This window comes from Somniosus microcephalus, chromosome 9, assembly GCF_052327205.1.
Source record: "Somniosus microcephalus isolate GS21.2 chromosome 9, FLI_Smic_1.0, whole genome shotgun sequence".
NCBI classification, from domain to species: domain Eukaryota; kingdom Metazoa; phylum Chordata; class Chondrichthyes; order Squaliformes; family Somniosidae; genus Somniosus; species Somniosus microcephalus.
Genome location: NC_140995.1, coordinates 104,441,690 through 104,585,868, shown reverse-complemented (window position 1 = coordinate 104,585,868; position 144,179 = coordinate 104,441,690). Strand labels below are relative to the sequence as shown.

Genomic DNA, 144,179 nt, shown 5'->3' with positions numbered 1-144,179 from the left:
GGCCATGCCTTCTGTTGCCTAGGCCCTAAGCTCTGGAATTCCCTGCCTAAACTTCTCTGCCTCGCTACCTCTTTTTCCTCCTTTAAGACGCTGCTTAAAACCTACCTCTTTGACCAAGCTTTTGGTCACCTGCCCTAATTTATCCTTATGTGGCTCGGTGTCAAATTTGTTTGTCTTATAATACTCCTGTGGGATGTTTTACTACGTTAAAGGCGCTATATAAATACAAGTTGTTGTTGTTGAATTCCCTATTTGATTTCTTGGTGACTATCTTATATTGATGGCCTCTAGTTTTGCTCTTCCCCACCAGTATCTAATTTATCAAAACCTTTCATGGTTTTAAAGACCTCTATTATTTCAAGGGAAAAGAGACCCAGCCTGTTCATCCTTTTCAGATTGGGAGGTGGCTGGGGGATAGCAAGCAAAGACTGGGAGTAAATCAATACTTTTTGGATTGGTAGGATATGGGTAATACTGTGCCCTATAAGATCTATGTTGGAATCTCATTTATATAAATGATTTGGATGTAGGCATATGAGGAGTCATATTGAAGTTTGCTGATGATAGCTAATTATGAGGCAAGGCAAACTGCACAGAGGAATGCAGGAGATTGCAGGGAAACATAGACAGGTTAATGAAGTGGCCAAATAAGTGGCAGATGCAGTTTCCTGCAAAAAAAGTCAACATAAATATGCTGTAAATGGTAAGATTCGTAATAGGGTGATAGAACAGAGAAATCTGGGATTGCATAGGCAGGTCTTTGAAGGTGGGAGCACGGGTAGGAAAGGCTATAAAAAAGTAACTCGGATTCTGGGTTTTATACAAAGGGACATTGAATTTAAGTTTAAGGAAGTGATGTTGAATTTGTATAAAAGATTAGTTAGGCCGTAGTTGGAACATTGTATGCAGCTCTGGGCACCCCATACGGGAAGAATTTAAAGCCATAGAAAGGGTACAGTGAAGATTCACTGGGATGATAAGGAATGAGAGTGATGAAGGCTGTAAAAATGTGGCTCTTTTCAGTGGAACAGAGAAAATTAATGGAACATTTAATATTTTTTTTCAGAATTATGAGAGGGTTTGAGAGGATGAACAGCCTGGCGATCGAAAAAGGTAGACACAGGCAGACCCGGCTACCAAGAGAGGACAGGATATGCTCTCACTGCAGTCAGGGAATGGTGGAGACAGAGATGCACTTCCTCACAGCTTGTAGAAAATATCAGGGCATAAGGGAGAATTTCTACCCAAAATTTACAAAAATATGCCCGGAATTCAGAAATTTGAATGATGACCAAAAACTCCCATACCTACTAGGGGAAGAGAGAAATTGCGTAACACTAGCGGCACACTATGTTACAGCTTGCCATAAACAGAGGGACAACCACTAAAGATAAGATAAGAGTATATATAAATTATATGAATGTATATTTATACACTCAGGGATATATCTGTTTATACACTGTATGGATAGATCTGTATTTTTGTGAACAAACATGAATGTTTTCTGATGCTTTGGCAACATAAGATGTAACTTGTCATGCCAATAAAGCGATTTGAATTGATAGATAGTTTCCACTGATTGACAAATCAGCAACAAGGAGGCTGAAGATATAGAAGAAAGTAGGAGGAAGTTAGATGTTTTTTCACACAGCATTTTATTAGAGAATGGAATGCTTTAACACAAGCCATGATTGAGGCAGAAACTATACATTATTTAAAATAAAGTTGGATAAATTTGAAACAGAAGAATATAAAATGATATGGGGAAAAGCAGGGAAATGGGATTAGAATACATAGCTCCAGTTGAACAGTGAGCACCAGCACAGGCTGAATGGCCTCCTTCAGTGCTTTATTTTCCATAATTCTATATTGGGATCTCTACTTTGGAATCAAAACAATGTTTAGCAACCTATTGGTGACATTTCAATTAAAGCATTTTTAACCTAATAAGCAGGGTCTTTCCAGTGCACAATAGTGGCTGTGTCTTGCCACAATAACAGGACTGTATCAGACAACGTATTTGTGTTCTGTTCTGACACAATGAATATTGATAGTTTGAGTTCAATTTTAAATTTTTTAATTCATTTATTCTAAGGTGAGTTATATTCAATTTAAACAGAAATACAATATTAATTTTAATGTTGTTTTTCTAGAAGCAAATATGCCATTTTAGCAATCTGGCAATAGATTATGGTCTTGGCAATAGGAAGCTGTCAGACAAATCTGTTTATGTCCTCTAACATGTGTGTTGCAATCTGATTTTATACTACTTGGCCCCTTTCAAAAGCAGATAATTATTTTTCGCTCAGAAGTTATTTAACTGAGTCACTTGGCACCAAGTCACCTAGTCATGAGTATTACAACAACCGCAGATGTACATCCCCCCAGGAAATCCACACTAATATACATACATACCAAACAAATGGCCTTTGAGCAAGAGCTTTACCAACAATTAAACCCCTTTGGTGATATTAACCCGTTGGCCTTTCAGCTCAGGAGGTTATGTAATCACAACATCAATTCTCAGTAATTGGAAATTGGTTGTGCTATGCTTGGAGGGTGGAAGAATTGGAGTTTGATTATCGGCTTCATGTCTAAATGTGTAACCAAACCACCACTCCCACTCCCAAAATCAAAACAGATAACATGAAAATTGAGAGAGAAAATCTTTTACTATTTAGAAAAAATGCTAAGCTCACTATTAATTGTTTTATTACTTGAGCTACACAGTGAAAGAGGATTACCAGCACATGCCAGCATGGCGTGGAGAAACACGGGTTCATTACCTACATGGCGTGGAGAAACATGGGTTCATTACCTACATGGAGTGGAGAAACACGGGTTCATTACCTACATGGAGTGGAGAAACACGGGTTCATTACCTACCTGGCGTGGAGAAACACGGGTTCATTACCTATATGGCGTGGAGAAACATGGGTTCATTACCAGCATGGCGTGGAGAAACACGGGTTCATTACCAGCATGGCGTGGAGAAACACGGGTTCATTACCTATATGGCGTGGAGAAACATGGGTTCATTACCTACATGGAGTGGAGAAACACGGGTTCATTACCTACATGGCGTGGAGAAACACGGGTTCATTACCTACATGGCGTGGAGAAACATGGGTTCATTACCAGCATGGCGTGGAGAAACATGGGTTCATTACCAGCATGGCGTGGAGAAACACGGGTTCATTACCTACATGGAGTGGAGAAACACGGGTTCATTACCTACATGGCGTGGAGAAACACGGGTTCATTACCTATATGGCGTGGAGAAACATGGGTTCATTACCAGCATGGCGTGGAGAAACACGGGTTCATTACCTACATGGCGTGGAGAAACACGGGTTCATTACCTATATGGAGTGGAGAAACATGGGTTCATTACCAGCATGGCGTGGAGAAACATGGGTTCATTACCAGCATGGCGTGGAGAAACATGGGTTCATTACCTACATGGCGTGGAGAAACACGGGTTCATTACCTACATGGCGTGGAGAAACACGGGTTCATTACCTACATGGCGTGGAGAAACACGGGTTCATTACCTACATGGCGTGGAGAAACACGGGTTCATTACCTACATGGCGTGGAGAAACACGGGTTCATTACCAGCATGGCGTGGAGAAACACGGGTTCATTACCTACATGGCGTGGAGAAACATGGGTTCATTACCAGCATGGCGTGGAGAAACACGGGTTCATTACCTACATGGCGTGGAGAAACACGGGTTCATTACCTACATGGCGTGGAGAAACACGGGTTCATTACCTACATGGCGTGGAGAAACACGGGTTCATTACCTACATGGCGTGGAGAAACATGGGTTCATTACCTACATGGAGTGGAGAAACACGGGTTCATTACCTACATGGCGTGGAGAAACATGGGTTCATTACCTACATGGAGTGGAGAAACATGGGTTCATTACCTACATGGAGTGGAGAAACACGGGTTCATTACCTACATGGCGTGGAGAAACATGGGTTCATTACCGACATGGCGTGGAGAAACACGGGTTCATTACCAGCATGGCGTGGAGAAACATGGGTTCATTACCTACATGGAGTGGAGAAACACGGGTTCATTACCTACATGGCGTGGAGAAACACGGGTTCATTACCTACATGGCATGGAGAAACATGGGTTCATTACCTACATGGCGTGGAGAAACATGGGTTCATTACCTACATGGAGTGGAGAAACACGGGTTCATTACCTACATGGCGTGGAGAAACATGGGTTCATTACCTACATGGAGTGGAGAAACATGGGTTCATTACCTACATGGTGTGGAGAAACACGGGTTCATTACCTACATGGCGTGGAGAAACATGGGTTCATTACCTACATGGCGTGGAGAAACATGGGTTCATTACCTACATGGCGTGGAGAAACACGGGTTCATTACCTACATGGCGTGGAGAAACATGGGTTCATTACCTACATGGAGTGGAGAAACATGGGTTCATTACCTACATGGCGTGGAGAAACATGGGTTCATTACCTACATGGAGTGGAGAAACATGGGTTCATTACCTGCATAGCGTGGAGAAACACGGGTTCATTACCTACATGGCGTGGAGAAACATGGGTTCATTACCTACATGGCGTGGAGAAACACGGGTTCATTACCTACATGGAGTGGAGAAACATGGGTTCATTACCTACATGGAGTGGAGAAACATGGGTTCATTACCTACATGGCGTGGAGAAACATGGGTTCATTACCTACATGGCGTGGAGAAACATGGGTTCATTACCTACATGGCGTGGAGAAACACGGGTTCATTACCTCCATGGCATGGAGAAACACGGGTTCATTACCTACATGGAGTGGAGAAACATGGGTTCATTACCTACATGGCGTGGAGAAACACGGGTTCATTACCTACATGGCGTGGAGAAACATGGGTTCATTACCTACATGGCGTGGAGAAACATGGGTTCATTACCTACATGGAGTGGAGAAACACGGGTTCATTACCTACATGGCGTGGAGAAACATGGGTTCATTACCTACATGGCGTGGAGAAACACGGGTTCATTACCTACATGGCGTGGAGAAACATGGGTTCATTACCTACATGGAGTGGAGAAACACGGGTTCATTACCTACATGGCGTGGAGAAACACGGGTTCATTACCTACATGGCGTGGAGAAACATGGGTTCATTACCTACATGGAGTGGAGAAACACGGGTTCATTACCTACATGGAGTGGAGAAACACGGGTTCATTACCTACATGGCGTGGAGAAACATGAGTTCATTACCTACATGGCGTGGAGAAACATGGGTTCATTACCTACATGGAGTGGAGAAACACGGGTTCATTACCTACATGGCGTGGAGAAACATGGGTTCATTACCTACATGGCGTGGAGAAACACGGGTTCATTACCTACATGGCGTGGAGAAACACGGGTTCATTACCTACATGGCGTGGAGCAACATGGGTTCATTACCTACATGGAGTGGAGAAACACGGGTTCATTACCTACATGGCGTGGAGAAACATGGGTTCATTACCTACATGGAGTGGAGAAACATGGGTTCATTACCTACATGGCGTGGAGAAACATGGGTTCATTACCTACATGGCGTGGAGAAACACGGGTTCATTACCTACATGGCGTGGAGAAACATGGGTTCATTACCTACAATTGTCCACACAACTGATTTCTCAATCTCACCCGTAGGTGTACAGGGAAGTGCCAAGAGGAGGAAGTTTAATTCCCAGAGAGGAGAAACTGTAGGAAGTAATCCAGAGACCTGATCACATCCAGTGCAGTACTAAGAGAGTGCTGCACTGTCGGAGGTGTCGCCTTTCGGATGAGGTGTTAAACCAAGGCCCTGTCTGCCCTCTCAGGTGGATGTGAAATCCCATGGCACTATTTCGAAATAGAGCAGGGGAGATCCCCCCCCCCCCAACCCCCCCCCCACCCCAGCAACCTGGCCAATATTTATCCTTCAACCAACATCACTGAAACAGATTATCTGGTCATTATCACAGTGCTGTTTGTGGGAGCTTGCTGTGCGCAAATTGGCTGCCATGTTTTCTATATTACAATAGCGACTACACTTCATTGGCTGCAAAGAACTTTGGGACATCCGGAGGTTGTGAAAGGCGCAATATAAATGCAAGGACGTCTTTCTTTAAAACAAGTGGAAATCTGCGTAACAATTGGAGCCTTTATCACCCCATTAAAGCCAAGAGAAGGCAGTGAGAATGCACAGATTTACACCATAATCCTCTTTAGTCTCTTTTGCTGCGTGAAAATTAAAGTTTGGAGCCTTCAAACCATTATTTATGCATATTAAGCGCAACATGTTTAAGCAAATGCAAAGAACTTATATTTATTTAGCACCTTATCACAACCATGTCCCAAAATGATACATCACAGAAACAGGCCATTTTCTGCCTGTCAAGTGTACACTGGTGTTTCCAATTGTACACTGGTGTTTCCCTCCACATGAGCCATATGGTATAATCCTGCTCTCTTGCTCAGTCTCCATGTCTTTTAAGATTCCTATTTTTTCAAGCAACTATTTAATTGCCTTTTAAAATAATTTATGGACTCTGTTTCAACAATGGTTTCTGGCAGAGAATTCCACATTCGAACCAACCTCAAGAAATGTTTTTGAATCTCCCCTTTAATTCTTAGGGGTAATTCCTTTCCATGACGTTCTTCCAATCACCCAATGGAACTTCGGTGGAAACTTTGCAAAAACAGCATTAACAAACTTTGACAAAATTTCTCCAGGGTTTCCACCAAAGTTACAGAGGGAGATCAGGAGATTTGAAATCCGTGCTGACTGGCTCCGATTGTTTCTTCAAGTGCTTAGTAACTTCATCCCATATTATGGACACTAAGGGGTTGATTTTGACTTTTGGGTGAATGACTAATAAAGGGTCAGTGGCCTAGATTATTTTCTAGGGGCCATGGAGGAGAACTCCTGCTCTTCCAGGGCCCACAAAAATAATTTGACACTTATCTTTGGTTCCATCGCCTGTGGAACTGATTGGAGCCTACACAGTGCATGCTCCAACCAAAAATGTTAAACCAAATATTTATGTCATAGGACCCTGATTTCCATCTTAAAAGGGGCCCAGACAGTCGCTTTGGACACCTGGCGGTAGGCCCGTTTCAAACTGGAACTGGTTGCATCGCTGGAGTTAACTGGGCGGTAAGGCTACCGATCCCATTTTGAGGCCTTTATCACCCCATTAAAGCCAAGAGAAGGCAGTGAAAATCGACCCCAATTGGTTTACGAACAACTGAAGTAAGACTAACTGTCTTGTAATTTCAAGGCTTATCCCTGTTTTCTTTTTTTGAAGGAGTCATATTTGCCCTCCAGTCCTCTGGTATCATTTTACATTCCACAAGGGGATATGGGACCTTTATGAACAGGGAAAGCAACAGCATGTCTCTTCAGATTGAAGAATCCTCATTGAGCCGTACAGGGTCTAAACTGAGAAGTGTAAGTTAGAATATTTAATTCAATGTAAAATCATGTACAGAAAGTGAAATAAAGAGAGGGGAAAAAAGAGGGATTAAGAGATAGATAAAAGAGACAAGGAAAATGTAAAAAAAAAAATTGTTTTAATTTTTAAACTTTTTAAACCTCCAACAATAATTAAAATCTGAAGAAATGAGATTCCGTGCTTGTAAAAGTAAATTTTCAGTGCCAGAGCGGTTGTTTGGTAATAATTAAGATTTACTACACCATTAAAAATTCACTTACACTTGAATGGACAAGCCTAACTTTTCCTGGTGTGTTTAGTGGGTATCTAGTGGGGAAGTACAGCAACTTCACACCCTTCATGCGTTTGAATGCCGAATCACTCGGCGAGATTCCAGAGTAGCGAAGCTTGTGGAGGAGCAGGGCAAATTGGACAGCAACTTCCTGATTTCCGCGTTTAACTGCTCATGAGTGGATGCTGGAAGTTGCTGTCCGATTTACTCCTTAACAGCGGTGAGCGCTGATAGCCTCACCGTTATTTCTACTGCAAAATCCGGGCCAATGCCCTTCATATCCTCAGGGTGTCCCAAAGCACTTCATAGCCAATGAAGTACTTTGTAAATATAGTCACGGTTGTAATGTAGGCGAACTCGTCAGCCAATTTGTGCACAGCAAGGTCCCACAAGCAGCAATAGATAGATGACTAGATAATCTGTTTTGATAGTGTTGGTTGAAGGATACATGTTGGCTACTCTTTTTCGAATAGTGCCATGGGATCATTTACATCCACCTGAGATGGCAGACAAGGTCTTGTAATTTACAACCTATCCATTTAATGTAGTTCATTTTTTAATGTCTTTGTTTCAGTGTATCTTCAAAGGATTTTAAATGCTTTATGAGTCTGAATTTCTCCCAGTCAGCAGTTAAACTGAAGTGATTAGGAGGCTGGAGTTATCAGAGGCTTCGTAATGGCAGTTTGCCATCTATGAAGTGAGTGAGTGACCATGTTTAAAGATCAATTTTATGATGATGGCTAGTGCACCTTGTTGTTGTCTTTAATAACAACAGAAAATGCTGGAAAAACTCAGCAAGTCAGGCAACATCCGTGGAGAGAAATTTGAGTTGACGTTTCGGGTTTGACCCTTCTTCAAAACTGGAGAGAAAAGGAACTAGATCGAAGGCAGGGCTGCGATCGGACAAAAGAATAAAAGAACCAAAAGAAGTAAAAGAGATTAGAAGCTAGACGAGATGGTAATAGGCTGTGATTAGGTGTAAAGTGTACTGGCAGGGCAAAAGATAGCTGCCAGGTGTGAGAGAGAAACAAAAGGAAAGGGGGGGGGGGAAAAGGAAAGGAGTGGAAAAATATAAGTGAAAATGAAATAGGGGCCGAGGTTATGATCTGAAATTGTTGAACTCGATATTGAGACCGGAAGGCTGCAGACTGCCTAATCGGAAGATGAGGTGCTGTTCCTCGAGTTTACGTTGAGCTTCCGTGGAACAGTACAAGAGGCCAAGGACGGTGAGGTCCGAGTGGGAATGGAGCGGTGAATTGAAATGACAGGCGACCAGAAGCTCGGGGTCACCCTTACGGACTGAACGGAGGTGTTCCGCAAAGCGGTCACCCAATCTGCGTTTGGTCTCCCCAATGTAGAGGAGACCGCATCGTGAGCAGCGAATACAGTATACTAGATTGCGAGAAGTACAAGTAAATCGCTGTTTCACCTGGAAGGGGTGTTTGGGGCCCTGGACAGTGTTGTTGTCTTTGTTGTTTTGACATTTCAAGGAGAATAATAGTTAGAAATTACTGTAAATATATTATTTAGACTGAATACTGTTCTTCAATCTGCTTAATGTTAAATTAATTTGTCTGCTAGTTTGTTGCTTGAGCCGTGGTCTGAAGGAGGTGTATATTCTTCCATCTTCTGAAGTCAAGGAGATCATATGGTAACACATATTGGCCTGGAATTTGTGGTCGGGATGACAGTGAACTGGCAGCGTTCGCCATCATTCCGCCTCTGAAACTGACCCAAATTCGGGATTTGGCGCATGCGCAGGTGCATTTGGAAATCCCAAAGTTGCAATCAGTCATTGAGAGCTATGAAACAGGCCGACAATCTGTGTAATCAGCCAAATCATTGAAACTGATGAAAACTTTGGCTCTTCCGCAGTAAGTACGCTGTTAAATTCCCCACTAAAAGTTAGACCCAAAGGGTTTCGGTGTAACTGGGGTTTTAACAGCGTTATTGCTGCCAAACAAATGTTAAGGGCCTGGAAAACTAACTTTAATTTTGTGCAGTGTGAAATTTGTCCATGAAAAAAAAAATTACAATTTTTAAGAAACTTTAAAAAAAACTTTTTTTTTTAAAGTTTGTCCATCTTTATTTCAGGTTTGCCTTTTCCCCATGTGAGAGTTCCAATCTTTCTTTTGCTCACTCTAACTATTTTAAAAAGTTAGACTGTTAAGAGCTTACTCACTTCCTTGTTCATTGTCTGTGAGAATTCTGCAATTTGATTGGCTGCTTCGACAGCCTGTTGACATCAGAGCAGCTCGCACAAGGGAATCCCCACTACAGTCCCTTGATTTGAATTGAAGAGCGGAAAACCAGAAGTTCTCGACACAGGGATGACGAGATCCTTGTGCGAAGCGTACTTCGGGGACAGCAGCGCGCACCTTCGCTTCGCTGCTGATCGCAAATTCCGGGCCAATATATTCTTGCAAGAAGCGTATAATGGCATTGGCTGTTTGTTCAACCACTGGCTCTCACTGCATTTCCCTAGATATTGGTAAGTTAAAGACAGATGCTAGTTTGTAGGAGACACAAGGTCTGTTTACAGAAGGGCCTGGAAGTACTGAACCCAACGAGAATATCTAGCATAAAAACATAACAGTTCTGTCACTACACCTCACTTCTGTCCCAGAATTGGTCCCAGTGTCCCAGGATTCAGAACCCTTCCCTCTTGCATCTATCTATCCACACATGTACCTTTTCACTTTAGCTGTTTCTACACAGGCAAGCATGTGGCACTGGCAGTAATCCTGATATTGGTACATTGGTGGCTCGCCTTCTTAATCTATGTCTTAACTTCTGGAACTCTTTTCACAGGATCTAAATCCTATTCTTTCCTATTTTGTTGGCTTTATAATGAACTACGACTTCCCTCTGATCCCCCTCCAAGAGCTTCTGCATCTGTCCATTATGTCCCATAACCTGGGAGGCAACACACCCTATTCAGGACTCATGTTTAAGGTTGCAGGAGCAACCACCTACTCCTCTCACAATCTAATCACTATGCACTTACTTTCCACTCTTGGGTAACCACTTTTTCGGTGATGCGTTGGCATTGCTTATTGCTGGCCCTAGCCCTAATTGTCACTCTTGGAACAAATATTCAGCCTAGAAAACCTATTTAACAAGGAAATGCTCTGCAATGACCCCTGCACTTCCTCTTCCTTTGATCGATGGTCATCTGCCTCCAATCCTTAATCACCCTGGTTGCTCTGTGCGGTGACCACATCTTGGAATGTGTACCAGAAATCCCTCTGCTTCTTGTACTGCTGGACTGGCGCTCCTCAAGCTCAGTAAATTGGCAAAGCAGAAAACGCGATGAATCACCAGTTAATGTTTTTGGTGGTGTGGGTTAGGGAAGAATATTAGCCAGAATACTACGAGAACTATATGATGTTCTTCCAATAGAGAAGTAGGATCTTCTACATCTACCTGAATAGGCAGAAATGGCTTCGGTTTAAAGACGCAGCTGAAAGACCGCACATGGAACAGTGTACCATTCTTTCAGCAGTGCACCGCAGTATCAGCTTTGAGGATGTGCTCAAGTCCTGGAACAGACTTTGAGCCACAACCTGCTGATGCAGAGGCAAGAGTGCTACTGCGTCAAGTCGACAGAGCCTTAATGATAGAGGAGTGAATTTTTAATACATGAGCTGAGACGCTCGACCCTTCTTAGCACTACTTTTCCTTTACCCAGCAATCCATTTATTTGCTGTTCAATATTTTGTCAGTCCCCCTTAATTATCTGCATCTTCAGAAAACCACTCTGCTCTACACCGATCCACTACAGTTTGATTGTCATGGTTCAGCACCACTGTTAGTGCTTGTTAATTGAATACTTGAGAGAAAACAAAAACTTATCCCTACAAGAGAGATACAACATACTCATCAGAGAGAAGCACAGAGAAATAGACTGAGACACATTCAGTGACTGGCTTATCTTTAAAAAATAAACAATAATTAATCAAGTATAGTACTAAAAGGAAATTGTGATGTCATCCAGCTTTAAATCTCAGGCTGAGCACATTCAGCATTCATCTCCTTTCATTGCGATATAATCTTTTGTCATTTTAACATATTAGAACTTAATTTAACAGCTATAGCATTACTATTTCCTTCACCATATGCTTTTTAATATGCCACCAGAGGGCATGCTTCAGAGTGCTGATCAGTTTCATCACTGCAAATCTGGAACGTTCCACTTTAAAAAGTGTGTATTTGTTGGATCTGTTGAGGGAATGTTTTGGATTTTGTATCTGTTTTAAAAAATATTTTTCAAGATTTGTAGAGATTAAAGTATGGTAAAATTTAGCATGCAAATAATGGGCCATAATTTGTTATAGCAGGACATCGGATGGCATCTGCCATCAGTTAGACTTGCTCTTGTATGTTTAGGTTTTTAAATGTTTTGCGTGGCAAGTTGCTGAAAGTGCGAGCTGATAACGTCGCAGTGAGTGAAACAGGGCATCTGGGACCTGAGTGAACAGGGCAAGCAACTGTGTATCTCCTTAACCAATCAGATTGAAGGATTGCGAAGTGCAAGGACTGAGAAGGAAGTGTAAATTAGACTGGGTGAAATCAGGTACAGAAAGAAATTTTTTTTTAAATGGAAAGAAACATTGGATTAAGAGAGAGAGGGAAAAAAAGAGACAGAAAGGAAAAGTAAATTAAAACATTTTCTTTACATTAAAAAATTTTCCAATGACAATGAAAACTTGAAGGAATGAGACTCCACACTTGTAATAGTTAATTTTCAGTGCCAGAGAGGATGATTGTAATTAATACTTATCACATCATTAAAAGGGTACTTAGAAAGAAATAGACAAGACTTAACTTTCTGTGGTGAGTTTAGTTCGTATCTACCATGCAAATACAGAAACTTCACGCCATTCAATGCATTTGAATGGTGAGCTAGATGGTGAGATGCGTTTTTGTGAAGCTAACGGTGGAGCAGTGCATCTCAGACAGCAACTTTTGGATTACCACATTTAACTGCGCATCTGCCCATCGCCCAAAGTTGCTGTGCTATTTGCGCATGAATAACGGTGAGCGCCATTAGCCTCACTATTATTTTGACAGCACATTCTGCCCCAATATGTTAGTCCTCTCCATCCCCTCCCAAATTAAAACTTTTGGTACAACTTTACAGAAGGGAACAAAGTGCTTTCATTTACAGTTTCCACAGACGGAACTAAATGCATTATGCCACAGATTTCTGGTTCACACTGCAAGTAAGCTTAGGTGGAGAAATTACTCAATGTCAGAAAATTTTAAATACTCATGCTTCAATCTGAATGAGTGATGTTGCACAAAAGTATTAAGGCAGCCTTGAGGAAGAGTTCATAGAGTGCATTAGGGATGGGTTCCTTGAGCAGTATGTAACTGAACCAACCAGGGGGCAGGCAATCTTAGATCTGGTCCTGTGTAATGAGACAGGATTAATAAAAAATATCCTAGTAAAGGATCCCCTTGGAATGAGTGACCATAACATGGTTGAATTCCAAATTCAGTTGGAGGGTGAGAGTTGGATCTCAAACCAGCGTACTAAGCTTAAATAAAGGAGACTATGAAGGTATGAGAGCAGAGTTGACTAAAGTGGACTGGGAAAATAGATTATGGTGTAAGACGGTACATGAGCAGTGGTGTACATTCAAGGAGATATTTCACAACTTTCAAGAAAAATATATTCCACTGAGGAAAAAGGGGCGTAAAAGAAGACAGCCATCCGTGGCTAAGTAAAGTAATAAAGGATAGTATCCGACTGAAAACAAGGGCATATAAAGTAGCCAAATTTAGTGGGAGGATAGACGATTGGGAAGCATTTAAAAGCCAGCAAAGAATAACTAAAAGATTAATTAAGAAAGGGAAGCTAGGTTATGAAAGTAAACTAGCAAAAAATATAAAAACAGATAGCAAAAGTTTCTACAGTTATATAAAAAGAAAAAGGGTGGCTAAAGTGAATGTTGGTCCCTTAGAGGACGAGACCAGGAAATTAGTGGTGGGGAACATGGAGATGGCAAAAACGCTGAACAAATATTTTGTATCAGTCTTTACAGTAGAGGACACTAAAAATATCCCAACACTGGACAAACAGGGGGCTATGGGGGGGGGGAGGAGCTAAACACGATTAAAATCACTAAGGAGGTGGTACTCGGTAAGATAATGGGACTAAAGGCGGATAAATCCCCTGGACCTGATGGCTTACATCCTAGGGTCTTGAGAGAAGTAGCGGTAGGGATTGTGGATGCATTGGTGGTAATTTTCCAAAACTCCCTGGATTCAGGAAAGGTCCCAGCAGATTGGAAAACTGCTAATGTAACGCCCTCATTTAAAAAGGGAGGCAGACAAAAGGCTGGAAACTATAGACCAGTTAGCCTAACATCTGTGGTTGGTAAAATGTTGGAGTCCATTATTAAGGAAGCAGTAACAGGACATTTGGATAAGCATAATTTAATCGGACAGAGTCAGCATGGTTTTACGAAGGGGAAGTCATGTTTGACAAATTTGCTCGAATTCTTTGAGGACATAACAAACAGGGTGGATAAAGGGGAACCAGTGGATGTGGTGTATTTTGACTTCCAAAAGGCATTTGACAAGGTGCCACACAAAAGATTACTGCACAAGATAAAAAATCACGGGATTGGGGGCAATATACTGGCATGGGTGGAAGATTGGCTATCTAACAGAAAACAGAGAGTTGGGATAAATGGTTCATTCTCAGGTTGGCAATCAGTAACTAGTGGTGTTCCGCAGGGGTCAGTGCTGGGACCCCAACTCTTTACAATCTATATTAACGATTTGGAGGAAGGGACCGAGTGCAACATATCCAAGTTCGCTGACGATACAAAGATGGGAGGGAAAGCAGTGAGTGAGGACATAAAAAACCTGCAAAAGGACATAGACAGGCTAAGTGAGTGGGCAAAAATTTGGCAGATGGAATATAATATTGGAAAGTGTGAGGTTATGCACTTTGGCAGAAAAAATCAAAGAGCAAGTTATTATCTAAATGGAGAGAAACTGCAAAGTGCTACAGTACAAAGGGATCTGGGGGTCCTGGTGCATAAAACACAGAAGGTTAGTATGCAGGTACAGCAGGTGATCAGGAAGGCCAATGGAATCTTGGCTTTTATTGTAAGGGGGATGGAATATAAAAGCAGGGATGTCATGCTGCAGTTATACAGGGTACTGGTGAGGCCACACCTGGAATACTGCATACAGTTTTGGTTTCCATATTTAAGATATACTTGCTTTTGAGGCAGTTCAGAGAAAGTTCACTCGGTTGATTCCGGAGATGAGGGGGTTGACTTATGAGGAAAGGTTGAGTGGGTTGGGCCTCTACTCGTTGGAATTCAGAAGAATGAGAGGCGATCTTATCGAAACATATAAGATTGTGAGGGGGCTTGATTGGGTGGATGCGGTGAGGATGTTTCCACTGATGGGTGAGACTAGAACTAGGGGGCATAGTCTTAGAATAAGGGGCTGCTCTTTCAAAACTGAGATGAGGAGAAACTTCTTCACTCAGAGGGTAGTGAATCGATGGAATTTGCTGCCTCAGAGAGTTGTGGAAGCTGCGACATTAGATAAATTTAAAACGGCAGGGAAGTGGACGTGAGTCTAAGTTCGGATCAGCCATGATCCTATTGAATGGCGGAGCAGGCCCGAGGGGCCGTGTGGCCTACTCCTGCTCCTACTTCTTATGTTCTTATTAATGTTACAGAACCGGTGTGTTGGTGCTCCAATTTACAGTATTAGCACAGAGTAATAGGACATGGGTTCATGACCATGGCTATACCATCAGGGAAGGCAGGGAGATGCTTTCACAGGAAATGGGAATAAATAGTTATAAAGCCACTCACTATTAACTTCCCATGTTCACTAACAAGCAGCTAAATCAAGGGCTGCCAGCGGAGTTCTGGAAGTAGGCCTCCAGTCTACCATGTAAATAAGTACATTAGTGACATACAGTGGCAACTAACCAGTACTGCACAAACCACTCCATTTAAAAAAAATCTCAAAAGAACAAGTAACTATTCTGAAGAATCTTGAAACGAAACTACTGGTAATGCAAGTGCCGTTTCCATTTGCCTGATATGGACTGTATGCTTTCTCCCCCTTTACCCAGAGAATTTAGGCACAGGTTAGCAAGAGGTCTAAGTATGTGAAGGTATACTGCAGGAGTTTAACCAACCGAGATTTCTGATGACTGATAGCAATTTGCTTTATGCTTTTTATTTTTAAAAATGATCTTACTGAGACCTGCATTATACTTAACCAAAGTGTTGTTTCCAAGCACTCACTTCTCTGCACCATGTGTTTTGAAGGACTAAGCATTTTGAGTAGCCTTCCCAATGGTTATACCCCTGATCTGCATAATAGAAGAGGAAGGCAAGAAACTCAGTGTGAGGCAACATAGCAGAGAACAGCCCACTCGCTATTATCCCATTGGCAGTGCTGCATTTGTGCTCGTTTTAGGCTGTTTTTTTTTACCTTCCAGCAATGACAAATGCGCAAGTTCCCATCGGCAAGATCAGCGCAGACCGACGTAATTGAAAAACTGCGATTCAGGTAATTTCAGGCCAATGTTGCAAGTTTCGTCAATTACAGCCTTCTTAAAGAAATAATTCGAACTTAAGCAAAGATGTGTGATTGGTTCAGTTTGTAGTAGTAGAACATTCAAAACCCATGAAGTCCCATTAAGTCCTTTCTTTTTTTTTATTCATGTGGGCGTCGCTGGCAAGGCCAGCATTTATTGCCCCAAACCCTAGTTGCCCTTGAACCGCTGCAGTCCGTGTAGTGAAGGTACTCCCACAGTGCTGTTAGGGAGGGAGTTACAGGATTTTGACCCAGCGACGATGAAGGAACGGCAATAAATTTCCAAGTCAGGATGGCGTGTGACTTGGAGGGGAACTTGGAGGTGATGGTGTTCCCAGGCACCTGCTGCCCTTGTCCTAAGTGGTAGAGATTATGGGTTTGAAAGTTGCTGCTGTGCATCTTGCAGATGGTACACACTGCAGCCACAGTGCGCCGGTGGTGGGTGGGGTGCCAAGCAAGCGGGCTGCTTTGTGCAGAATGGTGTTGAGCTTCCTGACTGTTGGAGCTGCACTCATCCAGGCAAGTGGAGAGTATTCCATCACACTCCTGACTTGTGCCTTGTAGATGGTGGAAAGGCTTTGGGGAGTCAGGAAATGAGACACTCACTGCAGAATACCTAGCCTCTGACCTGCTCTTGTTGCCACAGTATTTATGGGGCTGGTCCAATTAAGTTTCTGGTCAATGGTGACCCCCAGGATGTTGAGATGAGACATTCGGTGATGGTAATGCCATTGAATGTCAAGGGGAGGTGGAAACTTTCTCTTGTTGGAAATGGTCATTGCCTGGTACTTGTGTGGCACGAATGTTACCTGCCACTTATCAGCCCAAGACTGACTATTGTCCAGGTCTTGCTGCATAGCCTGCTTTATTATCTGAGGAGTTGCAAACGGAACTGAACACTGCAATCATCAGCAAACATCCCCACTTCTGACCTTATGATGGAGGGAAGGTCATTGATGAAGCAGCTGAAGATGGTTGGGCCTCGACCACTGCCCTGAGGAACTCCTGCAGTGATGTCCTGGGGATGAGATGATTGGCCTCCAACAACCACAACCATCTTCCTTTGTACTAGGTATGACTCCAGCCAGTGGAGAGTTTTCCCCCGATTTCCATTGACTTCAATTTTACTAAGGCTCCTTGATGCCCCACTCGGTCAAATGCTGCTTTGATGTCAAGGACAGTCACTCTTACCTCACCTCTGGAATTCAGCTCTTTTGTCTATGTTTGGACCAAGGCTGAAATGAGGTTTGGAGCTAAATAGCCCTGGGGAACGCAAACTGAGCATCGGTGAGCAAGTTATTGGTAAGTGCCACTTGAGAGCATGGTCCACGACCCCATCCATCACTTTAGTGATGATTGAAAGTAGACCGATAGGGCGGTAATTGGCCGGTTTGGATTTGTCTAGTTTGTGGCTAAGAGATACCTGGACAATTTCCCACTTTGTTGGGTAGATGCCAGTGTTGTAGCTGTACTGGAACAGCTTGGCTAGAGGGGCAGCTAGTTCTGGAGCACAAATCTTCAGCACTACAGCTGAGATGTTGTCAGGGCCCATAGCCTGTACTGTAAGCAGTGCACTCAGCCATTTCTTGATAACACATGGAGTGAATCAAATTGGCTGAAACTGGCTTCTGTGATGGTGGGGAACCTCCAGAGGAGGCTGAAATTGATCATCCACTCATCCCTTCTGGCTTAAGATAGTTGCAAATACTTCAGCCTCCTCTTTTGTACTTATGAGCTGGGCTCTGCCATCATGGATACAGATGTTCATGGAGTCTCTTCCTCCAGTTAGTTGTTTAAGAGTGCACCACCCTTCACGCGTGGATGTGGCAAGACTACAAAATTTTGATCTGATCCCTTGGTTGTGGGATTGCTTAGCTGTCTATAACATGCATGTAGTTCTGCGTTGTAGTTTCACTGGGTTGGTACCTCATTTTTAGGTACGGCTGGTACTCTTCCCACATCTCCTTGAACTGTGGTATAATACAATTCTGCTGCTACTGCAGGCCTAGGTTTGAGCTGCTAGAGCTGTTCTAAATCTATCCCATTTAATACAGTGCTAGTGCCAGAAACTACGATGGAGGGTGTTGTTAGGAAAGACAAACTCCCGGCTTCAGACTAAAGACTGCGGTGGTCACTCTTACTGAAAGCAGTCGGCACAGTAATGCCCTTCAAGAATCAGCCAGTTTGGTCAGTGGTGGTGCTACCACCAAACCTCTTGCTGCTGGACAGTGAAATCCCCCACCCAGAGTACATTCTGTGCCCTTGCTGCTAGTCAGTGCTTCTTCCAAGTAGTGTTCAACATTGCTGACTTTGTCTACTGATTCATCAGTACTCTATCAACAAAAAAAAAGTTTCCTTTACCATATTTGACCTAATGCCACGAGTGTGCCTGGGGTGTAGTGTCAATGCTGTGAACTCCTAGGGCCACTCCCTCCAGACTGTATACCACCAGATTTATTTATTTAAATTCAAATTCACTAACAGCTATGGTGGAATATTAGTCGCAGCATCAAGATTACTAGTACTTTAAGATAATGATTGTAACATAGAACTGTGCAGCAGGTAATAATGAAAACTCCATTTTCAGCTTTAGTACTTAGAATTTCATAGCACAGAAACCGGCCCTTTGGCCTAACAGGACTATGCTGCGGTTTATCCTCCACCCACCTTACTTCCCCTCACCCTATTAACATATCCTATTCCTTTCTCCCTCCTGTACGTCTCGAGCTTCCCCTTAAATTCATCTATGTTATCTGCTACAACCACTCCATGTGGTAGCACAATCCACAATCTCACCCCTGAAAAACAAGTTTCTTCTAAATTTCTTATTGGATTTATTCATATTAAAGTATTAACAGCACAGACACCAGCCCTTTGAGGCACCAGGTCTATGCCTTGTTAACAGCAAATCATGTTTGACTAACTTGGTTAAGTTTTTTTGATGAGTTAATAGAGGGTGGATGAGAGCAGTGCAGTTGATATTTATCAAACACATATGAAACGGTCATATAAAGCATCACAACACTTATTTGCAAAAGTGAAGCCCATGGGGCAGGAATAGTATGGATACAACATTGAGGTATAGAAAACAGCTGTGGTGAATGGATGTTTTTCAGACTGGAGTGGAAACTACTACTGCTGCTTTTGATATACATTGATGACAGACATGGGACTACAGGGCAACATTTCAAAATCGGCAGCTGACACAAAACTTGGAAGCGTAAACACTGAGGAAAATAGTAATTGACTTCAAGATATAGACAGGTTGGTAGAATAGGTGGACACCTAATAGATTAAATTCAATGCAGAAAAAGAGAGGGAGGTGATATATTTTGGTAGGAAGAATGAGATGACAATAGAAGCTAAATGGTACCATTTTAAAGGGTGTGTAAGAACAGAGACCTGGGGTGTTTGCAAATGTTTGAAGGTGCAGGATAGGTCAAAAACAGTTATAGGATCCTAAGCTATAGAGAGAGAGAGAGAGAGAGGGGGGGAGGGAGGGAGAGAGAACAAGAACAAAAGCCAAGTTATGATGAAACAATTAAGTCACTTTAGGAGAGGATACAGAATAGATTTACTTGAATGATTCCAAGCATAAGGGATTATAGTTATGTGGACTGAAAATGTAAGACTGGAGAAGCTGGGGTTGTTTTCCTCAGAGCAGGAGAAAGCCAAGAGGAGATTTGATAGAGGAGGTTAAAATCATGAAGGGTTTGGATCGAGTAGAGAGAAACTGTCACCAATGGTTAAAGGGTCAATAAACAGAAAGCACAGATTTATGATTGGCAAAAGAACCAGAAGCAATAAGGAAAACATTTAAAAAAATGATCGAGTGGTTAGGATTTGGAATGCAGTAGCGGATAGGGTGGTGGATACAGATTTAGTAGTAACCTTCAAATGGGAATTGGATAAATACTTGGAGAAAAAATTGCAGAGATATGGGGGGGGGGGGGGAGCAAGACTAACTGGATTGCCCTTTGAACGAGTCTGTGCAGACTCGAGACAAATGGCCTTCTTTGCTGTACTCTTATGATTCAGATATGGTAACACTACTGACCAAGGGCTATAGAGAACAAATATTGGGCAAAACAATTGAGCATTAGTAAACAAGGAGCTCAAGATTAATTGGGAATTTTACACTTGTGCAGAGCATATCCTAACTGTACAGTGATTGTAGACTACTGGCTCCATTGCCTGCATCAAAAAAGGGATCTCAATAGTTGGCTATCACCTTCAACATCTGTCAAACACATTCTTGATCAAGGCCTTATATGATTGCTATATATAGAGAGTGGTCACCTAAAATAAACTTGTCATAAGGCAAATTTTCCTTGGTTCAGTGTTTCCTGCATTATTTAGATCTAGATTCTCAGTAAGGCAAGAAATCCAGCCATATCTAGCCAAGTGGTGCAACGTAAAAATTGGAACTAGCTGCCCCCCCCCCCCCCCCCAAGGACTCAGCTTTGGTCAACTTTAGCTATATACCAGCAACAAATGTAGAGATGTGCCTGCAGGAAGCAAGGACCTTTTACTCCTTCTGGTGAAAAGATGCTGAATTCCAGTCCAGTAACATGGGACTCTCCTCCAATTTGGAACTTCTAGCTCGAGGTTTTGGGATAATATTGTTCAAACAACCTGATGCTATTTAGCAATGGATATCTTTTTTGAATATCTTTACTTTAGAATAGGCAAAACAAAGCAAAAGTATTCACCCTTGCCTCCTCCATGTATGGCATGGGACAGTCTTCTAAAACATGGCCCTAGAAAATATCTTTAAATGGTTAGATAACCCACCTCCACGGGTATGGCCCCTCTCCACATTTTCATTGTCGGTTAAGTCCTCAGATATCGCCAGACGCCACCTGGGAGGGAAGCTTTTCAGTTAAATCTGGCACTTGTCCAATTAAATGATTTGACTGCTTAAACCAGACTGTTAGAATTGATAAGAACTATGCTTTTATTCATAGTTCAATCTAGACTTGCACACCCAATACACACAGCTTGTTCTTTGTCTTGAAAAGGTCAATTGTCTGGAGACTTGAGCACCACAGATTCCAAGGAAAGATTTTTTAATAAAAACCTAAGGCAGCTAACTCAGATCACAAAATCTGATATTGTTCAATGTGACCTATTATATTTTTATCTCAAACTTGGGCAACATGAACAAAAACAAATTGTTAGTTGCAGAAAAAGGTGGCAGAATAGCAAACACCGAGGGTTGATCTAATGGAGGACTGGAGCACCACTACCTATCTGCAACAGTTTCATCTATGTGCTGGCATGTAGTTTCCCCCCAGAACCAGTGGTGTGGAGAACACCAAATGAAGATTATGCATTATATAATGGTAGGAGAGGTAGCATAATTTAGAGCACCAAGATGCTATGCCACACAAGCTACCTCACATGTAAACTGCCAGTTCTTTGCTCGAGTAATCCATAATTACTCCCACCGCCTTTCTCCCCTGCTTCAAATATTTATCCAATTTTGCCTTAAAAGCTACAATGGTCGCGGCTTCAACCACTTCATGCTGACAACACAAGTAAAGACATTTCTAACTGCATTCACTTTGAGAATTATGAATTTGATCTAAGTGTTGCTATTAAGTTAGACTTTGTTGTTCCTGCCAACATGCATCAACTGATAATTATCTACATTACATTCCAATTGGCACCTATCTATCCATTCTGCTAACCTGTCTTTCTGAAGACTACCTTCCAAGCAATGGTGTGTACAGGAATGAAGGGAACTCATGCAATGGAGGTAAAGATTCAAAGGATAGCAAAAAATACCATGGCATTTTGATTACAACACATGGGTTAAACTCGTTGACTAATAAGTGAACTGGTTGACTTTAACAAGACTTTTTAGAAAAGCCTACTTGGTTGTGCAATTCATGACCTTGGTGTTTCAACTGTTCTACAAATTCCATCAGCAAAACCACCCCTGCCTTAAAAAGCATAAACCAGTGCATTATAAAAGAAAACACACTTAAAACCATTTATATCTAAATATTTTAAATAAAAAATATGAAATTAGTAATTCTACCAGTTTTAGGTAATATTTTTCAGGTCAACACCAGTATAATCCTACAATAAAGCTAATTAGCTAAATGTATCTTGTGTAATCTAGATCAAGCAGCTTTAAATGGGACTGTTACGGTTTGAAACCCCCCCTTTTGGGTCTACCAATACACGATTAAGAGTCAATTCAAGATGAGAAATCTACACCCACTTGTAGGGGTTGTTTGCCTAATGTGAAGTGCGCACACACTTTGACTGCCCAAATTGAGCACTTGGATGTAGATTGGCAGAAGGTTTAGGCATCAACTGTGCGCAGGAGCAATCATAGTTAAGCTAGCTAAAACCACACAGCTCACTGATCAAGCTTCCCCCTGCTTGTCCAGCTAGTATCATCTTACCCATTATATTTGAGCAAGATTGTCACTATTATTCAGGAGTAGAGAGCTGCATTCAATTTTCTTGAAACAATGTAGTAACTCCCAATGGAATTATATTGTACTATGGAAATACCTTGCCATTATATAGTGCCATCAGGTTGTTTCAACAATTTATTTTAAATGTAGTTACGGCTATGTGGACAACTATTCTGTGGGCAGCCAATTAGTTGAAAAGCTTTAAAAAGTTGGCCAAAATACTTTAGTGCTTTAAACTTCAAATCGCTGCTTACAATTGTAGGAAAAGCGGCTTTAAAAATGCTCAGAGGTCCTAAAAAGGCCATGATTTAAAGCCAAAGTGAAAGGAGTATCAATAATAGTCCAGGCATTCTTACCGGAACTGTCTTGTCACAACTATTTACAGCCAAAGTAAAATGTTCTGCAATAAGCAGATCTGGCTTTTCCCAAGCAATTAAAAAAAAACTTTAATTCTAAAGTAGTTGACATGTGCCTGTCTACAGTATTCTCACCAAATCCTTCCAGACACCACTTAATCTAAACTTTTATTCACCTTTGACTAGCCACTGGGAACCAGCTGCAAACAAACTCTCTCACTTTGTGAATCAAATTAATAAAAGATGGTGTTTTGACACAATAGTCCAGGAGGGTGAGAGACAAACAGTTCAGCAAAGTTTACCACTAACCAAATAGGCAAATAATGCAGCACATGTATGCATGAGTTAAGTACTCGAGAACAGAAGTAAGGTTAATGCTACCACGAAATATTGGAAGGCGGATGGACCAATACAATGGCAGATGGAGATTCATCACACTGATGTCCTAGAGGCAGACCCAAACACCCCAGGAGATACATATCCTAATAGGGGTTGATAGTCAAAAGTGTAAATAACACATTTGAAGCAGTTGATGCAAGGCAGTTCAAACAAGCCAAATTCAGCCACCTATTACAACAGTGACTGCACTCCAAAAGTACTTCATTGGCTGTACAGCGCTGAGACATCCAGTGGTCATGGAAGGCACTATATAAATGCAAGTCCTTCTTCCTCGACAGGGAAATGGGGCGGGGGCGGGGTGAAGACAGTGAACTTCCAGGTGGTTCTTGACAAGGATTTAAGGTGAAAGGATTCAGGATTTGTCTGGTACTATTTAATAACACTTCGATTTATTGGTGTACTGATCCCAGTTTCTTACACAACTCAGAAGTCCTGAAAGTTCAGACCTTGAAATGGTGGCAGTTGCTACGTCAATCAATTTACACATCTCAGGCAAAATGTCTTGTCGAGTTGGGATAGATATACAATTTAAAAGACCTGCTGCTTTACATGTTGTATTTGACCCAATAAGGGATACATATTTTCTGAAGAATTAAATCATCTAATCTATTATTGAGTTTGAAGAGCTTCTCTCCAGCTCCCCAGTGGCTCAGCTGATTTAAGACTGAAAGGAGATTAGCACAAACTACTATGGTCCCAGGTTCAATCGCCAATCTGTTCCTTAGCTGATCTCAGCAAGGGTGCGGCGGAGTTCTGTAATTGGCCTCAGCAGCCATGGATTACAAGGGGGAGGGGGAGAAAAGGGCGTATTAGCCACAGTTCCTGCTCCTGGCCACTGATGGAAGTTTGCACATGTGATATCAGTGGAAGACCAGATCAGGTGATCTGATGGGATAACCTATGCAGTGGGAAAGCCTGTTGCACATGGTCAAAGCTCATAGGTGAATGGTCATTTGAGTGAGGTACTTGGAGAACACCAGTTTTATCCTGCCCAACAAAAAACTGCAACTCAACAGCCCTTGGGGCAAAGGGGAGAGAAGATTGTCAAAAGGTCACATTATCACCCCCGGTCCACAGTATATTCTTAAGAAATGCACGGTTATTGGTGGCTATACCTAGAATATATTTTCTGCTATTAAATTACTGAGACAGTAACCCAATCTAAGAATCTATTTAATCAAGAGCAGTAGCACAGAATACATAGTTCTGTGCTGGTGTGAGTCAGTTTGTTCCACATACTTGAAGCCTGATATTTACAGAAGCTTAATAAACAGTCATTACAAGAAGTTTGTAGAAAGCCTACAGATACAAAAAAATGAAGCCCTATACAGAATCAGAGTTACACAATGTAGTTCTAATGTGTCACAGGAACCACCTGCCTTACTTCCCCTAACTGCAACATGAAATTTATTTTAAACTCAAAACGACAATAGTTTTCCCTCAATTCTGGAAGCCACCAAAATAAAAATAAAAACTAAATTCATCACAGTGGCACAAAGGACTGGACAGTCAAACTACACTAGAAATCATTTTGCATTGAAATTACAAAATCTTTAAATTGACAAAAGCTAGGTATGACTTTGTGGCGGATGTAACAAAGTGATGATTTCTCCAAATTCCATCTTAATTTGATAGTCTTTCAAGAAAAAGTGAGTGATGTTTATTCAATGGAGTGAGGGCTGGACAGTCCTAGAACTTAAGTCTCAGCAAGACAGATGGACACAGCAAACGAAGAGGTTTCATTTCTACAGCCTACATGTGCATTAAAAGTAAAAATACACCAGTGACTAAAATGGCTTATGAAATTTGAGCAAGACACAGCAAATATTTGATGTGAAACTGGTGAGGTTACTTAACAGTGATTCAACCACATTGTTGCTCTATTTCCAAGCAGTTAGACATTCCCTTAAGCAGAGCAAAACTAGCAATTTCAACATCAGGCCAAAATAATATATTCTGCTGAATATATTCCAATTTCAAATGACTTTAATTCATCGCATTTAATATTTCTTTTGATTTACCAGCATAATATGGGTAAATATACAAGCCAACAATACTCTACTTTCCCAAGATTCAACAGTAACATAACAGTAAACATCTAGAAATATTTTATTGACAATTTTAGTAACATTAGAAGTATTAAACTACAGTCTCCAGTGCTGGAATGGACTGCTAATGAGATTTATTCAATTCTGTGTTGGTCATCACAAGGTTTACAAATGATCCCAAAGAACTGTACATAAAGGCTAAGCACCACTATATTAGGCAACAGCCCATTAGCGTAAACAAAGAACTGATTACATTGGTTACTTTGTATATTCCCTTATGTTCAGTGCGGGATAAAAAAAATTAGGGTGAAAGCAATTTACACTACAAGAGGACTGTGCTCAATATATCAGGAGCGTAACCATTTCAGTATAGTCCAAGGTCCAAAATTTGGTTTGTCAATTTCAAATGCATTGACTGATCCAGAAAAGGCAGTAAATGCACTGCCTGAAACATGCTTTTGATCTCCTACTGACATTACGTAACCAGTAATCCCAACATTTGCACATTTAACTTTCTCATCCATTTCAATGGGAAGCAGCCTTTCAAACGTTAGAACTATATTGCTTGCAAAACTCCCAAGAAAGTCTGTTCAGGAACCACCACCCGAAGACTGGAAGTGACATTAAAAAAAAAATACTATCAAGCGACTAGAAAATACATGTTTGGCTATTTGGAAGCTGCAGAGCATATAGCAAAGCCTAACAAAACATAACCTTCAGTGGTTGGGAAAACACTGATTACCAATAGGCCAATCACAAGATACCTGGAGTTGCTAGTAAATGTGAGACACTGATATTGACAGCAGACAAAAGGACGTGTTTCAGGTTGCAGAACTGCTGGCTCATCAGGATACTGTCTACTGTCTACTCAAGAACACCTGAATATATAGTTATCCTGAAGATTTTTCCTCGGTGGCCTAAATTATGGAGATCTGCACAGTAAATGAAATGAGAACATCACCCTAAATAAAAAAAATGCAGCAGTATTACATGCATTAATAAATTTCCAATTTCCTCCTCAATGGAATAGCATAAAAACCAAGAAAGTCTGCATAACCAGGAAATATTGATCAAGAAATACTGGAGTTCACCACAAAAAAATTGTGTTCAGACATTGGCAGCTGTAATGGTTTTGTATCACAGTAAGTAAATACTAAAACAGCCAAGTCCGAGAACTGGTCTTCTGCCTCAGCAGCCGTTCAGCTATGCCTGTTTTCAAGTAAGGCACAAGACAAAAATCAAATCCCACCTACAAAGGAAAGCTGTCTACATGGGTGCCTCGAATTTCACTTTTTGCACAAATGTACAAATTAAAAAGTACATTATACACAAGAGAAAATTTCACTGTTGTACAAAAATTTGTTAATTCTAACTTTTATTCTTATACAATTTGCCGAGTTGAAACCAGTTACTTTGATAATGAATTTAACTATAATACAACCAAATGTAGTGAGTTGAGCACGCACATTTAAAATGAGACAATAAGTCACAGACATGATTCTATACAGGTTTTCAACATTTTGTGTGTGTCAAGCTGGCAAGATGCAAGAACTAAGGGTAATGAGAATTTTGTTTGTTTTAATGGGAAATAACATTTTAGATAGAATGCATAAAGTGGATATCCACAAGGATCGCTCAGCTACAGCATTTCTTCAGTCCTGTTCCACCACCTGCAGTGCTGATATCTACATTTTCCCTGTCAGGTTCTTTTACGGGAGTCTGTGAGGTAAAAGGAAAATGAATATTATGAAGGACTGCAGCAAACTATATGGAAAATTTTAAATTGAAAGGTCTGAACAAATATACATCTCTTACTCGCACACACAAGAACTGGTACACTTCATATGATAATTAGATATTTGCCCCATCTTAATTGATTCATCCAGAGCAATCCTACAATTCACCTATTGTAACATCCAATTGTTTCTTAAATGATTAAAAGGTTTTGGCTCCACTAGCTGATCTTGAAGTCTATTCTACATGCTGTATTATTTCCTGACAATATTAAATTGACTTTTCAGTAGCTTGAATCCTTGTCAGACTCTCCCAATTTAATTTAAAACAATATCCTAGATTTACCATATCCCTTACCACAACTACCTTAGATACCTCATCATCTCTCGGGTGTCTCCTTTCCAGGATGAAAAGCTGAAGCCTCTGCAATCTTTCCTGAGCTCAGCCCTTGAACACTAGGGATTAGCCTCATGGCCCTTCTCTGCACTGCACCTTTTGTTTAAATAGGTCATTCTCATAAGCTGACGACCAGAATCAAACGCAGTACTCTAGTTGGATTCTGGTCACTACTCTTTCCAGTTCCAGCTATGTAATGTTCAACATTCACTGGAGTTTGTGGAATGCTGCTCTGCATTAGCTGGATGCAATAAAGAGGTATAGAGATTCCACTTTGGGCGTGGATGGCAATCTGGACGCAAATTATACTGGTTTTCCAAAGGGAAGTTATGGTTCAAGTTTCCACCAAATCATTTGCATAATCACAAACTTAAAATCTTCCATGAACCAGAACAAATCAGGCAGTGCAATAGAACAATTATCTTTGCATTAAAAAAGTGTCCTTGGTGTATTTGAGTGGTAACCAGGTGCAGTTTTATTAATACAGCCAAAAATGGTGTTATCACAAAAAATAAATACGTCTAGTCAAACCACCCGAGTAACCTGATTTTAAATTACCTGAACACAAACTAGCAGAAACTCTAGGCCAGTGTCTAGATTGACAGTTCTTGAACCAAAAATGCTTTGACTTCCAATGCGTTATTACAGTGGGCAGTGAGAAATAGATCAGTTGCAGATTCCTGTTCATTTTTACCTTGTTACGTGATGCTTTGCAAACTCACTAAAAAAATTCTTGTTTTCCATGGTTTTGGCTTGTTTACCAATCCTACAACTTGGTTTAGCAAGTTTCAAGATCCTTTTAAGTGATTGGCTGACAAATTATTGAGAGATTCTTCAGCTCAGAACCACTCAATTACAGATTGCCTTTTCAAAAGGTTACCTTTCGAAGTATGTCTTCTGCTAATGTGAGGAATGCTTTCTCAATGTTGATATTAGCTTTTGCACTAGTCTCGAAAAACCTAATCCCATGTTCTCTGGCAATCTAGAATGGAACACAATTAGTAAAAAGTCACATACAGGATACCAACAAGTATGCTACAAGTTAGTAAAACACCAGATAGCTTTTGTTGTCAAGCCATCTTAAAATATTTCACCATGCATTTACACTTAATAAACCTAGCAACTATGATCACAGGTATTATCAGACATCAGATATGTTGCAATATGCTTCAACAGTGGTAATGTTCAGTAACCAGCTGACATTTTTAACCATAGGCAGTGTTCAACCATACTGCTCAAAGCAAAAACAATGCTACAGTATTGATTATAGGGCTGTTTTACCCTTGAAGTTTGCCTCCACATGCAGGACACCTCATTATCGGTTAGGGATACTCAGACCATAATCCCACAATGATTGTACTGAGTGTCACTCCTGCAATTTGAGTAAAGCATTATGATGGACAGTGTAGCTTAGGTGTGTGTCACTCCAATTTGAACAGTAATATGCCAAACAAGATGTTGGTGACTGTTACTTTGTTCTCCTATACCCCTATTTTAGTTTCTGCATTTCACTTCCAGGGCAAATGCATACAACTATATTTTGTGCTTATTCTGTTTTGCTACACTTGTTCTAAATTTCTGAATAAATTCTTTTTTTAAGTAAAGATTTTAAACACTTTACATAGTATATGCTTAGTCAGCATGGAAGGTAAAGACAACCAATAGACATGCATCACCCGTTTGCAGCAATTTAAAGCACAAGACTGTGGGCAGCAGGTCCACCAAGTACAAAGATATTTTATATTCCATGCACCTAAGCATGCACAAATACAGGAACTGATTGCTGGCAAACTGACTTGGGAAAGGAAGGGGCAAGAAGGAGAGAGCAGGAAAAGAATATGGAACAGCCGAAATGCCTAAAAAACAGGGGCAGGAAACTAGCATTAAGGGCTGCAACAGAGGGTTACAAAGGCCCCGTTTGATCGATGTGCTGTATAATGAGTACAAGCACAATGGGCCCAATGGAAGTGCCGGTTTCCTGCATGCACTGCGCATGCGTGGGAAACTGGCACTTCCGTTCCTCTAAACGATGAGGTTCAGCGGTCGAACGCGTACGCGGGGGAGGCTGCGCGTGCGCATCAAACTTAGGTTTTTTTTATACACAGGTTTCTCCGGGATCATAAGCCTGCAGAATTTAGAAATGTAAAAAGCAGGCGTACGGCCTTTTTACAAGGTAAGTGGTGAATTAATTAAAATTAAAACATTTTTCCCCACAGGTTTATTATTTTGAAATACTTTAAAGCAAGGTAAGTTTATTTTTAGCCCCCTTAGAATATAAAATTACTTTTTTCAAAGATTTAAATTGTTTAAAATAGTTATGTAATTTATAGTTTATTTAAAAAATGTGATTTAACAAAATTTATTTGAAGGTTTAGTGCTATTTTGGGGCCGTAGTATTTCTAAGTCTTGACAGCACTTCTTGTCAGACTTAGGAATGGAGCATTCCCTGCTCCGATTGGCTGCCCATGGCCCACGTGATCCCAGGGGACACATCGAACTAACTGCGCCCCTGGGATACGCAAGCACTGCGCGCCGGCAGCTGGAGCAGGCCCCGGATCGGAATTCCACGGGGCCCTACAGCTCAACGGCCGGCGCGCAAGGTAATTGCAGATCGGAGGCTTGCACCCGCGGGAAGCCCCCAACCCGAATTTCTGGGCCAATGAGTATGAGCAAAAACACTTGCAATCTGCAAACTGAGGGAGAGACACAACAAAATACAGGAAACTTTGATATCCGGCACTGACGGGACCGAGCTGGTGCAGTTAGGTCAAAACTGCCGTATAAACCAGCGGCAATGTTAAAACAGAGCTTTTCAGCTCAGTGTGAATCAACAAACCCTGTTGCTTAGCAACAGCTTCAAAACAGGCAGCTGCAAGCTTCTCTAGCTGAAGCTGTTGCTTAGCTACAGACCTTGCAGAGCCTGACTGGGGGGGAAAAAAGCAACGAGAAGTAAAAAAACTTATAGAAAACAGCTCCTGAATTTTGCTGGTAGATAGAGCTTTCCGGACTTTTAACCTCCGGTTAAAATGAAAGTTTCCTGTATAAGCGTGCAATACAAAAATGTGGAAAGTAAAGAAATTAAATAGAGCATGTATGTCATATGCTGGGCAGAAGCTCTAACATCTTTACTGAAATCCTAACAATGTTGTTTGAAGCTCTTAAAGCACATGTACAGAATTAATTCCTAGCTATTTAAAACTGAGCAAAAAGACACCTCTAAAAAAGGTAATTACAGGTAGACTATCCTTTATCCGAAAACCTCGGGACCGGCCGTGTTTCGGTTTTCGGAGAATTTCGGATTTCGGAAGGTGGGTCGGCGGGGGGTCGTGTGCACGACTTACCCTTTATCCGAACTTACGAAACCGGAACCCTCTAAAAACCAAAGGTTTTTCTGTTCAGTGCAAGTCGTGCGCACGACTTACGCTGAACGAAAAAACCTTCGGTTTTTAGAGGGTTTCGGTTTTCGGAAGTTCAGATAAAGGGTAGTCTACCTGTACTTCAAAACTGAAGTGATATGTAACATACAATTTGTACTGCATGACTTCAAAGAAATGAGGCAAACTCAATTGAAAACAGAGCTCCAATCAGTAGTACAATATCATTTAGAGGCATTAAATGAAAGTTAAGTATTTGCAACAGAGGGAAACAAAATAGGGTCACCCTGGGATGTCTTGCGCACTACAATGGCACGGACATGGATTTGAGGTAAGGAATCCAGCCACTAATCAACTGGAGGAAAGTGCATAGGGCATTGCACAAAGAAAGAAAAAAAAGTCAAAAGTAAACTTTAGCCATGTCACCATCACTCCAAAAATTAACACACTTTCTAAATTGAAGGAAACATAGCATCAGGTCACAGACAACCATATTTCATGGTTTTGTTCCAAGCATTTGCCTACTAGTTACACAGGATAAACTAAAATGGCAGGAATTCGCTTCAATCAAACACATTCACTCCAGCATGCTAGGTCAAGTCAGTGGTCATGGATTTGAGCCAATAATTCCCCAACAAGCTCATTATTTCAATGCAACCCGAGGAGCAGGAGTTTAGGACAGAAGAGAGTGTTTTAATGTAGGGAAACATGGTAGCCAATTTGCGCACTGCAACGGCGTACAAACAGCAATGAGATAAACTCTTAATTTTGTGTTGAGAGTTGAGGGATAAACTCCCCTGCTTAGAATAGTGACATGGTATTTTCTCACCCACCTGAGGGGGCAGATGGGGCTTTGGTTTAACACCTCACCTGAAAGACGGCACCTCAGATAGTGCAGCATTCTCTCAGTACTGCACTGAAGTATCAGCCTAGATTATGTGCTCAAGTCTCTGGAGGGTGACATGAACACATTGCCTTCTGACTCAGAAGCAAGTGCTAACCCAGGCCAAAGCTGGCACCTTGAAGGAGAGAGTCAACAAGGAAGACAAAAGCAGGTGACATGGGACCATGGCCTATTAATTAGATTATGCAGATCTAGGTCTGGCATTTGTCCTCCTAATCAAAGGAATGTGTGTGGTTAAAGTAGACCTACATGAGAACAGGATAACAATTTTATTTAAAAAATGAGCCAAGGAAAAGTTCAGAAGCAACCCAATTTACCTGCTCTCCTTTTGATTTCGGCACCACTCGCTTGTCTTCCATGTCACACTTGTTGCCTAGCAACATTCTCTCTACATCTTCATTTGCATGCTGAAAAACAAATTTGGCTAATGTCACGGGTTATCAGTAAACTGATGGGCAACCAGCACTTATCTAATTGAAGTCTTGATTCAGCACACATCAATAGCCTAGTTACTCAAAGACATCACCTATTTGTACTACAAAAAAAGTGAATGGTCAAATGGAAGTCATTCATAAACTGTTTCCAATTAGCAAAGCTACCAATCAGCAAGCACCATAAACACCCAAATTATTTTTCCACCTCCCAAGTCCACCAACCACCACAAAAAGATGGTTGAGATGCTACAAGAGCTTTCAGCCACCATTTTCCTCTCTCAATCAGGTCAGCATATACAGCAATGAAAAAAAAATCTATTAAATTCATTATGTAACTGTAGAAATTATTGCAAGTTCATCCTGTACAAACCTAAAGTTGAAATTCTGTTTCTGCCCTAGAGTTGCAAACTTCACCTGGGAGCTCCAGCTACTATCAGTAAATATTGTGTGCAAGAGAATGAATGAATGGTACTACATCATGGAAGCTGTAGTTTGCATACTAAGGAATAATGTGCAATGCACACAAGTTTATGATAACCAGGCAGACAATTTACAAATGGAGGAGCAAGCCCAAGGAAAACAAATTGAATGGTTTAAGCATTTGTAAGAGTTTAAGCTATTAAATAAAAATTCAGAGCTACACATCATGTGGGATGAGTTTTTTGGTCTTGCTGAATGGAACGATTTGCTCCACGGCTGGAAAGAGATGGGGAAGGAAAGGGAGCGCGCACAAGATAAATTCCATTTATATGGCACCTCATCATATCCTGAAGACCTGGCAACCACACTTTACAACTTCATGTCCCTTACATAGGCAAATACTACAGAATGCCACAAACCAGTGAATGGCTAGATCATGTTCTTTTGGTGAGCGAGTTAAAAATGTTGCTGAAACCAACTAAAAAACTCTCTTCCTTGAAGTGTGCCATGAGATCTTTTTGTTCAGATCTTTTGGCTAAGACATCAAGTAGACACTCCAAATCCACTACAAAAATTGAGCAAAAATACTATTTTACAATTACAGAATTTACAGCATAAAAGGGCCATTCAGCTCAACTGGTCCATGTCAGTGTTTATGCTCCACATGAGCCTCCTCCCACCTACTTCATCTAACCCATCAACATATTCTACTTCTTTCTCCCTCATGTGCTTATCTAGCTTCCCCTTAAATGCATCCATGTTCCTTGTGACAGCAACTTCCACATTCTAAATAAAGTTGCTCCAAAATGCTCGGTTGTATTTATTAGTGACTTTTATATTTATGGTCCCTAGTTCTTCTCTTGCCTGTTATTTGAAACATCCTCTCTACATCTATGCCATGAAACCTTTTCATAATCTTAACCTCAAACAGGTTACCGGTCAGTCTTTTGTCTAGAGAATAGAGCCCAAGCCTGTTCAATTGTTCAGTTCTAGTATCATACTAGTAAATATATTTTGCACCTTCTCCAGTGCTTCTATATCCTACTTACATGGAGACCAGAACTGTTCACAGTACTCAAGTGTACTCGAACCAAGGTTCTACACATGTTCAACGTTACTTCTGCTTTTCAATTCTATCACTCTAGAAATGAACCAGTGCTTTGTTTGCATGTGTATCTGTACCGAGATCCCTCTTCCTCTACCCCATTTAGACACTTAAATTTTCCGAAAGGTATGTGGCCTCCTTCTTCCTAACAAAGTATAGTTCCATGCTCATTCTGCAAGTCTTGTATTGTGTTGTGTTGCAGTCCTCCTCTATTAACTACCCCCAATTTGGGATCATCTGCAAATTTTGAAATTGTACTTGATTCCAGAGTCCAAATAATTTATGTAAATGGTGAACAAGAGGTCCCAGCACCTATCCTTGTGGGACACCACTTCCCACCTTTCACCAGTCTGAGTAACTACCTTTAACCTCTACTGCTGTGTTCTGTAGCCAGCTTGCAATCCATTCTGCTACTTGTGCCCTGACTATTTATTTATGGCCTCTAGTTTTGGACTCACCCACAAGTGATATACATCTCTACATCGACCCCATCGAACCCCTTCAACATTTTTAAAACCGGTCATGTCACCTCCATCTTTTCTTTTCTAGAGGTAAAAGCCCCAGCCTGTTCACTTATCCTCAGTTCTGGCATCATCCTTGTAAATTTTTATTGCACCTTCGGCAGCATTTCTATCTTTTTTTTTAAATGTGGAAACCAGAATGGAGCGCTGAATCTTGCAAACAAATACTATGCAGCTTGTGACAGCACAAAGAAAGCGTTTTCTCTTGTGCCTTCAAATTGGGGCAGACTCTCAAACCACCTTGAGAATGCAGAATGGTAATCCAGTTACATGGAACACCATGGCCCAGGGTCTGCCACCAATATAACAGAGCTTAATGGTGCTCACCGTTACCAGTGTGTAAATCATCCAGCAGCTTGTGGCAAGAAAGAGATACCCCATGAATTGAGAATTGCCACAAAATGCTAGACGACTTGCGCTGCTCTGCTGTTAGCCTCACGAAAACAGAATCTCACCTTCAACCTGATTTTCACAATGTTGTGCATTTGCAATTTAATTGCCTATTAAACTCACTGCAGAAAGTTGGAGCTGGTACTTAACAGTAAAAGTACCCATTTAATGACATGAGAATTGTTAATACAATGCCAATCAACCTCTCTGGTCCTGAAAGGGAACAATTTATACTGTGGCGTCTCGTTACTGCAGGTAGTAAATTCTTAGAGACTTTCAAAATTTCAAGTGGTTTCATTTTTTTCTTACTTTTCTTTTGTCTCTATATTTATCTTTCTGTACCAGATTTGACACTAATTAACCCTATTTCCTTCTCTGTGGTTCCTCGGTTTCTTAATCAACCCTTAAAATTCATTGGTTAAGGATACACACTGCTGGCCCAGTCATTCATTGATGTCCCAGATGCCCCACTGCGCCATTATCAGCTCACACTTCCATGGCAAAAAACATTGAGCTGAAGATTGAAGGAAAAAGTCTAACCAATGGGGCACACTGCAAGATGCTGCGCTCCAGCCAATATGTGCTCATAATTGGCAGAAATTTTGAAGTGTGGTGTACAGCAAGTATCATTTGTTTCACTTCTCAAACAGATGGACAAGGGTTGAACACTCACAGAACAGCCTTAACCACAGGAAACAAGCTATTGAAAGATTTAGCTCATGGTTTAAAAAAAAACCAAAACTACTTATGATACAAGGCAGATGCCTTCAGTGATAGGGATTTGAAATTTGGTACATCACAAGATCAAAGGTCAGGTACAGCTACTGACAGAAATGTAATTAAGGTTTGAGAAAGAACAAAATGGCAGGTAAACAATATTACACGAGACAAGGTGTGTAATCTTTGTACCTCAGTTACGTGCTTTGTTTTAGTAAATTTAATGCATTAGTGATAGCCAAATGTCTACTGCAGTTAGGCTGCAACATAACAGGTTCTCAATTCACTTTTGATTTTAAAGATTCAAATTGAAATTGGGGCAACAGGCGTGGGGGTAGTGGGTTTGGTAGAAGCAGGAGGATAGAAGGCAGAGCCATCTGTGGGAAGCAAATAATAAACCCAATTCAATATAGACTTTCAATGCGACTCTCCTCCTAGGTCCAGAGTGTAAAGGCTCACCTTTTAAGTTCATTATAGTGTACAGGGTCACTAGATGGTGGTCCATGATCATTTTGCTTTGTCACATTCATAAATCTGTTTACCAGATTACATGTGATATTAATGATGTATAATTGTAAGGCATGTTGCAAGTCTGTTTAAAGCAATGTTTTAACAATATTAAAAGCACCCAAGTTATTTTAAAGGCAGAGCATGTTACCACAGCAGCTCTTGCATATAAATTCCACTTCGTCATTCCTAGAGTGACAGCTGTGGCTCAGTTGGTAGCACACTTGCCTCTGCGTCAGAAGGTTGCGGGTTCAAGTCCCACTCCACGGACTTGAGCACAATGCTAGGCGGACACGAGTGCTGAGGGAGTGCGGCACTGTCTGAGGTGCTGTCTTTCAGATGAGACGCTAAACAGGGGCCCCGTCTGCTCTCAGGTGGACATAAAAGATCCCTTGGCACTATTTCGATGAAGAGCTGGGGAGTTATCCCTGGTGTCTTGGCCAATATTTATCCCTCAACCAACATAACAAAAACAGATTATCTGGTCATTATCACATTGCTGTTTGTGGGACCTTGCTGTGCACAAATGGGCTGCCACGTTTCCAACATTACAACAGTGACTCCACTTCAAAAGTATTTCAGTGGCTGTAAAGCGCTTGGAGACGTCCGGTGGTCATGAAAGGTGCTATATAAATGCAAGTCTTTCTTTAGTTGTTTTACGGTGATATTTTAAGCACGAGTCCTGTAACCAGGACTTGAAGGGAGTGTCTGTCGAGTTTTCTTTTGAATTTGCCTAATTTCTTTCCTATAAAGCAAACATATGTAACAAGAGCAGTGGAGCTGATCCCTGTTGTGGGTGGTTAAATTGCTCGAATTGGGCAGAATCGTGATTTTACACACCGCATTCAACTCTCAATCTTGTGGCTTTGGAATCAGAGGACCCATGCGGTTTCCACCTTCCTTCACTTTCTGCTCCTCCCCTCCTTTGACCATTTTCCCCAGAGACTAACTGAAAAGTAAGAGGCCGCAGCATCAGTGTCTGGGGCATGGTAGGAAAGTAGAGGTTGAAGTTTGCTGACTAGTGTTTGGAGGAGCCAAGAAATTCTGGCACGCTCAGACTCAGTGCTTCTTTTATAAAAAAAAAAATCAGGTTGCTTTGAATTGGGTCAGTTGCGCTGTGGTGGGCTAGCTAAGTGTAACGTAGTTGATAAAAAGACACTGCCTCTGGAAAGAGTTGGCAGAAGTGGCTGTGGGAATAAGACAGCCAAGCAATACTGCCTGCTCTCTTTCACAGGAGCACAGCCAAGAGGGCATCTCCTTGATTCCAAGATCCTCAATCTTTCTGGATACGCATATTGTACAACCAAACCAGTCAGTGATCGGAAATAACAGAAAATGCTGGAAATACTCAGGTCAGGCAGCATCTGTGGAGAGAGAAACAGAGTTAACGTTTTAGGTCTGGGACCCTTCATCAGAACTGGAAAAAGCTGGAAATGTAACATTAAGCAGGTGCAGAGATTCAGGGGGGGGGGGGGGGTTAGGAGCAGAGGAAGGAATTGAAAGAACATAGTGAAAATGTTGCAAATGGGAATGGCAAAATCACAGCATGAAAAATGGGGGCAGGGATTATTATCTGAAATTGTTGAACTCGAGAGAGTCCGAAAGGCTGTAAAGTGCCTAATTGAAAGATGAGATGCTGTTCGTCGAGCTTCATTGGAACAATGTAATAGGCCGAGGACAGAGATCAGAGTGAAGTGGAGAATTAAAGTGACAGGCGACCGGAAGCTCGGGGTCCCCCTTACGGACTGAACGGAGGTGTTCTGCAAAGCGGTTGCCCAATCTGCGTTTGGTCTCCCCAATGTAGAGGAGACCGCATCGTGAGCAACGAATACAGTATACTAAATTGCAAAAATTACAAGTAAATCGCTGTTTCACCTGGAAGGGGTGTTTGGGGCCCTGGACAGTGGGAAGGGAGGAGATAAAAGGGCATGTGTTGCATCTCCTGCGCTTGCACGGGAGGGTGCCAGGTGAAGGAGAAGGGCTGTTAGGAGTGGTTGAGGTGTGGACCAGAGTGTTGTGGAGGGAGCGGTCCCTTTTGGAATGCTGAAAGGGGAGGCGAGGGGGAAGATGCGTTTGGTGGTGGGATCACGCTGGAGGTGGTGGAAATGGCAGAGGATGATCCATTGAATGTGGAGGCTGGTGGGGTGTGATTGGAAGCCTCATTTTCTGGCTGGTCTGTCATTTCTTTCCTCCCCTCTAATCTGATTTCTCTCAATTTATCTGTTTTTCCTTCTAACTCATTCTTCCATTGCATCCTCTTGAACCAAATGATGATTCACATCAGGACCAGATAAACCATAACTTGCTCTGGGGTACATAGTGCTTTTCTTATTGCATTAGCATATGTGCGAATGGTCTCATCATTCAAACTATTAAAATGTCTAGATGGTGACTTTTAGGTGATGTGCATTCTATAGCTGAAAACTGAGCACACAAATCCGAAGTGCCTTTTCAGTGTGCATCGTTCCCACACAGGAATCAGAATAGTACAGTACAGGAGGAGGCCGGTCAGCCCATTGAGTCTGCGTCGGCTCTTTCGAAAAGCAATCCAGTTAGTCCCACTCCCTCCCCATAGCCCAGCAATTTTTTTCTCCAAGTATTTATACAATTCTTTTGAAAGCTACAATTGGAAGACACTGCCCTGCCTCAGCTCACCTGCTGCCAAAACCCTTATCCATGCCTTTGTTACCTCTAGACTTGATTCTTCCAATGTTCCTCCTGGCTTGCCTCCCATCCCCCACCCTACATAAACTTGAGCTTATCCAAAACTCTTATCCATATCTTAACTCACGCCTTGGAAGTCCCGTTCACCCATCACCCTTGTACTCATACAATGGCTCCCATTTTAAAATTTTCATCCTTGTTTTCCAAATCTCTCCAATAGTCTCGCCCCTCCCTATCTCTATAACCTCCACCAGCCTTTTAAGACTTCGAGATGCTCCAATTCTGGCCTTTGCGCATCCCTGATTTTAAAATCACCACCATTGACAGCGGTGCCTTCAGCTGCCTAGGCCCTAACCTATGGAATATTCCCTCCCTAAACCGCTCCCCCTCTACATCTTTCTCCTCCTTTGAGACGCTCCTTAAAACCTTCCTGACCAAGCTTTTGATCATCTGTCCCAGTATCTCATGTGGCTCGGTGACAAATTTTGTTTGATAACCCTCCTGAAGCGCCTTGGAACGTTTTACTACATTAAAGGTGTGATGCAAATACAAGTTGTTATATTGAATCCATTTTCACCACCCAATCAGGCAGTGCATTCCAAATGCTAACCACTCATGTAAAATTTGTTTCTCATGTTGCCTTTGGTTCTTTCGCCAATCAGCTTAAATCTGTGCCCTCTGGTTATCAACCCTTCAGGCATTGGAATCAGTTGCTCTTTATTTACTCTAAGCCCTTCATGATTTTGAATACCTCCATCAAATCTCCTCAGCTTTCTCTGCTCCAAGGAGAACAACCCCAGCTTCTCTAGTCTATTCACGGAACTGTATTCCCTCACGCCTGGAACCATTCTACTAAGTCTCTTCTGTGTCCTCTCCAAAGCCTTCACATACTTCCTAAGCTGTGGTGCCCAGAATTGGACACAATACTCCAGCTGGGGCCAAACTAGTGTTTTATATTAGTTTAGCGTAACTTCCTGGCTTTTGTAGTTTATGCCTCTACTTAAAAGCCCAGGATCCCATACGCTTTGTTAAATGCTTTGATAACCTGTCCTGCCAGTCAAAGATTTGTGCACAAACACCCACAAGTCTCTGTTCTTGCACCCCATTTAAAACTACCATTTAGCTTCTATTGTCTCGCCTCATTCTTCCTACCAAAATGCATCACCACAAACTTCTCTGCGTTGAATTTCAACTGCCATGCATCAGCCCATTCCACCAGCCTGTCTATGTCCTCTTGAAGTCTATTACAGGAAACTTGTTTAAACGGCACCTAAATATCAAATTCTGTATTAACCAGCAAAATTCTCACTCCAAAAACAACACCTCAATAACCAGCAATGTTGCCGAGTCGGAGTCTCCCACGGTGGCCGAGTTAGTCAGTGGGGGGTAGTTCTCCAAACTTCCACTATTTGGCTTCTTGGCGCTGTCAGAAACAGAACACCTCAATACCCCTGTAACAGGAGTCTGACTCTCCCGCACTGCCGGTAGTCTCTTCTGATCCGCCATTTTACAGGGGTACTGTGTGTCTCCCACACTGCTGGTAGCCATTGCATTGCATTACCCTCAACTGGCAGTACTGTACTTAAGCATCTTCCACCATCCATTTAACAACATTCTGTAGGCAAGTACCCAATTACTGTACACTGCACATTTCTTTTATTTTTCTTTGTTAAAAATAGCCTAGGTAGATAACCCCCCGTCATCCGGAATTTTTGATCAACCGGCAAAAGGCCAGTCCCGTTGGTGCCGGATACCAAAGAGTTTCCTGTACTATCTTTCTGAATGTTTACTACCCTTCCAAGTTTCAGGTCGTCTGCACATTTTGAAATTGTGCCCTGTACCCCCAAATCAAAAGCAGCAGTGATCGTAGCACTGAACCCTGGGGACCACCACTGTATATCACCCTCCAGTCAGAAAGACAGCCAGCCATTCACCAACTCTTCCCTATTTCTTCACCAATTTTGTATCCATGCTGCTACAGCCCCTTTCATCCCATGGGCTTCAATTTTGATCACAAGTCTATTATCCATCCTCAGTTACTTCATCAAAAAACTCAGTTAGTCAAAAATATTTGCCCTCAATAAATCCATGCTGGTTCTCCTTTATTCGTCCAAGCTTGGTCCAAGTGACTGTAAATTCTCTCCCGGATTAGTGTTTGTAAGAGATTCCCCACCATCGACGTTAAACTGACTGCCAGGTTTCTCCTTCGCCCCTTTCTTGAACAAGGTTCTAACATTTGCAATCTTCCAGTGCTCTGGCACCACCCCTGTATCTGCCAGTGCCAACTCTCCCCTTCCCAGCATGCCACTATTGTATTCACGTTTTGCATCACTCCACACAGGTAGTGCTACTTTTTCCACTTTGAAGCAAGCCACCATCGAAAGTCCACATCGTCTATGGCCCTGCATACAATGTCACTGGTCACCATCACCAAATTGCATCTCACTGTCTGGTCAGTGAACCCAATGACGTATCAAGCAGCCGGTGAAGAGTTACTCCTCTACCTGGATCAAACTATGAATTCAGTCATCCCTGGTTTTTAAAAAAAATCAAGCAAGATTTAAAATCAGCGTCAAACCCCAACGCAGAGATGACGCAAACATAAATGAGTGTCTCCTGTGCAACTAATTACATAGCAGCATCAGCCCACCTTTAGCTTTAGAATAGTGCCCGGGGGGGGGGGGGGGGGGGGGGGGGGAGGGAAAGAAAGAAAAAAAGAGAATCAAAGGCAAGGAAGAATGCATGCATAACTAAGCAATTAAGAAAACCTGCAGAAAACAAGACTTGAGTGAAATGGAGATTATACTAGCACTTCGCTTTCGATCCTGGTCATTAAAAAAATTGTTTATTGCAGACACCAACAAGCCAAAACTCCTCAGCTCCTTTGAAACAACTACATGTTTAATTATTCTTCATGTATTCAACATTTTCACAATAGCCCTCATTGATGTTTCCAGCAACAAATGCACAGAATGTGGTTAGCGTTCTTCCCCCTCGCTAGTACCAATTACTCAAGCTTGAAATCTTAAAGCAAGCCTTCATAAATGGTTTCCTATGTTTAAATAGTTCCGACAAATACAACCTTTGCTAAATTGTTCTTTTTAAAAATAAGTCCATGCATAGATACAATGGATCCAGTGTATTTGTAATTTCTGTATAAAAATTTGTACTGGCATTCTTTTTCAACAAAGCAATTTAGCCCCAATGGCATTGTTCAAAGTAAATCAGAAAGATGATGTTTCCTGAGATGAGTATGTTTACATCTTTATGGCCCTTTCCTAATAAAGGGGCTGCCTGCTTAGGTAGGTAGAGCTGTGATTAACTTTGTTGGTCCCTTTGAACTACTTACTTAGCCACAAGACTGGAATACAAGTCATGATCAAATTGAAAAGGGGTCTCATCAAACTGTACTTTCCAGTGCTGGTTGCCAAGAAATAAGGGTGACATTCTAGCTCAAGGTGTGGAAAGAGCCATAAGGTTACTCCATAGCATCTAAAAGGATGAGCTGAGAAGTAGTAATGGAGAGACTTGGACTTTTCAATCTGGAAAGAAGCCATCTGAGAAGTGATCTTAAAGATATTCAAGATCGTCAGATGAACAAAGTAAATCCAAGATAGTACTTCAAATTTAAAAAAAGCAAGAGGGAACACAGGTAAATTTAAGACCGCCGTCAAGAAATTGTTCTTCCAGTGATGAATATATGGAAGGAACTTCCAAGACATTGCATTGGAGGCAATCTTTAGAAACATCTGAATGCTGAAATGTTTGGGGGGGGGGGGGGGGGGGGAACCACTGCAGGCTCTCTGATTGGATAAATGATGGGCCAAGTGGCTTTCTAAATCCATAATTAATTAGTGTATGATTTAAGGGCATAATGCTTAATAAACAGAGCAAAAATTATTTTTTAACAACTCACTGCTTCCTTTGCAGGATGTACTCTAATTAAATATGCCCCAAGGTACATACAAGGCTAACTGCTGTTCAGAGATTAGCCTGTTTCAAAACAAAAATCAAGCAGCAATCCCATCCTCCTGGCATTGAGCAGAAGCAAAAAGTTCATTGCCCTTCCAATGCTCCAGATTGGTAGCAGATTATAAATCCTCCACTCCTCTTAGGGAGGGGAAAGGTCATCACGAAATGACCAGAAAAATCTGTTAGTTGTAATTTGTTGCAGTTTTATGAATATTTCAGGCAATCAAATGACACTTCAAGATGACAAATACACTAGAAGACTTATATAAATATGCCAGATACACACACAACACATACTGCAAAGCCACACAATTCAAAAATCACCCAAGTTTCATTTTATAACTAGGACTACCCTAGAAATTCAGATCCAAGGTAACTTAGCAAATTGAGCTTCAAGGAAGGACTCATCGACAACATAAACTGCATGGTGCATGATTAAGAGTTTCAGCACCAGCTTAATAGGCTTTTTAAGTTAACTTGTCCGATATACTAAGCCCAATAGTACTCTGCGCTGCTTATTTTAAAAAACTCAAATTAATTCTTAATTTGGGCTACCCAGTCTTAACCAGCTTGCACAAAGAAAAACGGCTGGGAAAAGTATGGTTCTAGTTGGCTACAGAGTGAAAGCATAACTTTGACTAGAACAGCATTAGCCAGCAGTGGCACACAAGAGGTCCCACGTGATCAGGAATAAGCATGGTGCAGCATGAGCTCCCACCAGTTGAGGGAATTGCCTGCGCCAAGTACTCAATACAGGGTACAAAACATCAAGACCTCCCCTTTCCTAGGCATGGGGAGGAGGAGGAAGCAAAGTAATCAGAAAGAGGAAGTATTATTTAATACTGCTTGCTACTAAACTCGGTTACAATCACAGAAGGTGGTTAAGAAATGTACAAGCAAGCTACTTTCTGGAATTATAAAGTTGCTTCTTAAATTAACAGCATTTACATCAAGCAAGTGTAGCCACCAGAAACACATGCCTGAAATATGGAACTTTGTTAAGCACGTACCATGATTTGATACGGATTTAGAACAATTATTTCAACTTCCATTTAATATAGCACCTTTAACATAGTAAAACGTCAAGGCACTTCACAGGAGCAGAGACAAAAATTGATTCAACAGCCAGAGATTAAAGCACATTTGGCTCATTATGTCTACCCTAGCACTTAAACAATGGTGTCATAATATTCATAACTATAACTTCTCATCCCTGGTAACAATCTTCACTATATAAAATAAACAGAAAATGCTGGAAACACTCAGGTCAGGCAGCATCTGTGGAGAGAGAAACAGAGTTAACGTTTCTGGTTGATGACCTTTTGTGACCTGTAGCTTCACTCTACCCTTTCTATGGCTCTACTATCCTTCCAACAACAGGATGCTGAGAACTGAATATTACATTTCAAATGCAACCTAACCAATACATGATACAAATTCAACATCATTTCCTTGTTTATATGTTGAGTACGGCTGCTTTTATATTTAAAACTAAGCTTTCTTCATACTTTGAAGCAAATACTACATTTGTCATTGGTGTTTACATTTCCATTTAGAAATTTCATACCCGTTAAGGTTCTATGAGGTCATGCCATAGTGCACCAGTTTTGCAAAAAGAATGAGTTCAGTGAGTTAGCACTAACCTTTAAAAGGAAGTACTGCAGTACAACTGATCTTTGCACTGACCATGCTCCGCCACCAAAAAATAAAAATCAGACCACTTTCCTAAGACATGTTGCCCAAGTAGTCAAATTGTTACAGCCTTCTCTTACCTCATCTATGTTCCTCAGCCATTTGCTGATGTTTTCAAAGCTTTTGGCATTTGTGATGTCATAGACTAACATGATTCCCATTGCTCCCCTGTAGTAGGAGGTGGTGATGGTGTGAAATCGTTCCTGTCCTGCTGTATCCCTTCAAAATAAATAAAACAATTTAAAAATCAGCAAAAGGACTGACATTTTAAAAAACTTGAAATCTTGCACACATTTTTACTTAATACAAAGTCAATGTAACCTACCCTTCAGTGCATTTTCTTTCCCACAGAAACTTAAAAGCATCAACATGACAAGATTTAAAACTAGAGCATTTCAAAAAGTTGAGTAATTTCTTACATTTTGAGTTGGATGGTTGCACACAAATTCTCAGCTAAAATTCCATGGGAATCAGTACCTCAGCCAAATTGAAATTTTAACCATTTTTGCCAGGTAAAGGGGTTTCAATTTGACCCTATTGGCCACCAAAGCAAATTGCTCTAGTATACCCTACAATTACCATACCTTAACACACAGGTACACAAAATGTGGCCAGTAATGCCTATCCAAGTGGAGTATAGTCAGTGGTTAAAATGTGAGCCGTCACAGTATTACAGCTTCTAAAAAAAAACTCGGTGTCCTTATCTGGCTGGTCGTGACACTGCTGCTGCGCTTCCTCCCAAGTCTAAATGCCTGAGAAAGTGTCTATTAATACATGAAATTGAGTGACAACTATGATATTTTGGGCCATCAGAGCTCACCGAGATCTCATCTGATTTACTTACACACGATCCAGCAAGGGCCACTAGGTAATTAGAAGCACTGGCTGAGTTTTTCCACTTTTGCATGGAGACACTGAAATGAATTGTACTGGCATCCTAGCTAAGGTGGTATACAGCGACAACTCAAATAAGGATTGTGTATAAGTGAGATTTATGGATTTAGGAAACTTGCTCCTAGCTACTATATCTGTAAAGGGAAAAGGTGATTCAGGAACAGGCCACATTAACTCAATTATCGAACTGACCTAGAAATAGAAGGATGTCCCTATGGTGCATGGGAACTGGACATCAGCTTGGAGCTACAGGTATCAAGCTTCAACTTCCTTCCAGCAATGAAGGTCACTACTCATATCCTTGGAAGTTCTGATGTCAAATGAAAAACAGCACCACCAATGGTAAAGAGGCCACAAATGAGGAATGTCCATCTATCACCCTCCCACAGAAGTCCACTGTACCTCACCATGGAATCCAACCACCTCATCACCACAGTCCTACCCAGAACACCTTTCCTCTTTATTCCATCAGTCCTAAATTTGCCTTACCAGGTTGCATCCTTCCGGTCTTGCAGTTCTGGTTTAAATGTAATAATGCACCAAATTAATCTAGTCTATTTCACTTAGTACCAAATGCCTCCAACATCTCTCGATCACCTCCTTTCAAAGGTGAAGGAGTCCAAGTTTAAGCATTCCTTCACAACCATTAAGCCTTGTGCCCCTCTCTGCATTACTTCCAGGACACTGAAGATTCATAGAATCATAATGGCACAGGAGGCAGCCATTCGGCCCATCAAGTCCGTGCCGGCTCTCCGTAGAGCAATCCAATCAGTCCCATTCCCCGGCAAGTTTATTTCCCTCAAGTGCCTATCCAGTCTCCCCTTGAAAACTATGGGCCAGAAATTGGTGAACGGGGCTTGCAGCCCCGTTTCTGCACTTACCCCGCGCTGCCGATCAGCTCCAGGGACGCCTGGAATTGGTGTTTCCAGAAGAATCCCGGGCAGCGTATGACGTCACGCCGCCCAGGAGTGCAGCCAGCGCGAAACCAGGAGCGTGCAGTGCAAGTGAGACACGCCCCTTGAGGTCTCAGTTTCACTGGACATGCCCCCAATGTTTCTGTCAAGCTGCTAAGCATTTTTACATGCAAAGCAGCAGTTTAAATAGGTTTTTGGAAGTTTTTTGAAGATTTTGGTAACTTTTATAAACTTTTTAAAATGTTTACATTATTTTGAGTAATCTGAAGTAGTTTTAAACAGAATTAAAGCAATTTAAAGACTTTTAAAAGCCCTAAAAGAATTTTTTTTAATTCCATTTATTTATTTAGCAATGTCGTCATCATACGTGTCTTCACACTGTTCCCTTTGGGGAACTGTATGAAGTGGTGGAAGGATTTATGGCCGTGATTAACGCTCATTCCGTGACCGTGACCATCTTTGAACCAGGCATTAGGGCGGTTAATCCTATGGCGGGAGGGTTTTACGGGCTCCCACAAGCTATACAAGGAGGGGGGGCCACCCACACCCACGGACGCAAATATCCCACTGGATGTCAACCCAGAATTTAGAGCCGGAGCTCCGACTCCACTTGCCGGGACTGTCTGGAGCGGGGTTCGAAACCCTACCCTGATCTGGCCCAGCGGCGGGGATCCGACCGCTATGACAAAGGCCCAATCCGATTAGCAACGTGAAATGGCAGCATAGGGCTCCAGTCACGGGGAGGGAAAAGGCACAGGAAACATATGGGTGTCACCTTTTGTGCGGAGTGGGCCTTTTGCGTAGCAGTAAGCATCCCCGCCGCTGGGCCAGAAGGAGTAGGGTTTTGAACCCCACTCCAGACAGTCCCGGCAAGTGGAGTCGGAGTTCCAACTTTAAATTCTGGGTGGACATCCAGCGGGATACTTGCGTCCGTGGGTGTTGGTGGCCCCCCCCTCAGATGGGTTGTGGGAGCCCGTAAAACCCTCCCGCCATAGGATTAACCACCCTAATGGCTGGTTCAAAGATGGTTACGGTCACGGAATGAGCGTTAATCACGGCCATAAATCCTTCCACCACTTCATACAGTTCCCCAAAGGGAACAGCGTGAGGATACGTACGATGACGACCTCTTGCGCAATGCACCTCCTTGGACCCTCAGTCGCAGATGCGAGGGGGCAAGTCGTGCAATTGTTAAATTTTTCATTTTATTGACATGTAAAATGTTGGCCCAGTAATTCCCTTCCAACTGCGCGAGTACGGTCGGGGTACTTACGCATCTGGCCGGATGAAATGCCGGTTTTCAGCATGCACGGTGCTTTTGGGGAAAACCGGCATTTCCTGTCCTCTGAACGAAGGGGTTCAGAGGCAGAACGCGTGCGACTGCACAGGCAGCGCGTGCGCAGTATAATTCGCCGCTTTCAGTGAGGTCAAGTCCTTACAACTTACACATGAAAAAAGCATGGGTACAGTTGCTCCAGAGGCTGCGGAGGAAGATATTTCTTATCGTGCAGCTTCTGAAAGTATGTATGTCTGTATATATTCCTTTGCGTGTTATGTATATATTCCTTTACTTATGTGTATGAATGTATTATTTAATTATGACTTTCAGAGAAAGTAACTTATTGGAAAATCATAATTAAAAACACACATTCATACACATTAGTAAAGGAATATAAAACATACATATACGTAAAGGAATATGTGGACATACATACATAACTCATTCTCACATTCCATTCACAGCCACAATTGCTCCTTCTACCTACCGTTCTGAAAACCCTTAAAAAAAAAAAAAAAATTTTAACTTTAAAACTTACTTAAAATTTCTTAAAATAACTTCCCTCCCTTTCCCAAACAAAAATATTGCATTTCAGAAGCTCCACGATAAAATGTTTCTTCCTCCGCAGCCAATGAACCACTTTACACTTGCTTTTTTCAAGTGTAACTTCTGAGGACTTACCCTCACGGATTTCATGAATGAAATCTACGAAGTTCACTGCGCAAGCGCTGCCTGTGCAGTCGCACGCGCTCGAGGTCTGGAAATGCCGGCGTTCCCCGCATGCGCTGTTCATGCTGAACGCCGGCATTTCCAACAGCCAGATGCGTGAGTACCCCGAGCGCACTCACGCCTTTGGCCGCGAATTTCTGGCCCATTGAGTGTCTCCGCTTCCACCACTTCTGTCAGCAGCAAATTCCAGGTCATCATCACTCGCTGAATGAAAAAGTTTCTCACATACCCCCGTATCTCTTGCCCAAAACCTTAAATCTGTGCCCTAGTCATTATACCACCAACTTGTGGGAACAGCCTTTCCCCGTCTAGCCTATCCAAACCAGTCATAATCTTGCACACCTGTGTCAAATCACCCCTCAACCGCCTTTGCTCTAATGAAAACAAATCCAGCTTCTCCAACCGGTCCTTGTAGCGAAGATCCCCCATCCCCAGAACCATTCTGGTAAATCTCCTCTGCACCCACTCAAGGGCCTTCACATCCTTCCTAAAGTGTGGTGACCAAAACTGGACGCAATACTCCAGTTGTGGCCTAACCAGCACTTTATAAAGGTCCAGCATAACTTCTCTACTTTTGTACTCAATACCTCTATTTATGAAGCCCATGATCCCATATGTTTTGTTAACCATTATGTCCTGCCACCTTCAGGGACCTATGCACATTAACTACCAGGTCCCTCTGTCCCTGCACACTCAAACTGTGCCACTAAGTGTATATTGCCTCTGCCTGTTCCTTCTGCCAAAATGCATCACCTCACTTCTCTGAATTAAAATTCCATCTGCCACTTGTCTGCCCATTCTGCTAGCCTTTCTATGTCCTGTTGCAGTCGATTGGTATCACACTGCCACACGCCCAAGTTTGGTGTCATCAGCAAATTTAGAAATTCCTCTGTATTCCAATATCCAGGTCATTATATATCTCAAAAAAAGCAGTGGCCCCAGCACTGACCCCTGGGGAACACCAGTGTCTACCATCCTCCAGTCTGAAAAACAGCCATTTAACACTACTCGCTTTTGTCTTTAAGCCAATTCCTTATCCATACTGCCACTGACCCACCTTTTACATGAGCCTCAATTTTGTTAACCAGCCTTCTATGTGGTACTTTGTCAAACGCCTTCCGAAAATCCATGTAGACAACATCTGTTGCATTCCCTTCATCAATCCCCCTTGTTACTTCATCAAAAAATTCAATTAGATTAGTCAAACACAATCTACCTTTTACAAATCAGTGTTGGTGCTCCTTAATTAGCTTAAACCTCTCCAAGTGCCTGTTAATTTTTTCCTTGGTGTTTCTAAAAAAAAAACTTGACCCACCACTGATGTTAAACTGACCAAACTGTAGTTACTAGGATTGTCCTTACGCCCTTTGAACAATGGCGTCACATTTGCTACCTTCCAATCCTCAGGCACCTCCCCCGCATCTAGGGAAGATTGGAAAATTATGGCAAGCTCTTCTGCTATCTCCTCCCCCAATTCCCTTAGCAACCTGGGATGCAAGCCATCTGGAACAGGCCAACCTGTCCACCAGCATACCCAGCCTTTCTAGTACATCCTGCCCATCAATTTTCACCCCTTCCATTGCTTCTACCTTTTCCATTTCTAACGATATTTTGTCAGTAACCACCTCCTTAGTAAACACCGATACAAAGTACTCAGAGTATTCTAGACTTGCCTGCGCCTCTAAGCATATATCACCTTTGTCTCCAATAGGCCCCACCTAACCTCTTAGTACCCGCTTACTGTTTACATGCAGGTAGATGATTTTTGGGTTCCCTTTTGTTAAGTGCCATTCTACCCTCATTCTCTTTGCCAAGCTTATTTTCATCTTCACTTCCCCTCTCAACTTATTGTATTTGGTCTGGCTCGCCCTTGAAGAATTCACCTGACATGCTTCATACACCCTCTTCTTTGTTTCATCATCTTCTCTATCTTCCTCATCATCCAGGGAGCCCTTGCTTTGGTTCCCTTACCCTTCCCTCTTGTTGGAATGTACCTAGCCTGTACTTGCAACATCTCATCCTTAAAGATCACCCATTATTCTTTTACAGTTTTATGGTAAGTCTTTGGTTCCATTTTACCCTGGCTAGATCCTTTCGCATCCCATTGAAGTTAGCCCTATTCTAGTTTAGAAGTTCCACTCTAGATTGTTCCTTGCTCCTCTCCATTGCTAATCTAAAATCATATACGATAATCACTCGTACTCAAGCGTTCTCCCACAGACACTTGGTCGACCTGGCCCACCTTATTCCCCAGCACCAGATCCAGCAATGCCGCCTTCCCAGTTGGGCCAAGAACATACTGATCAAGGAAATTTTCTTGAACACATTTCAGAAATTCCTCCCCATCCTTTCTCTTTACCCTAGCATTATCCCAATCAATATTTGGGTAATTGAAATCCCCCAATATCACCACACTATAGCTCTTGCATATCTGATTTCCCTACAGATTTGCTCCTCTACCTACCTCACTATTTGGAGGTCTGTAGAATACCCCCAATAGCATTATCATACCCTTTTTGCTCCTCAACTCTAACCAAATGGATTCTGTCCTTGTCCCCTCAAGAACATCCTCCCTTTCCAACATTACAATGTCTTCCTTAATCAGCACTGCTACCTCACCTCCCTTCCCTATCTTTTCTGAACACCTTGTCCCTTGAATATTAAGTGCCCAGTCCTCACCGTGTTTAAGCCACGTTTCAGTTATTGCCACATCATATTGCCACACAGCTACTTGTGCTTGTAGCTCATCAACCTTATTCACCACACTTTGTTTACATACATGCATTCTAAACCTTTTTTGAATTTCAGTCTTTTAGTCTGCTATCTAATATGGTACTACCGCCTCAAGTACTATCTTCTCTAGTAATATCCAATACAATCACTCTGATGCACCTTATTCCTCTTTTCTACTCCTAAATGCTGGTGCCCAACCCCCTGCTAAACTAGTTTAAACCCTCCCCAACAGCACATAACAAACCTCCCCGCAAGAACATTGATTTCTTTATGCCTGGACAACAAAAAATGAACAATGACCAGAATACTATTGAGGCCCAACATGCTGGCCTCAAATTCATATTTGGATTTGGTAGTACGGCTCAATGTCCTGTTCGCTTGGTTGATTTGCAGCTTTTAATGTCTTGACAGCAACTTTAAATGTAGTAAGTGTTCCAAGGAGTTTGAGAACAGATGGTAAACAGCAATCGAGTTATGGAATATAACAGAAAGCATGGAAAGAGACAGATTTTAAGGAGGCTTTTAAATGTAGGGAGTTAGCAAGACAGGGGTGGGGCTTAGGGAAACAGTTCCACAGAGTAGGGTAACAAAAGTTGAAGGTTTTGTCACAGAAGGAAAGATAAAGAAAAAAAATTGCACAAGAGGCTGGAGTCAGAATATCAAACAAAATTATGGCATGACATCCAAGGAGTCCTTGACAATTCTTTACAAGAATCTTTTAGGAAAAAAAAACCTTGTGGGAGAGAAATCTGCTGCTTACGAAGAAACGGCTAAGTGCCGCTTGGTAAACATTTACAGCAGAATGTGATAAGGCCACCTTATTAAACATGTTGTGCATTTCTTAAAAAAGGGACAATGTCTTTGCGTGTTCTGCACTTACAGGAGGGAAACATTATGCATCATTTCTTCAATGTACAAATGGGAAGAATTTATATTGAAATAAGAAAAAATGCAAGTGCTGGAAATATAGATCCACCCTCTCCAGTCAGCAGCTAAAAGAACAAAGCCAGGTTATGAAGCCGAGTTAAGGATACGTACCCGTTTTATAGACGCTAACTTGGAGTGATGTATTTACAGCATGAATTTAGATTAGTACTTCAGACATTAAAACAGAAGGTTTGTTACCCGGTTATTATATTTTTGGCCTTCAATATATTCTTCCTGGTCATCTCTACGCAATTTTACTTCCATACAAATTAATAGTAAATCAGCGGCCGTACAAACACGTGGAGAGGAAGGGAGGTGGTCCTCTGGTAGCGTACCTAAATCCTTTGGAAATTAGGTGGCTGCCACTGAGGCATTGATACAGGGGTGTGTGTGCGAGAGAGAGCGCAGAGAACCAAGGACATTTTATAAACTTTTGTACACAGATTTGAGTCTCATTAAGAAAAAACCTCAAGGAAGCTAGTGAAAATCTTAATTTGTTTATGCTCCAGACACAAATGGGAGATTGGCTCAATAGAGGCCAGCATGGAAAACTGCAGTGTCAAACAATGTCATTCTTAGCAGTTGAAAATTGTAATTTTGTGATGCACTATCAGCTGCCCTACAGATAGCATTAAAACACAATGTACACAAATTCTAACAAGAGCTTTAACCTCACTGGTGGCTCTGGGCCAGAAGAGGAAGGAGTAGCAAAATGATCATTTATTTAGCTTCCTCTTAAATGCATGAAGGAGAAAGGAATAGAAGGATATGCTGATAGGGTTAGATAAAGTAGGGTGGAAGGAGGCTTGTGTGGAGGCACTTTACAGCCTTCCGGACTCATTGAGTTCAACAATTTCAGGTCATAACCTCTGCCCCCATTTTTCCAGACTGCAGCTGTTGATGATTCTGCTAATCCCATTTACAGCTCTTCTAGACCCATTTTTTGTTTATTTCTACCATTACCATAATTCATTGTCTTTTAATCTCTCCTTCCTATCAGACTTTCCTTGTTGTGCTCCACTCCCCCCCTTTCGCTGTCTCTGTACTTGCTTAAAACCTGTTACATCTAACATTTTCCAGTTCTGACGAAAGGTCATCGACCTGAAACATTAACTATTTCTCTCTCCACAGATGCTGCCTGACCTGCTGAGTATTTCCAGCATTTTCTGTTTTTATTTTAGATTTCCAGCATCCGCAGTATTTTGCTTTTGTCCTGGCATAGATCAGTTGGGCTGAATGGGTTGTTTCTGTGCTGAAAATTCTATGGAATTCTACATGATTACTAATCAATTTGATTGAACACTGTAGTAATAGATCTTGGTATATATTGGTAATTAGATTTTTATTTGTTCACTGGATATGGGCATCGCTGGCAAGGCCAGCATTTATTGCCTATCCCTAGATGCCATTGAGGTGGTGGTAGTGAGCCACCTTGACCCACTGCAGTCCATATGATGAAGGTGCTCCCATAGCACTGTTAGGGAGGGAGCATGGGAATTCTGACCCAGCGACAATGAAGGAATGGCGATATACTTCCAAGTCAGGATGGTGTGACTTGGAGGGGAACTTGGAGGTGGTGGTGGTGGTGTTCCCATGCGCCTGCTGCCCATGTCCTTCTGGGTGGAAGAGGTCGCAGGTTTGGGAGATGCTGCCGAAGAAGCCTTGGCGAGTTGCTGCAGTGCATCTTGTAGATGGTACACCGGTGGTGGAGAGAGAGAATGTTTAAGGTGGTGGATGGGGTGCCAATTAAGCAGGCTCTTTTGTCTTGGATGGTGTCGAGCTTCAAGTGTTGTTGGAGCTACACTCAGACAAGGAGAGTATTCCATCACACTCCTTACTTGCACCTTGTAGACGATGCAAAGGTTTTGGGGAGTCAGGTGGTGAGACACTCGCCTCAGAACACCCAGCCTCTGACCCACTCTTGTTGCCAGTGTATGTGCGGCTGGTCCAGTTAAGTTTCTGGTCAATGGTGACCCCCAGGATATTGATGGTAGGGGATTCAGCTATGGTAATGCTGTTGAATGTCAAGGGGTGCTGGTTAGATGCTCGCTTTTTGGAGATAGTCATTGCCTCGCGAATGTTACCTGCCAGCTATCATCCCAAGCTGGAATGTCATCCAGGTCTTGCAGCATGCAGGCATGGACTGCTTCATTATCTGAAGAGCTGCGAATGGCACTGAACACTGCAGTCATCAGCGAACATCCTTACTTCTGACCTTATGATGGAGGAAAGGTCATTGATGAAGCAGCTGAAGATGTTTGGGCCTAGGACACTGCCCTGAGGAACTCCTGCAGCGATGTCCTGGGGCTGTGATGATTGACCTCCAATCACCACAACCATCTTCCTTTGTGCTAGGTATGACTCCAGCCAGCGGAGAGTTTACCCTGATTCCCATTGGACATCAGTTTTACTAGGGCTCCTTGATGCTACACTCAGTCAAATGCTGCCTTGATGTCAAGGGCAGTCACTCTCACCTCAGGAATTCGGTTCTTTTGTCCATGTTTGGGCCAAGGCTGTAATGAGGTCTGGAGCAGAGTGGTCCGGGCAGAACCCAAACTGAGCATCAGGGAGCAGGTTATTGGCGAGTAAGTGCTGCTCGATAGCACTGTCGACGCCAACTTCCATGACTTTGCTGATGATTGAGGGTAGACTGATGGGGCGGTGATTGGCTGTTTTGGATTTGTCCTGCTTTTTGCGGACAGGACATACCATGGCAGTTTTCCACATTGTCAGATAGATGCCAGTGTTGTAGCTGTACTCAACAGCTTAGCTAGAGGCACGGCTAGTTCTGGAGCACAAGTCTTCAGCACGACAGCCTGGATGCTGTCGGGGCCCACAGCTTTTGCTGTATTCAGTGTGCTCAGCCGTTTCTTGATAACAGGTGGAGTGAATAGAATTGGCTGAAGACTGGCTTCTGTGGTGGTGGGGACCTCAAGGAGGCCAATATAGATCATCCACTCAGCACTTCTGTATGAAGATGGCTGCAAACGCTTCAACTTTGTCTTTTGCACTCACGTGCTGGGCACCACCATCATTGATGGGGATATTGATGGAGCTTCCTCCAGTTAGTTGTTTAATCGTCCATCACCATTCACGACTGGATGTGGCAGGACTGCAGAGCTTTGATCTGATCCATTGATTGTGGGATCACTTAGCTCTGTCTATAACATGCATGTAGTCTTGTTACACTTCCCCAGGTTTGCACCACATTTTAAGGTACACCTGGTGCTGCTCTTGGCATGCTCTTCTACACACCTTGTTGAACCCGGGTTGGTCCCGTGGCTTGATGGTAATGGTAGTGTGAGGGATATGCCGGGCCATGAGCTTACAGATTGTGGTGGAATACAATTCTGCTGCTGCCGATAGCCCACAGTGCCTTGTGGATGCCCAGTTTGGAGTGACTAGATCTGTTCTGAATCTATCCCATTTAGCAGTGGTAGTGCCACACAACACGATGGAGGATGCCACCTGTGTGAAGATGGGACTTAGTCTCCACAATGACTGTGCTGTGGTCACTGCCGTCATGGACATATGCACCTGCGACAGGTAGATTGGCAAGGAAGAGGTCAAGTAGGTTTTTCCCCTCATGTTGGTTCTTTCACCTGTCGCAGGCCCAGATTGGCAGCTAGGTCCTTCAGGACTCAGCCAGCTCGGGCAGTAGTGGTGCTACCGAGCCACTCTGTGATGGACATTGAAGTCCCCCACCCAGAGTACATCCTGTTCCCTTGCTACTCAGTGCTTCTTCCAAGTGGTTTTCAACATGGAGGAGTACTGATTCATCAGCTGAGGGAGGGCAGTAGGTGGTAATCGGCAGGAGGTTTCCTTGCCCATGCTTGACCTGAAGCCATGAGACTTCATGGGTCCAGAGTCAATGTTGAGGACTCCCAGGGCCACTCCTTCCCAACTGTATACCACTGTGCCTCCACCCGTGGTGGGTCTGTCCTGCCCGAGAGACAGGACATACCCAGGGACGGTGGAGGAAGAGTTTGGGACATTGGCTGAAAGGTATGATTGTGACTATGACTGTCAGGCTGTTGCTGGGACAGCTCTCCCAATTTTGGCATAAGTTCCCAGATGTTGGCGAGGTGGATTTTGCAGGGTCAACTGGGCTGGGTGTGCCAGTCGTATCCGTAGCCAGTGCAGAGTTCAATGCCAGGTGGTCCGTCCGGTTTTATTGCACTTGTTTTTTGTAGCTTTTTTTTTTATATAAAACATGCGAGTGGCTTGCTCGGCCATTTCAGAGGGCAGTTAAGAGTCAACCACATTGCTGTGGGTCTGGAATCACATATGCCAGACCAGGTAAGAATGGCAGATTTCCTTCCCTAAAGGGCATTAGTGAACCAGATGGGTTTTTTACAACAATCAGATCGTTTCATGGTCACCATTACTGATGCTAGTTTTTTATTTCAGATTTATTTAATTAACTGAATTTAAATTCCCCAGCTGCCGTGTTGGAATTTGAACTCACGTCTCCGGATCATTAGTTCAGGCCTCTGGGTTACAAGTCCAGTAACATAACCACTATGCTACCGTTCTACCAAAGATGTTGTTTTTGTACTTCAGAAGTCAAGGTGAAACAGGTCCATAGGGAATCACACCAAAATTAAAGAGCAGCGAAGAGGTAAAATACTGGTTGGGTGATACGGAATTTTTAAAGTCAGTATGTTGCAGGAGGAAATTAGGACAGGGAAGTACTGTAGCGTTTCAGTCTTAATTGTGAATTTAAGGTACAACACAAAGTCTGTACAACTGCAATCTCAGTTAAAAGTGCATGAACTGTGTTTAGAAAAGCAGAGTACATTAGAATACTGGAATAATCAGCCAACTTCACTTACAATTAAGTTAGTTCTCATACACTGGATTTCCAGGGAAACTTGCTACATTAACAAATACAGCAACCACTTAAGAAAAATATGTACACCTTTTACTGGTACAGATGTACCCTTCAATCCACAAAATTCTTCTATCTAGAGAGAGGGAATTAGTAAAAGTTCACTTACCATATCTGCAATTTGATCTTCTTTCCTTGTAGTTCCACTGTTTTGATTTTAAAATCAATTCCTAGAATTGAGAAAGCAACCATTTTAAAATGTGATAAAACTTTAATATTTATTAATCAGCATTTAGACTAAACACACATTTAAACTCTGAATCAAACCTAGCCTAAGATTTTAGGTTTTCCCCAAGAATGGCCAAGTATCAGAAGCAATTCAGTGTAAAGTCATTCAAAATGGCTGGTAGTTAAGACAGGTCATATTTCATAACCCAAGTTCTAGTAAATCTAACCAAAAACTTAGGCAATTCAGTCTCAGGACTTGATTATTGCAATGGAACTCCCTTCCTGCTTAACCACGATTAAAGACAATACGATTATGTAAGCATTCAGTGCCATTAACCAGCCAGTCTATTACTTTGACCATGACAAAACAGTCTGCAGAATTCAAATGCCTAAAGAAAATGCTGTGCTCGCATGAAGAATTTTTTGTCTAAGTAATGTCACAAATTAACTAGTTTAAAACAAAAAACAAAAACTCCCAGCAGTATTTCCCTGAAATCATCCATTTATATCAAGGCATCCTAATGAACTCATAGAATGGTTACAGCACAGAAGGAATCCATTTGGCCAGTCGAGCCTGGGCCAGCTCTCTGCAAGAGCACTTCAGCTAGTCCCACTCCCCAATAGCCCTGCAAATGGTTTTCCCTTCAGGTACTTATCCAATTCCCTTTTGAAAGCCACTATTGAATCTGCCTCCACCACCCTCTCTGGCAGTGCATTCCAGATCCTAACTACTCGCTGCGTAAAAAAGTTTTTCCTCATATCACCTTTGGTGCTTCTGCCAATCACCATAAATCTGTGTCCTCTGGTTCTTGACCCTTCCACCAATGGGAACAGTTTCTCTCCATCTACTCTGTCTAGACCCAGCATGATTTTGAACACCTCTATCAAATCTCCTCTCAGCCTTCCCTGCTCGAAGGAGAACATCCCCAGCTTCTCCAGTCTATCCACGTAACTGAAGTCCCTCATCCCTGGAACCATTCCTGTAAACTTTTTCTGCACCCTTTAAGGCCTTCACATCCTTCCTAAAGTGCAGTGCCCAGAATTGGACACAATGCTCCAGTTAAGGTCAGACTAGTGTTAGAACAGAACATAAGAAATAGGAGGAGTAGGCCATTCAGCCCCTAAAACCTGCTCCGCCATTCAATAAGATCATGGCCGATCTACTACAACTTTCCTGCACTATCCCTATATCCCTCGATTCCCTTAATATCCAAAACTCTATCAGTTTCTGTCTTGAATATACTCAATGACTGAGCATCCTCAGCCCTCTGGGGTAGAGAATTCCAAAGACTCACCACCCTCAGCAAAAAAATCTCATCTCAGTCCTAAATGGCCGACCCCTTATTCTGAGACGGACGCCTGGTTCTAGACTCCCCAGTCAGGGCAAACAGCCTCCCTGCTTCTACAGTCAAGCCCTGTAAGAATTTTGTATAATTTGATGAGATCACCTCTGATTTCTTCTAAAATCTGGAGAATATAGGCCTAGTCTACTCAATCTCTCCTCATAGGACAATCCCCCCCATCCCAGGAAACAGTCTGGTGAACCTTTGTTGCACTCCCTCTATGGCAAGTATATCCTTCCTTAGATAGAGACCAAAACATACACAATACTCCAGGTGTGGTCTCACTAGGGCCCTATATAATTGCAGTAAGCAGTCTTTACTCTTATACTCAAATCCTCTTGTAATAAAGGCCAACATACAATTTGCTTTCCTAATTGCTTGCTGTACCTACATGTTAACCTTCAGTGATTTGTGTACAAGGACACCCAGGTCCCTCTGAACACCAACATTTCCCAATCTCTCCATTTAAAAAATACCCTGCTTTTCTATTTTTCCTACCAAAGTGGATAACTTCACATTTCTGCACATTATATTCCATTTGCTATGTTCTTGCCCACTCACTTAGCCTTGAAGCCTCTTGGCATCCTCAGTTAGCCTTGTAACATCACATCCTTAATAGAGTCTAGCATTTTCCCTACTACTGAGGTCAGGCTAACTGGTCTGTAGTTCCGTTTCCTCTCTCCCTCCTTTCTTAATAGTGGGGTTACATTTGCTGTTTGCGGCTAAGTGAGTGGGCAAGAACATGGCAAATGGAATATAATGGGCCGTCTTTTGTGACCCTACGGGTGCGGAAGCGCCTGTGGCGGCGGCGCAAGTTCCAGGTTTAAGCATGCGAAGCACATGCACTAAAACCCAGAACTTGCGATCTGTCAAGAATCCTCTTGACAGATCCTCCACATCCCCAGGAGATGGGCCACTACGGGTGGAGAGTTGCGCTATTTGCCCAACTTCCGCCTGCTGAATGCCTGTGAAATTCTGACTCGTAAGGCCTGCTTTTACCAGCATGAGTTTTAAAAAAGTAGAAAATGTTATCACTCATTTGTACTTTAAAAACCCTGTTCAATAGGGATTTATTTTTAGCCGTTAAAACAATATTTTTCAAAATTAAGTTTCAGTTTAAGATATTTAATTAAATGCCATTAATTTAATTTTAAGTAATTAAAGAAAATTCAAATGTTTTATTTTTTTTTTTAAAAATTGATTCCCATTCATACTTATGGGAGTTCCGTACATACGGAATGCCCATAAATATGAATGGGGATTCCCTTTTATTGGTTGGGGCGGCCCACGCGACCTCAGGAGCACTTGCGAACGACATGCGTCCCTGCCCGCACGTACCCGGAGACCCCCAGGATCACAAGTCTCCATATCTCCCAGGCCACCAGGTAAATGCGTAGATCTAACAGGTCGGAGGCATCTGCCGCAGGAAGCCTCAAATTGCTAATTTTGGGCCAGTGTTTTATAAAGGTTCATCATAACGTCCTTGCTTTTGTACTCTGCTTCTATTTATGAAGCCCAGGATCCCGCAAGTTTAACTGCTTTTTCAATCTGTCATGCCACCTTCAACATTTGTGCACATACACATTCATGCACCCTATTTAGAATTGTATCCTTTAGTTTATATTGCCTCTCATTCTTCCTAACAGTGTATCACTTCGAACTGGTGTTAAATTTCATCTGCCACATGTTCACCCATTCCACCAGCCTATGTCTGTCCTCTTGAAGTCCATCACGCTCCTCCTCACTGTTCACTATACTCTCAAGTTTTGCGTCATCTGCAAATTTTGAACTTGTGCCCTGTACACCCAAGTCATTAATATACATTCCCTGGTGAACAGCGCTGTGTGCCTTCCTCCAGTGCGAAAAACAACAGGTCACAGTACTGTTTCCTGTCACTTAGCCAATTATGCATCCATGCTGCCACTGTCCCTTTTATTCCATGGGCTTCAACTTTGCTGGCAAGCCTATTATGTGGCACTTTATCAAACGCCTTTTGGAAGTCCATGCACACCACATCAACCGCATTGCCCTCAACAACCCTCCCAGCTACCTCATCAAAAAACTCAATCAAGTTATAAAGGCAAACACAATTTGCCTTAACAAATCTGTGCTGACTTTCCTTAATTAATCCACATTCTAAGTCATACAAAAGCAAAATACTGCAGATGCTGTAAATCTGAAATAAAAAAAGAAAATGCTGGAAATACTCCAGGTCAGGCAGCATCTGCTGAGAGAAAAAGAGTTAACATTTCAGGTTGATGACCTTTCGTCAGTCGTTTGTCCAAGTCATTGCAGCTAGTTTCAAAAAAAGCATAACTATCAGTTTTCGGTTTTGATAAGTCACATATATGTTAGAGTATCCTGATTATACTATACTTTAGGAATGAGAATTAGCAAATTTGATTCCAGATTGTGCAGCTCATCCACAATCGACTGGTCTTGAGCCTGGGTGTTATCCCAATTCCCAGACCCAGCTGTAGAGCGATGTCGAGGAAGGATTTTGTTTTTAAGTGTGAATTTTATATTTAGGCAAGGAATCTTAAGTGGTGCAAAATTAAATAGTTTTAGCCTTGCTGGGTCAGCAAACAAAACTCTTCTTACTCAGCCCCAGAGTGCCTCAACACCAACTACAGAATCTCGACCACCATAACTTTTCCAATTCCAACACCCGCCATCCTTGCAGTTTCAGAAATGAGCAACTGACACCAATTAGAGGCATTTTTTTCATTTGGCACATCAGAATGAGTCAAGGCTGCAAAAATCTAATTTCACATAGAAAGGGACCTATCAGCTGGGGTTAGATTCAAATCCACATCCCAGAGATGAAGCGACAGTGTATACAATCTACTGCACCAGCCCCCCCAAAAAAATTTTGATGTCTAAAGCATTTTCACCTATGCAAATGGAGTACAGTAATGACCTATGTTCCTAGCCACACACTACATTTTGCAGCTGGAAGATTTAGAGCACAGAACACATTCAGGTTTTACGTAAACGTAAGACACTACTTTCTCCAGATTTGGAAGACACTAGGTTCACCCTTCCACTTTCCATTTTTGTAGAATTTGAACTCTATACTGGTGCAGAGTTCCACTAAGTAATGTGTAAATCTTGTGTAGAGTGCAAGCTTGGTGGATTAGCTCCTGCATTTATGTTGTAGGAAAGATTGGCATTAGACAACAAATGTGAAGATCATATTTTTCATGAGTCGACAACACAGTCACTTCCATGAGCAAAGAGTAAAATACTAATCAAAGGATGGGTGGGGACAACTGGAGACCAAAAGGAAATCTTGGGAGGCAGAGGTCATGGCGGAGTACTGAATAGTACTTTGAATCTGTCTTCATAAAAGAGAATGCTGCTTATGTCACAGTAAAGGAGGGGGTAGAGTAATTGGACAGGATAAATAAGGAGGTACTTAAAAGGTTGGCAGTACTTAAGGTAGAAGAGTCACCCAATCCAGATGGGATGCATCCCAAGTTGTTGAGGGAGGTTAATGTGGAAAGAGTGGAATATCTGGCCACAATCATTCAATCCTGGGACAATATTAATTGCCACTTGAAACACATGGGTTAACAAATGACAGCCATTACAGATGGTAGAGGCAAACTGTGCCTGACAAACTTGAGTCTTTTGATGAAATAACAGTATGTGTTGATGAAAGCAGTACAGTTGATGTGTTTCTGTTCTTTCAATAAAGTGTTTGATGAAGTGCCACATAATAGACTAGTTAGCAAAATTGAAGCCCATAGGATTAAAGGGGCAATGGCAGCATGGATACAAAATTGGCTAAGACAGAATGCAGAGAGTAGTGGTGAACAGTTGTTTCCCCCCCCCACAGAGTGGAGGGAATTATATAACAGTGTCCCTCAAGGTTCAGTATTGGGACCACTGCTCTTCTGATATATATGAATGACCCGGACTTGGATATACAGGACATAACTTAAAATCTGTAGAAGACACAAAACTTGGAAATGCTAAAGTGGGCGGACACATGAAATTTAATGCAGAGAAGTGTAAAATGATGCAGTGAGGAGGATTGAGAAAGGGGGTGCAGGAGAGACGCCTGGGGGTTCACATACACAAATCTGTGAAGGTGGCAGGACAAGTTGATAAAGCTGTTAAAAAAGCATGTGTGAGCCGTGGCTTTATAAAGTTAAACAGTACCAAAGCAAGGAAGTTACACTACAGCTTTATAAATCCCTGGTTAGGCCCCAGCTGGAGTAATGCATCCATTTCTGGGCAGCACACTTCAGGACAGATATCAAGATCTTCGAGACTCGAGAGGATACTTACTAAATGTTACCAGGGATGAGGTACTTCAGTTATGTCCAGAGACTTGAGGAGCTGAGATCGTTCTCCTTACAGCAGAAGTTAAGGAGAGATTTAACCAGTGTTCAAAATTGAGGAGTTTTGAGAGGAGTAAATAAGGAGAAACTGTTCCCACTGGGTCAGTAATCAGAGAACAAAGATTTAAGATAATTGGCAAAAGAACGAGATGAGGATTTCTTAAAAAATTATGAACACAGCAAGTTGCTATGATTGTAATGCATGGCCTGAAAGGGTGGTGGAAGCAGATATAAAAATGAAATCCATTCAGGTTTACAATTAATTATACGTGTTTACATATTGTTTTGTCATTGTAATGTTGACAAAGATTACAAAATGATAACAACCTGATACAAGATTTGTTGACTGGAAGTCAGCACTGTTTTAAATACATGCACATGATAGTGGTTTGAGGTCTCAACTGTTTCATATTATGGTCTGAAAATAGTGCATAGACATGCCAAGAGTCAATATTTCATTTGTGGAAATCTCAATGAAAATGGAAAGAAATAGAAATGGAGAAAAAAAAGCATCTCAAAACTAAGTACATGAGAGGAGGAGGAAAGAAATACTGTACAGCCCAGCGAGTTTCATATCAGCATTCATTTTCTATTGACACTGTCGATTAACTGAAGCAGGACCCTGGTGTTGCAATTTAAAACTGCTGTGAAACACGGATACTGCAGTTCATGGACATTAGTTACTGAGCTTAATCTTCTGTATAATATAAATTCAAATTAAAACGTGCAATATTAATTTAAGAAAATTTACGTTTTTAAATACTCCAGACAATGAGCCATTAAATGCCCACATCCCCCATTTAGTGCTATATGACTCAAGAGGTTTCAATTTCAGTTATAAGAGGATAGAAGCCACAGGATTTTGTATCTCACTCACATTACAAAACTTTATTTGAGAACCACGTTGAATACTGTAAACTGGTATTATGATTAATGGAGAGTTAGCTCAAGATACTGAATTAAAAAAAAAATCCATGAAATAGTATTTCACATATGCAGACCAAGTCCAAAGCTATAACTTGTTTTAATGGCATTCTAAATAACAGCACGACATTTATCAATACTGAAAAGTCAGCAAATCTAACAGTTGATGATTCTTACACTAAAATGAAGAGTTTGTCAACCTCCACTTCAGAAAAGGCAGATTTTTTGCTATTTACTGAACTCCTGAAATGGAGATGAACATAACGTTTTACTTAGTACCACGGTCAGCAAAAAATAAAACCATGCCTTATGCAATTTGAATCCCAGCAGCATGACCAAAACACATTTGCAAACACCCTAGTCATTAAGTACCATGTACAGAGTTACAGAACATTTTGTATAGCATTACAATTAATAAGTTCATAACTGCATTAACAGCAAAACAGTTTAATAAAATATTGCATTATAAACGTCACAGCTCTGCTTTAGATTGTTTTAAAAAACTACATTCTGGCTTGAAATGGGTTTCATTCTTTTATTAACTGCAACACCGAGACTTAACATCAGTGTTGAATGACAAACACCGTTGACTAAATTGTGAGTACAAATGTGTAAGTCTTGGTTGTTGGCACAGCCATTTTTGTGTTTAAAAAAAATGGCAGCTTTGCATGTGCAATTTGATGTTCACAGTGGTCATGACAAGTCCACAACTAGATGTATCCAAGATTAAGATTAACAAAATGCTCGTGATCAAAAACTTAAAAATCAAATCTTATGTCTCTATATTCTAGATTGGTCTCTAACAGAACTACAGGAATGCAGAAGCAAATTAACAGAACAGCACACTGAAGTACTGCAGTGTTTCTCTCCCAGACCCTGATGTAAAAGGTAAAAGCACCTAGCCAGAGATTTTGCACTCGAGTACTTCTAGCACAAGACCATTGAAGTTAATGGACATCAATTGGGGTACAGCATTTAACAATATGCACCAAGAGTTTTAAAAACAGAAATTTCTGGTCTCCTCGCCATTCATTAAGCGGGCGAATTCTTCGAGACCTAGGAGTGCAGTAAAATTTCATCTTGTTCTCAAACGTGTACTTCCAGCAAGGGTCGTCGGATAGCTAGGAAAGCAGGAACCTGGGAAAATTCTCCTTTCTTAACCCAGACCCAGTGACCACATTTATTACATTTTACATCTGCACCCAATTCAAGATCAGATAACTTGTCACCAGCTTGGGGGTTGACTCTGGGGTCTTCATGGCCCAGTGAGTAGGTGAGCCATTCACAACTCCTCAGATAATGAAGCAGTCCAGGCCTGCATGCAACAAGACCTGGATGACGTTCAGGCTTGGGCTGATAAGTGGCAGCTAACATTCGCGCCACAGAAGTGCCAGGCAATGACTATCTGCAACAAGTGAGAGTCTAACCACCTCCCCTTGACATTCAATGGCATTACCATCACCAAATCCCCCACCATCAACATTCTGGGGGGGGGGGGGTCACCATTGACCAGAAACTTAACTGGACCAGCCACATATATGCTGTGGCAATAAGAGGTGGTCAGAGGCTAGGTATTCTGCAGCAAGTGTCTCACCTCCCGACTCCCCAAAGCCTTTCCACCATCTACAAGGCACAAGTCAGGAGTGCGATGGAATACTCTCCACTTGCCTGGATGAGTGCAGCTCCAACAACACAAGAAGCTCGACACCATCCAGGACAAAGCAGCCGCTTGATTGGCACCCCTTCCACCACCTTAAACATTCAATCCCTCCACCACCAGTGTACCGTGGCTGCAGTGTGTACCATCTACAAGATGCACTGCAGCAACTCACCAAGGCTTCTTCGGCAGCACTTCCCCAACCCACGACCTCTTTCACCTAGAAGGACAAGGGCAGCAGGCCCATGGGACCACCACCACCTCCAAGTTCCTCTCCAAGTCACACCATCCTGACTTCGAAATATATCGCCGATCCTTCATCGTCGCTGGGTCAAAATCCTGGCACTCCCTCCCTCACAGCACTGTGGGAGTACCTTCACCACACGGACTGCAGCGGTGCAAGAAGGTGGTCTCCAGGGCAACTAGGGATGGGCAATAAATGCTGGCTGCCTTGCCAGCAGCACCCACATCCCAAAAACAAATTAAAAAGATAATCTTGCTGAGGCATTGGAATGGAGTAACAACCGTCTGCAAAAAACAGCTAAATTAGTTTAGACCAGTAACCATAATCACAGTAACTTGTAACCTAACATTTAGATTGAGGCAAATTACCAAGTTATATTACAGATTAATAATTAGAAATAAATTAATTTTACAACTTGAGAAAAAGGTTCTGCCAAGTTTGTAATTTGATAGTGCAGTGAGGTACCAAATCCAACAGCTCTTCCTCACATTCACTTTCAGACAGGGATTCAATCTGTCATCTCAGAACATGTGATCGAGTCAGCCAGTCATATTTTATTCAGGTTTTTACACTAGATATCAGGTTCAGCATCACAATCCACTCATAAGATGACCTCATATCTACAATGTGCATTCCACTTTTCTGGGTAAATGACCCAAGGATCGAGCAGAGAAACCTTACTCTATAACCAGCTACTGGAATGCATCACTTGCCACCATGTGATCATCCCTCAAAGCAGCCAAAGTGCTCCTAACAGACTAAGATTAAAGCTCTGAACCAACAGGTAAGTGACTTTATTCACGCACCACACCACTAAAAAGTAAATCACTCCACCCTTGATATAAAAAGCATTCACTTTCGCTCAAAGGACTTTTAAAAAATACAAACTCATTCCTTGCTCCATAGAAGCAGCTACTATTCAAAAACTAGCTGAGCTATTTTGCTGGCTACTCGACTGTTGGCTGCAATTCTGAAACTCTTGCTGTAAACTAAATGCTTAACTATAAGGCCTACTAAATTTGTAATTGGAGAACCCTGGTCACTAAGCTGTCTCTTCAAGAGGACTGTAGCCAATAACCCTCAAAAAGGATTCAGACACAGCTGCCAATCAGGCTGAAGTCGAATTCTTCTTTCAATGTTGAAATGGCATGGGACCATCTCTGCAGCTACACCAACCAAGAGGCAGTCAACTTACGAATCTCTAATTAGATTAGATCATTCGGCAATATTGTCTGGCAGCCAATCTTGGTCAATAGCAAAGGAGTTTTGAGAATTTACTGAGAAGTTAACAGATAACCCACTGTATTGATCGTAGAAAATCCCTAGCTCTTACAGCCAAACTATTGAGTTTGAGTCCGAGTCTCTAACTAGATGGTCTATAGTCTGAGGTGATGTATTTTTGACGCAAAAACCAGTGTAAATTTGGGTGTTAATCTTTTACATATGGTTTCAAACAATGCAAAAGACAAGTTCAAAATTCAACACTCGACAATAAATACATTGGCCCAGAAGTTCGGGTCGGAGGCTTCCCGCGAGTGCAAGCCTCCGACCTGCACTTACCTTGCGCGCCGGCCGTTGTGCTGTGGGCCCGCGTGGGATTCCGATCCTGGGCCTGGTCCAACTGCCGGCGCACAGTTAGTTCGACGCGTCCCGAGATCACGTGGGCCAAGGAGAGCCAGTTGTAGCAGGGAATCTATTCATAGATTTGACAGGAAGACCGGTCAAATCTATGAATACAGTTTGGCCCCAAAACACTAAAATTTCAAATAAATTAAAAAACCATCACATTTTAAAAATAACTAAATTACGTAAAATAATTTTAAATAATTTAAATTTGAAAAAATTAGTTTCTAACTGGGCTAAAAATAAACTTACCTTTCTTTAAAGTAATTAAAAATAATAAACTTGTGGAAAAAAATGTTTTAATTTTACTTAATTCACCACTTACCTTGTTAAAAGCAGGCCTTGACTGCTTTTTAAAAAAAAGTGTAGCTGCTGGAGACTTACCCTCCCGGAGAAACCTGCAAAGAAAAATGGAAGTTCCAGGCATACGCGCTGCCTCTCCGGCGCACGCGTTCCACCTGTGAACCCCTTCCTTTAAGGGAACGAAAGTTCCAGTTTCCCCGCGCATGCACGAAACCGGCACTTTTATTGGGCCTACGCGCGAGTACCCAGTGCGTACTCACCCGTGGGGACCCGAATTTCTGGCCCAAAAAAGGAGGTTTCTGACAGCACAAGTGTTTTCATCTGATCGTCAAAAATATATATTGGCAAAAGTAGGATACCCATGGCTATTTTAAATAGCGAATTACAGGTCCAGGATGGGCATTGCCCACATGATCGGTGGCATCTGGCTGGCTGCCCACCTCTTTTCCATGGTATTGTCCACACTGGGATAGCCTTCAAAAGACCGCATGCGGTGTACGCTTAAGGCCTTCTGTGACCGGTGAGCATCACAGGGAATAGTGTAATATCTCAATTTAGTTGATATGGTTCAGTGTTTTTTGGAGTCTCTGCTTATTTTAAGCATCTTTTAGTTTGACTGGACCATATGTTTATTATATTAGTGGTGCTGACTCCAGTCAGGTGACTCTGGGGCAAAGCAGTGCCATCGCTATAGCTCCAATTAGAATAGGCCCAAGGCACTTATATTGGAGTTTCACCAACAGCACAATACTCATGTCTTAACAGCACCCAATATAAAAATGGATAAAGAGCCAAAAAATATAAGTACCCACTTAAGCCGAAACAGAGCAAAGTTTTGCCTCCAGCCAGCCTCGATTTGAAACAGCAAGCTAAATGAAAAAAAAATGACCAGCATGCAAAAAATACAAATCCCTGTTTTGAGCATCACCATCCTAGGACTTCCAACTCAAACATAAAAGTGCTTCCATTTTCTTCAGCTGGCCCCTCAAATAGACCTTCTACTGCTCATTAGAATTCTGGTTCTCCAAACTGTGTTTTAATAGCTAACCAGCCAGGAATTGACACCTCTGCTAAGGAAACACTTCGGCCACCTGGAGGATGCTGGTCAGTTAAGGATTAGGTTTGATACATCTGGCATCAGACTCATGAGTAGCGTTACTGTAGCTTACACACATCTGCTTGGAACAGGTAGGTTTTCCTTAACCTCAGCTGCAGTGTAACTGCCCTATGAGCACTTTCTAACATTAGAAATGTAATTAACAGTTGAAAGCCAGAGCTTTGAGCAGGCAGCATAACTGGGTGCTATCATTTGATAGAATGCATGCCAAATTATGGGTTGTGCTGTAATGTGACTTCATACCAATGTACTGTAAACTTGCATGTACTCATTTCACTTAATGCCATCGTCACCAGAGGGGGTTTGATTTTCAGTAAGCTCAGGTCTGAAATTGCATTGCAGGTACATTCTCCAATTGAGGTCCACATCAACGAAGTTAATTCAGTACAAATGAACGCAAATGTACTGCAGATTGGGACTAAAAATAGGAGGCATAGGTGCTCCAGGGATGGGATAGAATTTACCAAGGAAAAAAACGAGACTTAAGTATTAGGCAAGTGCCTCTCAAAGGAATCCAGAACAAAACTATCCTCATTAGAACCAAGCCAATTAAAACAAGTCTACAATAAACATTTGTTCACATAAAAGTATTGAGGAATGTGCAATGCACTGGTCTATAGATACACAATTAACTGGTGTTTAAAAGTGAAAAATGCTTCCTTGAAAGCAAGGGCATTAAGGGATTTAGGGCAGGGCTCAGGAACATGAATAACACATTTATCTCCCATGTCAAGAGGTTTCTTTTTTAATCAAAGCAATGACAGTTATTCTACTGAAATTTCAAATGGAATGGCACCAAGGAAACCGACTGTTTAGTTTCCAGTCATTATTTCTGCAGAAAAGCTAAAAATGAATCAATTATGCCCACAATATAGTACCATACCTACTGGCTGATGTGTCAAAGCATTTATTTGTTGTAAATTCAAGTTCAATGAGCCAATTAGCCATTTCTGCAAAAGTAGCAACACAGCTAAGGTTTGCATAAAGGGAGAATTATGATCGTGCATTTTTATAGCACACCTAGTATGTAGGAAGGTGCCCAAGCACTTTAAACAAAGGGGAAAAATGGATGCGGAGCAACAGAGGAGGTTGAGTGCGTGGCAGGGGTGCTGAGAGCAGTCTTAAACATTTTCAATGAAGGGTGGAACCAAAGAATTTCAATGACAAGGTTAAGAGAATTAAGAGAACTGTTCAGAGGCTAAATGAGTAGCCACCAATGGCAAAATAGAAGGAGCAGAGCTTAATGATTCATGCAAGGTAAGCAGACACTGCAGGAAAGTACTCAATGCAGGATGAAATCTTCCACAGTAAGGTGGGGCAAGGCCCCAAATGGCTTTGAAAGAGAATGAGAATTTTGAACTTAACCTGGTGGGGAATGGGGGACCAGTAAAGCTTCAGGACATAGACAGTGAGTGCACAAGACTGTGTGTGTGGTGTTTTCAATGGGTTGTAACTTGAGAGTGAACTGATGCAAGTAAGTTGACCAAGAGAGAGAAGTCAAGCCTCAGTGTTAAGGAGTCCTGAATGAAGGATTTGTTGACAGGGGAGTGGAGGAGAGAAAACGAGGCAGGTATCAGACACCAATTTTGAAGTGGAAGAAAAAGATTTGGGAAACAAACCGTATGTGGGGGGGACAAAAGCTGAGCGCTCAACCCAGTAGAACACCAAGATTTAGTACTTCCTGATTCAGCCAGGGAAATTGATGGGAGTCAAACCAGAGCATGTGGACACTAGTGAAAGCCAAGGAGATGGCTACCGTTTTTGATATGAAGCTGGAGGAAGTACCCACCCATCAAGCTCTCAAGAGGCAGTGCAGCAACAACCGTGAGATTAATGTAAGTAGAAAGGTAGAGCATCTCAAGAAAGCAACATAGATGCAGCATCAACGTCAACCTTCGCACCAGTATGAATTTCCCACATGATCCATGCTTGTGGCCTCTAAATGCCGTCAACTGATACAAAATGGGATCTTCCTTCCACAGCCTACCTCCTCAGTCCCCCCAACCCCACACAGCCTGCTTCTACATCCTTGCCAAGATCCACAAACAGTACTGCCCTGGTAGACCCATCGTTTCAGCCTGCTCTTGCCCCACTATTCCCTGGCCTTAACCGTCTGCTGTTCACTGTGGATGTCCAATCCCTCTACACCTCGTCTCCCATCAAGACGGCCTGAGGGTGCTCAGCTTCTTCCCAGGAGGCCCAACCAATCCCCAAACATCCGCCTCCACCTGACTGAACTTCTCATTGAACAACTTCCTTTGACACCATTCACTTCATCCAAATATTTGCTATGGGAACCTGTACGACCTCCTACACTGTTCCAATGAAGCTCAACGTAACAGAAGAACAGCACTGCATCTTTTGATGAGGCACTTTACAGCCTTCTGGACTCAACATGGAGTTCAACAATTTCAGATCATAACCTCTGCCCCCATTGCCCCACCCCCAGATGGCAGCTGCTGGTTCGGCTATTCCATTTGCACCTCATCTAGACTCATCTTTTGTTTCTTTATTGTCCCATTATCACCCTTTTACCTTGCACCATCATCCCGTTTGTCATTCAATCTCTCCGACCTTGCACCCCATCAGTCCTTCCCTTTTGTTCTTTCCTCCCCTTTCCCTGCCTCTACTTGCTTAAAATAACAGAAAATGCTGGAAAAACTCAGCAAGTCAGGCAACATCCGTGGAGAGAAATTTGAGTTGACGTTTCGGGTCAAACCCGAAACGTCAACTCAAATTTCTCTCCACGGATGTTGCCTGACTTGCTGAGTTTTTCCAGCATTTTCTGTTGTTATTTCGGATTTCCAACATCTGCAGTATTTTGCTATCTACTTGCTTAAAGCCTGTTCTAGCTCTAACCTTTTCCAGTTCTGATGAAATGTCATCAACCTGAAACATTAACTGTTTCTCTCTGAATATGCTGCCTGACCTACACCTGAACCATGCTGGGACAAGAGTTCCAGCAAATCAAAATAACTAGGGGAGATAGATAGGGCTTTAAACTAAATAGGGGGGGGGGAAAAGAGAAATCTAGAATGCTAAGAGAAAAGACAAGGAAGCAGTGCAGGAAAGTGATTGGGGTAAGGATAACCAGATTGTGTCAGGAAGGGACAGAGCGTACAAACAAAGGATTGCACGAACAAATAGGGTCAGAGTAAGAAAAATGGTAATAAGACAAATAGGGCCATAGTACAAAAAAAAGTTAAGATGTCTAAAAATGTTAAAAGACAAATCTAAAGGCACAGTATCGAAATGCACGAAGCATTTGGATTAAGGTAGACTAATTAACAGCGCAAATAGATACGATATAATTGCGATTATGTAGACATGGCTGCAGGGTGACCAAGGCTGGGAGCTGAATATCCAAGGATATTCGATATTTAGGAAGGACAGGCAAAAAGGAGGTGGTGGTGGGGTGGCAGTGTTAGTAAAGGATGAAATCAGAGCAATAGTGAGAAAGGATACTGGCTCAGAAAATCAAGATGTAGAATCAGTCTGGGTGGAGCTAAGAAGTTCCAAGGGGCAGAAAACATTGGGAGTTGTCCAAAGGCCTCCAAACAATAGTGGTAATGTAGGGGACGGCAAGATGCATGCAACAAGGGTACTACAATAATCATGGCTGACTAATCTACATATAGACTGGCCAAACCAAATTCGCAATAATACTGTGGAGGATGAATTCCTGGAGTGTGTACAAGATGGTTTTTTAGACCAGTACATTGGAGGAGCCAACTAGGGAACAGGTCCTAGATTGGGTATTGTGCAATGAGAAGGGGTTAATTAATAAACTTGTTGCACGGGGTCCTTTAGGGAAGAGTGACCATAACATGATAGAATTCTTCATTAAGATGGAAAGTGAAGAAGCCCAATCCAAAACTAGGGTCCTAAATCTAAACAAAGGAAACTAAGGTATGAGGAGAGAGTTAGCCATGATAGATTGGGGAGCTTCATTAAAAGGCATGATGGTGGATAGGCAATGGCTAACATTTAAAGGAACAAATGCATGAATTGCAACAGTTATACACTCCTTTCTTGTGCAAAAACACAAGGAAAAGCAGCCCAACCATGGCTAAAAGAAATTAAGGATAGTATTAGATCCAAAGAGGAGTCATATAAAGTTGCCAGGAAAAAGTAGCAAGCCTAAGGATTGGGAGCAGTTTAGAATTCAGCAAAAAAGGACCAAGAGATTGATTAAGAGGGGGGGGGGGGGGAAGGGGAGTATGAGTAAACTTGCAAGGAACATAAAAGCAGAGTGTAAAAGGATTTACAAGTATGTAAAAAGAAAAAAAGATTAGAAGACAAATGTAGGTCCTTTACAGTCAGAAACAGGAGAATTTATAATGGGGAACAAGGAAATGGCAGAGCAATTAAACAAATACTTCGGTTCTGTCTTCATGGAAGAGGACACAAATAACTTCCCAGAAATGCTAGGGAACTAAGGGTCTCCTGAGAAGGAGGAATTAAAAGAAATTGGTATTAGTAAAAAAAGTGCTGGAGAAATTAATGGGACTGAAAGCCGATAAATCCCCAGGGCCTGATAATCTGCATCCCAGAGCACCAAGATAGCCATGGAAAAATTGGATGCATTGGTTGTCATCTTCCAAAATTCTACAGGTTATGGAACAGTTCCTGCAGATTGGAGGGTGGCAAATGTAACCCCACTATTTAAAAAAGGGAGAGAAAAAACAGGAAACTACAGACCAGGTCGCCTATCAATAGTAGAGAAAATGCTAGAGTCTATTATAAAGGATGTGATAACAGGACACTTAGCAAATATCAATGGGATTAGACAAAGTCAACATGGATTTATGAAGGCGAAGTAGTGTTTGACAAACCTACTGGAGTTTTTTTTTTTGAGGATGTAACTGGTAGAATAGATAAGGGAGAACCAGTGAATGAGGTGTATTTGGATTTTCAGAAGGCCTTTGATAAAGTCCCACAAAAGAGGTTAGTGTGCAAAATTAAAGCACATGGGATTGGGGGTAATATACTGGCATAGATTGAAAATTGGTTAACAGGCAGGAAACAGTAGGAATAAATGGGTCTCTCAGGGTGGCAGGCGGTAACGAGTGGGGTACTACAGGAATCAGTGCTTGGGCCCCAGCGACTCAATATATAAATGATTTGGATGAGGGAACCAAATGTAATATTTCCAAGTTTGCTGACGACACAAAACTAGGTGGGATTGTGAGTTGTGAGGAGGATGCTAAGAGGCTTCAAGGCGATTTAGACAAGTTGAGTGAGTGGGCAAATACACGGCAGATGCAGTATAACGTGGGTAAATGTGAAGTTATCCACTTCGGTAGGAAAAACAAAGGCAGAGTATTATTTAAAATGGTGATAGATTGGGAAATGTTGATGTACAAAGGACCTAGGTGGCCTTGTACACCAGTCACTGAAAGCAAACGTGCAGGTGCAGCAGGCAGTTAGGAAGGCAAATGGTATGTTGGCTTTCATTGCAAAAGGATTTGAGTACAGAAGCATGAATGTCTTACTACAGTTATACAGGGCCTTAGTGAGGCCACTGTGTGCAGTTTTGGTCTTCTTACACAAGGATATACTTGCCATAGAGGTAGTGCAGCAAAGGCTCACCAGACTGATTCTTGGGACGGCAGGGCTGTCGTATGAGGAGAGATTGGGTCGGCTAGGCCTGTATTCACTAGAGTTTAGAATAATGAGATGGGATCTCATTGAAACGTATAAAATTGAGACAGGGCTAGACAGACTGGATGCAGGGAGGATATTTCTCCTGGCTTTTGGGGGGGGGGGGGGGGGGCGCGCGGGGTCTAGAACAAGGAGTCACAGTCTCAGGATACGGGGTAGGACATTTAGGACTGAGATGAGGAGAAATTTCTTCACTCAGAGGGTGGTGAACCTGTGGAATTCTCTACCACAGAAGGCTGTGGCAGGCAAGTCACTTAATATATTTAAGGACATAGATAGATTTCTAGACACAAAAGGCATCAAGGGGTAAGGGGAGAGTGGGAATATGATATTGAGATAGAGGATCAGCCATGATCATATTGAATGGCGGAGCAGGCTCGAACGGCCTACTTCTGCTCCTATTTTTCTATGTTGCTATGCATCTCCAGCATTGTTTTTATTTCAGATTTACATTATCCACAGTACTTTGCTTTTGCAATATGGGCCTGTGCCCACTTGGAATTGAATTAAAACTGCCTAATGTATTTCACGTAGTACTCTACAAGGCAGCAGTTCAAACCAGTGGCAGTGAGTCAGGAGCAGCCCGACTAGAGCGGGCCTGTATGGGAACACAGCATCGGCAGCAGTTCAAACCAGTGGCAATGAGTCAAGAGCAGCCCGACTAGAGCGGGCCTGTAAGGGAACACAGCATCGGCGGCAGTTCAAACCGGTGGCAGAGAGTCAGGAGCAGCCCGACTAGAGCGGGCCTGTAAGGGAACACAGCATCGGCGGCAGTTCAAACCGGTGGCAGAGAGTCAGGAGCAGCACCAGTTCAACAGCAGGGGAAGAGAGGTAAAAAGTAATCAAAGTGTGACATCACCAGGAAGCAGGTAAGTGATTCGTTGGTGAGTATTTCTTTTTTTTAAACTTTAACTCTGGTTTATAGTTTCTACGGTCTCTCTGGTGTAGCAGGGACTGTTGGTAAACCAGTTAACTGTAGTGTAATTAGTGGGATTGATTAATTAATTCAATTTAAATTAAATCAAAGGGTAAGTCATGGCAGGACAGCCGGGCCCCGTGATCTGGTCCTCCTGCAATATGTGGGAACTCGGACACTTCCCGTGTCCCTGACAACTACATGTGCAGGAAGTGTATCCAGCTGCAGCTACTGACAGACCGCATTGCGGCGCTGGAGCTGTGATTGGACACATACTGGAGCGTTCACGATGCTCAGGACAACGTGAATAGCACATTTAGAGTTGGACACACCACAGGTAGAGGTTGGACAGGAAGAAAGGGAATGGGTGACCAACAGGCAGAGTACTAGGCGCAGGCAGGTAGTGCAGGGGTCCCCGGTGGCCATCCCCCTCTCCAACAGATACACCACTTTGGGTACTGTTGGGGGGGGGGGGGGGGGGGGGATGGCTTATCAGAGGAAGGCAGCAGCCGCCAACTTCCTGGCACCAGGGGTGGCTCTGCTGCACAGAATGGGAGGAAAAAGGGTAGAGCTATAGTAATAGGGGATTCAATTGTAAGGGGAATAGATAGGCGTTTCTGCGGCCGCAAACGAGACTCCAGGATAGTGTGTTGCCTCCCTGGTGCAAGGGTCAAGGATGTCTCCAAGCGACTCCAGAACATCTTGGAAGGGGAGGGTGAACAGCCAGTTGTCATGGTGCATATAGGCACCAACGATATAGGTAAAAAGCAAGATGAGGTCCTAAAAGCGAAGTATAGGGAGTTGGGAGATAAATTAAAAAACAGGACCTCAAAAAGGTAGTAATCTCAGGATTGCTACCAATGCCACGTGCTAGTCAGAGTAGAAATAGAAGGATACTTCAGATGAATACGTGGCTAGAGGAATGGTGCCAGGGGGAGAGATTCAAGTTCCTGGGACATTGGAACCGGTTCTGGGGGAGGTGGGACCAGTTCAAACCGGACGGTTTGCACCTGGGCAGGGCTGGAACCAATGTCCTGGGGGGGTGTTTGCTAGTGCTGTGGGGGAGGGTTTAAACTAAAATGGCAGGGGGTTGGGAACCTGAGCAGGGAGAAAGGTAAGGGAAACAAGGATAAAAGCAAAAGACAGGAAGGAGAAAAACAAAAGTGGCAGTCAGAGAAATCAACGGTTTAAATCAAACATGGCCACAGTAAAGAATAATTCTAATAGGTCAAAGAGCGTTAAAAAAACAAGCCTGAAGGCTTTGTGTCTTAATGCGAGGAGCATTTGTAATAAGGTGGATGAATTGGCTGCACAAATAGAAGTAAACAAATACGATTTGGTTGGGATTACGGAAACGTGGCTCAAGGAAGGCCAGGACTGGGAACTCAACATCCAGGGGTATTCGATATTCAGGAAAGATAGGCAAAAAGGAAAGGGAGGTGGGGTAGCATTACTGGTTAAAGAAGGGATTAACACAATTGTAATGAAGGATATTAGCTCTGATGATGTGGAATCTGTATGGGTAGAATTGAGAAATACTAAGGGGAAAAAAACATTAGTGGGAGTGGTAAATAGACCTCCAAACAGTAAAGCGGAGGTTGGGGATGGCATTAAAAGGGAAATTAAAAAGAAGCGTGCAATAAGGGCACAGCAGTCATCATGGGTGACTTTAATCTACATATAGATTGGGCCAACCAAATGAGTAACAATACTGTGGAGGAGGAATTCCTGGACTGTTTACAGGATGGTTTCCTGCACCAATATGTCGAGGAACCAACCAGAGATCAGGCCATCTTAGACTGGGTATTATGTAACGAGAAAGGATTAATTAGCAATCTTGTTGTACGAGGCCCCTTGGGTCGGAGCAATCATAATATGATCGAATTCTTCATTAAGATGGAGAATGAAGTAGTTGACTCGGAGACTAGGGTCCTCAATTTAAATAAAGGAAACTATGATGGTCTGAGGAGCGAGTTGGGTAGGATTGATTGGGGAATGGCACTCAAAGGGTTGACGGTGGATAGGCAATGGCAAACATTCAAAGACCGAATGGATGAACTACAGAATTTGTTCATCCCAGTTTGGCATAAAAATAAAACAAAAAAGGTGACCCAACCGTGGCTAACAAGGGAAATTAGGGATAGCATAAGGTCCAAGGAGAGGGCATATAAATTGGCCAGAAAAAGCAATAATCTTGAGGATTGGGAGCAGTTTAGGATTCAACAAAGGAATTAATTAAGAAAGGGAAAATAGAATGAGAGTAAGCTTGCAGAGAACATAAAAACTGACTGTAAAAGCTTTTATAGATATGTGAAGAGAAAAAGATTGGTAAAGTCAAGCGTAGGTCCCTTGCAGTCAGAATCGGGGGAATTTATAATGGGGAACAAAGAAATGGCAGACCAACTAAATACATATTTTGGTTCTGTCTTCACAAAGGAGGACAGAAATAACCTCCCAGAGATGCCAGGGAACATAGCGTCTGATGAAAGGGTGGAACTGAAAGAAATCAGTATTTGTAGGGAAATGGTGTTAGGGAAATTGATGGGAATGAAGGCCGATAAATCCCCAGGGCCTGATAATCTACATCCCAGGGTACTTAAGGAAGTGGCCCTAGAAATAGTAGATGCATTGCTGGTCATCTTCCAGAACTCGATAGACACTGGAACGGTACCCATGGATTGGCGGGTAGCTAATGTTACCCCACTATTTAAAAAAGGTGGTAGAGAAAAGGCAGGGAATTATAGACCAGTAAGCTTGACATCGGTAGTGGGGAAAATGCTAGAGTCCATTATAAATAGCAGAGCACTTGGAAAGCAGTGACTGGATCGAACAAAGTCAACATGGATTTACAAAAGGTAAATCATGCTTGACTAATCTACTGCAATTTTTTGAGGATGTAACTGGTAAAATAGATAAGGGAGAACTAGTGGATGTGGTGTACTTGGACTTTCAGAAGGCTTTCGATAAGGTCCCACAAAAGAGATTAGCGTGCAAAATTAAGGCACATGGGATTGGGGGCAAGGTATTGACTTGGATAGAGAACTGGTTGGCGGACAGAAAGCAAAGAGTTGGAATAAACGGGTCGTTTTCCGAGGGGCAGGCAGTGACTAGTGGGGTACCACAAGGATCGGTCCTAGGACCCCAGCTGTTCACAATATATATTAATGATCTGGACAAAGCTTGGGTGGGGGGGGGGGGGGGGAAAGAAGAGGGTATGCGGTGAGGAGGATGTCGTGAAACTCCAGCACGATTTGGACATGTTGGGTGAGTGGGCAGAAACATGGCAAATGCACTATAATGTGGATAAATGTGAGGTTATCCACTTTGGTGGCAAAAACAGGAAGGCAGACTATTTGAATGGTAATAGATTGGGAGAAGGGGAAGTGCAAAGAGACCTGGGTGTTCTTGTACACCAGTCGCTGAAGGTAAGCATGCAGGTGCAGCAGGCGGTTAAGAAGGCAAATGGTATGTTGGCCTTCGTAGCAAGAGGGTTCGAGAACAGGAGCAAGGATGTCTTGCTGCAGTTGTACAGGGCCTTGGTGAGACCACATCTTGAGTATTGTGCGCGGTTTTGGTCGCCTTATCTGAGGAAGGATGTTCTTGCCATGGAGGGAGTGTAGCGAAGGTTCACCAGGCTGATACCTGGGATGGCAGGAAAGGCGTATGAGGAGAGATTGTGTCGATTGGGCTTATACTCGCTGGAGTTTAGAAGATTGAGAGGGGATCTCATCGAAACCTATAAAATTCGGTCAGGCCTGGACAGACTAGATGCAGGAAGGATGTTTCTGATGGCCGGGGAGTCCAGAACCAGGGGTCATAGTCTAAGGATAAGGGGTAAGCCATTTAGGACTGAAATGAGGAGGAATTTCTTAACCCAGAGTGGTGAACCTGTGGAATTCTCTGCCACAGAGGGCGGTGGAGGCCAGTTCATTAAGTATATTCAAGAAAGAGTTGGATATATTTCTTAAGGCTAAAGGGATATGGGGAGAAGGCAGGGACCGGGTACTGAATTTGGATGATCAGCCATGATCTCATTGAATGGCGGAGCAGGCTCGAAGGGCCGAATGGCCTACTCCTGCTCTCATCTTCTATGTATCTATGAGGCATTGTCCCATGGGTCTGGGTTGGATTCTTTCAGCTTCTGGCGATTAAAAAACATACTGACCTCACTGCATCACTTGGTCCCATACTAAAATCCATCTAGATTATCTGACTACCTCAGCTCCTCAGAACACAATCACTTGCTGACTCCAGCAAATAAACACATGTTCAAACAATTCAGTGTTTGTCAGTTCATTCCACATGCTGCACACAATGCTTTATCACAAAAGTATACAAAAGGAGCTTGACATTAGATGTAATGTGATCTTAGGAATTGTAAGTTTTAAATGCTTGCATCTAAACAGAACTGAGTACATTGTAAAACTTCAGGAATTAACATTTTTTAAACTGCATTACTACCTGCCCAGTACTGAAGGGATGTTTGCCCTGTCAGACTGAGCTTGAAACAATTAAGCATTCTGCTCCAAACATTTTCATAAACAAGTGTCAACCTAGCACGTCAACCAAGCACAGAACAGACAAAATGGGAGCACTTAATTTTAATAGCTATTATTTATATTGTTTGAGGTCTTCTGTATGCAGTGTTGAATTGGTAACCACATATCATTGAAACTGCTCATCTAAACATTTTTAATGGGACTTTCCAACAGAGACTTGCCTATCACCTGTAATTGCAAGTCTCCCACCACTTTAGCCACCCAGCTCCAAACTCTCCGGCTTCCTCAGGCTACAGATAGTTCACTGGCACACTCCTCTAGCACCATCCGATCCACTCCAGACTTTTCCCCATGGCCCCATTCTCCCACAAAAGCGGATACCTGACCTTAGCCGAGAATGGATTTGAAGTACCATGGAGGAATTCCCTGAAGGGCTTATTTTTTAAAATATTTTTTCCAGCTTAAGCAAGAGAGCCTTGCCCAAAAGTCATGGGTAGGAATTGTTGAAGGGATTCCCCAAGAACTTCAAAAGTCTAGTTCCTGTTCAGAACGAAAGCCAGACTTGGAAATACAGGAAAGGAATTCCTGTAAGGAAAGGCCACGACTTGGAGGAAACCCATTCTTCAGACTGGAGGCTGTCCCCAAACAGGAGACTGGGAGGGAAATTGAATGATCCTACTCTTCCTCCTATCCCAAGGATCTGTTCTTGTGTGCCTTAATCTTTTGGCATCTCTCTTGCCACATCCCAAACACCTATTCCTTCATGGCCCTGGTTCCCCATAAGCTGCGCTTTGTTCTGCTCTTTTAATGTACATACCCTTTAAATTTCTGCGTATGCACGGTATTTACAATGGAAAAGCTGCTGAGCAGCCTGTGCTGAACCTTGCACATTTTGTTACGTGGCCACGCAGCTTCGAGGGAACATTGGCCCCGACCGCCTCCCCATAAAAATCATAATTAGGCAGAGTCAACATGGTTTTATGAAAGGGAAATAGTGTTTGATAAATATTCATTTTTTGAGGATGCAATTAGCAGGGCAGATAAAGGTGAACCAGTGGATGTAGTATATTTGGATGGATTTTCTGAAGGCATTCAATAAGGCGCCACACAAAAGGTTGTTATACAAGGTGAGGGCTCATGGATTGGGGTAATATTAGCATGGAGTGGAATGGTTAAAAGACAGAAAACAGTCAGAAGAAACAGGTCATTTTCAGGTTGGCAGACAGTTTCTAGTGGGGTGCCACAAGGATCAGTGCTGGGGCCCCAGCTATTTACATCTATATTAAATGACTTAGATGACGGGACCAAGTTGGTTGACGGCACAAAGCTAGGTGGGAGAATAAGTTCTGAGGAGGACAGTCTGCAAAGTGATAGAAACAGGTTCAGTGAATGGGCAAGGAGGTGGCAGATAGAAGTGTGGGGAAATGTGAGGTTATTCACTTTGGTAGGAAGAAAAGTTTTTTTTTATATAAACGGTGAGAAACTATTAAATGTTGGTCTTCAGAGGGATTTGGATGTCAGTGTACACAAAACATAGAAAGTTAACATCCAAGCACAGCAAGCAATTAGGAAGGCAAATTTATGTTAGCCTTTATTGCAAGGGGGTTGTTGTACCAGAGTAAAAGTCTTACTACAATTGTACAGGGCTTTGGCAAGACCACACCTGGAGTAGAGTATTGTGCACAATTTTTGTCTCCGTACCCAAGCAAAGATTTACCTGCCAGAGAGGGGGTGCAACAAAGGTTCACTAAACCGATTCCTGGGATGAGAGGGTTGTCCAGAGGAGAGATTGAATAGATTGTTCTACACTCCAGAGAGTATAGGCCCAATGAGAGGTGATCTCATTGAAACATACAAGATTCCAAGGGGGATTGATAGGGTAGATGCCAAGAGGTTGTTTCCCCTGGCTGGAGAGTCTAGAACTAGGGGGCATAGTCTCAGGATAAGGGGTCAGCCATTTAGGACTGAGGTGAGGAGAATTCTCTTCGGACAAAGGGTTGTGAATCTTTGGAATTCTCTACCCCAGAGGGCTGTGGATGCTCAGTTGTTGAGCATATTCAAGGCCGAGATTGACAGAATTTGGGACTCTTGGGGAACGAAGGGACATGGGGGAAAAAAGGAACATGGAAAGAAAGAAAAAAAAAGGTAGAAAAGTAGAGTTGAGGTTGCAGATCAGCCATGATCTTATTGAATGGTGGAGCAGGCTTTTTATTTGTTTCTGGGATGTGGGCACCGCAAGGCCAGCATTTATTGCCCATCCCTAATTGCCCTTGAGATGATGTTAGTGAGCTGCCATCTTGAACTGCTGCAGTCCATGTGATGAAGGTACTCTTAGTGCTGAGGGAGGGAGTTCCAAGATTTTGACCCAGCAACAATGAAGGAACGGCAATTTATTTCCAAATCAGGATGGTGTGTGACTTGGAGGGGAACTTGGAAGTGATGGTGTTCCCATGCGCCTGCTACTCTTGCCCTTCTAGGTGGTAGAGGTCACAGGTTTGGAAGGTCCAAGAAGCCTTGGCAAGTTGCTGCAGTACATCTTGCAGATGGCACACACTGCAGCCACGGTACGCCGCTGGCGGAGGGAGTGAATTTTTAAGTTGGTGGATGGGGTGCCAATCAAGCGGGCTGCTTTGTCCTGGATGGTGTCGAACTTCAAGTGTTGTTGGAGCTGCATCCATCCAGATAAGTGGAGAGTATTCATCACACTCCGGATTTGCACCTTGTAGATGGTGGAAAGGCTTTGGGGAGTCAGGAGACGAGACACACGCTGCAGAATACCCAGCCTTTGACCTGGTCTTGTAGCTTGTGTGTGTGTGGCTGGTCCAGTTAAGCTTCTGGTCAATGGTTCCCCCCCCAAACGATGTTGGGGGATTCAGCAATGGTTTTGCCATGGAATGTCAAGGGCAGTGGTTAGACTCTCTTGTTGGATATAGTCATTGCCTGGCATTTGAGTTGCGTGAAAGTTACTTGCCACTTATCAGCCCAAGCCCGAATGTTGTCCAGGTGTTGTTGCATGCGCGCATGGACTGCTTCATTATCTGAGGAGTTGCGAATGAACACTGAACAATCAGCGAACATCCCCACTACTGACCATATAATGAAGGCAAGGCCATTGATGAAGTTGCTGAAGATGATTGCACTAGGACACCGCCCCGAGGAACTCCTACAGTGATGTCTTGGGGCTGAGATGATTGGCCTCCAACAACCACCTTCCTTTGTGCTAAATATATGACTCTAGGCAGTGGAGAGTTTGCCCCAATTCCCATTGACTTCAGTTTTATTCAGGCTCCTTGATGCCAGACTCTGTCAAATGCTGCCCTGATGTCAAGGGCAGTCACTCTCACCTCACCTCTGGAATTCAGTTCTTTTGTCCATGTTTGGACCAAGGCTGTAATGAGGTCAGGAGCAGAGAGGTCTTGATGGAACCCAAACTGAGCATCAATGAGCAGCTTATGGGCGAGTAAGTTTGACAGCACGGTCGATGACATATTCCATCACTTTGCTAATGATTGAGAGTAGACTGATGGGGCAGTAACTGGCTCGTTTGCATTTGTCCTGCTGTGTGTGTACAGGACATATCTGGGCAGTTTTCTACATTGTCAGATAGATGCCAGTAGCTGTACTGGAACAGCTTGGCTAGAGGCACAGCTAGTTCTGGAGCACAAGTCTTGATCACTACAGCTGGGATGTTGTCGGGGACCACAGCTTTTGCTGTATCTAGTGTGCTCAGCCATTTCTTGATATCACGTGGAGTGAATCGGATTGGCTGAAATCCAATCAGCTCAAGGGGCTGCAAGGCCTGCTCCTTAGGGTTGCAAAGGGGTGGTAAGTTTCCGGTAAATTTCCAGAAATTTTCCACGGGAAGTTTAGCTTGGGAATTTTGCCCAAAAAAGCACATGCTAGCATAATATTGTTTTTTTTGTATTTCTTTCTCCCCCCCCCCCCCCCCCCCACAGGTCCTCTCAATAATTAAGATTCCATCTCTGTTAGTAATTATTAAGGAATTTCTTAATCAATATATGTTTATCTTACTTGGCTTGTTTTAATAATTACAAGTTGTGTGTGACTGTGAACAAATGTGTCCTGATTGGTTGGATGAGTGGATGAGCGATTAGCTCCCTCTATTTGTAATATTTGCATATCGAATTGTGATTGGCCTGCAGGCATCTGTAAGACTGCTATAGTTTTTTTAAGATCCAGGTTAGGGGTCCTGAGGGAAGTCATTTTGTTTTCTGCTGATGATGTGATGATGCAGTAAGTAAATCAGACTTTATACCAAATAAACCAGTTACTTGTTGAACTCTGTTGTCCTTCAATTTAAAATATACAAAATAATACACTATTGGTGATGTAGCGTCGTGTGTGTACAGGTCATGCTTCCATCACATGGAGCATCAGCAAAAATGTACTCACCCTGTTGCAATCGTGCTGATCGACCGCAGTTCGACAGAGATGAATGCCCTTTATTTCTCTGCATAGAACAATGCCACGTTTACCGTCGGATGTGTGGAAGCATTTTACCCCAGGCATTAAAGATGGAAAGACTGTGTACATGTGCAAACACTGTAGAAAGCCATATGTAAAGAATGCCACAAAGATGCAGCAGCATTTATCCAAATGCAGTAACTTCACTCAAAGCTCACAGCAGTCAGCCCAGAGTTCCTCTGCTTCCATTCAAGATGATGATGGTTCTCATTCAGCATCAGGCACTCCTGGCCCACTTGGAAGGTTCTTTGATACAATGGATAACCATAGCCAGAAGAATGCAGATGAGTGCCTTGCTCAAGCTGTATATGCAACAGGCTCACCCCTCATGCTCACAGCCAATGTGTACTGGAAGAGATTTTTCAATGTTATTCGCCCTGCATACTGTCCTCCCACCAGACATGCTTTGTCTACTTATTTGCTGGAGGCTGAGTAGAACAGAGTCCAAGGAAAGCTCAAAGAAACGATAGCGATGGCAGACTGTGTTGCAGTTATCTCAGATGGGTGGTCAAATGTACGAGGGGAGGGCATCATAAACTACATCGTCTCCACTCCTCTCCCAGTGTTCTTCAAGAGCACAGACATGAAGGACAACAGACACACAGGCACATAAATTGCTGATGAGCTGAAAGCAGTCATCAACGATCTTGGATCACAAAAGGTCTTTGCAGTAGTTACTGACAATGCTGCGAATATGAAGGCTGCTTGGGCTCAAGTGGAGGAGGCCTACCCTCATATTACGTCTATTGGGTGCGCAGCTCATGAGCTTAACCTGCTCCTCAAGGACATCATGGGTTTGAGAACCATGGAAGCACTGTACAAGAGAGCCAAGCAAGTTGTTAAGTATGTCAGGGGAAAACAGGTAGTTGCAGCAACCTACAACTCCAAGCAAATGACAAAGAACAAGAACACCACACTGAAGCTGCCCAACAACACTAGATGGGGTGGTGTTGTCATAATGTACAACAGCCTTCTGGAGGGTAAGGAGTCGCTGCAAGAAATGGCAATATCCCAGTCTGGGGATATGGAAACCACCATCAAGAAAATACTGCTGGATGTGTTGTTTTGGGAAGAGAGTGGTTAGCAGCCTTAAACTACTCTCACTAGTAGCATCTGCAATTGCTCAGATTGAAGGAGATGACGCTGTCTTGTCAGATGTTCAGGCTTTTTACTGATTTAAAAGAACAAATCAGCATTGCCCTACCCACATCCCTGCTGTTCAAAGCAGAGAAGGCAATTGTTCAATTCATACAGACGCGTCAAGAATTTTGTGTCAAGCCGATTCATGCTGCAGCATACATGCTGGACCCAAAGCATGTTGGGAGACCAGTACTTTCTGGAGAACAGATCAACAGCGCTTACAGTGTGATTTCTACCCTCTCACACCATCTCAGTCTGGATGTGGGCAAAGTTCTGGGAAGTCTGGCAAAGTTCTCTACCAAGCAAGGTCTTTGGAATGGGGATGGGATATGGGAATCATGCAAGCATATCAGTGCACATACCTGGTGGAAGGGACTTTGTGCATCTGAGGCCCTGTCACCTATTGCATCGGTGATACTCCAAATCCCACCTTCATCAGCGGCCTCTGAACGAAACTGGTCACTTTTTGGGAATACGCATACAAAGGTGCGCAACAGGCTGACTAACAAGAGAGTGGAGAAACTGGTGGCTATCCGGGCGAACCTACAACTTATTGAGCCAGATACAGAAGTGTCCACCACACAGCTAGACACTGACACAGAGGAGGCAATGGACACGTCAGAGCCAGAGTCAGAGAATCAGGAGGAGTAGAAGACTCAAAGGGACAAAATAAGGACAAATTATAGGCTAAATAAGCTGACGCTCTTTATTTTATTTTAGATGGGTCTTTTTTGTGGGGGTTCAATAAAGTTCAAAATTATAACCTAAATAAAGTTTTGAAAGCCTGTTTTTATTTGTATGGAACAGTATGTCTATTTTGACGACAAAGATAATATAAGGGTCAGAGACAAAAACCATCAGTGTGCAAAAAAAACTCAAAATTCCCACAAATTCCCATGGAAAGTTTCCTCTTTTTAAAAATTCCCAGAATTTGGCAACCCTACTGCTCCTATTTCTTATAATCTTCTACCACATCCTACTCTGGTTACATCCATTTCTAACCGCCATCCTGCATTTGCCACAAGAAAATGTGATCATAGCCTAAACTAATGGGTAAAAGCCAGGACAGCAGTTGGGGCATTGCAACTAACCTGGTTGCCATTCTAGAAAATACACTTGTGTGGACATTGGCGAGGACAGAATCAGGCTCAGTTAAGACAGTTGAGTAATCTGCCAACCTTCACTTTCTGCACTCACATGATGAATGGTCACTTAAGACAATTCAGTACATCAGGAGAAATGGAGTGTGATTTTTATTCAGGTTATAACAATTTGGAATATTAAATGTGAAAGATGAACAGGAGAGGGAAGTGAGTTGAAGTAAATCCAGTTAAAATAAAAAAGTTAGAATCATTGGTACAGTATAGGGTAATCTGGCACTTATTGCAGCAATATTTTCTACGTAACATGCAAGTACTAGTTTATTTGCAAATAATTGTTACCAATCAAGCAACTTCTATTATAAACACATGTGGATACCATATTAAAGTCCAGCATTCAAATGGCACAGCTGCTTCATGAAGGGAATAAGTAAAAGGAAAACATAAATCTAGCCAAAGTTAACAGCAAGGAAATAAAGCAAGAAGCAAAACAAAAATGTTATGAAGCTTAACTTTTACCATGTTTCCTGTAAGGCAGTCTCCGACCAAACAGAATTTTTGTTTCAATACTTTTCTCCGCAAATTCTCACCCAAACATCACCTCCCTAGATCAGAAAAAGTTTCTTGATTAGGATGGACGTATTTAACTAGAAATTGGGTTATCCAAAAACTTCACAAGAAAATGGAAGCAGTGCTAGCAAAGAGCTTGTATTTAATTTCATTGCACCGCAAATTATTTTGAAGTTATTGAAACAAGTAATGAAATAGCCATCTTGATTGTTTTGTTTTAATTACATTTTATTAAAGGCAATTTTTCTGTGCAAGAAAAACACTTGGGATTCCAAACATGTAAGACCTTCAGATCCATCAGATAATGGTTAGAACTTCTCCCATCTTGGATACCAACAACTAGCAATTATATAGCACCTTTAATTTAATGTAGAAAAAAGCATCCCAATGCCATCTTTATTGGGGAGGGGGTAGAAAGGGAATGTGAATTAAGGGAATAAACAGCAAGCCACAGAAGGTTGTTAGGAGTGACAAACTTGATCATGAAGGCAAAAGGTGGAGAGGATAACAGCTTTCATTTATATAGCTCCTTTCACATAGAAAAGTGCCTCAGCATTTTACAGAAATGTAACCTAACAAAAACTGAGCCAAGGAAGTGGGTATTAGGAAGTGATTAAAATCCTGGTCAAAGATGTAAGTTTTAACAAGGATCTTAAAAAAACCAAGTGGAAGTTTAGGGAGAAAATTCCAGAACTTGGGCCCTAGACAGCTGAAGCCACGTGCATCAATGGCAGGGTGAAAGGAGTGAGGGATACACGGGAGGCCAGATTGAGAGACACAGATCTGAGCATTGCAAGGCTGGAGAGGTGGCTGAGATTGAGGGGTGAAGCTGGAGGAATTTGAACACTAGGATACAGGAAGCAGAATTTGGGATGAGTTGAAGTTTATGGAGGGTGGAGACTGGCCAGGAGAGCACTGGAATAATTGAGACTAGAGGTGACAAAAGCATGGATGAGGGGGATCGGCAGATTGGCTGAGACAGGGCAGAAACAGGCAATGATACGGAGCTGAAAGTAGGTAGTCTTTGTGATGGAGATGCTATGGAGTCATAATCTAAGCTCAGGGTCAAGTAGAACGACATGGTCGCAAACAGTCAGCTTCAACTTGAGTGCCCTGGCAGGGGTGTGGAATCGGTGGCAAGGGCAGAAGATTATGGCTTTGTTAATGTTTAATTGAAGGAAATTACAGCAGACTGACAAGAGGCAGTCTATCCATTATCTACAAGGCTCAAGACAGGAGTGTACTAGGATACTCAATTTACCTGGTTGGACACAGCCACCACACAAGAAGCTCGACACCATCCAGGAAGGAACAGTTCACATTACAGAGTGCCCTTGTCATTGTAGTCAATATCTATCACTGGTACACTGTGGCTGTAGTACATACCATTGAAACTAACCATTACAGCAGCTCACCAAGGTTACTTTGACCACCTCCCTCTCCTGGGACCTTGAGCACCAAGAAGGACAAGAATAGAAAATGTTTGGTAACACCATCATCTCCAAGTTCCCTTCCAAGTGTCACACCCTCCTGAATTGAATATATAAATCGCATTTCCTTCATCACCGAGTCAATATCGTGGAATTTTCTACCCAACACCATTGTGGGAGCACCATCACCATAATGAGTGAAACTGGTTCACCACCACCTAGTCAGGGCAACTAAGGATAGACAATAAATGCAGCCTTGCCAGCATCATCTACACCTAAAAGAAACAAAGAAGGAAATACATTTAATGTTCCATTTGGAAGCTTGCTGCACTCGTGTTCGGCGAGTCAGGCGGAGGCAGCGCAGCAGCAGCAGCCACGAAGACCTGCTTCGGCACGTCGCCCGGCAGCTCCTCGTCATGAATTTGTGTTTCGGACTAGGAGGAGGGGAGCCAGGCATGGCGGTTGGAGGCCGGATGTGAGCGAGAGGCAGGCCCCGGGCCGTTGCAAATTTGAACCGGCGACAGTGCGGGAAGCTCGCAGTTCGAGGGGAAGGAGGGAGAGCCGGGCATGGAGACCCGAGGCCAGATGGTGAGCGTGAGAAGTAGGACACCATATTGTGGAGCTGGCAACAGGGAGGAGGATTCCTCGGAGACGGAGCGGCTGATGAACATCGCATGCCCACTGCCATTGGACACAATTGAATTGCCTTTTACTGAACATGGCGCTGTAGAATAGCGACATGTCTGAGCTCCCACAGCCTATTGTGGAAGTGATCGGGGAGTAAAAACATTCCATGGTAATACATACCGCAAGTAAAATTTGATTTGATTTTTATAAAAATTTACATTTCTTTATATGGAAATAAAATTGCATTTACACTAAACTGTCAAACAGTATACGTCACCACCAACATCTGCAATCATTTAGCGCCAGTTTCCATTTTTGATATTAAAAGATGGAGTTACACAGTATATATTTAGTGCAAGTCAACTCGGCAGTGGCAACTAATTGGGATCCCAGTACATTTATTGGAACTTAGTAATCTCATTGTTACAGCGAGTCATTAAAACTCACAAATTCTTCACTTATGCTACAGCCAATAGCGTCATGAGCACTGCTTAGCTGAGAGCATGCACGAAAACACGCGAGTGAGGTTATATTAATATAGCACCTTATCATGTCCCCAAGTGTTTTACTACTGATGGATTACTTTTTCCCCAAGTGCAATCCCTTATGTATGCAAAGTAGCTACACAATTACTTTGTAGGCAGAGCAGCTACACTGCTTGCTCATATGGCTCTGGATTCAAGGAAAACAAAGCTTGACGCACATATATGCTTCTATACATTAATACAGCTCTGCCAAGCAACCTCTGACTGCAGGTGAAATTTCTATTACAAACATACTTCTGTCAGTGGAAATTTAAGGCACTTGTCAGCCACCCAAGCTCCTCTTGAATGCTTCAGTTTAAGCAGACTACATTGGCTGCAGCTAATGCATAGCACTAGGGGCGAGACCACATTATAGGAAACTGATATCTGGCACCGACTGGACCAGCGTGTTGCCGATCTATCAAAACTGCCGGACATACAAAGTTAATGTTGAAACAGAGGTTTTCATCTCCGTATCTGACAAACACTGTTGCTTAGCAACAGCTTCTAAAGAGTCGGCTGCAGCTGCAAGCGTCTCTAGCTGAAGCTGTTGCTATAGCTACAGACCTTGCAGAGTCTGAACCAGGAAGTGTCAGTTAGAATAGTTAATTCAATGTAAAATCTTGTACAGAAAGCGAGAGAGGGAAAGAGAGATTGAGAGAAATAAAACAAAAGTTTTTTTTAATTTTTAAATCAATAATTAAAATCTGAAGGAATGAGACTCCACACTTGTAAAAGTTAATTTTCAGTAGCAGAGAAGTTGTTTGGCAGAAATTAAAACTTATGTCATTAAAAATTCACTTACACTTGAATGGACAAGCCCCAACTTTTTTTGTCGTGTTTAGCAGGTATCTGTCAGGCAAGTAGCCCAACCTCTCAACATTGCATGTATTTTAATGTTGAGTCTGGCCAAGGTACAGTTATAGCAAAGCTTCTGGAGTAGCAGGGCAACTCTGACAGCAACTTCCTGATTTTCAAGTTTAACTGTGCATGTATGGTTGCTGGAAATGCTGTCCGATTTACTTTAAGCAGCGAGTGCTGTTCGTCTCACCGTTATTTGTACCGCCAATACTTCATTCAAATTCTTATCTTATCAATTTGTTTGTTAGGTATCAAAGGTCGGATTATTAGAGCGGTTTTTATCTGCATAATGAAAAGTTAGGGTAAAGCGCAATACCATAAACACATTTACACAGTATTTATATTGCCAATGGCAGAACTGTTTTAACTATACAGTATTACCAATTACAACTGTGAAAATTAAACAGTCTGCAATTATCTATTTAAGAGTAATAATACACTAATTATGCATTCATGGATTATTAATGTTGATTTTTTAATTTCAACTTGTAAAAAAAATGCTCACAAGGGTCATCAACAGTTATAGGATATACGGCACAGAAACAGGCCATGCCAGCGTTTATGCTCCACTTGAGCCTCCTCCAGTCTTTCATCTAAATCTATCAGCGCAACTCTATTCCCTTCTCCCTCATATGCTTGTCCAGCCTCCCCTTAAATGAATCTGCACTATTCGCTTCAACCACTTCTTGTGGTAGCGAGATCCATATTCTCACTACTCTCTGGATAAAGCTGTTCCTTCTGAATTCCCCATTGGATTTCTTGGTGACTATCTCATATTGATGCCTCTAATTAGGCTCTTCCCCACAAGTAGAAACAGTCTCCCTCTATCCACTATCAAAACCTTGCATAATTTTAAAGACCTCCATTAGGTCACCCCTCAGCCTTTTTCAAGCAAAGAGAGACCCAGCCTTTCCATCCCTTCCTGATATGTATACCCTCGCATTTCTGGTATCATCCTTGTAAATCTTCTCTGCACCCTCTCCGGTGCCTCTATATCCTTTCTATTATATGGCGACCAGAACTGTACACAGTACTCCAAATGTGGTCTAACCAAGGTTCAATACAGGTTTAGCCTAACTTCCCTACTTTTCAATTCTATCCCACTAGAAATAAACACTAGTGCTTGGTTTGCTTTTTTTATGGCCTTGCTAACCTGTGGCGCAACTTAGTGATTTGTATTCCGCGATCCCTTTGTTCCTCTACCCCACCTAAACTCGCACACTCCAAGTGATAAATTACATCCTATTCTTCCTGCCAAAATGTAATACAGGAAACTTTGTGCTATCCGGCACCGACAGAACGGAGCTGTTGCCGTTCCCTCAAAACTGCCGGACACACCAGCGTTAATGTTGAAGCATACGGAGCTTTTCATCTCCGTATTTGACAACAAACACTGTTGCTTAGCAACAGCTTCTAAACAGCCGGCCCGTACCTTGGAAGCGTCTCTGTAGCTTAGCAACAGCTTCAGAGACTTTGCAGAACCTGACTGTTGGAAAAAAAAACCACGAGAAGAAAAAAAACTAACCAAACGGCTCCTGATTTTTGCCGGTGGCTCGAGCTTGCTGGACATTTAGCCTCCGGATAACAGTTTCCTGTACCTCACATTTATGTGTTGAACTTCATTTGCCAATTATTTGCCCATTCTGCAAGTTTATTAATGTCCTCCTAAGTATTGACTATCACTCTCCCCTCTTCCGCCCCACCCATTGGATAATCTGCAAATTTAGAAATTGTGTTTTTGATTCCAAAGCCTAAATCGTTAATGTAAATTGTGAACAGTGGTCCCAGCACTGATCCTTGTGGAACACCACTACCCACCTTCTGCCACCGTAAATAGCTACCCTTTACTCCCACTCCCTGCTTTCTGTCTTAAGCCAGCTAGCAATCCATTCTGCTACTTGTCCTCCGACTCCACAATCTCTGACCTTATTCATTAGTCTATGAGGTATCTTATCGAAGGCCTTTTGAAAAATCTAGATAAATTACATCTACAGTATTACCATTGTCTACGGTTACCTCTTCAAAGTTGTTAAAGTAGAATGGAAAGAGAACATGGTCACCCACAACAATAAAAACCTTAAAATGTCCCTCAATCTGCTTAACATGGTGACCTCCATTCCAGCACCAGATAAGTTAGCTCCTTGGATCATCCATGGAGAGCGTGCAGTAGAGATTTACTAGAATGGTACCAGGGATGAGGAACTTCAGTTCTGTAGAGACTAGAGAAGCTGGGATTGTTCTCCTGAGAACAGCAATGGTTATGAGGAGATTTGAGAGGTGTTCAAAAATCATTAAACTGTTTCCACTGACAGAAGGGTCGGTAACCAGGGGACACAGATTTAAGGTGATTGGCAAAAGAACCAGATGAGACACGAGGAAACATTTTTTCTTTAAAACAGTGAGTTATGATCTGGAATGCACGGCCTGAAAAGGGTGATGGAAGCAGATTTAATACTAACTTTCAGAAGAGAATTGGATATATACTTGAAGTGAAAACATTTACAGGAAGAGAGGTGAGTGGGATTAATTGGATAGCTCTACCAAAGAAACACGATGGATCAAATGTCCTCCTTCTGCACGATCTTCTCTTAGGCAGTCCCTCGGAACAGAGGATGACTTGCTTCCACATTAAAAATAAGTTCTCAGGTGACCGATGAGTCCAATGCGGGACCTACAGTCTGTCACAGGTGGGGCAGATGGTGGTTGAAGGGGCAGGTGGGGTGCTTGGGTTGACGCGCGCTCCTCGCGCTTGGCTTCCGCTTGCTCCCGGCAAAGAGACTCTCGGTGTTCGGTGCCTTCCCAGATGCTTCGCCTCCACTTTGTGCAGTCTTGGGCCAGGGATTCCCAAATGTCGGTGGGGATGTTACACTTTTTCCAAGGAGGCTTTGAGGGTGTCCTTGAAGCGTTTCCTCTGCCCACCTGGGGCTCTCGCCGCGCCAGCGCTCCGAGTAGAGTGCTTGTTTTGGGAGTCTCGTATCGGGCATGCGGACAATGTGACCCGTCCATCGGAGCCAATAGAGCGTGGTCAAAGCTTAGATGCTGGCCTGAGCAAGAACACAGACGTTGGTGCGCCTATCCTGTCAATGGATTTGCAGGATCTTGCGGAGGTAGCATTGGTGGTACCTCTCCAGTGCTTTGGAGGTGCCTGCTGCACATGATCCATGTCTCTGAGGCATACAGAAGGGCAGGTATCACTGCTGCTCTGTAGACCATGAGCTTAGTACCAGGTTTGAGGTCCTGGTCTTCAAACACTTTCTCAGGCGACCGAAGGGTGCACTGGCACACTGAAGGTGGTGTTGGACTTCGTTGTCAACGTCTGCCCTTGTTGACTGTAGGCTCCCAAGGTATGGAAAGTGGTCCACGTTGTCCAAGTACAACGTGGATTTCTGCACTATATCATTCTATGATCAATTAAGAAACTTAATGTTGTATAAATGTTAGCCAGGACACTGGGAGAATTCCCTGCTCCTCAGATTAGTGCCAAGAAATCTTTTGCATCCACCTAAAGTGGCCTTGATTTAACATCTCATTTGAAAGACAACACCTCAGAGATTAGCCTAGATTATATGCTCAAATTCTGGAACGGGAGGCTTCAACCACAACCTTCTGAGTGAGTGGAGTATACTACCACTGAGCCAAGATATCTTTCAAACTGATCAGTAACAGTGATTTCTCTCCACTCAACATGTAAAACCTTTCAATATAGACAACGAGTGGATTTACATGTGGACTTATTGGATAAATGCCTGGAAATACAGATCAGATACACAGCATAAAATTTAAAAGTCAGTTGAAATTTTAAATCAAGTGACACTGACTACAGTGAAATGTATTAATTGAAAATATTCTATATCTGTTAGTCAAAAATGTCATTGCTTTTCAATTGTTTTCTATGTTTTCCCAGAAGAAATGTAAACCCATTTTAAGCTTACAATTTAAAAATTAAACTACACCATACAAGTTCTTCTGGGGGGCAACTTAAAATGAGTACCACCTTAAAATTTGACAATCACGGCTGCAATTGTGATCAAAGTTACAGCATGACAAAAAATGTTGCAATAAACAAACAGGGGAAATATTTTTTCACTGCATAGTTAGGCTTTTTTTTTTTAAGTACACCTGTACTGAATTATAAATTAACTCTTGAAATTTGTTAAATCACTGGAAAGTCCTTCATTATGATACCTCTGCAACACTACGAGCCCCAACTCGCCTCCCAACAAAACCCTTATCCAATCTTGTTAGCTTGACTTGAGACTTGACTTCTCAAACACCCTCTTCCACAGCCTCCTAAGCTCCATCCAACACAAATTTCTAACATCTCCCTGGCTCTTGACCAAACTGAAAATCTGCATTCTTGTTCACAAATTCCTCCATGGCCTCACCCTCCTCAAGCCCTATATCCCAAAGTCCTTCTCTGGGTACCAGTCAACCATTTAGGTCCCACCTTTCCAAACACTCTCACTGAACTACTTCTCTACTCACTTATAAAAGCCTCCTCAAAATCTTGGACGGTGTTGTCACCTCTCCAAACTCTCAGACCAATTTTTCCTGTAATGTGCCTCAAGATGCTGTATTGCATTAAATAAAATTTCCTACCCAAAAATTGCTCAATTCTCAACCCTCACAAATTTTCCTAAGAAGCATTTAATCATGCAACAAAATTAGTTACTATTGCAAAACAAAACTAGCTGCACAAAAAGGCAGCACTAGAGTAACACCCTAAAGTACCCTTCAAAACAAAATATTCACATAATAGATCTCATTTAGTCCTTGTGCTGCATTTTTCCATGAACTTCACCTGAAAGGGTGACTTTGGTCTTAATTGCACAACACAGCTGAAGGATATTTCCCTTCAACCAATTTTAAGACTAGAACTTAACTGAAAAGGTCCCAATGACTGTCCCATTTCAAATCAAGTGCACTTAACTTCCATAACCACATACGGATTTACAGCATAATTAATGAAGGAGATATGCATTTCATATAAATCCCCAGCACCCCAACTTTGAACATCTATATTCAAACTGTGCCAACAGAACCATAAAGTGTAGCTGATGCAAATCAAATTAATTACACTTTTTCAAACCCATTCCAGCTTTCAACAAACCTGCCTATATCACAGTAAATGAACTAATGTACTGATTATTTTTTTTCCAATCTTACAAGCATAAACATTAAAAACACATGGTTGGAGTAATTCATCTTACAGGCATGCCCTCAATGGACAATTTATATATAACCAGTGACAACCAATTTCATAAAGGCACTGCCCACTTCAGTTAAATTTGTCCCAAGTAACTCAACTTTTCAGAGTACTTCACTGGCACAACCACCCCCCAACCTGGGCGTGATAAATGCTGAACACTCCTTTGTGTTTGTGCACTACATCCAGTTTGATTATTTTTTTTAATTAAAGGCTGGGGAAAACCCTGCTTTTTATGGTCAGAATGTGCACTGGAATATTATTTTACCAGTGAGCATAACAAAACAAAGACTAATATCAGCAGAAACATACAAAAACTGCTTTAGATCTATGGGCTGCATTCATCCACAAATGCTCACAATTACATAAAAACGGTTCTAAAATCATCTTCCCGTTAGCTGAAGTCTGTCATCAGTCAGGGTCAAAAGGGATCCTCTAGGCCAATGCCAAAAAAGTCCAGAGGCCAACAAGTTCAAGGGCATCTTAAAGATCTGAAGAAAGCACAGTATCACTTTGGCACTGCACCTGTCTGAAATACAGTTGTGCATAGATAGAATGCTTTAATGAACCACTTCACTGGGTTGCAGTGGGCTCCACGCCATATTCTCAGGTATAGCTGCTGAATTTCACTAGCAGCAGAGTTAAAATGGCAATGGTCTTCAATGCCAAGAACCAGCTGCTAGCCTTGGACATTAAAGGTGGCTAATGGGATTCCATTCTTCTGTGCTTACTCCCAAGTACTCTGGAATGCAAATGCTTTTCTATCCACAAGGATTTTCCCCAAGACTAAAACCCATTAAAGAATTTGACTTCAGCGGCTCCGAGGTGTTATTTGAGCCATGGCAGCATGCGGAACCGGTCTGAAGTCCAAAATGTAACAAATGGAATAGGCTCAATTTCACCCCAGTGAGACATCCATGGGGTATGTCGGGGGCTGTATACAACTGCAGAATGTCTGTCCTGGGGCTCACTGCACAGTTTCCATTATTTATGCAAGGTTATCAATCTAAGTCCTCACAAATAAGATCAAAGTTATAGGAGTACATTGCTGAACCCTGGATTTTCAAATCACAATATCAATACAAATGAAGACGACCATCTGGCCCATCTTAGTTCATCCATCCAGAAAGACACTATACATTCCACATTGCAACATCGTAATTCAAAAGTTTCCACCTTGTGTGGGAAAACATCCCAATAACATTCCTAAATTTGTCACTTACTATTATAGAACAAAGAAATATACACGACTAGAAACAATGTTGCAGTCCATTTGGCCAGCCACAGTATCTAGGAAACATCATCCCCAATACACCTCATACCATAGAGTTTTTCTATATGAGGTACTTATCCAACTTAAATTTTATAGTAAAATCAGCCTCACTGCCTTCCTAGCGTCCCAGATGACAGTCACCACCATCACCAAAGTTAACGCTAGTGAACCCGACACCTTCCCCCACACTCAAATTGGTTTTAAGCAATTTTTGGATTTACCTGATACCATTTAATACCTTACATACCTCCATAAAAAAGAAACTGCATCAATAAAGCACCTTTCACAATCTCAAGATGTCCCAAAGCACTTCACAACCAATGAAGTACTTTTGAAGTGTGGTCACTGTTGTAATGTAGGAAACACGACAGCCAATTTGCACACAGCAAGCTCCCACGAGCAGCAATGGGATAATGACTGGATAATTTGTTGAGGGATATTGGCCAGGGCATGAGAGAGAACTCCACTGCTCTTCAAAGTAGTGCCATGGGATCTTGGATCCATCCAAGAGGGCAGATGGGGCTCAACTTATCACTCTCTGTGGCTTCCTTCAGGCAGAAAAGTACAAGTTTTTCCCTGTTGTTCCTCAAAACTCAACCTTGCCATGAGGAAGCAAGCTTTGTGGCTCTTTTCTGGAATGCTTCCAGTGCTTCAATGTCTTTTGTGTCTCTCAAGTGACCAAAACTAGTGAATTATACCACATTAACATGACTTCCACTCAGGGTTTTTAATGTATAATTCAGCATTCTACCTGCTTTGCATCAAGGATGCATGTCCAAGCTTTAAGATCTATGTCTGCTTAAATGGAGACTCAGTTGACCTCTCTCAAAACACCCTATTTGATGTCTGCATCACTGATACTCTGGATCATAGCATAAGTTCAAAGTGTTTACAGTACCCACCCCATAGAAGGTGCTCGACTACCATTACACTCGACTGGACATCAAGTGTGCTCCACTTGCCACGTGAACAATGAGCTAAGCAGTGAGATATGGTGGCAAGAGCCAAGAATTGTACAGTAGCACTACACCTGCTTGAGAAGAGAATTCATAGTACAAACATACATTTGCAAAAACTTTGCAAGACTGTGGCAAATGATGTTGTGGCCTTCCTAACCTCTCCACTTAAAGCCAAGTCCCAACATGGGTAAACCCCATGAACTATAAAAAAAAATGCTCAAACAGCTCTCCTTTAAGGTTCCTAGGTATGAAATAGAACAGCTTTGTTCAGTACACATGCAAGATCCACAACCAAGCTATAGGTGGATTTATGGCAAACGGTGCAAGCAGTTGCAAGTAACAAGGACTCCAACCCCACACCAACTTGTCACTGAGCACCTTCGAGGAATAAGCCTCATGGCCAGCACATCTCTTAACCCAAGCTCTTCTGGAAGAGCCTAGATCAAGCAGCTGGGTCACACTGCTACGCCTGGTACTCGCTATTCGCCTTGTGCTTAAACTCACACTTGACTAAGTTTTTATGGTTGTACTACTTCTAAATGACATACTTCACGGTGGGAGATTGTTGGAACAACTTGCATTTATATAGCACCTTTAATGTCATACAACGTCCCACAACACTACTCAGGAGCTTTATTAGATAAAATTTAACAGCCATACAAGATATTAGGACAGGTGGCCAAAAGCTGAGTCAGAGGTAAGTTTTAAGGAACAACCTAAGAGTCAGAGAAGCGGCGAGGTTGAAGGAGGGAATTCCAGAGGTTAGGGCCTAGAAAGCTGAATGCAGGGCCACCAACGTAGGGGCAAAGGAAGTCAGGGATGCACAAACACCCAGAATTGTAGCGATGCAGAGTTCCCAGAGAGTTGTAGGGCTGGAGGAGATTCGAGATAGGGATGAGGCCACGGAAGGATTTGTACACAAGTATGATTAATTTTTTTTTAATTTTTTTTTTTAAAACAAAGTCAATCCTCTGTGACAGACTCAATAAATTAGACAGGCCTGGAGGAGTAAACCCATCATTGGGGCTGTTGCCCCTGATAACCTTGCAACCCAATGCTTTAACAGACAAGGTGGTCCTAGCCAGATAGGCAACAGGAAACTCAATGTCCTGAGCTGGTAAGCTGAACTGTTTTATGCTGTTAAAAATACAGCACTCATTTCAGGGCATTGAGCGTTGGCTTGTGCCAACCTGCACCCAAGTTCTGTCAGCTTCACTACCTTAGGGCAGCACGGTGGCATAGTGGTTAGCACTGTTGCCGCACAGCGCCAGGGACCCGGGTTCGAATCCGGCCTCGGGTGACTGTCTGTGTGGATTTTGCACATTCTCCCCGTGTTTGCGTGGGTTTTCTCCGGGTGCTCCGGTTTCCTCCCACAGTCCAAAGATGTGCAGGTTAGGTTGATTGGCTATGATAAATTGACCCTTAGTGTTAGGGGGATTAAATACGTGGGGTTACGGGGATAGAGTGGGATATGTGTCGGTGCAGGCTCGATGGGCCGAAATGGCCTCTATCTGCACTGTGGGGTTTCTGTGATTAATTTGAAGATTCTTAGCTTTGCACACAACACCCAGCAAACAAAAAAATGTAACCAATGCCTTCCACAAAATCTTAAACACAGCATCTTAAATCAAAAAGGACTAAAACAAACAGTTAATTAAAAAAAATGTAAAAGTGAAATGACATGAGGAGCTTGTGAATATGGTCTAGAGTAACCCGCTTGTGGACTGACTTCAACAACCAAATTCACAATTGAGCTATGTTAACTGGATTGTATCCCATAGTATTCATTACTTCCTGATTAGACCATGTTAGGTAACTAAAGTTCAAATATAGAAAGGTTGTCAACCTCAAACATTAACTGTTTCTCTCTCCACAGATGCTGCCTGACCTGCTGAGTATTCCCAGCATTTTCTGGTTTTTATTTCAGATTTCCAGCATCTGCAGTATTTTGCTTTAGTATTAGTTACAAATTATTTTAACATGAACTGCAAAGTGCTTGTAGTAACTTGTGAAATTCACAATAAAATGTATATTCAGAGATTAAATCTCCAGATGTACTACTATGGCTAAGTTAATAATTCATTTACTGTCAAAACTTGCCCTGTAGTCAGATAAATGCCCTAAACAAGTTTAAAAAGGAACTTGGATGTTTGATGAACGAAGCCATTCACTCTTTCTAAAACAAAGCATCACTTAAAAAAAAATTGAGCCATACAAGTGGAAAGACAGAAATATCGAGAGAAGCTCTAACAGCATCTACAATTTTCTCCAAAAGATCCCGAGACAGCATTAAGCAATAAGTTTAATACAACACAAATAGGAGCTTGGTTTAAAAATTAAACTTGGGCTCCACAAGTCAATGCCAATCATATAGCAGAAAACACGTTTTGAAAAAGCACAAAAAAAATTAAAAATGCTCCAAATGCCACTTCCACACATGTAAACTTCAACATATTAATTTAATACCGCCAACCATGACAAATCAGATTTTAAGAACAATGAGTCAAATAAAAACTACTTATGTGGATTTCTCGCCAACTTGATTGAAAAGATTTTTACGGATGGTTTCGCATACAACACCCAGCAAAACAAAAAGCATAGATTTACCAATGCCTTCCACAAAATCACAATCAGCTCAAATATAACACTCCCCCTGGCCGAGGCGCATTACAATGGGCAGCCCTGTTATTTGGAAAAAGGCTAGAATAAGGCGAAGGCCCAATTCTGCTCTCGGACCGCCGCCCACCCCACCATTAAATAAAAAATGGGCCGACACAAGCGGCCGCTCTCTCACCTATAGTAGAGATAAAAGTGGTGTTAAAGGCGTCATCCGAGAACCTGAAAAGGACGCATGTTTTCCCCACCCCGGAGTCTCCGATCAGCAGCAGCTTGAACAGTAAATCGTAGGTTTTCTTCGCCATAATCGCTCTCTCTCACTCACTCGCTGTATTATTAACTGGGGCGAGGAGAGTTCTTTTTTTTTAAAAGGGAACAAAATGGCGCCTCGCTCTCTCACTTTAATAACGTTCCGGCCGCAACAAGTTACACGCCATGAATTTCCATTTATCTGCCTATAAAAAAAATACACCGGCCGGTGACCGTCCCTTCTTTAAACTTTTTTTTCCCTCTCTTTTAACTTCGCTAAGACATTAGGGAACCGCAGATGAAATTTCATTCAACATCGGCGCCTCCCTCCTCCTGCTGCTGCCTCTGCTCCTCTCCCCAGAAGCCCGGCCCGGCCCGGCCCACTTAGTGCCGCCGGAAGTCCCGCCCAGCCCACGCAACCCGCGCTCTGGTTGGTCCCCGGCCGCCGCGGAGCGAAGGGCCGACTGCTGACGTCAGCGTATCAATCATCCGGCCAGCTCGCTCGCCCCTCGTCCCTGAGTCGGAATAGATGATGTCATGGGGTGTGACCGCGCATGCGCGCCCCCTGCCGAGAGAGAATAAAATGCTGAAGTGCAGGTGACGGGAGGTTGCTTCTTCCCTTGGAATCTGTGATTTTGATTTATTTTTCTTGTCTCGGCCGCTGATTCAGAACATCACTTGGCCAGTCACAACTTCCCGACTGCATTGAAGTCAGCTGACGGCCAATATTATTTTAATAACCTGACTTTCGTCAGTAAATCCAGTCCAAACGTAGATACATTTTACTTTAAGTATAATTGATGATGTTAGTTAAAATATGTATTTTCAAATCTATATATCATCAAAAGTTTTGCAATTGGCTCCTGGCTGACATTTCCGTCAGGCATGGGGTAGTGGCCCTATTTCTCAAACCTGCTGATCAGTTCGAATTTCACAAAAGAAACCAATCCAAAAATGCTTAAACCAACAAAGAAACAGAAAATGTTAAACATTGTAGATGTGGGAAACATGAAAAAAAACATTAGAAACGCAGGCCAGTCAGGATCTGTTAAGAGAACAGACAAGTTGATGTGGATCCTTCATCAGAACTGGAAAAAAATATACATGACCAGCATAGAAAAACAAATAGAACAAAGGGAAGGTGAAAGAAAACATTGTAGGAGTCTACGTACTCCTAGCAAAAAATACTGAACTCGGAGAGGTTCAACAGAAAAGGTTTAATTGTTGAGACTGCATGTTGAACACAAAAATGGCGTCAGAGACTACACCAAGTCCGACTGCCTTTCATCAGTCCACAGCTTCGACTGCTCCTCCCCCGCTCTGGGCTTAACTATGTTACAGATCGAGTTTCTTAAAGGTGTGATCCTTCTTAAAGGCATGACGCCTGATTTATAGTCTACGGACTGAAAAGCGGATTGTGTCTTTTCTGTGATCGGTATGCCACAAAGCTCCCCCCAGAATCTGCTAGTAGGGAGTGTACGAACCGGCGTGGCGGCTTGATGGCACGGCCGGAACGGCTCTTGGCGGTTGGTGTCGGGAGCGGGGCGGTCGGACGCGTCGGGCTCTTAGGCGGTCTGCCCCGCGGTGGGGGTTGGCCCACTTGAACGGGTTCATCGGGCTCTAGGTGCGCCAGCTTGAGCCGGTCGACCGACACCTTGTCAGTTCTGCCGCCCACTTCGAAGAGGAAGAACTTGTTCCCCGTCTGGAGTACCTTGTAGGGTCCGTCGTATGGGGGCCGTAGAGATCCTCGGTGGGCGTCATGGCGCACGAAAACAAATTTGGCCATGTGCAGGCTAGGTGGTATGCGGGTTGCTGGTTCGCCGTGCTGGCCGGTGGGTACCGGAGCAAACTGTTGTGCTCGGTTGGCGAAAGCGCGGCGTTGCTGGTCAGTCGACCAGGGGGTCGTGGCGGTGGGCAGGAACTCTCCGGGTACGCGCAGCGGCTGGCCGTACACGAGTTCCACCGCCGAGGCTTGCAGGTCTTCCTTGACCGCGGAGCGTAGGCCAAGTAGCACCCATGGGAGGCGGTCGATCCAAGCCTCGTCCTCGAGGCTGGCGCGGAGGGATGCCTTCATGGACCTGTGGAATTGCTCGCACAGTCCGTTGGCTTGGGGGTGGTAAGCCGTGGTGCGGTGAACGGCCACCCCGAGGTTTCGGGCGATGGCGGCCCACAGATCAGAGGTGAACTGTGGGCCTCTATCTGACGTCATGTCGGAGGGGACGCTGAACCGAGCGACCCAGGTACCGATGAACGCCCTCGCGATGTCGGCGGTGGTGGTGGATGTCAGTGGAATGGCCTCAGGCTAGCGGGTGGTACGGTCCACGATTGTCAGCAGGTGCGTGTGACCTTGTGATGGCGGCAGGGGGCCGACGAGGTCGATGTGGACGTGGTCAAACCTTCTTTCTGGCACGGTGAACTCTTCGAGTGGGGCTTTGACGTGCTGGTGGATTTTGGCACGCTGGCAAGCTATGCAGGATCTGGACCAGACGCGCACATCTTTGCGCAGGCCGCGCCAGACAAATCGGTTGGCCACCAGTCTAATGGACGCGCGGGTGCCGGGGTGTGAGAGGCCCTGGACGATGTCGAACATCCGTTTTCGCCAGGACGCCAGGACTACGGGGCGGGGTTGCGCCAAGGAGGTGTCGCATTTGACTGTGATGGCGGACGGGCCGCAGGCGACGTCGGTCAGTCGCAGCCCTGGGAGGGTTGTGGGCGCGGAGAGCAGATCGGGGTCGGTGCGTTGCTCCGCTGCCAGTTGAGCATAGTCCACTGCCAGGTGGGCACCGTGGACGGCGGGGCGGGATAGGCAGTCAGCCACCACCTTGTCTCAACCGGAGACGTGCCGGATGTCCGTGGTGAATTCGGACACCGCGGCGAGCTGGCGTTGTTGCCTGGCTGACCACGGGCCCGCAGATTTTGCCATCGCGAATGTCAGGGGTTTGTGGTCGACAAACGCGGTGAAGGGACGGCCCTCCAGAAGAAATCTAAAATGGCGGACTGCCAGGTACAGTGCGAGGAGCTCGCGGTCAAAGGCGCTGTATTTGGCCTCCGGGGCGCGCAGTTGGCGGCTGAAAAAGGCCAGCGGTTGCCAGGCCCCGTTGACCCACTGTTCGTACACGGCGCCCCCAAAAAGCGGATTGTGTCCTTTCTGTGATCGGTACGCCACAACATACACATTACAGAGAGGAAAGAGAGAAAATGCATGCATTTCTGTAGCATCTTACACATCCTCATGATGTACCAAAGCGCTTCACAGCTAATGAAATATTTTTGAAGTGAAGTCACTGTTGTAGGAAAACATGGTAATGGATTTTTACACAGCAAGATCCCACAAATAGCAATGAGAGAAATTACCAGATACTGAGGGAGTGCTGCACTGTTGGAGGAGCCCTTCAACCCTCCTCCAGCCCTACAACCAATTTTATCTTTCATCTGGGGGGTCCCCGCATAGGCCGCTTGCCAGCTTTCCAATGGAAAAAGCACGGATGCACGGAAATTTGAATGGGCCGTGCAGCCCGTTAAAGGTGCCGGGCACCCAAAAAAAAATTACAGGCAACATTGCCTAACCATCAGAGATCTCGGCGCTCCTCCAATTCTTGCCTTTTATGCATCTCCGATTTTAATCACCCACTGTTGGTGGCCTTCAGCTGCCGAGGCCCTAAGCTCTGGAATTCCCTCCCTAAATCTCTCCGCCTCCAGTCTCTACCTATCTGTTCTCCTTTAACATGTTCCTTAAAACCTACCTCTTTGACCAAGCTTTTGGTCACCTGTCATAATATCTCCGTATATGGCTCATGTCAAATTCTGTTTGATAACGCTCCTGTGAAGCACCTTGGGACGTTTTACTACGTTAAAGGTGCTATATAAATACAAGTTGTTGTTGTTGAGTCATTTTTTAGATGTGATGCTACCCTTTCAAGTGGACATAAAAATTCCCACGGCACTGTTGTAAGAGTACAGAGTTCGCCCAGTGTCCTCGCCAATGTATATCCCTCAACCAACATCACTGAAACAGATTATATGGTCAGTTGTCTAATTGCTAATTATAAGTTACTGTCAGCAATTGTACCATTCATGATTCTACATCACGATGACAAGCATTAGGAAAGGAAGATAGATATAAAAAAAGCGAGGGTTATTAAAAGCCTGAAGGTATTGAGACTAGTCGAATCACTGTGACCGGAATGCTCATGGAGAAATTGATGAAAGGGGGAAGAAGTAGAACATAAGAACATAAGAATTAGGAGCAGGAGTAGGCCATACGGCCCTTTGAGCCTGCTCCGCCATTCAATAAGATCATGGCTGATCTTTGACCTCAACTCCACCTTTCCGCCCAATCCTCATATCCCTTGATTCCTCTAGAGTCCAAAAATCTATCTATCTCAGCCTTGAATATACTTAATGACTCAGCATCTGCAGCCCTCTGGGGCAGAGAATTCCAAAGATTCACAACCCTCTGAGTGAAGAAATTCTTCCTCATCTCAGTCTTAAATGGCCGACCCCTTATCCTGAGGCTATGCCCCTAGTTCTAGACTCTCCAGGCAAGGGAAACAACATCTCTGCATCTACCCTGTCAAACCCCCTCAGAATCTTATGTTTCAATGAGACTTCTCATTCTTCCAAACTCCAGAGAGTATAGACCCAATCTATTCAATCTCTCCTTATAGGACAACCCTCTCATCCCAATGATCAATTTAGTGAACCTTCGTTGCACCACCTCTAAGGCATGTATGGCCTTTCTCAGATAAGGAGACCAAAACTGTGCACTAGGTGTGGTCGCAACAAAGCCCTGTACAATTGCAGTAAAACTTCCTTACTCTTGTACTCCAACCCCTTTGCAATAAAGGCCAACATGCCATTTGCCTTCCTAATTGCTTGCTAACTTTCTGTGTTTACTGTACGAGGACACCTAAATCTCTATGAACACCAACATTTAATAGTTTCTCACCATTTAAATAATATTCTGTTTTTCTGTTCTTCCTACCAAAGTGAATAACCTCACATTTCCCCACATTATACTCCATCTGCCACCTTATTGTCCGCTCACTTAACCTCTCTATATCCCTTTGCAGGCTCTTTGCGTCCACCTCACAGCTTACTTTCCCACCTAGCTTTGTATCATTAGCAAACTTGGATACATTGCACTCGGTCCCTTCATCTACATCATTAATATAGATTGTAAATAGCTGAGGCTCAAGCACTGATCCTTGTGGCACTCCATTAGTTACAGCCTGCCAACCAGAAAATGACCCGTTTATCCCTACTCTCTGTTTTATGTCCGTTAACCAATCCTCTATCGATGCTACTATATTACCCCCAACCCAACAAGCCCTTATCTTCTGTAGCAACCTTTTATGTGCACCTTATCGAATGCCTTTGGGAAATCCAAATATACTACATTTCCCTTTATTTACCCTACTAGTTACATCCTCAAAAAACTCTAATAAATTTGTCAAACATGATTTCCCTTTCATAAAACCATGTTGACTCTGCCTAATCATATTATGATTTTCTAAGTGCCCTGTTACCACTTCCTTAATAATGAATTTCAACATTTTCCCAATGACTTATGTCAGGCTAACTGGCCTGTAGTTCCCTGTTTTCTCTCTCCCTCCTTTCTTGAATAGCAGGGTTACATTTGCTACTGTCCAATCCGCTGGGACCGTTCTAGAATCTAGGGAATTTTGGAAGATCACAACCAATGCATCCACTATCTCTGCAGCCACCTCTTTTAGAACCCTAGGATGTAGGCCATCAGGTCCAGGGGATTTGTCGGCTTTCAGTCCCATTGGTTTCTGAATTACTTTTTCTCTACTGATATTAATTCCTTTAAGTTCGTCACTCTTATTAGTCACTTGGTTCGCCACTATTTTTGGAATGCTTTTTGTGTCTTCCACTGTGAAGTCAGATACAAAATATTTGTTTAAAGGCTCTGCCATTTCCTTATTCCCCATTATAATTTGTCCTGTCTCAGCCTCTAAGGGACCAATGCTTACTTTTGGTACTCTCTTCATTTTTACATACTTGCAGGAGCTCTTACAATCTGTTTTTATATTTCTTGCTAGTTTACTCACTTATTCTATTTGCTCCCTTTTAATCAATTTTTTGGACATCCTTTGCTGGTTTCTACAGCTCCCCCAATCCTCAGGCATGCTACTATTCTTCGCAACATTATAAGCCGCTTCTTTTAATCTAATTCTATCCTTAACTTCTTTAGTTAGCCACGGATGGATCACTTTTCCTGTGGAGTTTTTATTTCTCAGTGGAATGTATATTCAGTGAGAATTTTGGAATATTTCCTTAAACGTTTGCCATTGCTTATCTACCATCATACATTTTCATCTAGTTTCCCAATCTACCTTAGCTAAGTAATTATGTAATTGGTTTTATTTAAGTTTAAGACTCTCGTTTCTGACTGAAGTATTTCACTCTCAAACTCAATGTGAAATGTTATCATATGATCACTCTTCCCCAGAGGACCCTTTACTATGAGATTACTAATTAACCCTGTCTCATTACACAATACTGTAAATTTTCAGTAATTTAATCACGCAAGAAAACAGGGTTAATAAGACAGTTTTATTGACCAAAAGAAGCTTGTACAGAAAAACCTTTGATAAAAAAGGGCATACAAAATGGCCACAGGACCTCGTGATCAGTTTCTGGGACCATTTGATTTCTGTTACTGTAAGCCAGACAGGCTTGTGGATTGAGGACAGTAAGCCCGCGAAAGCCAATATCGGGAAAACGAAACTCAGGGAACTGAGCATACATATTAATTGGATTCTAAGTACAGGACAGTTTCAGGTAACAGGATGGGGCCCATCAAGAAATGGGCGGACTTTTGAATGAACACTTAAACCCATTTACTGTACAAAGGAAAAACCATTTAACAGCCATCAAGGGCAATCTCCAGACCGATCAATATACGAACCGAGTTACGGTGACAAAGTAAAAGACATTATCGGCCAGGAAGGCCAGTTAAGCTATCACCGGCTCCCATTGTAAGACAAAGCACCCCTGCAGAGATTTCTGCCTGCCAAAAATATTACAAAGACAGGACTATGATTTGGCGGGAGATAAGACTGTCCCAAAAAGGTATAACTGTGGATTGAAAAGTCCATCAGGGCGCTTCGCTTCAGATTCACGCTTCAGGAACACGCTTCTTCTACCTCAGTAGCTTCAGAATTCGATCAGGACGTTTCGGGACGGACTCTTCGGTTAAGGCAGCGTGGTCGGTGTTCGGCCAGGCAAGGCTCGGCCACGACGGGGAGACGACGAAGGTGGCCCGGGTACTGTTGTCGGGAGATCATCGACGACCCAGGCCGAAGGAGAAGACACCCTCAGGAAAACCGACGATCCAGGCCGGAGATAAAAGGACACTCCGGGCCTAGCCCTCCAGGGCCTCAACATACCATTCGACCAGGAACTTTCCATGTGCAGTTCTGCAACATCACATCGGTGACTGAGTCTTCCATGGGCATCCAGTTCTTAAAGTCACGTCGGTAACGGATTCAGCCATGACGAGCGCTCATCGAGACTGTATCTGCTGCTCCATCGCCTGAGAGAAAAACAAACTGCGCCAGAAGTTTCCAAATCCACGTGACGACGGAAAGCTGTGCCAAAAGGCTGCGAACCCCCCTTTTTGCGAATCTGAAAGTGGTGAGCATGATTCCGAGTTCCTCAAGTCGAAACTTAGTTTAGGTCTAGGGGAGGGGGTTAAGGGAAATCGTAATGTGTTTCCCCTTTTACGACGTGCCGTGTGTTCCCCATTTCCATAGAGTTAAGTTTATAGATATGTGCATGATTGTAGTTATTTTAATCTGTGCTTATGACATGTATTTTACAATGCTGCAAACTGTTTTATAATAAAAGCCTCCATTTCGCGCTATTCAACCTGGTCTATTGAGTTTTTCTCTGCACTACAGTTCCCTGCACCTAAGTCCAAGGTCTAGAACCGTAGGGAAGAGTGGGTCGAACCACTCAAGGGTAATTATTGCATGAAGCCTGGTAGGAGACCAGAACGAGCAAGAGAAACCCCCTACAGAGATGGCGACCGCGGCAGGACCTTGGCAGCAGGAATGTAGTGTTTTAGATCAAGGTCTGAATAAACGAAATGTGATGGATGAGAGAATAGCAGATTATGTTTTTGGGAAGGTAAACCTTACAAAACAGTGGCTATCTGACCTATTAAGAGATAGGCGCCCGCTAGACACAGCCATCAAGTGGACAGAAAGTAAAGAGCATAAGAAATCAGTAGAAAAGGCGGTCTGGCTGATGTGTTACAAGAAGCAAATCCAGCTTTTGGACCAGGTCGTTGTAGCACAGACAGCCCAGATCAAAGGGCTGCTTACAGAAGTAGAGGAAAAGGTTGCGGGAGGTCAGAAACTGATTCAATCGCTTAACGCGCTGAATCAGGAACGCCAATCCGCAACTCACCGCCATGAGGCCCGGATAGAGTATTTGGAATGTCAGGTCATTGAGGCCAAGGCCAGTGAAGGTAGAATGAAAGAGAGGTGTTTCCGCCTAGCTAAGCAGATAGCGACACAGGAGGAAAGAATTTTGGGGGCTAGGGCAGCATATAAGATGGCCATGGAGGATAGGTCTGAGAACACCGATCATAGCGCTTGCCACAGGGAGTTAGAGGACCTGAGAACGGCCCTAGCGAAGGCAAACGGCTTGGTGTGTCTCATAAACCCGCCAGCGAGCCAGCTACTGTTAGCCAAGGAATCCAAAAGACCAATTCCACAGGAGGCAGTTAGGGTACCAACCCCTGAGCCGTCAGCACCTCCCGCCTATGATGAGTCTTGGACTCCGGGGAAGGAAACGGTAGAGTTAGACGAAGAGATTCCTGAGGTAGAGCAACCCCAGGTAGTAGAGTCGAAGCCGGCACCGATGTGTCCCGCTCGACACCGGAGGCTCGGTCCGGACCAAGCGAATGGCGATGACGGACCCCTCGTGAATCAGATCATAATGCCCCATAGCGCACGACAGCTAAGGGAAATGATCAGTCACATCCCAAAACTCTCCGAGTCAGGAGATCCCTCCGTGCATTTTAGGGACGTGGAGCAAACCGCAGCAGTTAATGACTGCGACGGGGCTGAACTGTCCAAAATGCTCCTGTTCTCCCTGGACAGCTCGCTCCTCCAGTGTCTCCCTGACGAGAGCAAGAGAGGGCGCAAGACGTATGAGGAGGTACGGGACGAGATCCTGGAGATTATAGGGGAGGGTGACGGAACTCTGTTCCTCCAATTGGAAAGGACGGTACAGCTAGAGGGAGAACCCCCACGGGTTTTCGCCGGAAGGTTGTGGCCAGCGTATCGGCGCAGCTGCCCGGGAGGACCGGACCGGAACGCGCTAAATAATGACCAAAGGGCTCATTGGCTCCGGTGTCTGATCGCCAATTGCTTGCCACCGGTGAGGGAGCAGGCCAAAGCATGGTTTGACCCCACTAACCCTCGCTCCACGGAGGAAGTAGTACTTGATCAGCTCACGATAAGTTACAGGAACAACAAGAGTAGGGATGTGCCTTCCTCAAAGGGAAAGGTGCATGAGGCAAGGCCAGCAGCTCCTGCTAAAAAGGAATGGCATCAGGAGGGGAATCGCGCCCCCCAAGCCAAGAGCAGTTGTTACGGGTGTGGGAAGGAAGGTCATTGGCGCCGAGACTGTAAAAATCCCTGGAAGGATTTAAAGGGAAAAACTTCCCCAGCCCCGGCACCAGGAGATGGTGCGATTGTGGATCCCGCTGCGATTGAGTCAATCATACAGACAATGCGGTCTCTGATGACCTCGCAGGGGAAAATAGCTGTCACCACCGGCCTTGCTGCTCCCGAAACTCCGATCACTGTACCCAAGTGACTAGAGTCGGCACAGCCCGTCTGCCTGTGTCCGCTCCGCTACGATGCATGGAGACGACCCCTCGTAGAGATGGAGGTAGAGGAGGTGAAGGAAACTTATCTGTTGGACACGGGAGCATCGTGCACCATAATCCACGCAGATAACCCCACCACCTCGCCCCTGTCCACCGGGGTCCCATATCGTCTGTTGGGCTTCACGGGCGAAGAACAGGCTGGCGCACATTCCCTTCCCCTCTCCCTCCCTTCATTTAGGGCCACTCCGCACCACGTGGAAGTGTATCCTGATGAAGTGGGAAGAGGGAGGAGGAACGGGAGTCCTGGGGTCTGATTTCTTGGTAGCCCACGGGATCCACGTGGACCTAAGAAATCACTGTCTCTGGGGAGAGGGTACGAGTGTGAGGGAGATGGAGAGTGTTAAGGAAACCCCTACGAAGGCGCGGGTTGGCCGGCGAGAAGTAAAATTCTTGGGTCCAACCCTATGCGCTGGCGAGAGAACAGTAGACCAGGAGGATGAGCCGGAATCGGTGGAAAATCCGCCGGTCTGCGACACTTGTACAGTAGAGGTGTCCCGACAAAAAAGGTGGTTTAGCATGAAGCGGTGTAAGCTGTTTAAGTCGGGTGCACAAGGGCCAACAACAGGGGCCAGGTCTGAGGACAAAAATCCTCAGCCTACGACAGAGTCACAGACCACACAGGCTGGAACAGTAGCCTGCGTGAAGGGAGGAGTCATCCCATTGGAGTGGGAGGTCTCCCCTCTGATTTGGGATTCGGACGAGGAAGAGCCCGAACAGCTCGACCCCGCCCTTGACCCGATCACGGAGGAGGAATAGTCAGAGGACGAAGATCCCGCCCTCGACTCAAGCTTAGGGGTGGTAGGGATTGGGGGCGGAGACTCACTGCCTGTAGGGACAGGTGAGGTGGAGTTGGATGCCACAAATCCCGGCCCCGGGGGGGCGGAGCCTGAGGGAGGGGAGCCGGCAGCTGTGGTGGAACCACAGGCTGTGACGGTGAAAGACCCAACCCCCGGTCCGTCAGCCCTGGGAGCCTCACCCAAGGCAGCCCCTCGTAGGTCGACTCGAACGCCCCAGCCCAGAAAGCATTGGCCAAATTCTCCCTATCTTCCTCAACCTCGGTCCAGAGCAGCCCAAGAAGGGCACGATTCCCGTTCAGCAGCGACAAGCTGCAGGGGATCAAAACCGAAGGTCAGTGCAGCCCCGCCACAGGGAGCGGCACGCTGCAGCCCTCACAGGAATTAAGTAGGCCGCCCGGAGGAGGGCGGCGCTGTACATAGGTGTTAGGAAATGATAAGTTAAGTTAAGTAATTGTAATGATAGTTTAAGGTGTGTAAAGTTTAAGATGATGGGGATGTTTAAAAGATAGTTTTCGGAGTCTGCCCAGTATGTGTGTTTGTTTGGAAGCGGGGTCAAGGGACCCGCGCGTCCGTTTAATTAAGCCAGCACCTATTGGGAGCCTGGCTACATCATCTTATCGGTTACAGAAACCAGGAATACAATGGAGAGGATTCTCGTGATACTCGCGGCGATCGGGTGCGGGCTGGCCTACCGGGGCCGCACCAAGGACGTCATCGTGTTCGGATGTTCCGGGGACACAGCCCCCATCGCGACGGATGGGACGGGGAAGCGAGAGGTTGAGGAAACCGCCACCTATTTCCACCAAGGGAGATGGCCAGGATGGCTGGGGACGAATTCTACGGAATACTCCAGCAATTTCGGTTTCGCCTACCAAGAGACTTCATTAATGTGCCTTCGGGTGAGGATCCTTGCACCCAGAGTCAGCGTTACCGTGGGAAAGAGGATCTGTTTGGTGTGTAATGGGAACGTACCGCTAAGTAGATGGTGGTGGTTATGAAAGCTGGGAAAGGACATGAAGAACTCTACTATCGAGTGGGAAACAATACCCATCGGACAATTACGGGGACTCACGGACAATTACGTGCGTGTTGGGACAAATGGTGGGAACCAGATGAAGGCATATATGTCTGTATGTGGGGTTCAAAACGCGTTTGCCCCAAGGGCGTATCCATCTTTTTCCAGAGGCAGTGGCAGGATGAAGGAAAGGGGATGAGATGGGATGTCAGCACTCGGGCGTGCGGAGCCCCATACTCCCCGATTCCGGTAAACGCCACTGAACTCATCACCCGCCCACGCAAGCCCCTGCCCACGATTCTGGTAGCGCTAGCCCAGAAGGAAGGGTGCCCCACCACCACAAAGGGACCCGGGAACGGTTTAGTATTGGTACCCACCAGTCAGGTGCTGTACCAAGGGGTACACTACGCGGTGGCCTCAGTGATTTTAAACCTCACTGAGGTACGATTGCCGGAGTGGTGTCCCAGGGAAACGGAACAATTGTACCAGGTCCTGTTAACTCGAATGTTCAGACAATTTTACGAGTTTGACTTTGCCGACATCGACAAAGCCAAATTTTACACCACACCACAGGAAGTTTTGGATCGGGTAGGGAGGCAAAGAAGGGGTACTGTAAATGACATTTTCACTGCTTTAAACACCGGAACGTCTGTTGTCAACGCTTTAGACAACGTGGAGCTGCAGACACAGATCAATGGTTTAAAAGCCCAGTTGAGGAACATACTGACAGACGAAAATGAGGTAGTGGGTTCTGAGCTACATGAGGACCAAGCCATGACACTACACTTAAAAGAAATAATTGCTGAGCTGGAGAAACACGCTAGAACGGTAAATGCGCACATCAAGGAGGATCGGAATGCGTCCGATCAGGCTGCGCAGAACGAGGCCTGTGTGCTATACGGGGCGTGGTTACTGGGTGAGGGCCGCAGTAATCTGGAGGATTTAAAACAAGGTTTGGTCCCGTCCTGGATCAGCAACAAGCACTTGCAAGCGCTCCACCCTTTCGAGAACGCATTAAGCCCGTGCCAGCTCAGACTAGCTGCAGAGGCGTACCCAGTCCCAGTGGACTGCGGACGCTCAAACCACACTATTATGGGAATAGTGGTAAGGATGCCGGTGTTGGGTCCCGCAGCAAAGCCCGCCCCGGTATACAGGGTGGAGAACATTGGAGTCATCCAGGGGGGTGCGCACATTCGTTACGCAGTGGTCCCGCCTTATGTCATCAGATGGGAGCGTACGATGACAGGCACCGACCTCTCGGGGTGTCGTAGCCGGGGAGCACACATCATCCTGTGTCCCCAGCACTTGAATGCCTTTTCGAAACCACAGTGCGGGTTCAGAGCCGCTAGCGCGAAGCCGATAAATTGCACCATAGAGGCAATGGCAAAGGACCATGTGCCCCTGCAGGTGGCATATATCGGAGGTGGGACATACTGTGTCACCACTGCAGCGCCTCACTACCGCCACGGACAGCACGAGTGGTGTCCGGTCAGTGACAGCAGTTTCTGTTTTAAACCCAGGGCTGAAGTTCAAGTGGCACAACAATGGATTGTCCCCATTCCTGCACCCTCCACCGTTCACCTCACTGTAAAAGAGAATTTCACAGACTTGCAGCGATTCGTCGCGCATTTTGGTTATGTCATTCCCCCTCTCCCCGAACACCTCACCAAGATTCTAAAAGCCGTTATAGTTTCACAGAAACATTTTTACACACTGGAGCAGAAGACTTTAGAGATAGGAAAAGACATATTGGACATAGTCATCCCACCATGGTGGGACCTGTTCACCAATATAGAGATCCCGGCCTGGATTAGAATAGCATCCCACATCCTAGTAGAGTGTCAGGTTTTAATTGTAATATTTTTATTGTTCGTGCATTGCAAGAGAGGCAAACGCCTCCAGAGGCACGCGAACACAGGAGAATGGAGAGAACGCTATGTGCGAGTGGGGGAAGAGGACACCCCAGTGTAAGCGGCTAGTATTAAAAGTTAAAGCGTCCCTCCATTTTTGGATTTCAGCCACTGCATGATTTAAGTGTGTGAATACTGTTGTGTTATAGCCGTTGGTAAGTTTTTTGTTTTGTTTGATTAATAAAAGGTGTATGCAGGTGGTGCAAGGGGCATTGGCCCCCTTCACATCTGAAAGATGAATGTGTTATAGTGTAAGATAATACAGCCTATGATTGTCCAACAGTACACAAAGTAATTTTTCTGAAATGGGAACTGCATGTGTCGTGAGGGCCATAGATAGTTAATTACCAGGAATGTTTGGATGTGAGGAATCAGGGAAAATTTGCTCACCAAGGATTATTGATACTTTAAGCAAGCTATCAGTATCACAGGGGGGACTGTAAGATTCGAAATTTTCAGTAATTTAATCATGCAAGAAAACAGGGTTAATAAGACAGTTTTATTGACCAAAAGAAGCTTGTACAGAAAAACCTTTGATAAAAAAGGGCATACAAAATGGCCGCCGGACCTCGTGATCAGTTTCTGGGACCATTTGATTTCTGTTACTGTAAGCCAGACAGGCTTGTGGATTGAGGACAGTAAGCCCGCGAAAGCCAATATCGGGAAAACGAAACTCAGGGAACTGAGCATACATATTAATTGGATTCTAAGTACAGGACAGTTTCAGGTAACAGGATGGGGCCCATCAAGAAATGGGCGGACTTTTGAATGAACACTTAAACCCATTTACTGTACAAAGGAAAAACCGTTTAACAGCCATCAAGGGCAATCTCCAGACCGATCAATATACGAACCGAGTTACGGTGACAAAGTAAAAGACATTATCGGCCAGGAAGGCCAGTTAAGCTATCACCGGCTCCCGTTGTAAGACAAAGCACCCCTGCAGAGATTTCTGCCCGCCAAAAATATTACAAAGACAGGACTATGATTTGGCGGGAGATAAGACTGTCCCAAAAAGGTATAACTGTGGATTGAAAAGTCCATCAGGGCGCTTCGCTTCAGATTCACGCTTCAGGAACACGCTTCTTCTACCTCAGTAGCTTCGGAATTTGATCAGGACGTTTCGGGACGGACTCTTCGGTTAAGGCAGCGTGGTCGGTGTTCGGCCAGGCAAGGCTCGGCCACGACGGGGAGGCGACGAGGGTGGCCCGGGTACTGTTGTCGGGAGATCATCGACGACCCAGGCCGAAGGAGAAGACACCCTCAGAAAAACCGACGATCCAGGCCGGAGATAAAAGGACACTCCGGGCCTAGCCCTCCAGGGCCTCAACATACCATTCGACCAGGAACTTTCCATGTGCAGTTCTGCAACATCACATCGGTGACTGAGTCTTCCATGGGCATCCAGTTCTTAAAGTCACGTCGGTAACGGATTCAGCCATGACGAGCGCTCATCGAGACTGTATCTGCTGCTCCATCGCCTGAGAGAAAAACAAACTGCGCCAGAAGTTTCCAAATCCACGTGACGACGGAAAGCTGTGCCAAAAGGCTGCGAACCCCCCTTTTTGCGAATCTGAAAGTGGTGAGCATGATTCCGAGTTCCTCAAGTCGAAACTTAGTTTAGGTCTAGGGGAGGGGGTTAAGGGAAATCGTAATGTGTTTCCCCTTTTACGACGTGCCGTGTGTTCCCCATTTCCATAGAGTTAAGTTTATAGATATGTGCATGATTGTAGTTATTTTAATCTGTGCTTATGACATGTATTTTACAATGCTGCAAACTGTTTTATAATAAAAGCCTCCATTTCGCGCTATTCAACCTGGTCTATTGAGTTTTTCTCTGCACTACAGTTCCCTGCACCTAAGTCCAAGGTCTAGAACCGTAGGGAAGAGTGGGTCGAACCACTCAAGGGTAATTATTGCATGAAGCCTGGTAGGAGACCAGAACGAGCAAGAGAAACCCCCTACAGAGATGGCGACCGCGGCAGGACCTTGGCAGCAGGAATGTAGTGTTTTAGATCAAGGTCTGAATAAACGAAATGTGATGGATGAGAGAATAGCAGATTATGTTTTTGGGAAGGTAAACCTTACAAAACAGTGGCTATCTGACCTATTAAGAGATAGGCGCCCGCTAGACACAGCCATCAAGTGGACAGAAAGTAAAGAGCATAAGAAATCAGTAGAAAAGGCGGTCTGGCTGATGTGTTACAAGAAGCAAATCCAGCTTTTGGACCAGGTCGTTGTAGCACAGACAGCCCAGATCAAAGGGCTGCTTACAGAAGTAGAGGAAAAGGTTGCGGGAGGTCAGAAACTGATTCAATCGCTTAACGCGCTGAATCAGGAACGCCAATCCGCAACTCACCGCCATGAGGCCCGGATAGAGTATTTGGAATGTCAGGTCATTGAGGCCAAGGCCAGTGAAGGTAGAATGAAAGAGAGGTGTTTCCGCCTAGCTAAGCAGATAGCGACACAGGAGGAAAGAATTTTGGGGGCTAGGGCAGCATATAAGATGGCCATGGAGGATAGGTCTGAGAACACCGATCATAGCGCTTGCCACAGGGAGTTAGAGGACCTGAGAACGGCCCTAGCGAAGGCAAACGGCTTGGTGTGTCTCATAAACCCGCCAGCGAGCCAGCTACTGTTAGCCAAGGAATCCAAAAGACCAATTCCACAGGAGGCAGTTAGGGTACCAACCCCTGAGCCCTCAGCACCTCCCGCCTATGATGAGTCTTGGACTCCGGGGAAGGAAACGGTAGAGTTAGACGAAGAGATTCCTGAGGTAGAGCAACCCCAGGTAGTAGAGTCGAAGCCGGCACCGATGTGTCCCGCTCGACACCGGAGGCTCGGTCCGGACCAAGCGAATGGCGATGACGGACCCCTCGTGAATCAGATCATAATGCCCCATAGCGCACGACAGCTAAGGGAAATGATCAGTCACATCCCAAAACTCTCCGAGTCAGGAGATCCCTCCGTGCATTTTAGGGACGTGGAGCAAACCGCAGCAGTTAATGACTGCGACGGGGCTGAACTGTCCAAAATGCTCCTGTTCTCCCTGGACAGCTCGCTCCTCCAGTGTCTCCCTGACGAGAGCAAGAGAGGGCGCAAGACGTATGAGGAGGTACGGGACGAGATCCTGGAGATTATAGGGGAGGGTGACGGAACTCTGTTCCTCCAATTGGAAAGGACGGTACAGCTAGAGGGAGAACCCCCACGGGTTTTCGCCGGAAGGTTGTGGCCAGCGTATCGGCGCAGCTGCCCGGGAGGACCGGACCGGAACGCGCTAAATAATGACCAAAGGGCTCATTGGCTCCGGTGTCTGGTCGCCAATTGCTTGCCACCGGTGAGGGAGCAGGCCAAAGCATGGTTTGACCCCACTAACCCTCGCTCCACGGAGGAAGTAGTACTTGATCAGCTCACGATAAGTTACAGGAACAACAAGAGTAGGGATGTGCCTTCCTCAAAGGGAAAGGTGCATGAGGCAAGGCCAGCAGCTCCTGCTAAAAAGGAATGGCATCAGGAGGGGAATCGCGCCCCCCAAGCCAAGAGCAGTTGTTACGGGTGTGGGAAGGAAGGTCATTGGCGCCGAGACTGTAAAAATCCCTGGAAGGATTTAAAGGGAAAAACTTCCCCAGCCCCGGCACCAGGAGATGGTGCGATTGTGGATCCCGCTGCGATTGAGTCAATCATACAGACAATGCGGTCTCTGATGACCACGCAGGGGAAAATAGCTGTCACCACCGGCCTTGCTGCTCCCGAAACTCCGATCACTGTACCCAAGTGACTAGAGTCGGCACAGCCCGTCTGCCTGTGTCCGCTCCGCTACGATGCATGGAGACGACCCCTCGTAGAGATGGAGGTAGAGGAGGTGAAGGAAACTTATCTGTTGGACACGGGAGCATCGTGCACCATAATCCACGCAGATAACCCCACCACCTCGCCCCTGTCCACCGGGGTCCCATATCGTCTGTTGGGCTTCACGGGCGAAGAACAGGCTGGCGCACATTCCCTTCCCCTCTCCCTCCCTTCATTTAGGGCCACTCCGCACCACGTGGAAGTGTATCCTGATGAAGTGGGAAGAGGGAGGAGGAACGGGAGTCCTGGGGTCTGATTTCTTGGTAGCCCACGGGATCCACGTGGACCTAAGAAATCACTGTCTCTGGGGAGAGGGTACGAGTGTGAGGGAGATGGAGAGTGTTAAGGAAACCCCTACGAAGGCGCGGGTTGGCCGGCGAGAAGTAAAATTCTTGGGTCCAACCCTATGCGCTGGCGAGAGAACAGTAGACCAGGAGGATGAGCCGGAATCGGTGGAAAATCCGCCTGTCTGCGACACTTGTACAGTAGAGGTGTCCCGACAAAAAAGGTGGTTTAGCATGAAGCGGTGTAAGCTGTTTAAGTCGGGTGCACAAGGGCCAACAACAGGGGCCAGGTCTGAGGACAAAAATCCTCAGCCTACGACAGAGTCACAGACCACACAGGCTGGAACAGTAGCCTGCGTGAAGGGAGGAGTCATCCCATTGGAGTGGGAGGTCTCCCCTCTGATTTGGGATTCGGACGAGGAAGAGCCCGAACAGCTCGACCCCGCCCTTGACCCGATCACGGAGGAGGAATAGTCAGAGGACGAAGATCCCGCCCTCGACTCAAGCTTAGGGGTGGTAGGGATTGGGGGCGGAGACTCACTGCCTGTAGGGACAGGTGAGGTGGAGTTGGATGCCACAAATCCCGGCCCCGGGGGGGCGGAGCCTGAGGGAGGGGAGCCGGCAGCTGTGGTGGAACCACAGGCTGTGACGGTGAAAGACCCAACCCCCGGTCCGTCAGCCCTGGGAGCCTCACCCAAGGCAGCCCCTCGTAGGTCGACTCGAACGCCCCAGCCCAGAAAGCATTGGCCAAATTCTCCCTATCTTCCTCAACCTCGGTCCAGAGCAGCCCAAGAAGGGCACGATTCCCGTTCAGCAGCGACAAGCTGCAGGGGATCAAAACCGAAGGTCAGTGCAGCCCCGCCACAGGGAGCGGCACGCTGCAGCCCTCACAGGAATTAAGTAGGCCGCCCGGAGGAGGGCGGCGCTGTACATAGGTGTTAGGAAATGATAAGTTAAGTTAAGTAATTGTAATGATAGTTTAAGGTGTGTAAAGTTTAAGATGATGGGGATGTTTAAAAGATAGTTTTCGGAGTCTGCCCAGTATGTGTGTTTGTTTGGAAGCGGGGTCAAGGGACCCGCGCGTCCGTTTAATTAAGCCAGCACCTATTGGGAGCCTGGCTACATCATCTTATCGGTTACAGAAACCAGGAATACAATGGAGAGGATTCTCGTGATACTCGCGGCGATCGGGTGCGGGCTGGCCTACCGGGGCCGCACCAAGGACGTCATCGTGTTCGGATGTTCCGGGGACACAGCCCCCATCGCGACGGATGGGACGGGGAAGCGAGAGGTTGAGGAAACCGCCACCTATTTCCACCAAGGGAGATGGCCAGGATGGCTGGGGACGAATTCTACGGAATACTCCAGCAATTTCGGTTTCGCCTACCAAGAGACTTCATTAATGTGCCTTCGGGTGAGGATCCTTGCACCCAGAGTCAGCGTTACCGTGGGAAAGAGGATCTGTTTGGTGTGTAATGGGAACGTACCGCTAAGTAGATGGTGGTGGTTATGAAAGCTGGGAAAGGACATGAAGAACTCTACTATCGAGTGGGAAACAATACCCATCGGACAATTACGGGGACTCACGGACAATTACGTGCGTGTTGGGACAAATGGTGGGAACCAGATGAAGGCATATATGTCTGTATGTGGGGTTCAAAATGCGTTTGCCCCAAGGGCGTATCCATCTTTTTCCAGAGGCAGTGGCAGGATGAAGGAAAGGGGATGAGATGGGATGTCAGCACTCGGGCGTGCGGAGCCCCATACTCCCCGATTCTGGTAAACGCCACTGAACTCATCACCCGCCCACGCAAGCCCCTGCCCACGATTCTGGTAGCGCTAGCCCAGAAGGAAGGGTGCCCCACCACCACAAAGGGACCCAGGAACGGTTTAGTATTGGTACCCACCAGTCAGGTGCTGTACCAAGGGGTACACTACGCGGTGGCCTCAGTGATTTTAAACCTCACTGAGGTACGATTGCCGGAGTGGTGTCCCAGGGAAACGGAACAATTGTACCAGGTCCTGTTAACTCGAATGTTCAGACAATTTTACGAGTTTGACTTTGCCGACATCGACAAAGCCAAATTTTACACCACACCACAGGAAGTTTTGGATCGGGTAGGGAGGCAAAGAAGGGGTACTGTAAATGACATTTTCACTGCTTTAAACACCGGAACGTCTGTTGTCAACGCTTTAGACAACGTGGAGCTGCAGACACAGATCAATGGTTTAAAAGCCCAGTTGAGGAACATACTGACAGACGAAAATGAGGTAGTGGGTTCTGAGCTACATGAGGACCAAGCCATGACACTACACTTAAAAGAAATAATTGCTGAGCTGGAGAAACACGCTAGAACGGTAAATGCGCACATCAAGGAGGATCGGAATGCGTCCGATCAGGCTGCGCAGAACGAGGCCTGTGTGCTATACGGGGCGTGGTTACTGGGTGAGGGCCGCAGTAATCTGGAGGATTTAAAACAAGGTTTGGTCCCGTCCTGGATCAGCAACAAGCACTTGCAAGCGCTCCACCCTTTCGAGAACGCATTAAGCCCGTGCCAGCTCAGACTAGCTGCAGAGGCGTACCCAGTCCCAGTGGACTGCGGACGCTCAAACCACACTATTATGGGAATAGTGGTAAGGATGCCGGTGTTGGGTCCCGCAGCAAAGCCCGCCCCGGTATACAGGGTGGAGAACATTGGAGTCATCCAGGGGGGTGCGCACATTCGCTACGCAGTGGTCCCGCCTTATGTCATCAGATGGGAGCGTACGATGACAGGCACCGACCTCTCGGGGTGTCGTAGCCGGGGAGCACACATCATCCTGTGTCCCCAGCACTTGAATGCCTTTTCGAAACCACAGTGCGGGTTCAGAGCCGCTAGCGCGAAGCCGATAAATTGCACCATAGAGGCAATGGCAAAGGACCATGTGCCCCTGCAGGTGGCATATATCGGAGGTGGGACATACTGTGTCACCACTGCAGCGCCTCACTACCGCCACGGACAGCACGAGTGGTGTCCGGTCAGTGACAGCAGTTTCTGTTTTAAACCCAGGGCTGAAGTTCAAGTGGCACAACAATGGATTGTCCCCATTCCTGCACCCTCCACCGTTCACCTCACTGTAAAAGAGAATTTCACAGACTTGCAGCGATTCGTCGCGCATTTTGGTTATGTCATTCCCCCTCTCCCCGAACACCTCACCAAGATTCTAAAAGCCGTTATAGTTTCACAGAAACATTTTTACACACTGGAGCAGAAGACTTTAGAGATAGGAAAAGACATATTGGACATAGTCATCCCACCATGGTGGGACCTGTTCACCAATATAGAGATCCCGGCCTGGATTAGAATAGCATCCCACATCCTAGTAGAGTGTCAGGTTTTAATTGTAATATTTTTATTGTTCGTGCATTGCAAGAGAGGCAAACGCCTCCAGAGGCACGCGAACACAGGAGAATGGAGAGAACGCTATGTGCGAGTGGGGGAAGAGGACACCCCAGTGTAAGCGGCTAGTATTAAAAGTTAAAGCGTCCCTCCATTTTTGGATTTCAGCCACTGCATGATTTAAGTGTGTGAATACTGTTGTGTTATAGCCGTTGGTAAGTTTTTTGTTTTGTTTGATTAATAAAAGGTGTATGCAGGTGGTGCAAGGGGCATTGGCCCCCTTCACATCTGAAAGATGAATGTGTTATAGTGTAAGATAATACAGCCTATGATTGTCCAACAGTACACAAGGTAATTTTTCTGAAATGGGAACTGCATGTGTCGTGAGGGCCATAGATAGTTAATTACCAGGAATGTTTGGATGTAAGGAATCAGGGAAAATTTGCTCACCAAGGATTATTGATACTTTAAGCAAGCTATCAGTATCACAGGGGGGACTGTAAGATTCGAAATTTTCAGTAATTTAATCATGCAAGAAAACAGGGTTAATAAGACAGTTTTATTGACCAAAAGAAGCTTGTACAGAAAAACCTTTGATAAAAAAGGGCATACAAAATGGCCGCCGGACCTCGTGATCAGTTTCTGGGACCATTTGATTTCTGTTACTGTAAGCCAGACAGGCTTGTGGATTGAGGACAGTAAGCCCGCGAAAGCCAATATCGGGAAAACGAAACTCAGGGAACTGAGCATACATATTAATTGGATTCTAAGTACAGGACAGTTTCAGGTAACAGGATGGGGCCCATCAAGAAATGGGCGGACTTTTGAATGAACACTTAAACCCATTTACTGTACAAAGGAAAAACCGTTTAACAGCCATCAAGGGCAATCTCCAGACCGATCAATATACGAACCGAGTTACGGTGACAAAGTAAAAGACATTATCGGCCAGGAAGGCCAGTTAAGCTATCACCGGCTCCCGTTGTAAGACAAAGCACCCCTGCAGAGATTTCTGCCCGCCAAAAATATTACAAAGACAGGACTATGATTTGGCGGGAGATAAGACTGTCCCAAAAAGGTATAACTGTGGATTGAAAAGTCCATCAGGGCGCTTCGCTTCAGATTCACGCTTCAGGAACACGCTTCTTCTACCTCAGTAGCTTCGGAATTTGATCAGGACGTTTCGGGACGGACTCTTCGGTTAAGGCAGCGTGGTCGGTGTTCGGCCAGGCAAGGCTCGGCCACGACGGGGAGGCGACGAGGGTGGCCCGGGTACTGTTGTCGGGAGATCATCGACGACCCAGGCCGAAGGAGAAGACACCCTCAGGAAAACCGACGATCCAGGCCGGAGATAAAAGGACACTCCGGGCCTAGCCCTCCAGGGCCTCAACATACCATTCGACCAGGAACTTTCCATGTGCAGTTCTGCAACATCACATCGGTGACTGAGTCTTCCATGGGCATCCAGTTCTTAAAGTCACGTCGGTAACGGATTCAGCCATGACGAGCGCTCATCGAGACTGTATCTGCTGCTCCATCGCCTGAGAGAAAAACAAACTGCGCCAGAAGTTTCCAAATCCACGTGACGACGGAAAGCTGTGCCAAAAGGCTGCGAACCCCCCTTTTTGCGAATCTGAAAGTGGTGAGCATGATTCCGAGTTCCTCAAGTCGAAACTTAGTTTAGGTCTAGGGGAGGGGGTTAAGGGAAATCGTAATGTGTTTCCCCTTTTACGACGTGCCGTGTGTTCCCCATTTCCATAGAGTTAAGTTTATAGATATGTGCATGATTGTAGTTATTTTAATCTGTGCTTATGACATGTATTTTACAATGCTGCAAACTGTTTTATAATAAAAGCCTCCATTTCGCGCTATTCAACCTGGTCTATTGAGTTTTTCTCTGCACTACAGTTCCCTGCACCTAAGTCCAAGGTCTAGAACCGTAGGGAAGAGTGGGTCGAACCACTCAAGGGTAATTATTGCATGAAGCCTGGTAGGAGACCAGAACGAGCAAGAGAAACCCCCTACAGAGATGGCGACCGCGGCAGGACCTTGGCAGCAGGAATGTAGTGTTTTAGATCAAGGTCTGAATAAACGAAATGTGATGGATGAGAGAATAGCAGATTATGTTTTTGGGAAGGTAAACCTTACAAAACAGTGGCTATCTGACCTATTAAGAGATAGGCGCCCGCTAGACACAGCCATCAAGTGGACAGAAAGTAAAGAGCATAAGAAATCAGTAGAAAAGGCGGTCTGGCTGATGTGTTACAAGAAGCAAATCCAGCTTTTGGACCAGGTCGTTGTAGCACAGACAGCCCAGATCAAAGGGCTGCTTACAGAAGTAGAGGAAAAGGTTGCGGGAGGTCAGAAACTGATTCAATCGCTTAACGCGCTGAATCAGGAACGCCAATCCGCAACTCACCGCCATGAGGCCCGGATAGAGTATTTGGAATGTCAGGTCATTGAGGCCAAGGCCAGTGAAGGTAGAATGAAAGAGAGGTGTTTCCGCCTAGCTAAGCAGATAGCGACACAGGAGGAAAGAATTTTGGGGGCTAGGGCAGCATATAAGATGGCCATGGAGGATAGGTCTGAGAACACCGATCATAGCGCTTGCCACAGGGAGTTAGAGGACCTGAGAACGGCCCTAGCGAAGGCAAACGGCTTGGTGTGTCTCATAAACCCGCCAGCGAGCCAGCTACTGTTAGCCAAGGAATCCAAAAGACCAATTCCACAGGAGGCAGTTAGGGTACCAACCCCTGAGCCCTCAGCACCTCCCGCCTATGATGAGTCTTGGACTCCGGGGAAGGAAACGGTAGAGTTAGACGAAGAGATTCCTGAGGTAGAGCAACCCCAGGTAGTAGAGTCGAAGCCGGCACCGATGTGTCCCGCTCGACACCGGAGGCTCGGTCCGGACCAAGCGAATGGCGATGACGGACCCCTCGTGAATCAGATCATAATGCCCCATAGCGCACGACAGCTAAGGGAAATGATCAGTCACATCCCAAAACTCTCCGAGTCAGGAGATCCCTCCGTGCATTTTAGGGACGTGGAGCAAACCGCAGCAGTTAATGACTGCGACGGGGCTGAACTGTCCAAAATGCTCCTGTTCTCCCTGGACAGCTCGCTCCTCCAGTGTCTCCCTGACGAGAGCAAGAGAGGGCGCAAGACGTATGAGGAGGTACGGGACGAGATCCTGGAGATTATAGGGGAGGGTGACGGAACTCTGTTCCTCCAATTGGAAAGGACGGTACAGCTAGAGGGAGAACCCCCACGGGTTTTCGCCGGAAGGTTGTGGCCAGCGTATCGGCGCAGCTGCCCGGGAGGACCGGACCGGAACGCGCTAAATAATGACCAAAGGGCTCATTGGCTCCGGTGTCTGGTCGCCAATTGCTTGCCACCGGTGAGGGAGCAGGCCAAAGCATGGTTTGACCCCACTAACCCTCGCTCCACGGAGGAAGTAGTACTTGATCAGCTCACGATAAGTTACAGGAACAACAAGAGTAGGGATGTGCCTTCCTCAAAGGGAAAGGTGCATGAGGCAAGGCCAGCAGCTCCTGCTAAAAAGGAATGGCATCAGGAGGGGAATCGCGCCCCCCAAGCCAAGAGCAGTTGTTACGGGTGTGGGAAGGAAGGTCATTGGCGCCGAGACTGTAAAAATCCCTGGAAGGATTTAAAGGGAAAAACTTCCCCAGCCCCGGCACCAGGAGATGGTGCGATTGTGGATCCCGCTGCGATTGAGTCAATCATACAGACAATGCGGTCTCTGATGACCTCGCAGGGGAAAATAGCTGTCACCACCGGCCTTGCTGCTCCCGAAACTCCGATCACTGTACCCAAGTGACTAGAGTCGGCACAGCCCGTCTGCCTGTGTCCGCTCCGCTACGATGCATGGAGACGACCCCTCGTAGAGATGGAGGTAGAGGAGGTGAAGGAAACTTATCTGTTGGACACGGGAGCATCGTGCACCATAATCCACGCAGATAACCCCACCACCTCGCCCCTGTCCACCGGGGTCCCATATCGTCTGTTGGGCTTCACGGGCGAAGAACAGGCTGGCGCACATTCCCTTCCCCTCTCCCTTCATTTAGGGCCACTCCGCACCACGTGGAAGTGTATCCTGATGAAGTGGGAAGAGGGAGGAGGAACGGGAGTCCTGGGGTCTGATTTCTTGGTAGCCCACGGGATCCACGTGGACCTAAGAAATCACTGTCTCTGGGGAGAGGGTACGAGTGTGAGGGAGATGGAGAGTGTTAAGGAAACCCCTACGAAGGCGCGGGTTGGCCGGCGAGAAGTAAAATTCTTGGGTCTAACCCTATGCGCTGGCGAGAGAACAGTAGACCAGGAGGATGAGCCGGAATCGGTGGAAAATCCGCCGGTCTGCGACACTTGTACAGTAGAGGTGTCCCGACAAAAAAGGTGGTTTAGCATGAAGCGGTGTAAGCTGTTTAAGTCGGGTGCACAAGGGCCAACAACAGGGGCCAGGTCTGAGGACAAAAATCCTCAGCCTACGACAGAGTCACAGACCACACAGGCTGGAACAGTAGCCTGCGTGAAGGGAGGAGTCATCCCATTGGAGTGGGAGGTCTCCCCTCTGATTTGGGATTCGGACGAGGAAGAGCCCGAACAGCTCGACCCCGCCCTTGACCCGATCACGGAGGAGGAATAGTCAGAGGACGAAGATCCCGCCCTCGACTCAAGCTTAGGGGTGGTAGGGATTGGGGGCGGAGACTCACTGCCTGTAGGGACAGGTGAGGTGGAGTTGGATGCCACAAATCCCGGCCCCGGGGGGGCGGAGCCTGAGGGAGGGGAGCCGGCAGCTGTGGTGGAACCACAGGCTGTGACGGTGAAAGACCCAACCCCCGGTCCGTCAGCCCTGGGAGCCTCACCCAAGGCAGCCCCTCGTAGGTCGACTCGAACGCCCCAGCCCAGAAAGCATTGGCCAAATTCTCCCTATCTTCCTCAACCTCGGTCCAGAGCAGCCCAAGAAGGGCACGATTCCCGTTCAGCAGCGACAAGCTGCAGGGGATCAAAACCGAAGGTCAGTGCAGCCCCGCCACAGGGAGCGGCACGCTGCAGCCCTCACAGGAATTAAGTAGGCCGCCCGGAGGAGGGCGGCGCTGTACATAGGTGTTAGGAAATGATAAGTTAAGTTAAGTAATTGTAATGATAGTTTAAGGTGTGTAAAGTTTAAGATGATGGGGATGTTTAAAAGATAGTTTTCGGAGTCTGCCCAGTATGTGTGTTTGTTTGGAAGCGGGGTCAAGGGACCCGCGCGTCCGTTTAATTAAGCCAGCACCTATTGGGAGCCTGGCTACATCATCTTATCGGTTACAGAAACCAGGAATACAATGGAGAGGATTCTCGTGATACTCGCGGCGATCGGGTGCGGGCTGGCCTACCGGGGCCGCACCAAGGACGTCATCGTGTTCGGATGTTCCGGGGACACAGCCCCCATCGCGACGGATGGGACGGGGAAGCGAGAGGTTGAGGAAACCGCCACCTATTTCCACCAAGGGAGATGGCCAGGATGGCTGGGGACGAATTCTACGGAATACTCCAGCAATTTCGGTTTCGCCTACCAAGAGACTTCATTAATGTGCCTTCGGGTGAGGATCCTTGCACCCAGAGTCAGCGTTACCGTGGGAAAGAGGATCTGTTTGGTGTGTAATGGGAACGTACCGCTAAGTAGATGGTGGTGGTTATGAAAGCTGGGAAAGGACATGAAGAACTCTACTATCGAGTGGGAAACAATACCCATCGGACAATTACGGGGACTCACGGACAATTACGTGCGTGTTGGGACAAATGGTGGGAACCAGATGAAGGCATATATGTCTGTATGTGGGGTTCAAAACGCGTTTGCCCCAAGGGCGTATCCATCTTTTTCCAGAGGCAGTGGCAGGATGAAGGAAAGGGGATGAGATGGGATGTCAGCACTCGGGCGTGCGGAGCCCCATACTCCCCGATTCTGGTAAACGCCACTGAACTCATCACCCGCCCACGCAAGCCCCTGCCCACGATTCTGGTAGCGCTAGCCCAGAAGGAAGGGTGCCCCACCACCACAAAGGGACCCGGGAACGGTTTAGTATTGGTACCCACCAGTCAGGTGCTGTACCAAGGGGTACACTACGCGGTGGCCTCAGTGATTTTAAACCTCACTGAGGTAAGATTGCCGGAGTGGTGTCCCAGGGAAACGGAACAATTGTACCAGGTCCTGTTAACTCGAATGTTCAGACAATTTTACGAGTTTGACTTTGCCGACATCGACAAAGCCAAATTTTACACCACACCACAGGAAGTTTTGGATCGGGTAGGGAGGCAAAGAAGGGGTACTGTAAATGACATTTTCACTGCTTTAAACACCGGAACGTCTGTTGTCAACGCTTTAGACAACGTGGAGCTGCAGACACAGATCAATGGTTTAAAAGCCCAGTTGAGGAACATACTGACAGACGAAAATGAGGTAGTGGGTTCTGAGCTACATGAGGACCAAGCCATGACACTACACTTAAAAGAAATAATTGCTGAGCTGGAGAAACACGCTAGAACGGTAAATGCGCACATCAAGGAGGATCGGAATGCGTCCGATCAGGCTGCGCAGAACGAGGCCTGTGTGCTATACGGGGCGTGGTTACTGGGTGAGGGCCGCAGTAATCTGGAGGATTTAAAACAAGGTTTGGTCCCGTCCTGGATCAGCAACAAGCACTTGCAAGCGCTCCACCCTTTCGAGAACGCATTAAGCCCGTGCCAGCTCAGACTAGCTGCAGAGGCGTACCCAGTCCCAGTGGACTGCGGACGCTCAAACCACACTATTATGGGAATAGTGGTAAGGATGCCGGTGTTGGGTCCCGCAGCAAAGCCCGCCCCGGTATACAGGGTGGAGAACATTGGAGTCATCCAGGGGGGTGCGCACATTCGTTACGCAGTGGTCCCGCCTTATGTCATCAGATGGGAGCGTACGATGACAGGCACCGACCTCTCGGGGTGTCGTAGCCGGGGAGCACACATCATCCTGTGTCCCCAGCACTTGAATGCCTTTTCGAAACCACAGTGCGGGTTCAGAGCCGCTAGCGCGAAGCCGATAAATTGCACCATAGAGGCAATGGCAAAGGACCATGTGCCCCCGCAGGTGGCATATATCGGAGGTGGGACATACTGTGTCACCACTGCAGCGCCTCACTACCGCCACGGACAGCACGAGTGGTGTCCGGTCAGTGACAGCAGTTTCTGTTTTAAACCCAGGGCTGAAGTTCAAGTGGCACAACAATGGATTGTCCCCATTCCTGCACCCTCCACCGTTCACCTCACTGTAAAAGAGAATTTCACAGACTTGCAGCGATTCGTCGCGCATTTTGGTTATGTCATTCCCCCTCTCCCCGAACACCTCACCAAGATTCTAAAAGCCGTTATAGTTTCACAGAAACATTTTTACACACTGGAGCAGAAGACTTTAGAGATAGGAAAAGACATATTGGACATAGTCATCCCACCATGGTGGGACCTGTTCACCAATATAGAGATCCCGGCCTGGATTAGAATAGCATCCCACATCCTAGTAGAGTGTCAGGTTTTAATTGTAATATTTTTATTGTTCGTGCATTGCAAGAGAGGCAAACGCCTCCAGAGGCACGCGAACACAGGAGAATGGAGAGAACGCTATGTGCGAGTGGGGGAAGAGGACACCCCAGTGTAAGCGGCTAGTATTAAAAGTTAAAGCGTCCCTCCATTTTTGGATTTCAGCCACTGCATGATTTAAGTGTGTGAATACTGTTGTGTTATAGCCGTTGGTAAGTTTTTTGTTTTGTTTGATTAATAAAAGGTGTATGCAGGTGGTGCAAGGGGCATTGGCCCCCTTCACATCTGAAAGATGAATGTGTTATAGTGTAAGATAATACAGCCTATGATTGTCCAACAGTACACAAGGTAATTTTTCTGAAATGGGAACTGCATGTGTCGTGAGGGCCATAGATAGTTAATTACCAGGAATGTTTGGATGTGAGGAATCAGGGAAAATTTGCTCACCAAGGATTATTGATACTTTAAGCAAGCTATCAGTATCACAGGGGGGACTGTAAGATTCGAAATTTTCAGTAATTTAATCATGCAAGAAAACAGGGTTAATAAGACAGTTTTATTGACCAAAAGAAGCTTGTACAGAAAAACCTTTGATAAAAAAGGGCATACAAAATGGCCGCCGGACCTCGTGATCAGTTTCTGGGACCATTTGATTTCTGTTACTGTAAGCCAGACAGGCTTGTGGATTGAGGACAGTAAGCCCGCGAAAGCCAATATCGGGAAAACGAAACTCAGGGAACTGAGCATACATATTAATTGGATTCTAAGTACAGGACAGTTTCAGGTAACAGGATGGGGCCCATCAAGAAATGGGCGGACTTTTGAATGAACACTTAAACCCATTTACTGTACAAAGGAAAAACCGTTTAACAGCCATCAAGGGCAATCTCCAGACCGATCAATATACGAACCGAGTTACGGTGACAAAGTAAAAGACATTATCGGCCAGGAAGGCCAGTTAAGCTATCACCGGCTCCCGTTGTAAGACAAAGCACCCCTGCAGAGATTTCTGCCCGCCAAAAATATTACAAAGACAGGACTATGATTTGGCGGGAGATAAGACTGTCCCAAAAAGGTATAACTGTGGATTGAAAAGTCCATCAGGGCGCTTCGCTTCAGATTCACGCTTCAGGAACACGCTTCTTCTACCTCAGTAGCTTCGGAATTTGATCAGGACGTTTCGGGACGGACTCTTCGGTTAAGGCAGCGTGGTCGGTGTTCGGCCAGGCAAGGCTCGGCCACGACGGGGAGGCGACGAGGGTGGCCCGGGTACTGTTGTCGGGAGATCATCGACGACCCAGGCCGAAGGAGAAGACACCCTCAGGAAAACCGACGATCCAGGCCGGAGATAAAAGGACACTCCGGGCCTAGCCCTCCAGGGCCTCAACATACCATTCGACCAGGAACTTTCCATGTGCAGTTCTGCAACATCACATCGGTGACTGAGTCTTCCATGGGCATCCAGTTCTTAAAGTCACGTCGGTAACGGATTCAGCCATGACGAGCGCTCATCGAGACTGTATCTGCTGCTCCATCGCCTGAGAGAAAAACAAACTGCGCCAGAAGTTTCCAAATCCACGTGACGACGGAAAGCTGTGCCAAAAGGCTGCGAACCCCCCTTTTTGCGAATCTGAAAGTGGTGAGCATGATTCCGAGTTCCTCAAGTCGAAACTTAGTTTAGGTCTAGGGGAGGGGGTTAAGGGAAATCGTAATGTGTTTCCCCTTTTACGACGTGCCGTGTGTTCCCCATTTCCATAGAGTTAAGTTTATAGATATGTGCATGATTGTAGTTATTTTAATCTGTGCTTATGACATGTATTTTACAATGCTGCAAACTGTTTTATAATAAAAGCCTCCATTTCGTGCTATTCAACCTGGTCTATTGAGTTTTTCTCTGCACTACAGTTCCCTGCACCTAAGTCCAAGGTCTAGAACCGTAGGGAAGAGTGGGTCGAACCACTCAAGGGTAATTATTGCACGAAGCCTGGTAGGAGACCAGAACGAGCAAGAGAAACCCCCTACAATACAAACATAGAAGATAGGAGCAGGAGTAGGCCATTCGGCCCTTCGAGCCTGCTCCGCCATTCAATGAGATCATGGCTGATCATCCAAATTCAGTACCCTGTCCCTACCCTCTCCCCATATCCCTTGATCCCTTTAGCCTTAAGAAATATATTCAACTCCTTCTTGAATATATTTAATGAACTGGCCTCCACCGCCCTCTGTGGCAGAGAATTCCACAGGTTCACCACTCTCTGGGTGAAGAAATTCCTCCTCATTTCAGTCCTAAATGGCTTACCCCTTATCCTTAGACTATGACCCCTGGTTCTGGACTCCCCGGCCATCGGAAACATCCTTCCTGCATCTAGTCTGTCCAGGCCTGACAGAATTTTATAGGTTTTGATGAGATCCCCTCTCAATCTTCTGAACTCCAGTGAGTATAAGCCCAATCGACACAATCTCTCCTCGTACGTCATTCCTGCCATCCCAGGTATCAGCCTGGTGAATCTTCGCTGCACTCCTTCCATGGCAAGAACGTCCTTCCTCAGAGAAGGTGACCAAAACTGCACACAATACTCAAGATGTGGTCTCACCAAGGCCTTGTACAACTGCAGCAAGACATCCTTGTTCCTGTATTCGAATCCTCTCGCTACGAAGGCCAACATACCATTTGCCTTCTTAACCGCCTGCTGCACCTGCATGCTTACCTTCAGCGACTGGTGTACAAGGACACCCAGGTCTCTTTGCACTTCCCCTTCTCCCAATCTATTGCCATTCAAATAATAATCTGCCTTCCTGTTTTTGCCACCAAAGTGGATAACCTCACATTTATCCACATTATAGTGCATTTGCCATGTTTCTGCCCATTCACCCAACCTGTCCAAATCATACTGCAGTTTCACGACTTCCTCCTCACAACATACCCTCCCACCCAGCTTTGTGTCGTCTGCAAATTTGGAGATATTACATCCAATTCCCTCGTCCAGATCATTAATGTATATTGTGAACAGCTGGGGTCCTAGGACCGATCCTTGCGGTACCCCACTAGTCACTGCCTGCCACTCGGAAAACGACCCATTTATTCCAACTCTCTGCTTCCTATCCGTCAACCAGTTCTCTATCCAAGTCAATACCTTGCCCCCAATCCCATGTGCCTTAACTTTGCACGCTAATCTCTTATGCGGGACCTTATCGAAAGCCTTCTGAAAGTCCAAATACACCACATCCACTGGTTCTCCCTTATCTATTTTACCAGTTATATCCTCAAAAAATTCCAGTAGCTTTGTCAAGCACGATTTACCTTTTGTAAATCCATGTTGACTTTGTCCGATCCTGTCGCTGCTTTCCAAGTGCTCTGCTATTACATCTTTTATAATGGACTCTAGCATTTTCCCCACTACTGATGTCAGGCTTACTGGTCTATAAATCCCCGCTTTTTCTCTACCAGCTTTTTTGAATAGTGGGGTAACATTAACTACCCTCCAATCCATGGGTACTGTTCCAGAGTCTATCGAGTTCTAGAAGATGACCAGCAATGCATCTACTATTTCTAGGGCCACTTCCTTAAGTACCCTAGGATGTAGATTATCAGGCCCTGGGGATTTATCGGCCTTCAGTCCCATCAATTTTCCTAACACCATTTCCCTACAAATACCGATTTCTTCAGTTCCACCCTTTCATCAGACCCTATGTTCCCCGGCATCTCTGGAAGGTTATTTGTGTCCTCCTTTCTGAAGACAGAACCAAAATATGTATTTTGTTGGTCTGCCATTTCTTTGTTCCCCATTATAAATTCCCCTGATTCTGACTGCAAGGGACCTACGCTTGACTTCACCAATCTTTTTCTCTTCACATATGTATAAAAGCTTTTACAGTCAGTTTTTATGTTCCCTGCCAGCTTACTCTCATATTCTATTTTCCCCTTCTTAATTAATCCCTTTGTCCTCCTTTGTTGAATCCTAAACTGCTCCCAATCCTCAGGATTATTGCTTTTTCTGGCCAATTTATATGTCCTCTCCTTGGATCTCATGCTATACCTAATTTCCCTTGTTAGCCACTGTTGAGTCACCTTTTTTGTTTTATTTTTATGCCAAACTGGGATGAACAAATTCTGTAGTTCATCCATTGACCTTTGAATGTTTGCCATTGCCTATCCACTGTCAACCCTTTGAGTGACATTATCCAATCAATCCTACCCAACTCACACCTCAGGCCATCGTAGTTTCCTTTATTTAAATTTAGGACCCTAGTCTCTGAGTCAACTACTTCATTCTCCATCTTAATGAAGAATTCGATCATATTATGATCGCTCTGACCCAAGGGGCCTCGTACAACAAGATTGCTAATTAATCCTTTCTCGTTACATAATACCCAGTCTAAGGTGGCCTGATCTCTGGTTGGTTCCTTGACATGTTGGTCCAGGAAACCATCCCGTAAACACTCCAGGAATTCCTCCTCCACATTATTGTTACTAATTTGGTTAGCCCAATCTATACGTAGATTAAAGTCACCCATGATGACTCCTGTGCCCTTATTGCACGCTTCTTTAATTTCCCTTTTAATGCCATCCCCAAACTCCGCCTTACTGTTTGAAGGTCTATATACCACTCCCACTAACGTTTTCTGCCCCTTAGTATTTCTCAATTCTACCCATATAGATTCCACATCATCAGAGCTAATATCCTTCCTTACAATTGTGTTAATCCCTTCTTTAACCAGTAATGCTACCCCACCTCCCTTTCCTTTTTGCCTATCTTTCCTGAATATCGAATACCCCTGGATGTTGAGTTCCCAGCCTTGGCCATCCTTGAGCCACGTTTCCGTAATCCCAACCAAATCATATTCGTTTACCTCTATTTGCGCAGCCAATTCATCCACCTTATTACGAATGCTCCTCGCATTAAGACACAAAGGCCTAGAAATTCACTTGGGCGCGGGCAGCTCGCTCGCGCCCAAAAGTTAGCGCTGGGCGGGGAGGCATTAGCGCATGCCGTATATTCGTCTTCTGCACCCCAATTCGAAAGCGGGCGCTATACCAGGGTGTGCCCGCCTCCGTTTGGGGCGCTGCAACTGAATATCGGCGCGCTAGTTGCCGCAGCGCCACCCGATGCGGTGCGGCAGGCTGCGGTACTGCAGGCCTCCTCCTTCTCTTAAGGGGGAGGTGACTGCAACGGCCGGAGCCCCGATTGCGAATGTCGGCAAAAGAGCCCGGCACAACGGAGAAGTGCCGGGCTCCACGGAAACCAGCCGGCAATGCCGCGGGGGGGGGTGGAGGAGGCCGGGGAAGGAGGTGCGGGCAGGCGGCCGCCAAAAAAGCGGCCGGCCGCACCTTCCGCTTTAAAGCGCCCCACTATGGCAGCAGGACGGCCCCGTTTTCTGTTCGCTGTTTGCGCCTGCTTCGGAGGAGGCGGCCGCAAATAAATATGGGGATCGGCGCGGTTTCGGGGCGTTACGGGCCACCGCGCTCACCGATGACGTCATTGGTCCCGGCGCAGCGCTAACGGCTACCGCCGCCAATACCGCTGCACTCAATTTCCGCGCTACCACCCCGCTGGCGCAAAAGACCTCTTTAGGCGCTAAGTGGGCGCAAGGCCCACTGAATTTCTAGGCCAAAGCCTTCAGGCTTGTTTTTTTAATGCTCTTAGACCTATTAGAATTATTATTTACTGTGGCCACGTTTGATTTAAACCATTGATTTCTCTGACTGCCACTTTTGTTTTTCTCCTTCCTATCTTTTGCTTTTATCCTTGTTTCCCTTTCCTCTGTCTCCCTGTTCAGGTTCCCAACCCCCTGCCATTTTATTTTAAACCCTCCCCCAGAGCACTAGCAAACACTCCCCCTAGGACATCGGTTCCAGCCCTGCCCAGGTGCAAACCGTCCGGTTTGAACTGGTCCCACCTCCCCCAGAACCGGTTCTAATGTCCCAGGAACTTGAATCCCTCCCCCTTGCACCATTCTTCTAGCCACGTATTCATCTGAAATATCCTTCTATTTCTACTCTGACTAGCACGTGGCACTGGTAGCAATCCTGAGATTACTACCTTTGAGGTCCTATTTTTTAATTTACCTCCTAACTCCCTATATTCCGCTTTTAGGACCTCATCCCGCTTTTTACCTATATCGTTGGTGCCGGGCTGTCCTGCCATGACTTACCCTTTAATTAATTGAATTTGAATTAAATCAATCAATCCCACTAATTACACTACAGTTAAATGGTTTACCAACAGTCCCCGCTACACCAGAGCGACCTCAGTAACTATAAACCAGAGTTAAAGTTTAAAAAAGAGAGAAATACTCACCAACCAATCACTTACCTGCTTCCTGGTGATGTCACACTTTGATTACTTTTTACCTCTCTCCCCTGCTGCTGAATTGGTATGCCTCGTTCGCTGCCGCCGCTTTTAAACTGCCGCCGCGCTCCTCAATCCACTCCCAGGTCCGCTCCAGCCGCTCTGGTCGGGCCTCGTTTGCTGCCGCCGCTTTTAAACTGCCGCCGCGCTCCTCAATCCACTCCCAGGTCCGCTCCAGCCGCTCTGGTCGGGCCTCGTTCGCTGCCGCCGCTTTTAAACTGCCGCCGCGCTCCTCAATCCACTCCCAGGTCCACTCCAGCCGCTCTGGTCGGGCCTCGTTCGCTGCCGCCGCTTTTAAACTGCCGCCGCGCTCCTCAATCCACTCCCAGGTCCGCTCCAGCCGCTTTGGTCGGGCCTCGTTCGCTGCCGCCGCTTTTAAACTGCCGCCGCGCTCCTCAATCCACTCCCAGGTCCGCTCCAGCCGCTCTGGTTGGGCCTCGTTCGCTGCCGCCGCTTTTAAACTGCCACCGCGCTCCTCAATCCACTCCCAGGTCCACTCCAGCCGCTCTGGTCGGGCCTCGTTCGCTGCCGTCGCTTTTAAACTGCCACCGCACTCCTCAATCCACTCCCAGGTCCGCTCCAGCCACTCTGGTCAGGCCTCGCTCGCTGCCGCCGCTTTTAAACTGCCGCCGCGCTCCTCAATCCACTCCCAGGTCCGCTCCAGCCGCTCTGGTCGGGCCTCGTTCGCTGCCGTCGCTTTTAAACTGCTGCCGCGCTCCTCAATCCACTCCCAGTTCTGCTCCAACCGCTCTGGTCGGGCCTCGTTCGCTGCTGCCGCTTTTAAACTGCCGCCGCGCTCCTCAATCCACTCCCAGGTCCGCTCCAGCCGCTCTGGTCGGGCCTCATTCGCTGCCGCCGCTTTTAAACTGCCACCGCGCTCCTCAATCCACTCCCAGGTCCGCTCCAGCCGCTCTGGTCGGGCCTCGTTCGCTGCCGCCGCTTTTAAACTGCCGCCACGCTCCTCAATCCACTCCCAGGTCCACTCCAGCCACTCTGGTCAGGCCTCGTTCGCTGCCGCAGCTTTTAAACTGCCGCCACGCTCCTCAATCCACTCCCAGGTCTGCTCCAGCCGCTCTGGTTGGGCCTCGTTCGCTGCCGCCGCTTTTAAACTGCCGCCACGCTCCTCAATCCACTCCCAGGTCCACTCCAGCCACTCTGGTCAGGCCTCGTTCGCTGCCGCAGCTTTTAAACTGCCGCCACGCTCCTCAATCCACTCCCAGGTCTGCTCCAGCCGCTCTGGTTGGGCCTCGTTCGCTGCCGCCGCTTTTAAACTGCCGCCACGCTCCTCAATCCACTCCCAGGTCCACTCCAGCCACTCTGGTCAGGCCTCGTTTGCTGCCGCCGCTTTTAAACTGCCGCCGCGCTCCTCAATCCACTCCCAGGTCCGCTCCAGCTGCTAAAGAGTCTGTTCCCTGGTTGGTTCCATGATGTATTGTTCTAGGAGACTGTCTCAAATGCATTCCATGAACTCATCCTCCAGATTACCTTTGCCAATTTGCTTTGCCCAGTCTATATGAAGATTAAAGTCCCCTATGATTATTGTATTACCTTTGTTACAAGCTCCTATTTTTTGTTGATTAATACTCTGACTACTGTATAGCTACTGTTTGGGGGCCTATAAACCACTCCCACCAGCTGTTTTCTGCCCCTTGTTATTTCTTATCTCCACCCGAGTATGGAAGCTCAGGCAGAAATATTCACTTGTTTGTTGAAGTAGGGAAAGACACTGGAAGACTGGAGAGTGACTCATGTACTACTGATTAAGAAGTGGAAAGAAAAATGTCTGGAAATGATAGATCAATGAGCTTAATGCTCATAAGTAGTTAAAAAAAATATTCAGGGATTGCAATCCAAATTGTCTGTCAGGAATGAATGTCCTTAGCAAAGGCAGCACTGATTTATGAATGAAAAATAATAATCGTGGTTTAAAATGAATTCAATTTTTTTAGGTTGTAACCAAATTAATATCTGAAGGTAATTCTTTTCAATAGGTATTTGTTAAAATTCTACATAGAGCATGTTAGTTAAGGTGACAATTCATATGGTATTATTGAAGTTATGAAGTGGTGACTAATAATGTTATCCAACATTTAGTCTTGATCAACTAAGAGCAGAATGTTTGTGTTTGTAGAAGGCACATAGAAGTTGTAATGTGAATAAATTCATAGTAAGGTACCTGATTACAAGATGAATTAAATGTTGTAGCCGGAAGGGGTGGAGCAGAAGGATTTAAGAGTGACTGCAGAATTTTTTTTTTTAAAAAGCTTCAATATGCAACAGTGATTAATAAGGTAAATAGAATGTTAGGGCGTATTACCAGAAGTACAAGTCAAAGTCCAAGAATGTGTTATTAACTGTGCGATACATTACCGAGACCACACTTAAAAACTATCATATTCACTTTTACTCACCATTTCTCTAAAGGAACATTCATTAGGAAGGACATCAAGGATCACAAATACAGTAGTTCCTATATTTTGATCTGTCTCTTTGTATGAGGGCAGACTAGGGGAAGAAAGCTTTTAGCAAAATGTTTTATTAAAGTAAACAAAATACAGGATAGCATTTTTTACAGATAACCAGGATAGTCGAAAAGGAAGGACGTTTTTCAAAATTGAAATGGTGCCAGGTAAGAAAAAGTGGAAAAGGAATTTATCACAGGATCGTTACATACAAATACTGTGCTACATATCCATTATTGGTTGAATGTGCAAAAAGATAATAGGAAATTATTTTAAAAGTGTGATGCATTATTTATCTGTTTACAAAAAGAAAATCTGACATTACTTCTTTGAATTCTTAATGATGTCAATGTGCTTTTTAAGTTGTAAATTATAATTTTCTCTCCTTCCCCTTCTGTGGTCTCCAAGTATCATCCCCACCAAGTTGGAAAATAGACATGCAACATACTCCAAGGCTATGTCTTTGCCACTCGGTAATTAGACACTAAAAGATGCATAAAAACAATTAGGAATTACTTGGCTTTTGACTCTTCCCTCCCTCTCTATGGGGCAGGCTTGCTCGCAGTGCAGCAGCTGTCTACAGTAACTCAGTTGAGGCTGTAAACTTGCCACGTGAGAACAGCAAGGTGAATACTTGCATCCTGCCACTCTGTGGTGCGGAGCAGTGAAGCACCAATCACCACATCACCCCATTTTCCATTTTCTATTTCTGAGTTGTGTGCTGAAATCATCTCCATTTCTAGTATTTTTTTGGTTTGCATATTTATTCAATCACTGAAATTTTACATGTTCTCTGCACTGTAAGATTTGAGATAAGAGGATTGCATGGACATATTAATTTTCAGATAGGTCACATTTTCATTGTGTTGTGGTGTACCGATCACAGAAAGGACACAATCCGCTTTCCGGTCCGTAGACTATAAATCAGGCGTCATGCCTTTAAGAAGGATCACACCTTTAAGAAACTCGATCTGCAACATAGTTAAGCCCAGAGCGGGGGAGGAGCAGTCGAAGCTGTGCACTGATGAAAGGCAGTCGTACTTTGTGTAGTCTCTGACTCCATTTTGTGTTCAGCATGCAGCCTCAACAATTAAACCTTTTCTGTTGAACCTCTCCGAGTTCAGTATTTTTTGCTAGGAGTACGTAGGCGCCTACATTGGTGACCCCGATGCTCAGGACGACTCCTAAGCGTAACAATGGCTGACACAAACGCAGTTTCTGTGAAACTGCCGGAGTTCTGGGAGAACCTGGCCACCACCTGGTTCCTTCAAGCCGAATCGCAATTCCGACTCCGCGGCATCACCGCCAACGCAACGATGTACGACTACCTCCTCGCCTCCCTGGGCAGCTCCACAATCACGAAAGTCTGGACAACACTACAAAACCCTCCGGAGGAAGGCAAGTATGCACATCTCAAGGCTGCGCTCATTAAAAAATTCACAGCCTCCCAATTCTTGCGCAACTGCCACCTCCTCGACCTCCTGGGCCTCGGTGACTCCACGCCGTCAGACTTGCTCTCACACATGCTTGCTCTGACCAACGAGAAACCGCCCAGCTCCCTCTTGTGCACGCTCTTTATCTGCCAACTACCGCCCAGCATCCGCCCGGCGATCGTGGCGTCCAGCCTCACGGACCTCGAGGCCCTGGCCGATGAAGCTGATAAGCTCCTGTCCGCCAGCTCCAACCACGCCATCACCGCCGACCTGGCCTCCGCAGCGTCGGCGCGCACTCCACCCTCTATCGCGCGGCCACACAGCTCGGCCACGATGCCCCACAGGCCCCCACGTCCCCCAAGCCCTCCGACCCAGGGCTACTGCTACTTCCATACCCGGTTCGACGCACGGGCATGCCGCTGCAGCCATTCTTGCACGTTTCCAACCGCCCCCACACCGGCCTACACGATGGCCGTGGGGCGAGCAGGCGCGCTGCTGTACGTTACGGACAGCGCCTCCGGACGCCGCTTCCTATGCGACACGGGCGCGCAGCACAGCATCATCCCCACGTCCGCCCTCGAGATCCAGTGAGGCGGCCGCGGCCCTGCGCTGGCTGCCGCCAATGGCACCGACATCCGCACGTACGGCACCCGCACCGTCACCATCGACCTCGCAAGCCACCGCTACCACTGGGAGTTTATCACCGCCAAGTTGCTCTCCCCGCTTCTCGGTGCAGATTTCCTGTGCGCCCACGGCCTGTTGGTCAACATGCCTCGGCGCTGCCTCGTGGACATGAATACCATGTCACCTATTCCGGGCGCCATGGCCCCCCCCAACCCACCGAAATGGCGTGGCAGTGCCGCCCCCGCTCAACGGACGACTACTCAGCACTCCTGGCTGAGTTCCCAGCCCTCACCAACCCGACCTTCTCCGCAAAGGTTGCTAAGCACGGGGTAGAACACTTCATCCCCACCACAGGCCCGGTGTATGCCCACGCCCGCAGGCTGGACCCGGCCAAGCTGGAGATCGCGCGGGCCGAGTTCGCCACAATGGAACAGCTCGGCGTCATCCGCCGCTCCAACAGCCCCTGGGCCTCCCCACTCCACATCGTCACCAAACCCGATGGGGGATGGCGCCCCTGCGGGGACTACCGTCGCCTAAACGACGCCACCACGCCGGATTGGTACCCCATACCACACATTCAAGACTTCTCGGCTAGACTGGCCGGCCGCTCAGTCTTCTCCAAAGTCGACCTGGTGCGCGGTTACCATCAGGTGCCAGTCCACCCCACGGACGTTCCCAAGACGGCCATAATCACCCCTTTTGGGCTATTCGAGTTCCTCCGAATGCCCTTCAGCCTCAAAAACACGGCCCAGGCCTTCCAGCGGCTCATGGACTCGGTCCTCCGGGACCTGAAGTTCCTCTTTGTCTACCTGGATGACATCCTGGTAGCTAGTTCCTCCAAGCAGGAACACATCGAGCACCTCCGCACCCTGTTCCAGCGGCTCAGTGAGCACGGGCTCATCATCAGCCCAGCCAAGTGCCAATTCGGCCTCAGCAGGATCGAATTCCTCGGCCACCACATCACGCAGGACGGAACCATTCCCCTGCCCGCCAAGGTGCAAGCTGTCCAGCAGTTCCCCCGGCCTACCACCATCAAAGGCCTCCAGGAGATCTTGGGGATGATCAACTTTTACAACTGCTTCATTCCCGGAGCGGCCTCCCTCATGCGGCCCCTATACGAAGCCCTCCGGGGTAAGAAAGACAGAATGGCGATCGAGTGGTCGGCGGACATGTTGACCGCTTTCGACTCGACCAAAAAGGCGCTCGCCGACGCCACCATGCTCACTCACCCACAGCCCAACGCCAGGGTGGCCCTCACCACGGACGCCTCCGACCACGCGGTCGGTGCCATGTACGAACAGTGGGTCGACAGGGCCTGGCAACCGCTGGCCTTTTTCAGCTGCCAACTGCGCCCCCCGGAGGCCAAATACAGCGCCTTTGACCGCGAGCTCCTCGCACTGTACCTGGCAGTCCGCCATTTTAGATTTCTTCTGGAGGGCCGCCCCTTCACCGCGTTTGTCGACCACAAACCCCTGACATTCGCGATGGCAAAATCTGCGGACCCGTGGTCAGCCAGGCAACAACGCCAGCTCGCCGCGGTGTCCGAATTCACCACGGACATCCGGCACGTCTCCGGTCGAGACAACGTGGTGGCCGACTGCCTATCCTGCCCCGCCGTCCACGGCGCCCACCTGGCAGTGGAATTTGCTCAACTGGCAACGGAGCAACGCACCGACCCCGAACTGTTCTCCGCACCCACAACCCTCCCAGGGCTGCGACTGACCGACGTCGCCTGTGGCCCGTCCGCCGTCACAGTCAAATGCGACACCTCCTTGGCGCAACCCCGCCCCGTAGTCCCGGCGTCCTGGCGAAAACGGGTGTTCGACATCGTCCACAGCCTCTCACACCCCGGCACCCACGCATCCATTAGACTGGTGGCCAACCGATTTGTCTGGCGCGGCCTGCGCAAAGATGTGCGCGTTTGGTCCAGATCCTGCATAGCTTGCCAGCGTGCCAAAATCCACCAGCACAACCAAGCCCCACTCGAGGAGTTCACCGTGCCAGAAAGAAGGTTTGATCACGTCCACATCAACCTCGTCGGTCCCCTGCCGCCATCACAAGGTCACACGCACCTGCTGACAATCGTGGACCATACCACCCGCTGGCCCGAGGCCATTCCACTGACATCCACCACCACCGCCGACATCGCGAGGGCGTTCATCGGTACCTGGGTCACTCGGTTCGGCGTCCCCTCCGACATGACGTCGGATAGAGGCCCACAGTTCACCTCTGATCTGTGGGCCGCCATCGCCCAAAACCTCAGAGTGGCCGTTCACCGCACCACGGCTTACCACCCCCAAGCCAACGGACTGTGTGAGCGATTCCACAGGTCCATGAAGGCGTCCCTCCGCGCCAGCCTCGAGGACGAGGCTTGGATCGACCGCCTCCCGTGGGTGCTACTCGGCCTACGTTCCGCGGGCAAGGAAGACCTGCAAGCCTCGGCGGCGGAACTCGTGTACGGCCAGCTGCTGCGCGTACCCGGAGAGTTCCTGCCCACCGCCACGACCCCCTGGTCGGCTGACCAGCAACGCCGCGCTTTCGCCAACCGAGCACAACAGTTCACTCCGGTATTCACCGGCCAGCATGGCGAACCAGCAACCCGCGTACCACCTAGCCTGCACATGGCCAAATTTGTTTTTGTGCGCCATGACGCCCACCGAGGACCTCTACGGCCCCCATACGACGGACCCTACAAGGTACTCCAGACGGGGAACAAGTTCTTCCTCCTCGAAGTGGGCGGCAGAACTGACAAGGTGTCGGTCGACCGGCTCAAGCTGGCGCACCTAGAGCCTGACGAACCCGTTCAAGTGGGCCAACCCCCACCGCGGGGCAGACCGCCTAAGAGCCCGACGCGTCCGACCGCCCCGCTCCCGACACCAACCGCCAAGAGCCGTTCTGGCCGTGCCATCAAAGCCACCACGCCGGTTCGTACACTCCCTGCTAGCGGATTCTGGGGGGAGCTGTGTGGCGTACTGATCACAGAAAGGACACAATCTGCTTTCCGGTCCGTAGACTATAAATCAGGCGTCATGCCTTTAAGAAGGATCACACCTTTAAGAAACTCGATCTGCAACATAGTTAAGCCCAGAGCAGGGGAGGAGCAGTCGAAGCTGTGCACTGATGAAAGGCAGTCATACTTTGTGTAGTCTCTGACTCCATTTTGTGTTCAGCATGCAGCCTCAACAATTAAACCTTTTCTGTTGAACCTCTCCGAGTTCAGTATTTTTTGCTAGGAGTACGTAGACTCCTACAGTGTTGTTCACGGGTAATTCAAGGTACAGAGCATGGTTTGTGATTTTCCCCATTCAGATCCCAGAACTCCTGTTCCTGCTCTGAAGAAATTGCCCTGTTGTGGTCCTGACTCGGACACCAGCAATGTTCCTTTGAGTACTGATTGGAGTCTTAACCAATGAGGAAGAAGACATTTAACCAATGAGGAAAAAGAAAACTGAAGGACATTGAAAGTAGAAGATTGATCGATGTTCATTGCAGACAAAACAATCACGGCCTGTAGTTGTATTGCAGTTGGTCCCAGATAGCTCACGCTGCTAGGCTTTACTGTATTCTGCAATTGGATGAGAACCTAACTCTGGAGTTACACTTGCCCTTTTACGCTCATGCCAAATTGCAGTATGTGGCAGTGGCAATTAATATTTTCACATATGGCTGAACATTGTGAAACATTACAATTATTATTTTAAAATAATGGAAGGATAATTCTAAAAAAAAGTTTAGCTAGAAAGGGTTATAATTTTGGGGAGAGCAGGGGAGAGGTGAAGGACCATTATGGATAGGGCCAATTGCAGTCCCAAGGCAATAGGTATAATGAGTCATGATGAAAATGGTCTCCTCTGGTTCCTGCGCTTGTTTTGTTCAGCATGCTGTCTGGGATATTTGCAAGGCGGGCGGCCATAGGAAACCTAGACTGTAACAGGATTA

At 45.0% G+C, this 144,179-nt stretch overlaps 1 protein-coding gene across 1 annotated transcript; it reads right to left on the bottom strand.

The window, feature by feature from the left end:
- Nucleotides 1-24,696: 24,696 nt before the first annotated feature.
- On the bottom strand, nucleotides 24,697-101,018 carry rab10 (RAB10, member RAS oncogene family). Its single transcript, XM_085996949.1, has 6 exons — nucleotides 100,563-101,018; nucleotides 56,896-56,956; nucleotides 44,500-44,638; nucleotides 32,315-32,404; nucleotides 28,600-28,701; nucleotides 24,697-27,308 (listed from the first exon to the last, which is right to left on the bottom strand). Exons 1-6 carry the CDS (start codon nucleotides 100,687-100,689, stop codon nucleotides 27,225-27,227), a joined length of 603 nt encoding a protein of 200 aa, XP_085853075.1. The 5' UTR covers nucleotides 100,690-101,018; the 3' UTR covers nucleotides 24,697-27,224.
- Between the last annotated feature and the right edge of the window lie 43,161 nt (nucleotides 101,019-144,179).

Excerpts from the sequence above, each read along its gene's own strand:
- rab10 (XM_085996949.1), bottom strand. The coding sequence starts at position 100,689 with ATGGCGAAGAAAACCTACGATTTACTGTTCAAGCTGCTGCTGATCGGA. Across the intron at positions 56,957-100,562 it reads CACTTTTATCTCTACTATAG|GAATTGATTTTAAAATCAAA; the intron begins GTGAGAGAGCGG and ends TCTCAATTCTAG. Across the intron at positions 32,405-44,499 it reads GGCTGAGGAACATAGATGAG|CATGCAAATGAAGATGTAGA; the intron begins GTAAGAGAAGGC and ends TTTGTTTTTCAG.